Below are 144,179 nucleotides of genomic sequence, written 5' to 3'. Positions count from 1 at the left end.
ATATAGTACTACTATACTTTGCCGTGCCGTGCCATGGCGAGGCAAGGTGAGGCAGTGGGAACACGCCATTAGACTCCTGTTGACCTGTGATTGGTCAAAGCCTCCTGTCAGGATGGGCCGTTCTCTCTCAGATCACTTAGTTGACATTGTGTTGAAATTTTCAACACAATGTGTTTGTGATTCATTTGAGAAATAATGCCCAAAAAACATCACAATTAGAAATACATAAGTGGATATGTTTAGCGTTGGATGAAGAGCGGCATAAAGCGGTCAAATTGAATAAGGATATGTTTTTTAAATGTGGAATTATCGCTTTACTATTAGTGACCTGAGAAAGCAGAGCAACCTGAATTTTATGTCTCGAAGGACCCTGGTGTGTGGTTTTGTTGTCACAAAAACACACAGCGCCCAGGAAACACTGGATATAATTTGAGGATTGTTTTTGACGCCACATTTCACAGTTAAGTACAATGTGAGACTTGGGCTCACGTAACACTACATTTCCACACAACACCAAAGTAGTCTTATAGTAAAACTGTCTTCTACGTGCCAGCAAATCTCACAGTACCACAAAAACACCACAGCACATGTATCACAGGAACACGATGATGACCACAGGAATGCCAATGCCGAAGTACCACAGCGTCTTTCATGTGGTTCTGTGCAATAGGAATTTCTTTTTAAAAGGTTGACAGGAAAGTATGTCTAATTAGGGTTTTGGATTTTCGACTGCCATTCTTATCAAGCCATAGTAATAGTGTCCTGTCCAAAATGAAAAATGGACATAATTTAGTATTTTGTATAAAAAGAATCAACAACACCGTAACCGCGCTCGTTCTTAGAGCCAAGAGCCGAGAGATTATACACTTTCAAAATATAACATGTGAGTTAGATATAAGACAAATCACCACCCCGTTACAGCAAAAAACATTTGAAAGTAAAAATATCCCACAGCACTGTGACCCATATGCATTAAATATAATGTATACACTACCTTTTCTACCTATCTGATGGACAACAAAGTAAAGGGTTGTTACTATACTAGATTAGTACTTTCAGGAATATACTATGTACTCAATATCTCAATTGACATTCTTCTGATTCTTCTGTCTGTTGAAGTGATGACTTACCATCTCAGAAACAACAGTTGCTTGTGTTTCATTTCCTGTTTTTGATGATCACACACTACAGACTAGACTCTCTGACGCCCCCCATCTGTTAAAATGGTATCACAGTCATTCACTGTGAGCCAATTCAGTCATAGTCATAGTCATGCTCCTTTTAAGAAAGTCATCATGGGACATGAGTGTCTATGTCACTGTTTCGGCAAAATAATGTCTTTCAATTTTGTGTATGTTCCTTATAATAACTGAAAGGTGAGAATCATGTCAGGAAATACAGTACATGATAATTTTAGGTTCTTTTTTTTTTTTATTAATCGTGTGATGGTTGTTGCTTAACAAACCTGAACATGATCAAAATGTCAGGTACCCCAGAAGTTATGGGATGGGAAAATAAATATCTTTGATAGGATTATAATTATTGAAAAATGTCAACACATCTTTGTCATGTGACACATTGAGTCCAAATCAATACCAAATTGTACTGCCATCCTCAACAGTAGGGATACACTTATTTGTATTAGTGCTCCCTACTTTAAAAAAAATAAAATATATATTTATTGTCTTAAATTATACCATGCTTCTTATATTTTATGTGACTTTTTTTATATATATATATATAGGGCCTTTTTATTTAATATGAAAATAAAAGCTTTCATTTCATGTGACTCCAGACCAAAAGCAACCTCTGGCTTTTTGTGATTGTATGGCCATATACTGTATATATTGGTCAACAGGCTACTACTGACGTATGACCATCATGGTCGTATGTGTATTGAAGTGTCAAGGACGTAATTCTCATGACATTTCTCCAAACTAGGAAGCCCGGACCGATCTTTACTAGTATTTTATATTCTCCCTTGTCTTGCATCTAAACGTGGTCCTTTAAAAAACAACTTCAGCAGATGACAAAGCTTCCTCTGATTTCCCTGTTCCTGCAGGAGACGGGTATTTCCAGCTCTGACCCCCGTGAACAGAGACCACAGCGCCCTCAAGGTTGACTCTAAACAACAGCTGTGCCTCATCGGGCAATGGCAATCGCTTCATCAATGTTACGAGGTGGACCGTGGGCATGCATGCGATACTCTTAGTGCTACATGATGATTGCAATAATACATGATGATGTGTGAATGTGTAGCCACGTTACAATCATGTAAGCTGAGGGATGGTGTGTGTTTACTATACAGCGTATGAATGTATTGAATGTATGTGGAAGTGTTTGAATATGTACATATTGTATATACTGTATGTTTATGTTGCTGTCAACATTTGTTGTCTTTTGTTTTTGTATTGCTGTTGCTATGTAACTTTAAGTTTACATATATATGTAGATATATATCTATGTATGTGTGTGTATATATATATATACACACACACATACATAGATATTTATATAAACATATATAAACCTAACATGCTATAAAAACCCTGCAATGTTGTGTCACTTTAAAGAAAACTGGTAAATGTCGACCTCTGCTGGAAAAGAGGCGTCATCAACTCCACACTAAATTTCAAGGGCAAAGCTAAGCCCCGCCCACTACAAGCTGATTGGTCGAGCTTGTCAACCTCGCAAGCTCATTGGATCAGTCATACGTCAATCGAACGACGAAGCAGGAAGTGTGCAGGGGTTAAACGGCACCGGTGAGAAAACGTGGGTACAACTGTTGTGTATTTTTCAGCTTTTGTGTGCTCTCTGTGTTTGTTTGTTGTGTATTCAGCCTCCACTCGGCTTTAAGGAACAATGCCATGGTTCCGGCTGAACTCTGAGCCGCTCTGAATGCGCTCTGCGGAAGGGGTTTGGACTTAATGCTAACATTAGCTGTGCATGCTAACAACTGTCTCACAGCTCAGTAATGTCAACAGTAGGTTAAAGTGGAATTCTCACCTTGAACGAGCGCGGTTTTATGTTGTTCCAATGAAGTGCTGATACGGTATATCTGTATTTTGCAACTAAATTACTTATAATGTATAATAATAACAACAATAACAAATTGTAATTCTGAGCATTCTTTTTATTTATTGTTGTTGACGACTGTCTGACAGCAGCAGTTAAAAATATAACCACAACATGCAGTGACCTGTCTCCCAAAAGTGCTATAAGAGTGTTGTAATTCTCTTTTTCACGTCTTGATCTTAAATTACATTTTGCTCTGCTATAAATCCACTAGATGGTGCAGGAGATCCTGTCACAGGACAGTGACATTGACACAGTCATCCTTTCAGCATTAACTTAGCTTAAGGCCAGACAGTGGAAATCAATACCCTGACCTGATTAAGTAGTAATTGGAATCCATAACAGTTTGCGATAATTGACAGGCATCCTATTGATTAAGAACACTCAGTTCTCTCGGTGAGAGAACATGAATGTGTTAGAGTTTCTAGGTTAGAATAACCCACGCTCAATAATTACATTAAAAAAAAATAGAGTGTATAAACCTCACTTAAAATGCTACTTTTTGTTTTGTTTTGTTTTTACAAACGTATGTGGGGAAATGTAGCTGCCAAAAATACAGTATTTATTATTTTTTGTTAGATTTACTTTCGTCTCTGTAACACTTATGAATATGTAAACTACCAATCTTGAAGATGTTTATTTTATTATATACTTTTTTATTTTATGGATGTGTTATTTAATACATTTCAAGAAGATCTAACAAGACCTAGTCTTTGTTAGTGACTGCTATATACAGTACTCGTAGAAATTTAATTATTTTATGGGACATCAGTATACAATGCACGTAAATGTAAATATGCATACAACTTTGAAATACTATGATTGACATTACCATGGATGTATTCATGCCTCTTAAATTCTCTTGCTGCTGAGGAAGCTGTTAATTCATGGCTTCTTTCTCCAAAAACATGTGGGTGTGTTGTCTGTTTGTTTTTCAGTTCATCTGAACGATGGCTGCCTCGAGAAAACTGGCATCTTTCCGTTTGCCTCCCCTGCCGACTGTAGGTGAGCTGTTAAAACTGTACAAGCTGCGAGCTGAGAAACAGCTGTCCCAGAACTTTCTCCTGGACTCGAAGCTCACAGGTCAGTCATCTCGTCTCACTCTTTCCCTTTTCTTACTTTCTCCCGCTCTGTCTGCAATGCGCCAACAGCTGCAAGCTGTTGTTGTTGTTTGCTACTGTGTAGGAACCACACCACACTGTGTTTTGACAGCACACCCGATTGCACAGCCTTGTTTTAAAGCATTGGAATCGACAGGCTTTTCTACATGAGGGGGCTGCTAAAATGAACGAACCCAGCCAATTGTTTGCAGCTCTTGAGAAGCTCAGACCTTAATATAATTTCCAATGATGCAGTGCAGGTCTCATCTGCTCCTGTGTCCTTGGACAAGGTTGTTACATTAATACATATCTTATCTTCAACACACACAGGCAGACAGGTAGTGCAAGATCACACACTATTAATCTTAATTTAGATACCTGAGATGTGATAGGTGTGGTGTAATTTATATGATGTATGTGGTAATTTTGTGTAAAATTGACATATTGAATGCAAATATATTTCTGTCATTGAGCTGGTTATGTTTTTATATCTTTTTAGACAAAATAGTGCGCCAGGCAGGCAGTTTGAGGGATGCCCATGTGTGTGAGGTGGGCCCTGGTCCCGGGGGCCTGACCCGCTCTATCCTCAATGCCGGTGCAGCTGACTTGCTTGTGGTGGAAAAAGATACACGCTTCATTCCCGGGCTGAAGGTAAACTCAGCAGCCACAATAATACCGACTTATTCACAAGGTCATTTGGTCACTGTGCAGAAAAGCCTCGAACACCTTCATCTGTCAGTTGCCTAAAACCAGTTAATCTTTTCTCAGCCGTGGCCTCATTATCTGCCTGCAAATTGACTGATGGCTATCTAGTACCTTTTAATTTATTCTCCTCATCAAGTGTCATATCACGTTCATATCCTCAGCTCTTGTCGGAGGCAGCACCGGGGAAGTTGAGGATTGTCCACGGGGACATACTCACCTACAGAACAGACCGAGGATTCCCGAAAAGTATCTCAAAGCCGTGGGAGGGAGGTGAGAAAATGAAATAAGCTGTTACTGTGGCGTGCGAAGGATTTGCACACGATGGAAATGGTGTGAAATTGTGTTTCCGGCAGATCCGCCAAATCTTCACATCATAGGGAATCTTCCATTCAACGTCTCAACCCCCCTCATCATCAAGTGGCTGGAGGACATGGCCAACAGGACAGGGCCCTTCGTCCACGGACGCGCCAGGCTCACGCTCACTTTCCAGAAAGAGGTGGCAGAGGTGTGACAACACTGTAACCTGTATGATATTTGCACAAAGTTTTGAATATGAAGGCGTTACTGTGCTTGTGTGGCTTTTCTTTCCCACAACAAACCATAATTAAGAGAAACTTCCACCTCCAGTTTTGCCGGCGCAGCAAACTGTGAAGGTGCAGTGTGTAACGTAGAAGTTTGTTCTTAACAAAATGATGTAACGTTATTTGTATGCTGCGTTCTTTATCTGAGAAGTGACTGTCAAACGATATTATCAGACCTGATTGAGGGAGTGTGTTTGTGTGTTTTCACCGACAGTTCAGGGGGAAAGAAAGTGTTTATCCCATCAAACTGCTGAACAGCTGGATTTTCTCAAAAGTAGAATTCAATTCCGAAACCTTTCATGGGCACTTCTTGACTTCTTCTTCTTGATTCAGCATGGAACAGACATTTGTTTGTATTGTTGTAAAGTTGCATGAATAATTTATGACTTCTCTCCATCTAGAGGTTGACGGCAAGCACGAGCAGCAGACAGAGGAGTCGTCTGTCCGTCATGGCTCAGTATCTCTGCACTGTCCGCAGCTGCTTCACCATCCCTGGACGGGCCTTTGTCCCTAAACCAGAGGTAGGACTGTGTTTACATTAACTGTGATAACTGCAAAATAAAAAAAAAAACAATTCCAGGCAGTGTTTTTGAAATATAATGAAGTCATTTCACCTGAGGGATGTTGATGTTTTATTAACAAGGCAAACAAACTGGGTTTGTTTTTTGACTTGTGGTGGTCTATTTGAATTTAATTGCAATGCCAAGAGCAACTCTTTTGCTGTATACGTCCTCCTCCTACATATTACTCTTTTTTGTTGTTGTTGTCAACACATGAAATTATTAGGGATGTGACAAAAGTTGCAAAAGACCTCGGAGTGGAAAGAAAAATGTCAAATAGGCGCATTGTATCACTAAATCACAGTCCTCAACCCGAGATGACAGCGGGGGGCGTTTCTGCATCAACCAAATAATCTCCGCTCATCATTTGGCTCCCACGTATCTGTCAGAAAACATCACCGCATCGCGATCACTTTTCCCTCACTCGTCTTGCTTTAAGGCTTCATTAAGAGTGTGTGGAATCAGTGTTGTGTCTGATCTTTGTAATGATGCCTGGTGGATATTTCCGATTGTGGCACGATGATCACACTGAGGTTCGTTTTAGGCCCAATTTCTCAGTAGTGAAACTCTTGCACAACAGATGTCTATATTCCAGGGGTTAAGCTTTATTGCAGGATTAGAGTTACATTAAGAAAAAGTATGGCTGCATTGCAACGATTTGAAATATTGGTATTGGATTATAGACTATAGAGATTATAATACTTCAATATCAGACAGACACAAACTCAGCACCTCCATTCCATTTTAACACAAATGAGATCATGTTTTTGTCTTCCTGAATTGAAACATAGGTGTTAGATTGGATGTCAGCGAAGACTCCCAGTCTGCTGAAGATATGAAGGCTCTTTAGGTGACCCACAGCCGGTAAATGTTTAATCTGCCACGTGGAGTCGCATTCAACAGACTGAACGGGATCAGCGCTAATGGTTTATTCTCTTAGAAGAGATGGCTGCCTATGTTTATTTAATCACACTAAGCTGCTTTTTTCTGTGCCTTTTTATCTCACTCTCTAGTCTTTTTTAAAAACCCAGAGCCTAATGGGTTTCAGCATCCAAGTTGTGGACAGACACGCACATGTGTTGGTATACATGTAAAAGTGAAGACGGTGCACATACATGATGAATCAGCACCCACAGGCACACAGGCCGTATATCCCCACTAAATGTTTTAGTCATTAGTAGCGTTGAAGAGGCCTCCTGCCGCTGGTATCCGATGAAGAGCTCAGCGTGTGTCACTCCAGTCATACAAGGCCCTTTTTTTAAACTACTCTGTACTGTATTCTAATTCATAAAAACAGCCCCATGGCTCTGTATTGTTTATTGGCGCACACACACCAGAGCAATTACACCGAATTGCATAAACAATAAAAATGTCCGGCCTGATTTATGGGACGACATCAAAGTGCTGGTCGGACGGGGGATTGAGGTTGTGACACGTATGAATATAGACTTCAAACTAAATCAACACTAACCCATTTATTGTCAGAACACATCATTTGATATTGGAGAAGGAGAGAAAATATTCTCATCATATCGGTACATAATTATAATGGTTTTTCTATTGAGTGTTGATGCTGCTCTTTTATAGAGCCTGTCTGAAATGGCAGAAGATACTTATAAAAGTGATAAGGGCTAAATAGCCCCCCCTTTGTCGGTAGAAGTTAATTATAATGTTGGAGTAACTGCCAAATATCAAAGGTCTTCATATTTTTATTCCTCTTTCTCTCCGTCTCTCTTGGTTTCCCAAACCCTATAGCCAATAATTGGTATTATGTTGTTCTCGCTGAAGCTTTGGGATCACTGATGGTGCTAATGAAGAGGGATTTGTTGAAATTAAAGCACAGCTGGGCTTTTTTTTTTTGTCTGTTTCTGGCATGTGTTTGTCATCACCTGAGGCTCTCATTTTTTAATTTTTTTTGTATGATATTGTTGCCTCCCCTCAGTTGTGTCTGCTCAGTAGAAAAGTAATTCTTGTCATTCATTTTTGTCAGAAAAAGCCCAAAACTGTTTGATCAGCGGCTTCAGGTGCCTCCCCCTTCTCCCCTTAGCCTCCACTACAGAGAAACAGTAAAATATGCAGTAGCAGGTGCTGCACGACACTCCACATATGGTGATTAGTGCTGTGTGGGGGGGAAAAAAAACCCCAAAACATGTGCCGTGGTTCAATACTTTTTCAATTGGACAAACACTGAGTCACAAAGAGGCCCACGGTTGGTGTAGTGGTTAGCGCTCTTGCCTTTGCAGCAGGAAGACCTGGGTTCCTGGGTTCAAGCCCGGGAACTTCGAGCCCCCGTTTTGCATGTTCTCCCTGTGTGAGTGTGGGTTTTCTCTCTTCCTCCCACAGTCCAAAATCGTGCAGATTTGGGTATTAGGTGAATTTGTCGCTCTAAAATTGACCGTAGGTGTGAGAGTGTGAGTGAATGGTTGTTTGTCTGCATATGTGGCCCTGTGATGGACTGGCAAATGGTCCAGGGTGTACCCCGCCTATCGCCCTATTTCAGCTGAGATAGGCACAGCACCCCCCTCCCCCCCGCGACTCTCCGGTAGAGGATAAAGTGGTAGATAATGGATGGATGGATGAGTCACAAAGAGCCACAGAGTTGAAGCGATGAAATCACTGAACCCGCCGTAAAGATGGAGATAAGAAAATAGCATCAGTTAAAGGTGGGAGGAAGGGGAAGTGCAGGTTGATTGGCCAGTTGACTTGAACCTATAGGATCTGAGCAATGCAGGCTAATGGGATAACGACACGGGGAAATGTTGAATCCATTTTGCATTAGCAGCTGCTGGGGTCCATATTGACGTAGGGCGGGCAGATTGGCTCTTATCCTTGATGTTTAATTTGTCCGCCTTGTTCTTCTCGCCCCGGGAGTGCAACCTCTCCTGTGTCACATTGAGTCTCAGAGATTGTCCTTGAAGGTATCCGCGAGTGGCAATCGGCTTCTTTGATGGCGCTGCCCCGAGCTCAGAGTGCCCTCAGTCTGTCCTGCTGCAGATCACACCTGTCTCTCTCTCCCTCCTTATTAGTCACTCTTCTCCTGTTAATTCCTATACAAATGGACAAACTGAGCTGAGACAGATTGAGTCGAGCAATCCTGAAATTGCTTTTGTCATTCGGCAGCTGTACCATACCATATTATCTATTAACGATTTCTCTAAGGAAGCACGTCTCTGCTGGTGCCTTAGTTATTATACACATTTCTAATTTATATTCTGGTCAGAGGTCAGGGGGATTTAGAGTGTACTCTACCATCTGCATCCTTAGCAAGACGTCCAGATTCAACCTCTTTACATAGAATCTGCTGTTTTGCAGAGAGTAGAGTGTCTCCTCATCTCTTCTCGCCTGCTTCCCTGCTTTTTTTTGCATCTTGGAAGAGTTGTATAATAGATGCTCCATCACGAGCAATCTGTTGTTTCTTCTGTATAGGAGGGCTCTGTATTGTGCCAACAGTGGTGGTGTTAATTAGTCGAGGTAATGAGGAGATCAACCAAAACCAGTTGGAGAAAGGAAATGGTTTGGGATGATAATAAAAGCACAGTGGGTTAAAAGAATGAGGACAAGAAAAGGTAAAAAAAAAAAATTGTTTTTTTGTGTGGAATGAAAGCAAATCTGGGAATAGATGCAGGGCGTAAGCACTGCAAAGCCTCTTCCACGTATTTAGACCGCTAAAGACAGATTCATGACAGAGATCGATCTGCGGGGAGATTGAGATGTACCTCCAGCATATGGTTATCTGACTGGGGCCGGTCATCAGCTCGCTCTGAGTAACGGCCGCATCAGCCATCATCTGCCGACTAAGTGAGCCTCGCAGGAGGAAGAGCCCCGCAGCTGTTCACCTTATTACACGAGCACGAACGCAAGAGCACAGGCCAGATGAGAGTATTAAATTTAAGAGTTTTTTTTTAATGCTGCATTGAGCATCCATCATGGCCAAAGGCTGTCAGAGAGCATTTAAACCAGTGTAATAACGACCGTGAAAATATATCAATTTATATACGTTTCTTTCTCTTGTGCCGAGATGTTATTTTAAATTAAAATCAGTCAATTTGTTGAAGTCGGGCAGTGTTTCCATGTTGAATGTGACCCGTCTCAGTCCAGTGCGCTGCTCTGGCATTGATGGATACCCTCACTGTGACCTGAAGTGGCCCAGCTCTCGGCTGAACAGTAAGAGTGAGAATCTACTCCCGGCCACATATTCCACAGGCACATGATCCATCTAGGCCCATCCCATAAACGGGGTCAAGCGTGGTATCAAGAGTATCGGGGAAAAGTTATTTCGATTGTCTCGCGCCAGCCCTGTAAACGCCCGAAGGCATGATCTCAATACATTCCAGACCCAAGGTAAAGGAACGCTAAAAATACTCTCCTCCTCCTACTCGTTTCTCCCTAAACAAAACGCCGAGGTTGGCAGTGTTTGCTTCCGTGCATCTCCAGAGATGTATTGCTCCTCCTAATGTGAAACTGCGGTGCTCGGGAGTCGGTGCTCAGAGTCGAGCTGATTCAGCTCTGTTTAATCTGCGAGCATGCCAAGAGAAGATGCAAGTGCTTAGAGGAACTGATAACAAATGGAACACACACACACACACAGTTTTAGGAATCATCGTGTTTGGCATTAACCTGAAAGGTAATCTCAATGTGCACAAAGATTTCATGACTTAATTTCAGGCTTTATAGAGGGGCTGATGGTGTAGGTTGGATTTCATGGGTGAGCTGATTAGGTTAAAAAAACATTGTTAGTTGCGTCAAGCTTTTTTTCCTCTTCCGATGCATCCTCTTTCGACAGTTTAGGTCATAGCATCCTACCTGCCACACGTGCTCCCCTGTGCTCCGAGCTGAAATATTGAAGGACCTTCTTGGAAACTGTCAGAGTGCATTGTTTTCCCTACAAGCTCTACCGTTGTCATCTCCACAGCTTTTACTGCCTTTCTCAGCAGTTTACTGCGCAGCCAAGGTCGCCAGTTGCTGTAACTCCCCCAGCCTCGCACCGTGGGCGCAGGGAGCAGGGGAGCGCAGCTCCAACAAAGGAAGGTCATTCCCCAGCGTCAGCGTTGATGACCATGTTATATCTTCAGTATGAACCTTCTCGGGCGTAGCAGCTGTCCAAAATAAAGAGCCGTGCTCTAAGTGTGGCGGCACACCAGAGTGATTTGGGTTTAGTGAGCGATTGCGTGACAGTTCCTCAACATTCATACAGCAATGCAGCATCCGCCTCGTTCTCTGTTGTCTTCCAGTGCCTTATTATCTCCCACATTGCCCCTTTCTCTTTCGGTTGATATGTGGAAAAGCCATTTGCTGGTCAACAGGGTCACAAATGCACTGTATATGAAAGAAAGTAAATAATCTGCTTAATTAATGAGGCTGCGGAGTCTGAAGGAAAAGCCTTATGCATGATTAACCCCTGCCTTAAAATGACTAGGGCTTACCTCGTCTAAGCTCACATTCCAGATCTGTCGCAGCAGCAACTCCGGGTGAAAGCCTTTGATGGAAAATATAGGTTAAATACACAGAGGAGCAGATCTTATTAGTGTTTCCCCATGAGAAGGAGTAGTTATTTGATCTGCACTCTTGTTGCATAACCAAGAGGAGTGGGAGAATGAGGGGAGGAAGAGAGAGAGAGGGAGCCTTAAATAATCCATGTTTGTTTCAAGGAAGCACATCTTACTCAACCGACATCAACGATGGTCCAATCAGTCGTAGCGAGAGCCCAGATTCTCTTGGAGAGTCATGATTTAACAAGCACGCTGACAGAACTGAAGGCTATAATGTGACAGGTATTAAATTTAAGGTTTTTGTAGTGTCTTAAATGAAACCTTTATCATATTTCTCTTGTTCAGATGATTTACAGTAGATCTGCACTTTTATTTATATCATTCCCTTCCCACATCTTGGCATTCCAATTTATTTTCAATCAAAAATGTAAAATGTTTTGTCCAGACTTATAAGACGATTTGTCACATTTCCTTGTCTAATATGAAAATAAGTTCACTTTTTGATTACCTCAATTGAAGATTTAGGAAATGGTGCTAGGCAATTTTTCGATTTTATCGACCAAAGAAATAAACCATAAAACTTAAAACTTAAAATATAATAATTAAGTTGCTGCCTAATCTGCCCAATTTCCTCCTTTTCTTTCTTATTAAATAAAAGGACTATATTCAACTTCATTCATCTGTCCGAGACAAACATTTAAGAGTATAGAAATTGGATTCAGATAGCATGATTAATAAATGAAATATAAAGACAGATTATAGATTTTCTGTATAATTTAGCTCAATTGAATTATGAACTCATCGATGATTTCTCTTCTTTTCTGCTTTACTGTTGCATGTTAGTGATTATCTGCAGTTGTCATGTGTCTGTCCCTCTGAGGCACTTTGAAAAGACACTAATCATTGGTTATATTTAAATGCTTATTTAAACGGAGCAAATTGTTGTTTTTTTTCCTTCAGCTATTTCCTGCATTTAATTGCACATTATCAACAGCTACTTAACATGTTGCCGTTTAGCTCGTGATTTTGTGTCAGATTGATCCACACAACTAAGATAAAATGCGTTCCCTTAAGCTCCCATGGCTGCTGCTGCTGCTGTTATTTTCATTAAATTCTTGTATTTATGTTGTCATCCCAGTCAGGAATGACAAGAACAGGCTGGGGTTTTGGTATTTGAAGAATCTCCTTCTTTTCAAACCTTTTCGCACTGATAGTCATGTTTTATGGATACTTACTTTAGCTGCTGTCTGCCCACGCTCTGCACTGCCTGTACCAGCCAGCAACCTCTTACATTTTGGCCGATGGATGAAAGCTCCGTCTCCGTCCTCATAAACCACACATTAAATGCACACGCAAATACAGATGACGTACAGCAGGTTGCTTTCACAAAATAGTTTTACTGGTAAAAAATAGAACTACTTGCACAAGCACGTTGAGACACCTGTATCAGAACTTGTGAACTGTTCATCATCACAAATATGCTCTGGCAAAGTAAGAAGTGCTGAAGCATCCACAAAAATAAGCTGCAGTTATCAAAATAATAAATCAGTGTCTTGGTACAGTATATGCAGGACTCTTTCTTTTTTTCTTTTTTTTTTCTTCGACTTTTAGGACCTATAGTCACTTTGCACTCTGCTAATGATATTGCGTGCTGATGATCAAGCTGCACAGCCACAAATAAAGAGAAACCTCGTATTCGCTCCTATTTGCCCTGCTAAATCCTCGCAGACAGAAATTGTTCCCTTATTTTCTAGAGTGCCAGGTGTGTTATGTATTCGTCCTGGTCCAAGAAGCTCTGTCAAATAAAACAACACAGGTAAAGGTGCACTGAGTCGTCGTCTTCTTATAAAGAAGATATGGTATGAACATGGTATTGTATCTTATTGAAACAATCTGAAGGATCTCTTTTCAAAGCCTGGATACTTGTGTACAGCTGCCGCAGACTTACAGTGAACATCAACAACTCCTACAACAAATTTATAAAATACCACACTCTTGCAAATGAAACTCGTGTCGAGTGAAGTCTTGCTGTGCTTTGGGAAAAGAAGAGTAAAGAGGATTTAAAATAACCCTCAAAAGCTGCACTGGACTGTACACAAGCATCTCGTCGACTTAAGTCTGGCAAAAAAAAAAAAAAAGATCTGTGAAACATTTGTTAATGTATAATTCATGTACAAAAACAACGCGATTAAAAAAATAAACGGAAAGAACTCCAGAAAGTATTAAAAAAAACGTGTCATCGTGAGACAATTTTGGCACATTCTCCAAACACGTATTGTGTCAGTATTAGTCGATGACATGGCACATTCTTCACTTTGTTTATTGCATTGGCTATGGTGCCTCGGCAGTGAGTTGTTGTCAGGAGGCCAGCGCTGATGTCTGTGCTGCTGGATGAGATGGCTAACATCGGGGCGGGGGCAGAGCCCGGACCCCGGTGGACTGCTGAGGCTGGCAGTGGTAACCACAGAGACGGCAGAGATGCCCGTGGCGTGCAGGAAGCAACCTGCAGGTGGCGAGCTGGGCCTAGCCATCTGCTCTTCCCTCCCCTAGGAAGCTGCATGTTTATGAGAGAGAGACGGAGAGAAATGTGCCCTGTCTGGAGCACAAATAACCATATTCATCCAATGCCTTTAGATTCAGTAAAAAATCTAGACGTTGTGTGGACCGTGCTCGCTTTAAAGTGTGACAGCGCTTCTGACATATGAGTAGGTGGGCGTTTTGTTTATGCATATCTGGTGTGTATTATATGCGGTGGGCAGCCGGGCTTTCAGCATGCATCAGCAGCGCTCTCATGTCAGCGATCACATCCGTGCGACATGTGACACAAGCAGGATACAGAGAGAGTGGCTTTAAAAAAAGATTGAGACTTGACGGGTAAAAAAAAAAAACGCTATGGCAGCATAGTCAAGTGGCCACAGTTTAAGAGACGGAGAACTTCCCACTGTGCAGACTGGTAGCGTACACACACACAGTGCTGCTGACGCACTTGTAAAACAAGTCACATATGGAGAATGACTCAAACCTTTTTTAGCTGCCTGCCACACAGCTACCCGGTCGACCACGTCTCAAGAAGCATCTCCCTCTCTGTTTTCTTTTATCTTCCCTACCTCTGCACCATTAAAACATCTGCTTGTCCGGGGGAGATTATATTTGCACGATATAGACACTGACCATGGCGCTTCCTCGTGTCACAAACTATTAAATGGGTTTTAGTAAAAACGCAGAAGCTCTGGGTAAAGCTTGTTGAGCCGTGGCGAGACAAAGAGACACCCACCAAAAAAATGGAAACTTCAAATCGCTGATTGACAAGCACATACCCTCAGACAATAAGGATGTCTGAGGGCTGAATTCTGTTTCCATGGCAGTGTGGAGGAGGATGACGGGAGTGAAAAGCACATGCAGTAAAAAGCCAGTGTGTTTACTGTGGACATGGAGACACACGAGTGTGTGAGTGTGTGTGTGGGTTTGGTGAGCGTGACTGAGGGCGTGCAGGAGTGGATTGGGATGGGTAGCTGCTACTTAAAGGCAGAGTATTTATGTCTGGATGGGAATATGAAAGCAGCATATCAGATGGTCCCTGCCGCTGGAGGACTGGAGTCTTTCTATCAATCTTCCCTCCATCTCTCTCATGTTTTTTCCACCTGCAGAGAGAGACGCAGGCATCTCTCCGTCTCCGTTTTCAGTGCCAGTCCCAGCCCAGCAGCCCGCACTTATTCCTCCTGACAGTCCTCTTTAAACAGTTACAGCAGGGTAATGTTTCTACAGCTTTTCAGGCACAGGCGTTGTGTGGCTATGTCTCAGTCGTCTTAACCTGGCATTCCTCTGTATTATTACACAGACAGGCTCCACACAGCATGCTTTAGAGGCAAAAATATCAACATTACTCTAGTAGCTAACAAAAATATGACAATTTATTCTAGTCATTTCCATGTAGCGTTTCTATCAGTATACGAAAAACTAATGGCTTGCAATGAGAGGGGGCTTCCACCTACTGCTCTCAGGCGTTATATTGCCTATTTCATCAAATGAGACTGTACCAAACGATTGTAAATAGCAGCTAAATGATTGCTTCTTTCTTTCAATTCTAACCTTTGGCGAGGGAAAAAAAAAAAATCAACTCTGAAGCCTTCCTTATTTGCTTAATCCGTTCCCGAGGGAGCTCTTTCTGTGATTTACTGATGGAGGATGTCTGCATTTGGTTAGCGGCTTCCTTCGATTCTGCAGCATCTTATCCCGGCTCCTTACACATTCACACTTTGTTCCAAGCTGCTGCTTAGGGAATACCTCCACCGCTTGTGCTTGCAAAACAGAAGAAAATGGAGAAGAGCCAGATAGAGGAGGAGGGGGGGGGGGTGAATTCAAAGTTGTTGCCCTCCTCCCTCGTTTTTTTTTCTCCACCTCCATCTAGAGTAGAGCCTAGTGTGCAGCAAAAGCCGTGATGGTTTCTCCCTCAGGCTCATCTCCCTGTAGCCGTGGCGTACACATCGCTGCTTTATTACACATAGTCCTGCAGGCTGTAGCCAGTCTTATTGTCTAGTGGGGAGAGAGAGCAGTACTGATGCTGGAGATCCTGCTGCTGCTGTAGCAGCTGTTGCTGCTGCTGCTGGAACAGCAGTTTGTCAGGGGGAGGGAGCAAGACCAGGTCTTGGGGGCCATGTCGCTTCCCTGAGCAGGACATGCAGAAGATGGACCCTCCAACGAAGAGAAATCCTGCCGAAACAAAAGCGACATAGACGGCACCCCCGGGCTCAAACTTATTGCTCTCGGGCACACTAGAGTCCAGGAAGTTGGTGATGACCTCGTTGGTAAACCAGGAAGCGGGAACGAGACACAGAAACCCTGCGGAGACGAAGCAGCCGCCACTAGCGATGGCAGCGTGCCGCTTGGAGCGTCGTCCACCTCCCCAGCGTGTGCATTTTAGTCCCAGGGATGCGAGGCAGAGGCCCATGGCGGCCAGCACGCAGCACAGCACCATGGTGGTGCGCGCAGTCTGCAGGTACGCAGGTAGCGAAAGCACGGAATACTTGAGCGTGCAGCTGAACATGCCTGTGCTGTACCATGTGCAGTCCATCCACAGTCCCTGCATCTGGGAGATTGCTGTGATGATGTTGGAGCCCACATCTGCACTGACCTTCCAGTTGGGCAGCAGGGTGGCCACCATCGCTCCCATGATGCCCATCAGTGCGAGAACAAATCCAAATATCTGCATCCCCGTGGATGCCATGCTCCTTCTAAAAGTCTATGCTGCTGCTGACGCTGCTGCTGCCGCCTCAGCCCTTGTCCTCGCTTGGCAGCATTCACCCAGCTCCAGCCAGGCTCACTGTCCAGCCGCCTCTTACCCCCTCTTCTCCTCCCTCGGTGGCGTAACAGCTGCCAGTCAAATCCCCACAGCCTCCTCACTTTTTCTGCTGCGGCTGCACTGGACTGGAGGAGAGTGACAGAAATGAGAAATTGATGAGTGGCTCTCTCCTCCTTGCACTCCCTCCTTTTCTCCCCTCACTCAAGCGCAGACTTTCTCCGATTGGAAACAAAGGAGCGCATGAAGCAGGGGAGAGAAGAGATGGCTGTGACTGACTCTAGGTAAGTTTAAAAAAAATAATAACAATAATTTTTAAAAAAACACTTGGACTTGAAGGTGCATGTGTATATTTTCTATGCGCTCACTGGAGCCCCATAGAGCTGTTATTGGAGAGGGAGAAATGAGTTTGTGGTATTTGCAATGCTCAATGTGGACTTAAAGCTGCAGTGCCCTCACTCTCCACTCTTACACTGTGTATTCCAGCACTTTGATTATCTGTGGTGTTTACTGAGTAAACGCAGCATGTCTTTTTAAAAGTAAACACTGGGATCTTAAAGTAAACTGCTGCAGTCACTGGAATTAAACTTGTGATGGTATAGTTAATTTTTTTTAGTATTATTATAATATTTGTCGGGACTTTTCCAGCCTGCGCATTCTCATCTAACTGAATATGTTTGTCTAAATAACCTCGAAGCTTAGTCTTAGTGTTTTTTTCTGTTTGTTTGTTTGTTTGTTGTTGTTTTATTATGCTCCAATGAGAGAAAGAAAGACTGGGGGGGGGAGAGAAAAGCGATGTTGAAATAATGTCTTACCCCGGCTGGTGCAGAGCTGGCGCTGACGCGTCACGCTGTTCGCAGTGATTCCTGTAAACACACACGGTGACACCGTGAAAGGCAGCAGCAGCAGCAGCAGGAGGCTGGTGGTGGTGGTGGTGACGGGTCGAGGCGCAGAATGTAGCCCGGACCACGGATCCATTCAGACCGTCCATTTCCTTAGCAACAGTGTGGAAAGAGAGCGAGGACATCCCACTGCAGCGAGCGCCACACGGACCACACAGACTCGGTCTGGAGGAGAGGAACGATCGTTGCGCTCTCGCTCGCTCTACCCCCCTCTCTCTCTCTCTCTCTCTCTCTGCGTAATGTGTGTGTGTGTGTGTGTGACTCACAATCCGCAGCTTGACTTTTTCAAAATATGAAAACAAACGCTGCAAGCACGTGCTCATGGTGTCACAAAGGGCTGCACTGCAACCGACGATTCATATCATAAGTGATCCATTTAATTTTTTTTTTTTTTTTAACCTCATTAATGAGTTGTTTCATTCGTACACTCTTAGAAATAAAAGTGCTAAGTAGAACCATATAAGGCACATGTGTCAAACTCAAGGCCCGGGGGCCAGATGTGGCCCGCCATGCCATTTTATGTGGCCTCCGAGTGATTAATTGGTCTTAAAAAATCTGCGTTATAATAGTTCTATGCTGCTTTAAGGCGTGCGTTGACCATAAACTACATTTCCCACAATGCATGCAGAGTGAAATTGAGGTTGAGACTGTGATTGCAGCAGAATGTCTTCACAAAAGCCACAAGCAAAAATGACGTGGCAGCGAAAGCTAGCTTTATTGTGGCTGAAGAAATCGCCTGCGCTAACACTAACCCATTCAGGAAAGGGGTTTAAGGCTTTTCAAACCCTGTTTTAAAGGGTTCTCTGGATCAAAATGGTTCTTACTGGAACCATTAAAGGGTTTTTCAGAAGCAAATTGTTCCAGGTAGAACCTCAGCCCCTGTAGAAGGACTCTTTTGGAACCCTTATTTCTAAGAGTGTAAAATAAAATGCAGAAAATGATGGTGGTAATGTAAGTCACTGTTTCCCTAACCTTTAAGTGCTGATGGTAATTTTTGATATATTAGGTTTAATTTCATAGAAAAGCCACGAAAGCATTAAAAAAACATAATTTTTATGCAGCTGAAGTTAAATAATTTATTATGTTTTATTTAAACAAAATAACAGCAATTAACTGTTGCAGTACCTACCTTAAGAGGTTTTTGTGCACAGCTGTGGCTTTTATTTGCACAGCTTCTACTCTGCTGAATGTCGTTACTTATTTTCCTCAGACATTTTGAACCGTTTGGAGCCAAGGTGCACCCTGAGAAAGTCGTACCCATTTCACAGTTGTCGCTATGTGAGGTGATATTGTTTTCCCTTTTCTTTTTTTAGCGTGCATTCATTTTTAATTATCTAATCAAACCACCCACAATCATTTCATTCAGCTTGCAATAATGTCATAGAAATTAACAGTGTTGTGTTCAGTGCAGCCCTTTGCCAGTGTGCATCTATGAGAGCACATCTACTGTACCTCCAGAGAGCCAACCCTTAAATAATCATTTGGAACTCCTTCACTGGATTTTCCTCCAGAATATCACCAACATATCACTCCTGTAACTGTGATATTTGTTTGCTGACATCATTTGACTAATTGAAAATGAATGAATGAGGAAACAAAAAAAGACTTCTCTGAAATTCTGCTCAGACATAATTCAATATTGGAGTTGGGTTAAAGATAAGGAATTGCCAAGATGCCAAGTTGGATAATGTTTCCCAACACAGTCGTCTAATTAAGAGTGAAGGAAAAAGAGCTGCTATCTTTATGACCAGACAGTGTTTGACAAAGATGTGTTTACACATGTGCCGGTGCAGGCGAGTCAACATATCTCACTGTGCCAAAATTGACCCTCCCTGAGGCATCGTCTTCATCAGACGTCAGTCAGCAGGAGGCTAAACCTCACAGCTGCTACCCTATCGCTATCTTTACCCACTTTCCTCTTCTCTCTCCAAAGGACGTAGCAAAACAAGGGAGGGAGTGGCTTGGATGGATGGCCTTGATTCATGAATGACAAAGAGGACAAAACGTGAGAGGGGGGGACTATTAGAGCTGATAACCTTGGAAGCGCCGACGTGTGTTACTATTATTTTTGCTGCATGTGCAAATCAGCGAAAAACACCCAGCTGTGGGAAATTACTTTGCCTCTCCCCTCCCACTTACAGTGTAATAACCCGGCATTGACCACCGCGATGTGTAGCCATTACATGTAGATTGGTTGGTTGCGATTGATTTGTCCAGCTATTGATCTGTTTGTTTAATATGGTCCAGTGTCCTCCATTGTTTCACTCCTCAACTACCCCTAAGAGACCCCTCTTTCTTAAAATTAGATCAGGCCACATTGTAGTGATGGTGTGCACCACATTACCTCCAGTGTGATGTTGGCGTCGACCTTCAACACTATTTCTTTTTTTTTTTCCCAGAGCTCCTCGTGGGAAACGCCGCAGCACGCAAAGGCTTTTCTTTCCCGATTTTTCCGTCGACACACGACAATGTGGCATGTGTGACCTATCTCCTTGTAACCAATGAGATCCTGAGTGCAGATGCCGCTGTTGTTCTTTGGGGAGTGGGGATAAATAAATAAAGGGATAAAAGGAGGAAAAGACGAAAAGGAGGAGGAAAAGAAAGGCGAGAAGAGCAAAATGCAGTTAACATACGGTCGGCGAGTGTCGACGTGTGAAGCTGTCATGTGTGAAGATATTGCACGCTGTTATAAGCGAGGTTCTCCTTTATTTTTATCACCTAGCAGCATAGCTCTCAGGCCTTTGTGCAGCAGGCAGCATTACTCTGTGGCAAAGCCCGGACCAGAGGCTTTCGTAATTCAATTAGCATTTTTTTTCTCTTTTATGTCCTCCCGTTTGTAATTGTTTTGGTTCATTTACGGCAAAAAAAAATGCAAGGTAGCGTCACAAAGCAGGGTCCAGTTTCAACCCCGTGCCTGATTTCCAGTTCAGCTCTCCATGGTGCGGTTGGGTGGCAGTGTGTCTCGCTCCATCCTTCAGAAGCTGGACCGTGTGTATCACACCCCAGCGGAATAAGTGCGTAACGTACTGGAGGGTTTTACATAATGCTGTAAAACTCTTGTGACATGGTCTCTCCAACTCTCTCCATCAGGACCGACTCCCACAGACGTGAATAATGTGGAATGTCACTATTCAAAAATAACCCATCAAAACTATTTTTCCCACACTGCCCTTTTTGTTTGCCGTTCCACAGTTCCAGTAGACGACGTCAAATGTTTTGACCTTTTTTTTTTCATAATTTTTCAGTGATGAAAGCATCTCCCTGCGGAGCTGATCCTGTCAAAGACCAGAGCTACAGCCTTGAATGTTCTGTACGTGCCTGTCTCCGAGTTCCTCCAGAAGGAACGCCAGAGCATTCTCTCCCCAAACCCCTTAAGCATCATCAGCCCAGTATATTCGCTTGCATTGACTGCTTCCTTCTCTTCTCTGAGTGGCTTTCCGCCTCCACTGATGTCTCCTCAACATACTGTCATAATTAATGCAGCTCTTCCCCCCCTTTGGAGGCAGGATCTCTGCATATTGGCTTTTTGTTCATGCCTTCCCTGGCTGCATGTAGCTTTCTTCCACCCCCCTGCACTTTCACAGAACCTGCCATTATGTAAGTGCGAGTGTTGGTGGTGCAGGTAGTGCAGTGGCTGATGCCCCAGGGCCCCTGCCATCTCATCTTGGTTACGCTTAAAGGGACATGACAAATTACTGCTCGCATGCCTTTGTGCTAGAACTCTTGGAGGAAGAGACATTGGAGGTGGAAATGGGGAGGATGGAGAACCACGGGGCAAAGCTTGGGTAATGGAGTTCCCTGCTGAGCTTGGGGAAGGTCAAACATATGAAATATGGTAATGCACACATTTGGATGTGTCACTATTTAAAAGGTTCTGAGTTGCAGACCAAAGTAGATATGGGACTTTTGTGCTTTTGAAGAGTTGAGCAACGCAAAACCTGATATTTTTCCTTCAACAAGAAAATGATGGTTTATTTTTTTTTGGTCTGTACTTTCCTATAGTCTTGAGATTTATTATACAGTGACTTTACCTTTTATGTGCAATTTTGTGATATCAGTGTCTTATTCAAGGACGCACTGACACATAGGCAGAAATTGGGGATCAAACCTCTCACTCTATACACATACTCTACTTTTTTCTAGTTTATGGGTGCAGAAGGAGGCGTCTTCTGTTTCAAGTGTCTGATTAAATTATCTGGATTGAGAGACGCAGAAGGATTATTATGAGCTGGACGATAGATCTTTACATAACAATCTAATTTGAGGCTAACTTAGTGATAATGATTCACTTGCTTTCTCCCCCCTCCGAAATCCAGTTGCTTCCTCAAGCCTACATGATATGATTACCATCAGAGCATCCCCGTCTCTGTCCGCTTTGTGTGTTTGATCCCTATTGCCACCCTTTATAAAGTGAAGGGGGTGGTGGTGGTGGTGGTGGTGGTGGTGGTGGTGAAGGAGAGGGAGTCTCCGCCAGAGGGGGGAAAAGATATAAAGCCTGTCAACTAGAGTCAATAAGTCAGTCTGCTACCCCACTTCAGGATTTTTCCCGGCGGTGACAGAGTATTTTAGGTGGTCTGGAGGGGACAGCAGATTGGGTGAAGGCATGTTCATAGCACCTCAGCGGACGACCCAGGTGACAACGTGTGATTTAAGATGGAGTTTCCTTGCATGTTGAGGTTATCAGGGGGAGGATTAATGGCAGGGAGTGGGATATATTACAGTGGTGCTACCCAGTGAAGCCATGTTGCAAGGCCATATATAAATCATAACAGCAAAGTGACTTGGACAAGCTGACGGCTGAAATGCTGTCGCCTGTATAGTCCCAATATCGACTTTTCCCCCCTCGCTCCTCTCCTAAATCATGAAGTGTGGAATATAAATGGCCTAATTATTCCAACAGAGAGTGAAATTAAAGGCATTCCTTTTTATCGCCTCTGCCGAACAGATGGTTTTCTGATGTTGCATCACCAAGGCAGTTTTGCAAATCCAAAATACAAGATCTCCAACGTATTCCTTCTGCGTTAATGTGACAGGTAGGAGGAAATGATATCTGGTAATATAAACCTCAGTTCCAAATCAAATGGTGCCGCCAACAGAAGAATCATCATTCAATCTTAGACTGTTAAAGGTCCAGCGTGTAGAATTGTATGATTGTTTTTTTATTACCTCAGAATGAGACTTTCACTTTTATATCAGGAGCGAGGTCAACTTTACTGAGCTTGGCTGAGAAGGGCAAGGTGAGGGATATTCAGGGATACGGGAACGTGCAACTTCACCAACAAATGCTAATCAATATTATAATTAGAGATGGGACGATACCACTTTTTTGTCATTTTTTGAGACTCGGCTAAAACGCTTTTAACTGATTTTTCTTAACATTTTTACAGTCTGTGCATAGTGAAGCATTCGATATCAGACCAATACCGATACTGACTGACCGATACGGATTCCCATCCCTAATTTTAACTTCTAATGAACAGCTGTATTGAAGGTGCAGCTTCAAATGTTAACCCACCTCTAATGTTCAGTCTAATCAGACCATTTGCCCAACTTTGCTCAAGCATAAATATTGCGTCAGGACCTCAAGATATCATCACTTTCAGTGTCTCTTCATTTTAGTTGCTATTCCTTGTCAGAAATTACCACTAATGGAAATCCAGGGATGGCTCAATACCAGATTTTTTCCAATACAATACCAATATCACAACCTTGATTATCTACATACCAATTTTATAGTCTTGTACCTCTTTTAAACGACTTATAAATGAGACATCTAATATAGCTACCACCCTGCTGCACTCTTAGAATTAAAAGTGCTCAGTAGAACCTTTCTTTCTTTGGCTTGTCCTCATAGGAGAACCCTTTTTGACTCCTTTTTATAAAGGTTCCACCTGGAACCCTTCCCTTTATTAAGGAAAGGGGCTTTAAAGGGTTCTCTGGATCAAAATGGTTCTTACTAGAACCATTAGTGTTACCAAGAACCCTTACCTGTTACTTTCTGAAGCAAATTCCAGGTAGAACCTCAGCCCTTGTAGAAGGACCCTTTTGGAACCCTTATTTCTAATAGTGTATAACCAGCCGCTTAAAAACATAATGGTCCAAGCATTTGCAGCCCTCATTCATGTCCTCGTCACATGACATCTCTATTGAAATGTACCTTGGTTTAAGTGAAGCATTTGCTTGTTATTTAAAGATTTACAGCTTCAATGAGATTTTTTACTTTATTCTGCTATCTGTTCAAATGATTTTGGTATCTCTATCTAATGCTGAACTCCGGAGTTTTTTCGACCTTTCCTTGCTCTATTCTTGCACATAGCCTAAAGGGCTGTTGAGACAGTCTCCTTCCCACCCCTGCCATCCCATTAAACTCCACTGCGGCAAGAAACTCAGCAGCAGCTGTGCAGCTGTGGACAACGCAGGAATCCATAGATCTGATAACAGATAGTGCTGTTCTGTTTTACAAGCGACTCCGGAGCGCTACCTGAGCTGTTTCTCATAAAAAGACGAATCCAAACAGCTCATTAGAGATCCTTCATGCACCCTTGGACCACTTAAGTTATCCTCCCCTAATTATCAACGCTAGCCCCCTGGCCCAGAAAAAGCAAACGGCAGCTGTGAATGAAAATGAGTCACAGTCCAGAAATACAAGCTCCCAGGATGCAATGCGAGCTCTGCAGGGTGTGTAGTCTCCACAGGAGGGCTGTTGAACTGAATCACCTGTACTTTTATTTCACCTCCGATTGTGTTTGTATGAGTAAGTGGGAACCGCGTCTGTGGTTGTTCCATTCGTGCACAGGCTCTACATCCTTCCTTCTTCCCTTGCCTCCTCTCCACATGCCTTCACACGCTACAGCTGTTTTCGTCTTTCTTCCACAGCTCGTATATTCCTTTTCCCACGTACTTTCAAATGTGACGTATTTAGATGTTTGTTATTCTTTTCCTTTACTGCGCGAGTCTTTGAGCATGTTGAAAAGCTTGTAATGGCAAAAAGCACTTAAGGGCAATGAAATGCGTTATTATTATTCCAACTAACAGCACTGACGGCTCTGTCCGGGCTGTCAGAGTGCAGTCCCCTTCAGTGGCCCTTCACCGGGAAACATAAGGTTTAGACTGATTGTGCTGCAGCCCCTTAAGCTATAACTCCCTGGATTTCAACATCATTATTGTGTAACACCCTTTAAAGATAATCTTGATGAATTTGTGCTGCATTAGCACAGACTCTTTAGATTCAGAGATGGATTTAATGTGTTCTGGATCATTTGATCCTGCTGGGTGAGATAAAAATAGCTGGTTGTCCTGTACGAGAAGCAACGCAGAGGGATAGAGCATGTGCAGATCTACAGTGTAAGGGCTTGAAAGTTAAAGAGGTAGTAATCTGAAGGCGAGAGAGCTCTTGCACCGACTACTTCAGCAGTGTCATGTCAGCTTAGTTGCTGACCGTGCTGACGCACAAAGGATCGGGGGAGGCAGCAGCGAGTGAGGAACTGGAGCCAAGGTTCTCATCACCCACCACCTCTAGCACACGTCTGCTACTATATCACAGTCATTCCTGCAGGGGCGAAAGAATGTCGACAGATTATAGAGTATCTTTACTTATTTGGTGAAAGTATGGAGATCTCTTTTTGAACGGGATGAAGCAACCGCGTATCGAGTGGATTGTACCATGTGAAAATACCGCATGTTGTGATTGAAGGTGTCTAGAAAAGCCAGTTGCATGCTGCCTCTGTGTATTTTCTCTGGATACTTGAGCTTCACCCCACAGTCCAAAGATATACAGGTCGTATTTAGGTTAATTGGAGACTGTCGGTGTGAATGTCTGTGTGTTGGCCCCGTGATAGGTCATTTTAGGCTTTGTGTTGTGCAGCATATGTGAACTGTGAAAGAAAATTCTTAAACTTTTAGCCAAATTTAAGTTTAATTACTCATCTAATTCTTATAACCAGACCTGGTGTTCAATATTAACAGCTGTAACTTCGGATAAAACACAAACTAGGCGCCTTTCAAGGTTCCCTCCCTAGATACCAAGGCGCCAAGCATCTGGACCGGATATCCTATCTCAACTCTTACTAATTATATGTATCAGACCTGACACGCTGCTCGCAAGAATCTGGGATGATGCCTTACTGTTCAGATGTCAGGCATTGTCTCCTTATTGTCTGCTATTTTACTCTTATTATTATTTACAGTTAAAATGCTAGGGGCCTGTAATAACCTGCTGTGTGATCCGTATACTTGGTTAAAAGCAGCAACACAGTAGTATTAATTGCATCTGTAAGTCACATAGTTTTATTTTCATTTTGTTTTACTGGTTTTCACTGTGACATAACACAGGGGAAATTAAAAGATTGGCTTTTCATCCTTTATTTGTCAGTCAGAGCGACTTTTGGGTTTATTCTGTGCCAGGAACCAGTGTTGTGTGAATGCCACATTTGTTCAGTGTTGTATGCAATAACAATGAAAGACCATGTTTATGTATTTAAATGATGTTACTCGCGACCAGATTACATGTAAGCGCACGTTTACTGTAATCTGTAATTATTTCAAAACTAACCCTGATCTTTTTTAAAAGCTAAAGAAAATGGATGAAAAGTGAATTCTAATTACAGTTTATTTATTTAGCTATTTATCACATTACTGGTATCTTAAACATATAACATTGCAATGAATAAGTAACTCACATGTCCTCGACAATGAAAACAGTATTGCTTTATATGATTTATTGTCATTAAAGTCAGTTCAAAGGAATATATATAGTGTAGTGATAAAGGTGAACATCATCTCTGGGCTGTGTACTCTGGACGGAACGCTAAAGCAAGGACAAGTTCTGCAAAGGTGACCTCAAATAAAGATTTAATCAGAGAAACTGTGTCCTCCCACAGAGCAGGATACGAGCTCTGCCTTTTGTCCCCTTGACTGGATCTATACGTGAATGTTTCTGCTCCGTTTGGTTTCACCCACAGTGGAAATGGTAGAGCCGGAGTGAAGGAGGATGTCGGGATGAAGAGAGGAGTGAGTCAGGCTCATAGGCATTAAGTAACTGTGGTGGTGATGATGATGCAGGGACTGGAAAGACAGACAGACAGACAGGCAGAGGCTCAGTTTCTATAGTCCATCGCACAGGTGTTACTGTGGCAACTGGAAGCAGCTCTCCAGCCAGCCATGCTGCGTCATCTTATTTTCAGCCTTTCCTCTTTATCCCTCCGCCTCTTCACACTTTGCTCCCCCTTTTGTTATCCCTCTTGCCATTTGGCAGGCAACCTTTCTCTACCAACACTCTTCACACACACACACCTGTACATTCCCATGAGCACGTCTCACAATGTTGTTTTAACCCCTGCTGTTTTTGTGTGTGTTTTGTGTACGCAGGTGGACGTGGGAGTTGTTCACTTCACGCCTCTGGTTCAGCCCCAGATCCGGCATCCCTTCGCGATGGTGGAGAAAGTGGTGAAAAACATCTTCCAGTTTCGCAGGAAACACTGCTACAGAGGAGTAGAGTGAGTACGATGTAGTTTGAGTCGTTTTTCAATTTTAGCTAAATTAGCAAAAGGCAAATTTTGTTATTGTTGACACCGCAACGATTATTAAATGCTGTGGTTCTAGACTGACAAAATAACCACCAGATTAAATGATAATGAAAATAATCCTCAGAACAAATCTTTAAGTCATCCTTGCTAGAATATAGTAGTAATTTTTTAAGCTATAGTGTGTGTAAAACAAGGCTTAGCTCCACACAAACTCTCTCCCAGTATAGCAGTGTTTGGTTTTTCCTGTCTGTGGTTTCACAGAGTGATGCATTTTACAGCTCACAGCTAACAACAGGGATTCTCAGGTGTGTTGGAGCAGGGACACACCTAAAACATGCAGGGGCAGTGGCTTCTCTGGACCAGGAGTGAGAAACCCAGGTTGAAGGAATCATTTCCAGTTCTCTGAAACACGAGTGAGGCGAAACGAATGTTGAAAGAGACCTTCAGGTTAAGGTGTTAACTTTGCTTCTCAGCAACGTGAGCGAAAATGGCGAGATACCGAAACGAATGTTGAAAGAGAACAGTTGGGATGTGAACCTCTGGTAAATCTCTGCAGGCTTATCTGAAGTGTGGGATAAGTCTAAGAACTTTATTTGAGGCTTGACTTTAAAAAAATATATATATATATATATACATATCAATAATGCTGGGCACATTTACGGAAGCGTATTGCATTCACTTGAAAAAAAAAAAAAATCTTGTTTTTCTCACTAATTAATTTTCGGTTTGATTTTTTTAATATTTTTTTTTCAGTTTTTCTGACTAATATTTTTTTTCCCTGTTTTTCTGTCTAATTTTTTTCTGTTTTTCTGAGTCATTTTTTTTTCTGTTTTTCTGAGTCATTTTTTTTCAGTTTTTCGTGCAAATCTTTTTTCCCTGTTTTTCAGAGTAATTATTTTTCTGAATTATCGAGAACTTTCGCGAGAACCTCCAACCTGCAAGTGACTCCCATACACCCATGGATATACATCCATGCATACACATATGGTGACTCCTCCCCGCACATACATGCCTCATAAATGATCTACCGTAGCGGGTCAATTAAGGTAAGGCGTGTAATTAGTTACACACAGGCTATGATACTCTAGTTAGTTATGTTTTGGACTGTATCCTTCTATCGTAAGCCTATCGCTCAATGTAGCAGGTAAGGTGTTTATGACGAACGTGTTTATGGGCATGATTTCAGTTGTCAGGTAAGCTAGAAAAAAATTTGGACGAAAAACAGAAAAAAAAATGACTCCGAAAAACAGAAAAAAAAATTACTCCGAAAAACAGAAAAAAAATTACTCCGAAAAACAGGAAAATAATTAGACAGAAAAACAGGGGAAAAAAATATTACTCAGAAAAACAGAAAAAAGATTATTCAAAAAATCAAACCGAAAATTAATTACTGAGATCAACTGGATTTTTTTTTTTTTTTCAAGTGAATGCAATACGCTTCCGTACACATTAACGGCATGACGCAGTAAAAGAAAAACTAAGCTAGCTTAACTAGCTAAATAGACGATTTTCAAACTACCAGAGCTAAATGTTTTCAGTATATTATATCCAACACAATACACTGGTTATTTGTAGCGCTGCTCTTTTCGTTTAATAAACAGAGCGCTCCAGTCCAGGTGCCTGGACTCCGGTGCCGCGGCACATAAACATGACGTCACGCGTGTCTTTTTCCGGTCAGTTGTCATGGAAACGCGTAATTCGTTAACGTGCGGTAAATTAGAGCTGTAATGTTTGTCAGAAAAATGACAGTTGGATATATATATATACCGAAAACATTTAGCTCTGGTAGTTTGTAAATCGTAAATATTTAGTCTCATCCTCATCCATCACGGTCTACTCTCACATTACTACTACTCTTACATTTTTTATTCTCTGTTTTCTGACAGCAGCATCTTCATCTCATCATTTATTAGAATGCTTTTTTTTCTTCCGTTTTCCTCCCTCTCACGTACCACATTAAGAAAAGAAGAAAAGACACCTCTTTTGAGGACTCAGCACTCACAGAGCTGTGGCACTACCACTAGCATAACAAACTCCCCCCCGAACGCCCACGCTCGCACATGTGCGCGCTGCTGCCCATCGCCCCCATCGTTCGCCTGTTAGCAGAGCGCACGTAGGCCCAGATAACAAAAGGAACACTGGCTGTGTGAAAGAGAGCAGCAATTATGAGTCATTGAAGGTGGCACAGGAAGACGAGGCAGCATATTTTATGTAATGCAGTGCGTCGGCGCCCGGCAGCACCAAATTGGAGAGGAGGCACCGGCGGCGGAGAAGCATCTTTACAGCAGAGTGCGAGGAAGTGGCTACTGTTCACGAACATGTGTTGAAAATAAAGAAAATGACATGAAAAGTACAAGGAGAGCTTGAAAACTGTGAATTTAAATCACCTCTTTTATGTTAGACGTAGAGAAGTATGTTAGTTTTGTCTCCAACATCCCTTGATGTTGCGTAGTAGCGGCGCGAAATTAACAATTCATGAGCAGCTCTAATCCTTTGTGTGATTTCAATTAACAGCACAGATTTGAAATAACAGCAGAGAGGTCATTTATCTTTTTTTTTTTTGTTGTTGCCTGCAGGATGTTGTTCCCGGAGGAGTGCCGCGTCGACTTCACGCAGGAGATGTTGCAGAGGGCAGACGTGGACCCCACCCTGCGCCCGACACAGCTCACCATACCGCACTTCAGGGCTTTAGTCGATGCCTACGCTCACCTGTGCGCCGCCGATCCCAGACTATTCGACTACGAGTTCAGAGAGGAGCTCAGAACGAAGCACGCGGGCCGCAAAACAAACTCACCGACGGACACGTTTACGGACACGTCAAACACCTCTCTGAGCTGAACAGAAGAACAGAGGGACCAAGAAAAGCCCACTAATAGCTTGTGTTAGCTCAGGGAGACAACAGTCTGCTCTTAGCTTTGACATTTCCACCTGGCATCAGCATGCATTTTTAAAACGTTTGTCCCCCCGCGCCCCGGGAGCGATAGTTACCTACGGGTATATGTGAAATCCCGGGACGGAGACGAGCCACTTAAAGATCCAGGTGGGGATTGGGATTGACAACCTGAACTGTGTCATTAAGACGAAAAAAATATAAAAAGAGCATGCAAGTTACACACAATAGCTCTTTAAGCGTGAATGTCTCTTCATTTCTAGCTCACATAAATCCTTGTCCTGTGGGACCTGAAAGAAAACCATGTTGTTGTGCACTGAATAACGCTCGCAGCATTTTAACAACACCATATCCAGGCCATTTTTTTCTTCCCTTTTCACTGTGTGGACTTTATTGCCTGGTCACTGGGGAGACGGATCTTAAAGAGAGGAGAAAGTGTTGGGAATTTGTCAGCTCACAAACCACAGTTGTTTGTTAACAGCAAATGATTCTCATTAAAACGTGATTTGTTTCAAATGTGGCCGTCTTTGTTTTGTATCTTAATGTTTGAATAATGTTCCTCGGGATTCGAAGCTTTGACTTGTTTTTCGCACGCGTTTGCGCAGATTCGAGCAGAAGAATGCGACAAGTCTGAAATAACACTGATTTAAAAAAACAACAGCTGGTGTTATTATGTAAGATTTTATACGAGTTAAGTCATCGGTGGAAGTGTGATATTTGAAATCTAGAACAGATTATCAACAGCAGGACGTCGCAGGCGCTGCCTCCTGCCAGTGTGGCAGATGGTATGCTAGGGGTTGACTTGCCAAAGGGAGAATTCACTCAGTTTTGATGATTGGTGGATGTTAATCCTCGACCACCATCAGAATTTCAGGCAGGAGAGGTTTTGCACGTCTTCCTGTTGGTGTTGTGCCACTCAGACACCTCAGTGACCCTGAAGAAACACAATGTGGTTTGTGTGCAATCACCCAGAAGCTTTTATTTTGGTAATTCTATTGAGGGGGGGAAAAGATAGAGGGGGAGGAGCTAAGTGATGTCATACACACAGCACTGTGGAGGCAATTAGCCAATGATGACATGCACCTGTGTTGAGTGGCTGATTGCCACTCATGTGGAGAAGCGTGTACATCGGGAGTGTGAACTGCAGTGATTGGTGAGTGAAAAACATAATTAATAATATAAAATATTGTATAATTTAATCGAAAAATGATTAAGTTGTGACGATTTACAGGGTGTTTGTTTAAAGTCCTGTTTAAAGTGTTCATAAGTCAAATTCTTTCAGTAAAAGTACATTGATATTTGTTTTACCGGCATATAAACATCAGTATATGAGGAAACGTCCATCATTTTTAACTTTTTTCGAGCATTTCTATTATGGTGGCCCTGAAGGTCAAAACAACAACAACATTTCAGAGCGTACACACATCGCTTGTGTGTGTGTGTGTGTGTGTGTGTGTGTGTGTGTGTGTGTATGTGTATGTGTTAGTGTTATTATTAGTGCTGGGCACGAGGTGAACGCACGTTTAACTCATGACGCGCGCGACGTCACGTTTACGTGCCGCGACACCGGAGTACAGGCTGTGTTTACCAGTTAGCTTCGTTAGCTTAGCTAACGAAGTTTAGCGTCACTTTAGTATGTCCATTGTATTATAGCTGATGAGCTTGGATTAATATTACTGCGACATTAATGTGTATGTTTGTTTACTGCTGTAGATTTTAGAGTTTGTGCTCAACATCTGGCTGGTTTCATCTACAGTGTCATATCAGATTATACTGTATAATATTATGATATGATTGGAGTATGGCTGCAAAATGTCCTGCCCGATGTATTAAGGTTACTATAGGATAAAGAGTTCACAGCGTAACCATGTTTATTTGGCCTTTCCTGCTTGTCTTTCAGCCTGCGAATCAACACGCCTGGCGTCACTGTGGAGGTGTGTAATAATGTTATATTTATTATTATTAAAAAGATGACAAAATCTCAATGCTCCATCCAAACCAAACTCAATTAAAAAGAATACAAAACGTACCTAAAACAGACAGCTGTATGTTAGTATGTAGATTTTCGACTACATGCTAATCTATGACATTTTGGTGTATTTTTGGACGACATAGCTAAACGATGACTTTTTGATCACGTCCAAAAATGGTCAAAATTGGTCAAAAACGTCATAGTATAGTATGTCGTCCAAAATTGGTCAAAAGTGTTCTAGAAAAGTATGGCGTCCAAAAATGGCCAAAAACGTCATAGTATAGTATGTCCTCCAAAAATGGCCAAAAACGACATAGTATAGTATGTCGTCCAAAATTGGTCAAATACGTCATAGTATAGTATGTCGTCCAAAATTGGTCAAAAGCGTTATAGTATAGTATGTCGTCCAAAAATGCTCCAAAACGTCCTAGTATATTATGTCGTCCAAAAATTGTCAAAAAAGTCCTAGTATAGTATGCCGTCCAAATATGTTCCAAATTGGTCAAAAACGTCATAGTATAGTATGTCGTCAAAAAATGGTCCAAATTGGTCAAAAGCGTTAGTATGGCGTCCAAAAATGGCCAAAAACGTCATAGTATAGATTGGCATCCAAAAATGGTCAAAAACGTTGTAGTATAGTATGTCGTCCAAAAATGGTCAAAAACGTTAAATACATATGAAACCTATAATAAAACAGCTGCTCTGCACTTCACAAGTCATCGTTTCAGTTCTTGTGAGAAACGGGACATTTTTAAAGTTCAACATCCAAAGTGAAGATTTAAAAAGGACTACCAAGAAATTCAGAGTGAGCTCATCAGGACAAATAGCTCACACTGTTGGATGACGACTTGTATTGCTGAGGTTGAGAGTTCAAATCTTACAATCATCTAAAGTTCTTTAGAACTTCAGACCAAAATAAGAATTTATAAATACCAGCAACGTGATATTCTGCTGGTCAGTAAGAATAGCTCATGCTGGAAGAAGAAGACTTCTATGTCTGAGGTTGTGGGTTCGAACCTTATGGTGAGCTCTTTGAGTGCAATGGTCAAAGTCAACAGTTAAAAGATCTCAGAGAACCTGAAGAGCTGTCGGAGCAGCTAGCTCAGTGGCTAAAACAGCTGCCGTGAAGTCTGCAAGTCATAGGTTTGATTCCTCTGAGGGACAGGACATTTTTCTAGGTGAACATCCTGAGTGAAGATTGAAAAGAGAAAACCAAGTAATACAGAACATGTATAGTTCAACTCTTACGATCAACGAAGATTCTTTAGGCCTTCAGATCGAAATAAGAATTTATAAATACCAGAAACGTGATGTTCTGCACGTCAGTAAGAATAGCTCGAGCTGGAAGAGAAAGACTTGTACGTCTGAGGTTGTGAGTTCGAACCTTATGGTCAACTGTTTGAGTGCAATGTTCAAAAGTCAACAGTTAAAAGCTCTAAGTGAACCCAAAGTGCTGTGGAGCAGATAGCTCAGTGGACAAGAGCGCTGCTTTGAAGTCGCTGAGGTTGTGGGTTCAATTCTTGTGCAGACCAGGATCTTTTAAAGCACATCATCCAAAGTGAAGATTGAAAGGAGACCAAAAATCCTAAAAGGAGCATGAAACAGTGGCGCAGTGGTTTTATTCACAACCATGGGGATGAGTCCACAAGGTGGCAAGTTCGATTCCAGACCTTGCAGTTGGTGAGAGGAGGCGACGGTGTGGTGGAAAGAGAAGAGAGGCGAGAAGGAGAGAGGAGGAGGCGAGGGTGTGGTGGAAGGTGGAGAAGGAGTGAGGAGAAGAGAGGCGAGGGTGGTGTGGAAGGAGAGAGGAGAAGAGAGGCGAGGGTGTCGTGGAAGGAGAGAGGAGAAGAGAGGCGAGGGTGGAGTGGAAGGAGAGAGGAGAAGAGAGGTGAGGGTGGAGTGGAAGGAGAAGAGAGGTGAGGGTGGAGTGGAAGGAGAGAGGAGAAGAGGCGAGGGTGGAGTGGAAGGAGATGAGATGAGAGGGGGGTTGCAAGAGGTCAAAGGTCAGCATGTCTTTATTGCAGCATGCAACAAAAGGTAAACTCTTTTTGACCCTTGGGCCAGTCGGGTCCGCCTTGGCCAGTTGGGGCCTACGGCCCCAACTGGAAGACAGTTTGAACTCACGTTCTCGCACTCGCGGCCTTCGGCCGCGAATGCTCAACGGGGGTTCGGGGGAGTGGGCGAGGTGGGGGGGGGTGGCAGGGGGAGAGTTCAGTTTTCACCCGTTCTCGCACTCGCGGCCTTTGGCCGCGAATGCTCGACGGTGGTTGGGGGGGGGGGGGTATGTGGGGTGTGGGGGGCAGTGAGAAGGGTACTTAGTAATAATTCTACGACGCCCAGGGTACGACGCCCAGGGTACGACGCCCAGGGTACGACGCCCAGGGTACGACGCCCAGGGTACGACGCCCAGGGTACGACGCCCAGGGTACGACGCCCAGGGTACGACGCCCAGGGTACGACGCCCAGGGTACGACGCCCAGGGTACGACGCCCAGGGTACGACGCCTGCTGTGTGGTGGGGGGGGCACTCAGCAAGAGGTGAGGTTGGTCAGCAAGAGGTTAGGTTGGGTCCATCTGAACAACCACACAGTGTTGGAACTGAACCAGCCACCTTGCTATTCTCTGACACAACGCTCCGGTCGGGAACATAGCCATCGTGCCACCAATGCCGCCTTCGTCTAGATCTTTTTGTCTCATCTTAAACTTCACTTTGGAGTATGTGCTTTAAAAGGTCCTGATCCACACAGGAACCGAACCTACGACTTCAGGACTTCAGAGCAGCGTTCTTGTCCACTGAGCTACCTGCAACCTGTCTTCTTCAGGTTCTCTGAGAGCTTTTGACTGTTGACTTTGAACATTGCACTCAAACAGTTGACCATAAGGTTCGAACCCACAACCTTGTACATACAAGTCTTTCTCTTCCTGCACGAGCTATTCTGACTGACGTGCAGAACATCACGTTGCTGGTATTTATAAATTCTTATTTTCATCTGTAGTTTTAAAGAACTTTAGTTGATCGTAAGATTTGAACTATCAACCTCTGCGATACAAGTCTTCTTCCGACAGCGTGAGCTACTTGTCCTTAAGATCTAACTATGAATTTCTTGATAGTCTCTTCACTTTGGACGTTGAACTTGAAAAATGTCCTGTTTCTAACAAGAACTGAACCTGTGACTTGTGAACTGCAGAGCAGCTGTTTTACCCACTGAGCTAACTGCCCCGACAGCTCCCGCGGTTCTCTGAGAGCTTTTCACTGTACTTTGAACATTGACATCTGTCAGTCTTGGATGAGTTGTGTTCCATACAAGTATTTAACGTGAACCTTTTAATCGTTATTTAATGAAGTCGTCTTTGCCTGTTCATTTCGAATCAGACACACTTCAACACCATGTATATGTGACATCACGTCAACCGTAAACTGGAGTGAACTTGTTCATTAACTCTATATTTAAGTGATCATGCAAATATGCAGCTCTTTGAAAAAAATTGACGCCGTTAAAATGGGTTCACGTTAACGCGTTTAACTGACAGCACTAATATATATATATATATGTAGATATAGATATAGATATGTATACATATATAGTTTTCAGTTTTTACATGTTATCTATTCAGTGTTAATGTCGCCTGAGTTAAACACTTAGAACACAGCATTTAGGCTACTTTTTTCCATGACTATGTTTAAGTATATACAGAGGCCATAAGAATGTGCAACATAGTGTCTTGCACAGAGCATCTGGAACAAAAACAATTTCCCCCCGGGGATTAATAAATTATTCTGATTCTGATTCTGATTATATCCTTTTTTTAGACAATCTTATAAAAAACAACAGCAACCTTTTGACCAACTATATTAACACACCTGAGCAAAAAGTACTCAAAATGTTAAAAATCCGATGGTCAAATGATCAAAAACGTCATAGTTTAGTATGTCGTCAAAATTGGTCAAAAACGTCATAGTAAAGTATGTCGTCCAAAAATGGTCAAAATTGGTCAAATACGTCATAGTATATAGTATGTCGTCCAAAAATGGTCAAAAACGACATAGTATAGTATGTCGTCCAAAAATGGCCAAAAACGACATAGTATAGTATGTCGTCCAAAATTGGTCAAAAAACGTCATAGTATAGTATGTCGTCCAAAATTGGTCAAATACGTCATAGTATAGTATGTCGTCCAAAATTGGTCAAAAACGTCATAGTATAGTATGTCGTCCAAAATTGGTCAAAAACGTCATAGTATAGTATGTCGTCCAAAATTGGTCAAATACGTCATAGTATAGTATGTCGTCCAAAATTGGTCAAATACGTCATAGTATAGTTTGTCGTCCAAAATTGGTCAAAAACGTCATAGTATAGTATGTCGTCCAAAATTGGTCAAAAAACGTCATAGTATAGTATGTCGTCCAAAATTGGTCAAATACGTCATAGTATAGTATGTCGTCCAAAATTGGTCAAAAACGTCATAGTATAGTATGTCGTCCAAAATTGGTCAAAAACGTCATAGTAAAGTATGTCGTCCAAAAATGGTCAAAATTGGTCAAATACGTCATAGTTTATAGTATGTCGTCCAAAAATGGTCAAAAACGACATAGTATAGTATGTCGTCCAAAAATGGCCAAAAACGACATAGTATAGTATGTCGTCCAAAATTGGTCAAAAAACGTCATAGTATAGTATGTCGTCCAAAATTGGTCAAATACGTCATAGTATAGTATGTCGTCCAAAATTGGTCAAATACGTCATAGTATAGTATGTCGTCCAAAATTGGTCAAAAACGTCATAGTATAGTATGTCGTCCAAAATTGGTCAAAAACGTCATAGTATAGTATGTCGTCCAAAATTGGTCAAAAAACGTCATAGTATAGTATGTCGTCCAAAATTGGTCAAATACGTCATAGTATAGTATGTCGTCCAAAATTGGTCAAATACGTCATAGTATAGTATGTCGTCCAAAATTGGTCAAAAACGTCATAGTATAGTATGTCGTCCAAAATTGGTCAAAAAACGTCATAGTATAGTATGTCGTCCAAAATTGGTCAAATACGTCATAGTATAGTATGTCGTCCAAAATTGGTCAAATACGTCATAGTATAGTATGTCGTCCAAAAACGGTCAAAATTGGTCAAAAACGTCATAGTATAGTATGTCGTCCAAAATTGGTCAAAAACGTCATAGTATAGTATGTCGTCCAAAATTGGTCAAAAACGTCATAGTATAGTATGTCGTCCAAAAATTTCATAGTATACTTGGTTTCTATGTTATTAAACCACCACAGTGTATGGTTTAACTTCATAAATCATGCCTGACCTGTACCGAACCGAACACAACTGCATCGTTCTGTCCAGATTGGCACAAAGACCAGTGATGTGTCACAGATTGTTAAATGCAGTGGCTCTAAAGCACTAAAGCAGCACGAGATGTTCCAGCATTATCTGTCTGCACATTATTTAAATGAATCATCGTGACATTTGACTCTCGGGTCATCGCTATATCATGAAGATAAATAAAACAACAACTCTGTGGCTCAGTGTGAATCTTAGCCAGGAGTAAAATACTAATCACGGCTATTAACATACAGCGCCGCATGCGGAGTGAACAGCTGGTTGTGGAGAAGCGTCGCAGTGACATTTCGTCGCGTCCACTCTCGTTTCTTTCAAAAGTGAGTTACCCTTTTAAGTGAGTCGGTGTCACACTGACAGAACAAAAGGCTTAAAGTGAAGAATCTTGTAACAAAATAAGGCTGAAACTAACCAGGCAGTGCTGCAGATAAAAGGCCTCGGGGGTGGTTTAATGAGACGTCTGTAACTGATGAGGGGCGTCTTCAGTCTGCTGCTTTTGATTGAAATGATTAGAAAAACAAATTTTGTCCTATATGTTCACAGCCTGTTGAAAATATCTGCACAATGTCCAAGTATAAAATCAAATCCCAGCCCTGTGGTGAAGCTTTTCCTCAGTCTTTGTTCTTGGAACTGGCCCACTTCTGTCACATCATCTTTATATATATATATATATATATATATATATATATATAATCTTCTCTTTCCAATAGCAGGATGTTTCTAATGACAGCTAATCAGGGACAAATGTGGCAGGTCCAGTCCTGGGACAGAGTCTGATAAAAGACATTTATTTTTTATTTTTTTTTACCTTCCAGCGCTGCTTTACCCGTCAGGATACTGCAAAAACTGATCCGACACACTTTGAAGATGGAGTTAAAAGCAACGCTCTCCAGACGTCATGCACAGGTAAACTTTTATTTATAAAATGATTCCATAAAAATGAAGTAATGGGGCGTTCACATTCATTGGTATCCTAGCATTAAAGGCATGATGAAGTCCAGCTGAGAAGGTGAAAGGATGTAGTGGTTTGCCACTGTATTAACCTCGTAAAACCGTCTACTTTACTGCTACGGCAAAACAATGTCATACAAAAATATCAGCTTCATTTATTCGGAAAATCCTGCCTTTGTTCTCGTCTGTACAGTGTCAAGTATGTGAGAGATAGAATACATACATGTGTCAAAGATAGAAAAGATAGTATATTCAGGACATAAACACACGAAAAGAAATATTGGAGTTTGGACATTTTGCAGTTTAAATCAGCGGCTAAATAGACATATCACTAATTTGAATACATTCAAATTACAATCTCACTTAAAGACGGTCAAAGTTCAGTAGGCTCCGTTTAAAATGAAGTGAATAATAATAATAATAATAATAATAAATGCAGGATTGTAACGTATTTTTATTGACCCAATCTTTAACCATCTGTTCGAGGCTTCATACAAAAACTAACTTTGCTTAGATAAACATAATCAACCCATTATCAATAAATAAAAAACAGCATCATTAACATTAAAACCTGTACAAATAAAAAACAGTTCTAATATATAGAGGCAAACAGTGTACATTGGTGCAGAAAATAGCACAAGAAAAAAGGGTTTGCTGCAAGTCCGTCCACTTCCTGTTCGTATAAACCAATGTCCTTATCTGTGCGTCACAGCTCCTTATTTTATTATTTAAAAAAAATAATATTTATAATAAGTAAGTGACCTACAGTCTTTGGTTCTGTTTGAGCTAAACGCAAAGGAATACTTCATCAAACTTGAGCCCATGTGTCAGAACTATGCCAAAGCACTGACGCGACTGTCAAACTAACCTGAGGACACATGGACACCGGGGCTTGAAAAAGCCATCGCAGTCGTCGCCACCGTGGCAGGAAAACGCCCGATTTTTGCATCTCGAAAAGAGGGAAAGTGTTCGTCAGATTCGAGCAACTTCACAGCAACAAGTGGTTAATCACCACTGTTGTGAGGTACGCCACTCTGAAGTGAGGCCCTACGAGGAGGTGGGGTTTCCAGAGTCGGCGACACAGCTCTCGGCTGGGTCAAAGAAGAAGTCCTCGTTGACGACAGATGTCAGACTTTGAACGCTAAACTCCCTCTCCAGCAGCGCGTTGAGGTCCACCACCACGCCCGAGGACGTGGCTTCATCGGTCTGGCTGTCCAGCGACCTGCTGTGCTCCTTCATGTTCAACAGCGCGGGCTGGCTCCTCAAACTGCCGGGTTTCCTTCGAATGGCGCTGAAGTGACGTCGCATCAGTTTGGGCTGCATCTCTGGCGTGTCCTCCGCTCCCTCGGGTTGAACGCAGGGCGCCAGCGCATCGGCGTCTGAAGCGGCGTCCTCTGAGAGACTGAGCTGGAGGAACTGAGCCTCAATGGCGCTGGCCGGGGAGCTGCCGTCTCCACTGTCCATCCTCGTCCCCCCCTCACTGAAGCCGTCATCGTCCTCATCACTTAAAATATCGGACTCTTTGACCGAGGAGGAGGAGCGGGGTTGTGAATCGGACCCTGGTGTCTCCTGCACAGGGAGGATACGTGAGTCAGGGGAGGTGCAGGGCGGAGGAGCCCCTGATAAACTGAAGGTTCCACTGCTCAGGCTTCCCTCGTCTGAGTCTGGCCCCGGCTTCAGTCTTCCTGTCTGCATGGAGAGATCTCCAAGTGGCTGTTTACACAACCAGGAAGCCCTGGAGGAACCTGGTAAGGAAGGTGGAGACAAGTTAGAAATGCCACTCGTATCTCAGCAAAACACTTGCACCATAATAAGCCCCTCGAGCAGATCGTGGCCTAAAAAAAATAATAATCAGATACGATCATCTGAAAAGCACATGTACACTTAGCGTTACATAAGTTATGGATTTTAGGCCAAAATAACCTCAAGCCTAACGCTTCCACGTAGTTCCAACACGTGGTCGCTCGTACCCTACACCTCCACAGAAATGTAGCCACGACCACATAACAGCAGCTGTGATGGGTCTGCTTGGTGGCATCGCATTTCCTCCCCCACACTCCTGACTGCCTGCCTGAATTCAGTTTTATAAAGGGCGATTTTAATTGAGGAGAAGACTGAACAAAGGAGTTATGACGATATGCAACATTTGTACGACTCAACTTCCAGTCGCCATTGTTTGCAGTAATAAGCGAGTACAGGTGGAAGCTGAACATACAGAGAGCAGAGACACAGCAGCAATAGACATCACACCGCCTCAAACAAAATGGGTTGGTGATGCAACTGCAGAGAAACAAAACACAAGCGTGCAGCCTTAAAAATGCACAGGATGTGCTACATAGGAGAGGCGACTAAAACAGGCTTAAAGCTGCACTGTGCAACTTTTGGAGGGGGTTTCCAGGTCGATGCAAATATCCAGTCTAGTCCTTGTACTCATACATTTCTCGTACATTATTAATAGTGCCGAGTACGTTAAAGCCATCAATGTTAACGCATGACGCGCTTCCATGAGAACTGACCGGAAAAAGACACGCGTGCAACGCCATGTTTACTTGACTCCTGATTGTTAAAACGAGTCTCTAAAGTAACGCTAAACAGAGGCGCAGTACACAGCTACGCTGGTTATTTGTAGCGCTGCTCTTTTCGTTTAATAAACAGACCGCTACAGTTCGTCTGTAGGCGCGCTAATGGAGGAGCTAACGGAGATAATTATTTATGTTGTGTCCATCTGAAAACACAAAGCTTTTACCCCGAGTTTACCCCGCCAACCTGCTGAACGACAGGCTGTTTGCAGCCGCCTCGCTTTACTAGCACAATGCTACTGTTGCTGCCTCCGTCTGCCTTGACATAAAACAAATCACTTCCTGTCTGCAGCGTGGGAATGTCGCCAGGCAACACTGCAATACTGAGAAGCACAGAGTCATGTGGAGCTCAGAATTTAGTTTCAAATGTTAGTCATCGAAAATAAGCCCTATATCACTGTGGAGATACGTTACTTTTTTATCGATCTTTTTATTCACGTTGCTTCCGATCACTCACCAAGCCTCGCGGTGGAGGGCAGCGTGCTGCGCAGAGGCGTCAAGCGCTCTTTGCAGCTCCTTGGTTGCGCGCCCTCGGGTTTCATGTTCCTCCTCACGTTCTCTCGGAGGACGGAGCGGATCACCTTGATGACGTTGACCTTGCTCTCTGGCAAACTGGGGAGGAACCACAGAAAGAGGATTTTTTTATTTTTTTATTTTTTTTTAAACTCGATTTCAGAGGCTAAATATAAATGAGGAGGGCAGGGAGCGAGAGAGAAAGGGAAAGAGAGCGAGCTCCATTGTGTCCCCAGCGTCGTGAGTGATTTAATTCATTAGGAGTGATCCCAATTTCACAGTGTGTAATGGGAATTACCAATTTGGTCACAGGCTTCACTTGAGCCACTCTTGACATGAGGCAGTAAACATCACATCCACAGGTTACCTGATGTATCTTTGGAGACTGGGATATGAACAAAAGCTACATGAATGTGTGAGATTGTGAGACAGTTCGATAACATTAATACCTCTTTTATAGACATCATCATCAATTAAATTGGCTTAAAACTGTCTCTGTCTAAAGGGGGGAAAGGGGTTTCCAGGCTTTCTGCTAAGCTGATTTAAGACAATATGACTGGTGTAGTCAGCAGAAAACTGAGTATTAAGTGTGGCACCTGTTTGTTGCCAAAAGTGATGATACCACGTGGGACTCAATTTTAGTGATTTCACCATGTAAGCAATTACTTTGAGTACAATAATATAATTAGCAACAGAAATGGTGGTAAGGCCAAGGCTGTAATAACCTTAATTCTTCTCTTTTCTGCTCTCTGTGACAGGTAAGAAAAATGTGAAAGGAAAAAGAAAACCCTCCGAATGATTTCACACTTAAAGATTTAATCTCTGACCTGCTGCACAGCTGAAAGACGGTCTCCGGCCGTCCTTTCACCTCAGACCTGGAGTGAATCAGCTCCCAGATGCAGCTGCTTTCTGTGCCTGTTCCTGCAAGAGCGAGGGAATAAAAAAAAAAGGAGAGGAGAGACTTTTAATCACACAGTCCAAATATGGTTTATGGTTTCAGGAGGAGATAAGGAGGGAGGGCGCTGGATGGAAATGCCAATGTGTGCGTGCGAGAAAATATGAAGGGGGGGGAGAAGGGAAGGGAAAAAGATTTAGTGCATGTACTTTGTGAGTGATTTAGTGGAGGGGGTGACGTGGCGGCGTGCCAGCCTCTTACCTGCAGTATTTCCCAATCTGACTTGCAGCGCAGACAGCGGGATGAGCCAGCGGAACTTAAACGGGTCTGAATCTCCGTGAGAAAGCGTCGAACGTGGGTTGGCCTGGTCATCACACAACACATGAGGTGAGGAAAAAGCGCCATGTTTCACACCCCAAAAAAAAACAAAACTACATTTCTGTCATGTGGGAGCAAATAAGCACAGAAGTCACATCACTCACCATTTTCTTTTTCACCTTGTTGTTTTCCCTGTAGACCAATATCACTGCTCGCTTGAACACTGGTGAGAGAAAACATCAGCGTCTCATCAGTTCTGACTGTGAACGCCTCTTGGGGAAAAGCAACTGAAGGAGTGCGTTTTAGTCGCTAGCTAGAGGCTTTAAAGCATGTGACTGCTCCGTGGCTCTGATAATGAAATTCACTGAGGTCTGTTTGAGTGCGTGCTGCAGGCAATTTAGTGTCGCTCTGCAACAAAACCTACAGGTTGTGATGTTATGCCATAAAGTAGAATGTTGTAGTTCTTTTAGTGGCATCAAAAATATCGCTTAGCACGGGAAAATGTTTGGTGACTCACCAAACACGGTCATTTCGGGGTCCTTCCTCATGCGGCCCAGTGAAGCATGTGGGTTGAGCCAGACCACGGAGGAATGCATGAGAAACTCACCCATGGAGATCTCTGTGACCTGAGAGTGAGACGCACAGAGGACACGTCAAAGTTTTATCTGAAAGCTATTTTAATTCACCGAGAACATACAGTATAATGCATTATTTAGCGTTCACTTGTATATTTATACTGCAGTGCTTTCCAAGTCGATATTCTACCAATCTGTAAATGTATTCAGCCCTGAGAGGAAATGCACAGAAGACGGCATAAACAACATGAGAAGCCAAACAACTCCGCTCTGAAGTACACAGGACTATATACAGTGTATGAGCAACTGAAGGGATTATAAATCCGTTTGAAAATATGTACGTACCTCCTTATCGTGACCAGTCTGCTCAGCGACCAGCTGATCAAACACCGAGCCGTAATCCTCGTAGATCTTCTGCATCTCGTTGATGTGGCTGGCCACCTTCTCCATGGCTTTCAGAGCCTCTGTGGAGACGAGCGTACGTGTGCCAATGTTCATACGTGACAAACTAAAACTGATGTGTTTGTGTGTGCGTCTAAACAGGTGGTATACGTCTCCCTCCTCACCAGTGAGATGGTAGTGTTCCTCGCTGTCGGCGTCGGTGAGCGACACCAGCTCCCTGAGCAGCAGCGGGTACTTGAGTACCCTCTGCACCGGTTTAATCAGGTAGGACTCCAGGGTGGACGAGTGCTGCTTGGTGGGGTTCCTCGCATCCAGGAACTCCTTAAAGGCCTGGTCCGTCTTAGCTGCAACAGCACACGGTTACTGGATTAATACGGATGTTTTAGCAGTCTTTTTCACTGTAATGTATTCAGGTGTTTCCCGACACAGTTTGAGACAGGTGCTGCATGTCTCCAGCAGGGGGTGGTGGAGGCCTCTTCTCAGCCTACCATTAAAAGCGCAGTGTAAATATTAGCTTAATTAATTATACTCGGCTCATCACCTGTGATTATCTTAATGACTTAAACAAGCTGTTTTTTTTTTCTTCCGCCCAGGAAACTGTGATGATTTACTTAAATACATAACAGCTTTTCTGAGTTTATATGGAAGCCAGCAGCGACGTGTGAGACGGCAGGTTTGAAACAGAACGAGCCTCCTGTAAAAAGGAGACGATGACATTTTCTCCGAAACAGTATGCTTCCACAACATTAACTGAGGGGAGCCATTAAAGTATTAATTATAACACTCGCAGCCACAGACAGGCAGCTGCATCGACACATCCCTGAGTAATTGGCAGGCAATTAACGAGTCGACAAATAAACAGGGGAAAGTGAGGCAACCCAGTGCCCTTGGCATGATGGGAAAGGGAGGGGAGTGATGAAGATGGCAAAGACAGGCATATAATTACTTGAAGGGTTGACACACACCCACAGATTTCTTCGAGATGTCCTTGGATCAGCTGGTTGTGACCAGGCTGCGCTCCCGTTATTGTGCTACGTGTTGTTCATGTATTAGTGATTAGAGAGCGGGCGTATGCAAACTCTTAAGTCAGGCACTTTCTCCTTTCACACAAACTTTAAGAGCTGCTACGCATCAAGCTGGCACCGACCACAGGCTCAGACACTTAAGAAATTAACATAATAAGTAGACCTGAAGAGCATTTGGAACAGTCAGCATTTCTTTTCCTTTTTTTCCCCACACAAAGCTGTATTAAATAGCAGTTACAGCTCACATCAAAGTTATAGGGAGGGTTTTCTATGTCGCACAACAACTATTAATAGCCCACTGGTGGATTTATTATAGTTTTTTTATTAAATAATTAAAAATATATATATATATTTTTATTCTACTACTTTAAGGAATATCACTCACAATTCTGGTAGAGGGGCAGATTTAAGCTGCACAGTGGGGGAATTTACCTTCCCCACCATCGTCGTATGTCAGCAGTGAAGCAAATCGTACATTTCTCCCAGCACTGGGCAGCAGAAAGGCCGACGTCTCAGCAGGTACAAATCAACTTATGTAAGGAATATAAGCCAGGGCTCTGTTTGAAAAGTTATTAAAGGTCTGTGTATTAATGTATGCATGTGTTTTGTTATGCTATTAGTGCAGGGTTGGCAGTAAATTGGACTAAATTGACTAACCTCACTTTCACCCCTGGAGGGCTAAACCTTCAACAAGGTAATGTGATGTTTTTGTGATACAATACAATCCCAGGAAGCAGAGTTTATATACGTGTGGTACTCAAGTCCTTGTAAGCTAGTCTCGCCTTTCGATGGAGAACTCATGACGTAACTGCACTTTCAGTGGCCACTTATTGTGCACTTATTCACCACTTAAATGTGATTAAACCATCTTTACAAGTTTGGTGATTTTGCACTGAAAAAGGATTTAAAATGTTTCTGTTAAAGACATGATTTCTCTCTCTGGTATTACCTCTCTCCAGGACCTTCTGGACCTTGATGTGGTTGGCACAGAAGCCGCTGTACAGCTTGAAGTGGTCGGCGTAGTAGAGAAACGAACCCCCGAGAGAAAACAGCACCTTCTGTAAACAAAGACGACGACAAATACGCAGAGGTAAGTGTTGTGCACGCGGGCTGAGGGAGTGTGACGTTCCAGAGAGTGGATGAAAAAGAGCGTGAATCCTTCTCTTCTCTCTGGGAACTTTTCAACACCCTCACATGTCCTTGCCCGCTCGCCTAACCTTTTGAGTACAGTCGCTTTCAGCAGCTCACGATATATTAACCAGTGAACCACAAAGTAGATCAATAGAGCCCACAGCCTGTCATGTCAATCCTAGACACAAGCCAGTGATGCTCCTGTCACATCCACTCAACTACTAAACCACAAGATCTCAAACATCATGTGTGTCTTTGGAATAGTGGCTAAAATCATCTGGTGGTTTCAGGGTTAGGGCGAGAGAATGAAAGCACAAATAATGTAAAAACAGTGTGTGTGTGTGTGCATGTATCTCACCTTGAACTGTGAGGGCGTCTCCAGGGTGCTGAAGTCAGGCGAGGAGGCGATCCTCTCCTCCAGCGTCTGTAAGAAGACCCTCTGGAAGTCCAGCATCTCAGGCAGGCTGCCAAACAGACTCTCCATCTTAAAGAGGACGAGGAAACGAGGATAGTAGCATAATGGATGGAAGGATGAGAGGAAAATTGAAAAAGTGGGAGAGAAAAAAGGAAAAAGTTAGGTTATACGACGCTGCGAGGAGAAAAAAAAGGGAGAAAATAGCCAAACAAGAGTTCTACTTCATAAAAATCAGTCAGAGAGAGGCTCGGGAGTGTTATAAAAACCTCCAGCCTGATGGATCCATCTCTGAAAAAGGCACTTAGGGACAAACTATTGCTAGAAATACAACACACACACACACACACACAGTCTTCTACAGTTTCAGACAGGCTCTCCATCACATATATCCAGGGGTCACCACTTCCCTTCATTAAAAAGCATTCTGGGGGCGAACACATGCACATCCACTTTGTGAGTGAACACATCCCGCTGTCTCATAATGGCCTTTTAATTTGCCCCGATGCTAAGTAGCCTATCGACTCGTGTGTCTTGTGAGAGACGCGCTGTGTTTGAGGTCACAGGAGACCGCGGCGCTATAGTCATTATTAGCATGTTGCAGTCTCCTATTAACGTTATCACTGGAACACATACAGTAAAGACAGACATCCCATTTTCTTAATGAAATGGTTGCATTAAAATCAGCAGACAGGTATACGGTGACATGTGGATATCGGCTGAATGTTTCAAGGGCAGGTTTCCTCTTTAAGATGCCCCTTATTCCCAAGTCCCTCGTAGGACAGTAGAAGGTCAGTGGAGGGAAATGCTAATTTGTCCTTCTGTGGTAATGAGGTAGCTGTGACCAACGAGAGTTCATCACTACCACCTCTGGGTAATCAGCACTCAATGAATTCAACATCCTTATATACCCTTCCAGGACCTGCCTCTGGGCTCTACACCTCTCCTTACATGTTCTATTTTCTGATAAACACACACACACACACACTCGCCACCTACCTCGTCCAGTGAGAGGAAGCTTTCGTTATGCAGGGGTTTCAAGTAGATCTCAAACAAACACTCCAGATCCTACAGCAAAACAGAAAAAAAGGTTAGCAACAGGGGGAAAAAAAGGAATGAAACACCTTGAGTAAACACTATTCTGCAATGTGCCTGTCGTTTAACATCCTTTTTATCATGAAATCAAGAGTTGTTTCTCGCTTTATAACCTCTATCTGCCTTCCTCCCAGAATCCCTCACCTCAAACACCCCCCACACCCTTTAATGGGGCTGTAGCGTGTCTTGGTATCAGTGGGGCTATTCTCATTAGGTTGATTTATGAGCTTTCTCTTCCTGCTCCTCACCGTCTAAGCTACCTACATGGGCGCAAGATCTGGGTGAGCAGAGACTCTGAGAAGACAATCACCTTCTTCAATTACCAATCAACAATAGGCCGAGGGAGAAGGGTGCACCGGGAAAGGGACTTAATGAAAAACGAGGAGACGGAGATGACGGCGGACGGAAAAAAAATGTGAGCCATTTCAAGTAGTGCAGACACAAGAGGATCTTTAACATGCATCAGCTGGAACAAGGTCATATTAGAAAACATGAGGGCAGCAAAATGATTGGGTGGGAGGATGATAAATAAGGGCAGACAGAGGGAGGAGCTTCAACTGTGACACAGGAGCCCTTTCTTTCAGTTCTTCTCTTGTGATTGCTGTGCCATATCACTTACTAAGCACAGTATTAAAAGGGTAATGTCACATCTGTGAAATGAACTCTCATATATGCACGGTGAATATGCAGATGCAGCACTTTAATTTCATTCAGCCAAACTATAAAAACTAATCATTTGCAGTTTTAAACTGTGAAATAATAGCATCATCTACTATTGGCCAAGAAACAGTCAAGCACATGAAACCCTGTTGTTCTCAGACTTAAAAAATATGCTGTATTATGTTAAAAAGCGAACTTTGAGTAAAAGTGATTTCTAAATTTTTTAGAAAGACCCATTGCCTGCCTTTAATAATAAATGCTGACAGTAGTCTCACCTTCACGTATGATTTCTCTGTGTCCACCAGCTCCTGGATGACCTTCCTTAACCTCTCGGTGGCGCTCATGTGCTTGGAGCACGGTCGGCGCAGGGTGGCCGCCCCTGCGGGACCCGACCCCAGCTCTACTTCCTGCCTCGCCCGAGACTCCTTGGTGTCGTCCATCAGGCTCCCGGCACCTGAGCCCGTTCCTTCCTGAGAGGAGTGGTAAAGAGTGCACACGGTGTCCACACTCTGTAGGGGGCGACAGAGAGAAGGAGGTTGTATTTAGGTTAGAAGGCTCATGGATTATAATTGCCAGCTGGATACAACGAGGCTCACACTTTGAATACATGAAAAGCAGTTGTGCATTTGCACACGTTCTCTGAGATGTATTCAAATGTAAAACTATTTTACTTGTCTCATATAAACATACACAGCTAATGATTTCAGCTCTACCGCTATATAAATTAATAATCTATACAATTCCACACTGTTAGACGGGCCAGTCATTCCCTATGGGCATACTAATGACGTTATGGAGATTTAGCTGTGCACTCTATGTTAATAGGATTTTCATCAAAGACTCGAAAGAGCATGTGAAAGATTGACTGGCTATCCCAGCAGATAGTATTACGGCACATTACATTCTTCCTCTACATCCATTATGGCCGGTAATACAGCTTTGTGTCACACCAGTGCCAGAAAATCTGACATGCCAAGAGGACCCAGGTGGCTGTCAAAATACAGAACTGTTCTAAACGAATACACGGCGTTGAGGAGGGGAGTTGGGATCGTCTTGCTTGTTCATCACATCCTCCAGCACTGCTTTGTACCACTTAAATAAATTGTACCAAGCAACAAATGTAACAGATCAGCATTTAATTTTAAAGGCGGTGTTCAATGGAAACCTACAAAGTGCATTATTTTATTATTATTATTGCCTGAAGAGGTTGGATCAGCATCAGCTGAAGGCACCAACTGACATGATTTGCCTGTGGCAGGTTAGAGTTTTTCAGTCTATGGAGAACAGTGGCAGAAAATCAACCATCTTCTGTCTCTCTGTTCTACTTACCGGCATAAAAACGTAGCAGTGAGATAAAAACACGGTTGCCGTGTCACTATATCAAATATACATCATCAAAATCCAACCTCATTTCTCACCTGACAAATCACTCAAGTAACCCACTTCATCAAATGCACCAAATTCTGCTAAACCACGGTGCGCAAGCCATTATTTATGATGTCTGAGCTGAAAGAAAGGGCCTCGTGATGACTAGTCCTCCAAGTAAATAACATGATGTGGCGTAATAATATATGACCAGTCCCTGCAATGTGCAGAGGCTGGCGAGTGCCAGTAATAGCAGGTTCCAATCAGCTGCACAGCAACACAGCATGACAAAACGGGCCAATGTGCCAGGCAACACAACTGCTCAGCACTTTCCATATTCCCCTGTGTGTATGCGTGCGTGTGAGGTTATTGAAAATATTGTACGAGCAAGCATTCAAGTGAGCCTCGCCGCTGAAAGGCTGTACAGTAACAAACACCGATCGATAAACCCTTCATTGTGACACAGCAGGCATCGATGCACACACGTACGCACTCCGCGAAATGTGTGCGACCGCTTGTCTGAGTCACTCAGCCCCGACACTGGTGTGAAGCTACCACCCACAACCTCCCCCCCCCCCCATCAAATCCACTCACACATGAAGCCCACTGACAATCAAGGCCTCCATTAATGAGCCCGCAACTCATCAGCTAACTCATTATGGCACGGCCACTCCAGAGACGGCCGGTATATGGAGTGGTGATGTGAGAGAAGCACATAAAAGAGAGAGGAAAGAGACAGATGGAGAAAAGCTCTCGCTGTGTCGTCTGTGCATGTCTGGGTTAAACCTCTTTGAAGTGATCCACCACCCACAGCAGAGGCAGTCTGGATCACTTTGAATGTGGCCAGATCATTTTAAGGGTGACTTAATGCTTCTCTTTTTTCGCCGGTGGAGGAGAGCGAGACGCGTTCATACACCGTTAACAGGCACTCATGTTTCTGCAAGCAAACACGCCCTAAGACGGGAGGTGAAACGCCTTCAAATGAATCTATAAAGACGTGACAATGACTTGGGTGAATGAGAACAGGCATCCCTTAATGGTAAAAACGCTTACAATCACAATGTCACCATGTTAACGTTTAACATTTAGTGATGACATCAACGTCTGTGACGTGACGGTTCGGAAGTCCCACGTTTCGAAGTTCAAACGGTGGCATCTAGATTTATAAAACCAGACGTGACCATATTTGGATGAGAGGGAGGAGCTAGTGAAAAGTGAGGGTACAGCTGTCAATCTGCTTTATTGTCAATTTCACTCTAAAGGAGGGTAATATCATGTTTTATCAAAGCTAGTGATTGAAACTATAATTTCTATTAATAATCTATACATGCTAAAAATTAGCTTATTAGCCATGCTGCTACCATGGTTAAGGGCCTTGTTAAAACGTACTTTTCTGAGAACAGTCATGGGTCTGTGTCGACTAGGAACTGTATTCTACTTCTTGCATGACGTTAATGTAGCAAGTGGTTATTTATAAAGAACCTAATATTATCTGTGCACCTACAGCTGACCCACAAAAGGTCACAAAAACTGCTTCACAAACACACACAAAAACACACACTGACGGCGGTGCCACACACGGCGCCAGTCAGCCTTTCACTCTGGGAAAACTCAATACTGCGCTGGGCAGGCAGACAGCGAGAAGATTGCCTGAAGGTAACACAGAGGTTGAAGGATATCAGAGAGACGTATTAATCAAAAAGGGGCCACTGGTAGCTCCAGACACGGAAGAGCACAGCCCTGTGAAGACAGATAACGGTAATATCTGTCGTTTAATTCAGCTATAGGTGCCGGGAAAGGGGGGGGGGACTGGCCAGGGTGTTTAAATATATGTGTATGTGTGTGTGTGTGTTCTGGCATAAACACTGATCTTGTCAGGACCAGACAATGAGGGGAAAAACCTAATTTCTGAGATTTGGTTACATTTAGGGCTAAGATTTGAATTGCGGTTAGGTTAAGCATTTACTTGTTTTGGTTAAGGTTAGTCCAAATGTATGAAAATCAATGCGAGTCCTTAAAAGGATAGCGACACAAACCTGTGTGTGTGTGTGTGTGTTCAGCAGCACACACCACTGCTCAAGTGCTGAGTTAATTCTCGTCACACCCACACTAGATAGGTGCTCATGTCCGCACTGCTCACACGAGATGATGGAGGAGCCACAGAGTTGTAGTAAAACGGAACATGTATGTGGAAAAGTAAACAGGATTTTCATCAACGTTAAATGGCAGATACATGCACTGGACCATGACAGGAAGAGATAGGCAGGAGGAAATAGAAATATAAAGAGGAGGAGGAGGAGGAGGTAGAGGGGCCTACAGACTAACTGTCATGACTCAGGAATTGCAATTGACTCAGTGCAATCCTCCCCAACAAAGCCTGGCAGCTAGTCCAAATAACCAATTAAGAAGCGAGGACAGGAGCCAGCAGAGAATCAAGAGAAACCTTGGAGCGCCAGGAAAGACAAGTGGATTCAACCGTGCTGCTGTGGGTTCATATTCAGCTTTTCACTCTGTCAGCTGTCAGCTCTGCATCGTGTTTCTACCTTCACTCACCGCCTATGCCCTCAGGTCCATTTAGAGAAAACAACTCTTTTTCAGCCCATGCAGATACACACACAAAAAAATAAAAACATAAATAAAAAGCTGTTGAGTCGAGCAGCATTTCTTCTATTTTTTGTCAGTTTCTAGATAAAAGTAAAAGGTTACTAAATGCCAACTAAACAAGCTTGTTTTTCCAAGTCACATTGTCCTTACAAACTGACCAAATTAACTTCCAAGGCATACATTTAGGTAAATCTCGACATCAGCCCTCTCATCCATCTAAAATGAGACATCATTAAAGCTAAAAAAGCACTTATTGAACTGACTCACAGTCAGTTTACTTTGGTACGGATGTTTTTCCTATCATCTCGTCACAAATTACAGCAGATAATCGCAGAGTCAATCTTTCTAAGTATTTACTTGCTCTGTCCGTCCTCTCATCACCATGAAGAGCAGTCTATTGAGTAGCCTCCATGCTGCTGTTGCCCGCTGCCGAGTCCTTCGGGCCAGAGAGCAGCCCTTCCTACGCAGCCTGCCTCCCCTGTACGCTGGCATGGCGGCTCCAGAGATGATGTTCCGTTTGATAGCTTGCACAGGTTGGCTTGACCGTGTCGGAGATCCTTTCACTTCCACCTTAATTAGTCTTCTGTTGCTCAGTAAATCTCTCCTCTTCAACTTTTCTCTCTTTAAACTGCAGCTGCCCATCTCGTTGTTAGGCCCAAGGTCAGAAACCTCAGTCTTGAGTACGCCTCTGCCTCTGAAGCAGAGTGGGCTTTGATAGGAGTTGAGCCATTGATCCTGCGTCCTGCCGTTCTGTAAGTGTAGGCAGAGGAAAATGTGCTTGCTGCTGGCTTGCTTTGCATATCAATCAGTCTGGACACTTGGTTTGTGCACATAGAAGGTGAATTCTTCCCCTTGTATCTGTCTCTTTGCATCAGCGCTCGTCTGCCTGCATCTCTATCTCATCATCTATAATCTCCATTTCTTTTTCCCCGCTTCTCCTGGTTCTTCTCATTTGCGGCGCCACACGACCAGAGTGGTTACATGGATGATTTCAGATATGATTCCGGTGATTTCCAGAGCGCTTGAATGGGGAGGTTGGGACTGCGTCAGGGTCCAGTCCAGTCTCTCAATAGCAGCGGTACAATGTAGACCGTTCTGGCTTGTTACCTCCACACACAGAAATGGCTGACTCAAAAACAGGAGGCTCTGAGCCGGTGGGGGCAACAGAGCAGGAATCTTAACTATGGCCTCACACAAGAATAAAACATGACACGTATAACACAGCGCTTTCACAGGGAATAAATAAACAGATGAAGCCTGTGTCCATGAAAACTCCTTTAGTACTCAGACTTTGCTTTATCATAATCACATTTTACCTTACTCCATGAGAGTTGATAGTACTGCAGGCAACCCTTTGCACATTTGGTAAATTAGGGGTTTAAAAATATCCAAATGGCCAGCATCAGTCCAACAACCTGTGTTGCACATATCTCTGCCTGTCATTTTGAGCTCATGTGATCATTCTTTGTATAATTAAGAAATTTCAGATTTGAAGCAGGTTTTAGTCCTGAAAGAATAATTTAAGAGCCGATGAAATCAGGTCAACATGGTTATAGAGTCCTAAACCCAGACAGCAGTTCCTATCATTGCAGGTACTGAGCTTCACTTCACTTTATAGTTTATTTATTTATATTAAATAAATAAGATGACACTGATACTGGGCTCAGCACCGTGAGGACTGTCAGCCACCTATGATGGAAAGCCGCCATCTCCATTTGATGCATTATTAAGTCCAGAGCTCTGTCTGGTTTACAGATGAAATGCTGCTCAAATCCAAGGAGAGCTTCTGCACTTCAACAGCGGAAAAGGCCACGTCTTAGCATAAATAAGCAAACGTACACGGGGAGGGGAGAGGATTAAGAAGAAGGGGTGACATAAAGATGTGTCCCGGAGGATAAAGGCATGTAATGACACCATGAGAAAGAGAGAGGAAGAAGAGGCCCAGTGGCTGATAGTCAGGGCCAGTGATTAATTTGCCATGTTAGTGGACTGTAGTGCCAAGATGCCATCTTCTCTTTAGAGCCCCAATAAAAAAAAAGACAAACGCTCATGAATCAAACCAAGTAGAGAGAGGGGAGGAGAGAGGAAGATGAGGGGGGATGGCTGATCCTGTCACACTCAAAGCCATTATTATTCATCCTAAACAAATATTATTCCACAAAATCTCAGTGTACTTTGGGAAAGAAGTGTGTTTTAATAATGAAGCTAGTTTCAAATTAAAGCACCCATTCTACTGAAGCCCCTAGGCTATTCACATCCCTTTCGCAGTGCTAGAACTATACACTATTCTTACTCCAAAGTAAATTAAAGGTTTTGTAATCCTGATGTTAAAAAAATGACTGGGTCTTTGGAAATCAAAAGGATTCAACCTGGTCAATCAACACCATACAACGGCCAACTAGGATGGGACACTAACAGCCACTGAAGCACACGAGGTGACCATTTCAGAGTGTAGTTAATTCTAATAGAGCCCACACTACTGAGATAACATTGTGTTAATTCCATCTCCTGTCCCCATCTTCCTTGGAAACAAACCTTACAGGAAAATAAAATAATACAAGATCGCCAGGACGGATCTGCTGTAAGTAGATAAAGTTGCGAAAAGTTGCTTATGTGGTGTTTACACTGCTCACAATCATTGTTTATCGAATTTGCACTCTTACCAGTGAGCACTAAACGTACAGTCCAAATGAAGTTAGTGGTAGATTTGCAGGTAGTCGGTAACTCTCCATTAAAAGTCAAGGGATGATTGGAGTGGTGGTTAGGCTACACGTCTCCAAGGACTATCTGCACCAAATCTAATATATTCCATGATTTTCAAGATATTTTAGACTGAACTAAAGTTGTAAACTGTCCATCTGGCTGTGACTGTACTATCACTAGCATTGCTTCAAATTTAGGAAATATTTCACACATATGCACTGCAGTACATACTGTTTAATATTGCATGTTTTGTGCTCTTTAAACTCAATGCTTCAATGCTAAAAAACTAGGGCAGACTCACGTTCCTGGTGGTGCTTTCACTAAACACACAGAAGGCTGTGGGAGGTGAAGCTCTGTAGATTAGGTGTGAAGACTCGCACAGTCTCAGCTACCTCAGCTAAATCCTCCCCACAGCCCATAATAGTTAGTTACCAGTTGTTTGTTTCCTTTGGCTTCTCTCTGGCAGGACAAGCAGGCGGTCATGTCCTGGCCGAGGCAGGCCAGCTCGTCCTTGAGGAGCCGTCCCAAACTGAACAGCGCGGAGCCCAGGAACAGGTTGTCCTCCTCTGACTCGAAGCCTGAGGGCCAGAACCAGCACATGGCGAAGAGGGACCACAAGGCCTGGGCAGGAGACTGGTCCCGCACGAAGAGCTCGAGGAAAGTGGTGAGGTAGAGGCACGACTGAGTAACGTCATCGTTCACCAACGGGACTGCGGCCGGTATGGCCACTGCCTTGGACGCACTAGGCAGTCCCTTGTTGGTCATTCTCACCACAGACGCATCGTGTTGGCTCCAAGTCCAGTCTTTTGTCCGTCTTCCTTTCACATTTTCATTTGCCTTCCTAGCTTGTTAACAGTGGAGTGGACCGACTAGAGCGGCATTAACTGCACTGACAGCATTAAGCTCAGATTATTAGCCTGCTCAAGGCCAGATGGTGGCTGATGGGCTTAGTCATAACACACACACACAAACACACTCCTCTCCAAGTTGCCCCCTCAAACTCATATCACACAGACAGAGCAGTCAGATAAAGAGGATTCTCTATAGTTTAAGGAGGTGATAGTGGCTCAGAGGACGAGATCATGTTTGAAGAAAATGATAGAGCAAAATATCTGTAGGCATCAGCACATCTTCTAGTAGCCTCTTAATAAGTTTTTATATCTAAAACGTTCTAAAACAACTAATTCCTCTTGTCCACTGAGACAAGCAAAAACAGGTCACAAACAGGAGGAAGGAAGGAAGGAAACTACTACAAATATCAGTCTGCCATGTGGCTTCTTCTAATTACATCTCTATTTAATCAAATTAATCATGTTAAACAGTACAGAGAGGTCTGGCTCCAGTCACAGTCTTTTCCATAAGACCATTTAAAGGCTCTCGGTCTGGACAAAAGCAAGGACGTTTAATATGTTTGTCCCCTGTTTAACCTTAGCTTCAATACAACAGCTACAGACCCAACCAGCTACATCATATATGCATCTATTTATGGGGTCACAGTATAATATAAAGTGAAGTTAGCATGGCTGTCATCCACCAACCAATTACACATAATTAGACAGATAATTAATAGCTTTCACAACATTACAATAACAAAAAGCTTAATCATTTTTATTTATCTGTATGGAGGCAAATGGAGGCAACCATATGTTCAATTTAATACTTATGGCAAAAATCAAATATCTGAATTTGATAATTTGAGAAGCTGCTTACAAATATCTCTTTTTAAAATAATGTCATTATTAATTGACGAATGCTTTTCAGCTTTATATGAAATCAAAGACAAAATGTCAAAAAGTAGGCTAGAAATCCAAAAAGTGTTTAGTTTAATTCCATGGGATATCAAAAAAAATAGCAAATGTTTCTGTTTGAGAAGCTGAAAGCAGTAGATTTTTTGGCATGTTGGCCCTTAAATAATCAACAAAACAATAAAATCTCACATACTTCCATCTGTCTACCAGGATCACCTGCTAATATGCTATGATAAATAGAGAAGATATATTTAAATGCACCATAAACAACATGCATGCTTAAGTTTTAACGCAGAGGACACACCACCATCCACATTACTAAAATGAATGCACGTATGTCGCATCAGTTCCATTTCTGGTGCCTCAAGGGAGTTTATCCGGGACCAATTCTGTTTACTTTCGTAATCGATTGGTTGAGCTCGTAACGGCACCAGAACATTGTGTTAACCCAATTACTTGCAACGGTCGCTCTATATCCAAATGTATCAATAAGGCAAACTCCCTCAGTGTCAGCACATTTAATGAGATGGTAAACAGCATTGTCAACTGTGCCAGGTAAACCCCACACCTCTAACACACAAACACAAACACACAAATCTCTCCTGTGCAGTAAACACAAATTGGAACTCAGTGGACCAATTAATCAAAGGATCGTCACTGTAGGGAAGCAGCCGATTACAAGGTGAGACAAGAAGCTTGAAATTACTCCTTTCCTTCCCATCCGTCTCTATTGACTCCCATAACGCCATCTGCATGCACGTGTGCACCTATATATGCTGATGATACGCGGCTGATTTTCTACCTAGCGACAGGATTCATTCCTCCACGGCCCAGAGAGCTAACCGATGACCCGGCGGTGATTAAATTCCGTCATTCATTTCATCGCGGCAAAAAAATCTGATTAACTGTCAACCACTATCTCACCCTGTGTTACTGGCTGACTCTTCCTGATGTAGGAAGGAGGTTTTTTTTTCCCCCCTCCTATGTTTCAAACACACATTCATAAACCTTCCTCCATCACACACACACACACGTTTCTTCCATTCATTCCTCAGTGAAATAGCAACAACAGGGAGATGTGCAGCAGCAGCAGCAGCAGTGGTGCAGTGCAGATTCAGTGCAGTGGGACTGACTCATGTCACCAGGCAAACAAAAAGAGAGACAAATGGAATCCACAAATCCACCTCCCCGTCTCACCTCAGGTCAAAGACGCCGTGGCATCTTCCGACACAGGCGATTAGAATAAAGCCACGCCGTTTAGCAACGATTGCTATAAAGTTTGGCCTGGATTTGCAATCGATGAATCACCGCTGAAATGAGCTCAACACTATTTCCCCCTTTTTCATGTCGCTCATATCACACAACGAGCCGTTGAGTCAAAGTGTGCCAAACGGGCACTCACACCGTCAATGACAACCACGCGGATTAAACGGACATTTGCAGCACATTATTAGCTTATTATCTTATTTCTCAAGGTGACTTGGCATATTTATTATTCCTCTCAATAAAAGCCAGCATTGTATTACATCTGTTATAACAGCATCTCTGTTCAAGTGTGATTCCCAGTGGGTTTCTACATCAAAAAACTATGCGGCTATTCAACAATAGGACATAAATCACTGTTCTATTTGCTGTAAGTCATCAGGGACACCTATGTGGCACACTGAGAAAGGAGTTGTACTAAATACAGGGTAACAAAGACTGCAGCAACGAATGTGTAAAGACATCCTCATCAACCTTTTATTGTTATGATGGAGAGGATGACAACAGAACTGCCTGTGGGGATGCATGTCTTCTTGAGCATGTGTGTGTTGGTGTGAATGTTACCCAGCGTCTCAGTCTGGACCCTGTCTGCATGACAGTAATAAGCTGTGTTTATACCGGTGGCTATGATAGAATATACTAATTATGGTAATGCTAAGGATTGGTGCCAGTCGGGTCTCTGACAGCCCCCACAGCTGACAAACACACACACACACATAACCCCCTCCTACCTTGCTGTGCTGCACAGGCCTGTGTATGCAGAGGGAGTGACCATTCTCCAGTCCTACGCACGGGGACTCAACAGCATCATCTGCAGTGCACACATCTAGAAAGAGAAAAAAACAAAACATTTTAACATCTCTTTCTGTACTTGTACAATATGCGTGTGAGCCGAGGCAGTGGTTTTTTTTTTTTTACTGCACATCCTCCTTCTGACCACATGTTTAACATATCATGAGAACCTAGAAAGTCACATAGAAAATGGCAAATAGAAATAGCATTTAGCTTTCCAGAGACAAAAATTAGACAAATAAGAATAAAATAAATAGATATACATGTATTTTTTATCATTTTATATTTCTTGAAAATATAAATATGCACATACACCGTCCAGAAAAATATAATCTCCTCATTTTAACCACTTCTCATTAAAAAAAAAAAATCCAAGTCTCTGAGGACAAATTCTCCAGCAACTGGCACACCAGAAGACTATTCCTGGTTGAAGCCTGGGAGGCAGGCCAATGTGACAGCAGGGAAACAAAGGACAACTTCTGGACCTCCTGTGGAGATGAGCCTCTCCTTTTTTTTATAAAAAAAAGAAAAAGGCTGGCAAACACAGTCAACCAAATGTCTAAAGATATCTAATCATCTGACAGGAAAAGAAAGGCTGCATGCTTCTAGGAACACAACCATGAAATCTTTTGTTTTTTTGGTAATTTATGTCAAACAAGTGTTAATTCCCCACTGTCGGCTTTTGCCTCCCAGCCTCCCAATCAGCCTTCCTTGGATAATGCGCCCTCTAGAGACAGAGAAGAGGAGTGCAGGAGCTTTGATTACACCACTAACTATAATGAGACCTTTCAAAATCCCTTTGCCTCCAATTATGGCTGCTGGTGGGACAAACACTAATGAATTCGTATAGACACCGTCTCTTCTGTTTGTTTTTGTGTGCTTTGTTTATGTCAAACAATTAAATAAATACAAATATTTAATTGAGCTTTGTTCAAGTTTGGTATATTTCATTCAATAAAACTCATCGATCGTCTGGTGAAATAAAGAGGAGAATGAAGAACCCACAACATCCTGTGTTACAAGTCACTTTTACTCAGCTAACATCACCCAGTTACCCCCCAAAAAAAACATTAAATGAAAACTTGCACTTCATCGGTTGACTTTTCCTTACCTTTAGACATTCACTGAAACCAACTACTCCATCAGCTGCTTGTACTGTTCAGCCCTGACACCTCACACTGACCCAAGCTGAAATAACACTTTCTGATCACAAAGGTATACGAGTCTTCTGCAGCCTAAAGTCCACCTCTGTTTCGCACACAGCTGTACACGCACAACTTCATCGCAAGCCGCTTCTGTCACCTTCGACTGTTGACAGTAAAGAGATGTCTCTTTTGAGGAAGTAGTGGTGTGGCTCGTTGCAGATGACGTGACAAAATTACAAAATGACCTATTTTCTCACCAGATTTGTCATAATGCCAGCCACTAGATACCTGATAAATATATTTAAAAAAAAACATCATCTGTTATGGAGCATCACACAGCTTTCACATAATTGCTTACATCGAAATACTATAACTATTAATGTTTTAACTTTATGGACTAAAAACTGAGGCTGCTACCTCTTAGGGTGTGTGAAGATGTATTTCACAGAAGCATATACACTTCCCTTTCTGTGTAACACCAGAGGGAAGCATTCCACTTTTAACTTTAACTTTTGTCACTTAGGTTTAAGTACCTGAGGAGGACTTTGCTCGTTGGTGCTTGCTGCGAACTGGCGCTGGGCAGTTGGAGGCCACGCTTGGCAGCCGTGCGCCATCCCGCCTCACGCTCAGCTGCAGGGTCTGTTCCGCAAACAGCGACTGCATCAGCGCCAGGTCCAGGCCGGACACGCAGCGGCAGTTTAACGTCAGGATCTCGTCGCCTGGGCGCAAACCTGACGACACAGACGCACAGTTCAGAAAATGCGCCCATGATAATAATGTAAATAGTCATTTGTGTTTCACTTTTAACAAAGCAGGCACCTCCGTTAAAGGCAAGTCCGTCGGGAAGCACCTCGTTGACAAAGATGCGGCTGTTCTTTTGGCTGTCGATGTGTCCTGTGACCGCAAATCCTGCAAGGAGTGAACACAACGATGAATATGCAAACATACATGAGGTAAACGGATAATTACAAACACAGAAATCTATCCATTTTTCACTCACCAAAGTCTCCAGTGCTGCTCGGCCTGCTCATGTGCAGTGTAAACACATTAACTGGGAAAACCTCCAACTGTTCATTGACCTACAAGATGACGGCAAACATATCAGCACACATTAAATAAAGTTTAGACAATTACTTGTCAACACATTTGTCCCCCCCTCCCTCACCATATCACTGAGGGTCTCTCCAAGTGCCACCAATCGAACCTCCACGTCCTGACCCGCTCGCCTGTGCCGTCGCAGGCAGTGCACACTCGGGTCCAGCTGTTTTACCTGTTGACAAAAGAGTCGTCAGTGTTCATCGGCCTGTGTGCGCAAGAATCCCCCCGCGTATATTTTTAATGCACTGGCACTTAGTGTGACAGCTGCTGCGTGGCCAAAGCGTGAATTATTCAGTGACTTTACACTCAATGGTAACAAATTTGTGGCGACACACAAAAAAAAAGGCATGTATGGTGTTTGTGCGTGGGCGTGGGCTGTGTGTGTGTGTGTGTGTGTCCATCTGCAGTCAGTCTTAAGGGACCATGTGAATTCAGACACAACACTACAAACACCTACTGTCACTGAAAATGTCTTTATATCGCGAACATGATCACACGCTATGCTGCAATCTATGAAAAAAGTGTGTATATATATACACACATATACACACATGGTTTTAGGGTTAGGATCAGATTAAGGATCAGGGCATTTACTTATGATAGTTATGGTCAGGGTAAGGTGCTATGTGCTAGGCTCCTACCTAAGAATGCTGCACAAGAATGTGTGTTTTTTGCTACCTTGCAGGCTGCAGAGAGAAGGTCGGCAGCTGTCTGGTCTCTTCTGAGGGGAACTCGGACTGTCAGGCCGTCTGGCATGAAGACGCACGACAGCATGATATCTGTGGCACAGCCGGTGCTGTCCCATGCACCTCCCTCAGGGGGCGACATGGAGTAAATACTGTTCAGCACGTCCAGCCTCTGTGGGAGAGGAAACAAAGATATGAGCTACAGAAAGGGAGGATACGCACAGACAACTAAGTGGATGTGCAGCAACGGGAGGAGTTTAGAGAGGAAAAAGGAGAAGAAGATCAACAGAGAAGTGGGCAGTGGATGAAAGAAAGGGGGCGGAAGAGTTGAAGTCACAGCACACAAATCAATAGAGTTCCATTAGTCTAAATGCTTGGCTTTGGATCAAGCAGCAAAGCAAAGATGTCATACAATTAGCCTCTCAGAAATTCATTTGACATAATCGCCATTGTAATGACCGTGTACACTGGCAAAAGGTCTAGACGTCCAGATGATATCTGTGCACTTCTCTGGGCCTGATTTGATTTGAAAAGCCACAAGCACAAATTTTGACTCCAGTAACGTTTAAGGTCAATTTATTTCAAAATCCGTCAAACAGGAGGTAACTATTTGTTGGTGGCATTAACAGTGAGGTTTCGGATGGTGTATTAAGGCCACCGCTCGGCCTCACAGGCTGCTATTTGGGGGTTTTTTGGTTGCGACTGTGTGTCTCTGGAGGGAAAAGCCCCAATGGTGCGTTGTGGGGCTGTGGGATAGGCCACAGTGCAGCAAGAGACCACAATCATCAAGAGCATAGATAATGAGGAAAAGCTCCATCACACCAAATGCAGTGAAAAAGCCAGTGATTCATGAATTCAGACATGGACAGAAATTATAAAATGAGATATGGGACCAAGGGGAATAATTGCAGAAATAAATGCTTTAGTGAATGGGTCTGGGTATAAAGCAAAGCATTATGGGATCATAAAAAATGTGAGTAGTTTGTGTCAGGGGTTTTTTGTCTGTGTTTTGTTGCCTCTTTAGGACCTTTACTGGCATAAACACTGACCTTGTAAGGACCAGGAGACCAAAACCTGATCCTAATGAGGCAGAACCTGTTGGTGGGGGGTGATTTCTGGGTGTTTTTTTCCAGAAGCTGAATGCTTGCTCTTAATGAATCACTGTTTTTCACCAAGCTAATGCCTCTGATTCAGAGCACCAGTTTGCTCCACAAACAAAAACAGACACAAGTTGCAGTCTAAACTCGGACAAACACTGGCAAGCGGACAAACGTTTGCCTCATTTTTCATCTAAACATTCCCTCGACTCGTCTGCTTCAAGAATCACCGCGGACATAAAGGTCACCACTGTTCCTACCCGAAAAAATGTTTTCCCACAAAACTGTTGGTGATGATGATGATGGTGGAACACAAGGTGCCACCGTCCACCTTTACCGACCTCCTCTGGGATGTGAAGTCATGCTTAGAAAACAAGAACATACTGGAGGACGAAGAAACAAGATGTCATGGCAACTGGTTGCATAAGAGTTGTGTTTGTACCCCGGCATATTATGCCATGACTGGAAAAGTAAGATTCGGTCGCCTGTGCTGACCCGAGCTGCAGCTGACTAACACTATGCAGTCTTTCATGGTCAGAGAGGGCTGTGACGGGCCGACGGTTGCCTGGTCAACGTTCCACGAGCGACTGCCAAGAGTACAGCCCAGGCACGCGCTGGACTTCAACAAGTGCCCTGTGTGGCGAGTGTGTACGCTATTTATGTTTGCATTCAGCTGAAAAAGTTTTTTCCACCCTCTCTAGTGTGGAAATCCTTTCCAAGCCAGACGACCTCCACCCTGGAGCTTCTAAAGATGGCATACGGAGCTACTGACTGGTTTAGCGGCCACTGCACAGATACAACCTTTTCCGTTCCACTTAGCAACCGAGCAACACAAATATTACAGCACTGCCTTGGACAGATTTAGTGAGCGTGAAGGGGAAGTAGGAAAATAATTCAAGAAGTCAATTTTCTTCTATTACATCGATTAAAATAGTACGAAAGGGTTCCTCTTTCCACTGCTGTGATTACACCACAATCACGCACAGTCGCACACAGACAAGGTGAAAATAATGGCCACACAGACTGGCTACTACGAGTGTCTGTTCCAGGGCAGTGAGTTTAAAGTCATAGTAGGGATGTGTATTAGAGGCTAGTGGAGTGTGGTGACACATGAAGAGGATCAGTGTGTCAGGGGGTGTGGATGGTAGGGTGGAGATCCAGAGCCAATAAAATATTACCATAAAACCTCATAGGGAATAAATGTCTTTTAATTTTCTGTGGATCACGACTGTATGTTTTTCATTATTATTACTACTTGATGTATTGTTTAATGTCTGTTTTTTAAGGTGGACCCAAGAAAGACTAGCTGCACCTAAGGGCAAAGCTAAGGGGTTTCCAAATAAATGAATTAATCTCAATAAACGCAGAAATGTAAGCATGCAGCATTCATTTAGTAAAATAGTTTTTTAGTTAACACTTTTAGCCGTTGAAACACATTCAGTCTCTCCACTGCTTACAGAAGGAGCAGGAAGACGGAGAATGTGAAAAGTAGAACCAAGCCGCTCAGTGTGTGACCTTGGTTTTAACCTTCATATGGAGGCAAAGGCAGCTGCTATAGTAACAGCCCATAAAGATGTGTATTCCTCGCTCTGCAACTGAAGTCACAACCTACAGCTTCGGTGTTAGCACACTCTCACACTGTCTGTCAGTTAAAGTCAACACACATGAAGCACAGACACACACTACACAACAGCGCACAACAAAGCTGGTGTACACACCCTTCACTTGACTTTACTTCCAAAGATTAGAGGAAGATGATTGCCCATTAGAGCAATTCACTGGATTTGTGATGCAGGAAGTGCAGCAGGCGAAATGTCATCGAGACAGAAGTGGAAAAATGTATGTGTCGGCAAAAAAATCAATAGAGCAACAGAGCTGTGTTAACCTCGTTCTCATCTGTTTTCTTACTTCACAAACTGTAGAATCTTAATCACCATTCAATCAAAATGGACCCGAGCTGTTTTTCACACTCTCATCAAAACATTAGGGAGAACTGATGGGAAGCCACTACATTTAAAGCCAAATTAAATCACTGACCCAAAGAAGGGCTTTATTGTTTCCCCAAACCATTTCCTCTTCCGAGTCCATTTCTAAACCCTTAATGAGGGCAATTTTAACACACGCCACATTCACCACAGGCTCACACTATGAATCACTGCATCCTGTGGAAAAGTGGTCTTCATAACACTCATCCCGCTCATGCTAAAAGTGTCCATTATGCTCATCTGTCTGAAATATTTTTTCCTCCAGCGTGGCTTTGATAAGATTACATTTTAAAGGATAAATGGTCGCTGTTAAAACGCAAGTCCAGCTGCCTACAGAAGATGACTGTATGACCTGGATGACTGACGACCTTTACAGACCAGTAAATACATTAACATTTCCCAGCTTTTCCTTTTCAGCTGCTGAAATAGGAGATGAAACAGCCTGACCCGAGAGGACAAAGACACGACATCAGCATTGTTTGGAGGTAAAGCTTACAGCAGTGTTTCACACATCCGAGCACGTAAACACTCAACGAACAGGATCCAATATCTCGCTGGTCACATGAGCGGAATTCACACTCGGTCATTCAACACGTTTACCATTCACTCACGCGTCCATTAACTTACTCGCAGTGTGAGCGGACTCTTGTCCACAACAGGGTGCAACAAGGTCCCACTGCTGTAAAAACCTCTTGCCAGATTTGCTGCCTGTTCATCTTGCAGACACCCGCGCATCTACATGGAAAGAATCTCTGCTTTGATCCTGGACAAATATCTTTACACAGCGCACCGTCGAAGCCATGAGAGACGGCCAAGGTCAAGGCAACAGCTGACCCTTTTCAGCTATGGCTATTTCACGCTGAAACTGATATTTCAGCACATAAAATGGTCTGCGCCACAAGGAATGATGAGACAGATGGTCGTGGGAGTTTTTTTAAAATGTACATATCAGACCTTTAGATCTTCATGTACAGACAAAGGCACTAAAAGCTGTGACCTACCTCAGCGTTCCGAGGAGGCAGCGCATATGTTTGACCTCCTTCGTCTCTCTCAAAGATCTGAAATCAAGGAACAGAGAGTCAGAACTGCAGATAAGAGATCGACTCATGGGCAATTAGGTGCCCAGCTGCTCAGGCAACACAATATTTAGACACATCCAGTGCTATTATGTAGTTTATGGAGCTATTACATAGTTAATTAAAAACTACGTGTGGCGAGTGCAGCACTTTGATACTGCTTCCACACAGGGTCTGTCGCTTTTGAAGCTACAGGAGTGGAGAGTGAGTGAGTGTGTGTGTGTGATGAGTGGTTTTTGTTTTGCATGGAGATGAAAGGGAGGGAAATGTTCGCGCAACAGATAAGGAGAGGACAAACTCTTCCCGCCTCAAAATCTCATAATTCACCCCATAGAGAGGAAATCTTTCACTTCTCCACTCAATCTTCCTCTCCACCTCCTCTCCCTGACCTGAGATTCTAAAAGGATTCGTGTCTGGCTAAACCCCCGGAGTTGGAGGTGACTCTACGGCTTTAACAACTCTATAACACAGTGGTGACAGGAACTGTCCATTATGTCAGAGTGTAACTCCAGTCCTCATCCAAAATGGCTGCAGTTATCAGGTTTTGCTGAGATAGTTTGTCACTGGACGGGGCAGACATGGTCGGTGGCACAGCTGCTGACAGAAATAGAGCATTTAGCTATAAAATAAAGCTCTTGACACAATGTCACAGGTGTTTTTTTTTTGCTGTGACTGAATTGAGGCTGAAATTCTTGCAAAATGTCGTCTTTTAACACTATATATAAAAAAATGGACCTCGTCTTCTGTCCTTTGCAATTTAACCGACATAGTTTTGCAACATGACATTCACAAATGTCACCAATTTGTGCTTCGTCATCCATTTTCTTCTAAATGGGAACATCATTTATAAATTTGACAAAATACTCAATTGAAAAAGACCTGGAACAAATACTTTACAGACATTAACTACTTTAAAATAAAGCAGACTTTTTCCCCAAAGTCTTCCATTCAAACCCAGTTCTGCAACCAGCAGAGTCGCCCCCTTTCTAATGGTTCTTCCGCAATCAGAAAAACTATGGTAGTACGACAATGTAAGCGACTGTTAATGAGCAGACTATAAATCTACCTCACCAACACAAATACATTATGAAGTGGCTGTAAACAGTGCTGCTTCACTGTAACCGGCTATTTTTAGAACGCTCCACAAACTCTCCCACAAATCCTCAGACCTTTCTGGCCTACTTCCCACAGCCTGCTGGGCCAGTCTTTTACTGTATACATAGCACTGTTAATACGGATGAGAGATGAGAGAAGAGAGGGAAGGAAATTGTGGGGAGGGGAAGGGGGGCATGACTTGTTGTCAAGAGCAGCATCGCGGTGGTAAACGGGATTTAGGTTCAGTCAACACAGATGAGTCAGTTTGGAAACTGTGGGAGAAAGAAAGAAAGAAAGACCGCCGGGTAACGCTCCAATGTTTATGCTCTGAGAACTGGGGAAAGAGGAGTTAGGAGAAGACAAAATGAGAGAAATTGGGGAAGAGATTGGGATGAATCTCTGGGCTTAAGAGATAAAATGTGCAGGGGAAATAAATAAGCTAAAACACAGTGGATTTGCGGAGAGGGGGAGGTGGATGGAGAGCAAGTATATCTTTGGAGAAAAGCGCAGTCTGAGAAACCTGAGAAGGTAACAACAGATTAAGTCCATGGACAAAAGTTTGGCGCGTGGGACGGCCTCGCTGTCCAAATCCTTCTCCAGCCAAACATGTCCAGCCAAGGAGCTGATGTCATCGTTCAGAAAACGGCCAAGGCTACACTTCTCCCAAAGAGTAACAGAAAAGTGAAACTGACAACGCAACGACCGCTCGCTCAAACAACACAGAAACAGCAGATGCCCGGGAAAACCCGGCACTCTGAAAATCACCAACAGCCAGTAAATATTCCTTATTTGACTCCGTGTACAGACAAGAAAGACCACGCACTAAAAAGAGGGGAAAAAGGTAAAAAGAAAAAAAAAAAGAGAGAGAGGCTGTTATTTAGCGTCTTACACCAACCATCTGCTGATGACTGCAGGGCTGAGGGAAGAGTGGAGAATGCCATCTACCACATATGGCTTTTAATAATTCATGTGTGAGCTGCAGCGCCACCTCGGCCTTCTGCGCTGTGAGGTGTAACTGAACCTCATTAGGCCGACAGGCTGGACTTCCCCAGAAAATAAGAACACACACACACACACGTACTGTATGCAAATGATCCAACATAAATATCACAAAGCAGGTGGATGAACTCGATAAGGGCAAGTGGAACGGGACGGGGCATTTTGTGAAGAACATGACTGGCTCTTAACTGTGTTTACGCGATAAACAACGCGGCGCCGTAGTGATATCACTGCGAAAAGGGACTTGTTAATCAAAACCATGCTCCTTCTCACTTCCTGTAGTCGCAGCTAATGAACAGAGGTCCATAAAAGACAAATTTCCTGCAGCAATTCTTAAAATAGACCACCAAAGAGAAAAACATCCCCCAGGGCCATACCTTTAGCGTACAGAGAGGTGGATTTCTGTAAATAAATAAATAGCCTGCCATGGGTCTAATTACTAACCTAAGAGGATTTTCAGATTCCCCCTGCATATATGGGTAAAGAATGCTCCCCGTTGTTTACAATGATGGGAGGTTTGCACTCAAGCTTACCAGAAAGCAGAGGGGGGGATGTGAGCTTATGTGCATCTAATTAATAAACTCTCCTTAGGGGGAAAAATGTGCTATAAGCAGCATGTGACTACAAGAATATGCTGTACATGTGAGTAAGCAATAAAACAACATGTTTTCAGGTTGTTTGACTAACAAACGCTCAAAATATGCACCGAGGGTGTTGTGGATGAAAGCAGCTTTTCTCCTCTGCACTATCACACAGTGTACAGTGTACAGTATATCAATCATGTGCAGACCTGCTTATGAATATGCCGTGTTCTCATTGTGGTATGGTTTGGTACAGAATGGTACATATTGGAATGGTAAAGCCCTGTGTCACAGGCTTCCGTTTCGACTGACAACAGTACCTTTGATTGACTGAACATCGTGCCAAACGACGACATTGGATGCGACACAATAGACACTAATGGAGGCGATAAACTGGGGGAGTTTGCCTCGACTTCCATTGGATATTTACACCAATCACAAGGCAGTGACGTCGCCCAATCAGCAGATTGTCATGGGTGGAGCCGGTCTTACCATATCCTACCATTTCACTTTGGTACCACCACAAAATTGTTAAGAATGGAACAGTTGGGGCAGGTTATTTTGGTACCATTGGTTTCCTAATGGAAACGCAAAAAAATACGTACCATACTGTACCAAACCAAACTATTCAATCCAGACCACCTGACGAGTTTCATTCCGCCGTTATTCAAATGAGATTAGTGTCACCTCGAGGTCTAAGTGCTGCGTTCGGGCTTTAGACAAACACAGAAACGAGTGCAGTTTGTTATGCGGTCTTTCATCTTACAACCACATCTGTTTTATAATAGAAGTGACTCCCCACGGGCTTGTTACAAGTCACATATTTAAAAAAAGAAAAGGAAAAATCTTCTACTCGTCTTTTCTTTTTTGTTGCTTTTTTGTTTCAGGCACAAAATGTCACACGCAGAGAGAACATGGTAATTTTTGTGACAAGAAAATAGCAGCAAAGTGCAACCAACATCTTGAACATAGATGAAGCTACAGAGCAGCGCATAGTTTTAGCCTAAGGCAAGAAATCTGCACTGCGTTTGATTACAAAGAAAACACCAACAACGCTGCTTTTTTCCAGCAACGTTTTCTCATATTTGTGTATGAGATTTCGAGTCAAAGGGTTGAAACGTATGAAATAAAACAAAAATATACCTGCGATACAGAGGGCCTCTTGTCCCGGCCTCGTTTCGTGAGGTTGTCGAGGCCTTTGAGCGAAGAGAAAAGACCTCTTTTGCGCTGTCTATAGGTCAGGGAGAAGGAGCGCCTCCTGAGCGTGGCTTCATCTCTGGAACAGATCTGAACAGATTTCACGATATCAGGACAGGATAATCATCAACCATCATAATTCATCTAATCAAAACCATAATTAGGTTCTTCCTGCAGTAATTCATAACGGGAGTATTATGATTAAAAGGATTGCAGGGTTACTGTTCGACATCATGTGAATTGAAACTGACGCATCAAATATGAGAGAGGAAAATCTCCAGAAAAAACATGCTAGAGAAGCTGTTGGTTCTCTGATTGGTCTGTTCCAGTGCTCATCCTGGGGTTCCTCACCAGTGCGTGGAAGGAGGAGACAGAGAAGATCCCCAGACGTCCCAGAGTGCTTTTGGTGGGGCGGCTGGCAATAGCTAGCAGGCTCTTTGGGTTGGGCAGCTCTCCACCCTGAAGACTGGCCAGGTAACAGCGCATCCTGAAGAGGTCCATGTTGAACCTCTCCAGATTCTGCTCCCACTGCTGGATCTGAAGGACAAGAAGGAATTTTAATTAAAAAAAATTGTTATTCAGAGTCCACTAAATTTGCTGGTGGCCGAGAATAGAGACTTTCAGGGGAGGTAATGGCTTTAGAAAAGGGAGGAGGGGAAAGGGGGAGTCAAAGAAAGAGATCTGGGGTCAGTTGAGTGCTTTCCATCAAGATGCAATTGCTTGCAGATGTTGGTAGAAGGTGAGGGCATACATTGGGGGAGGTTTGGTAGTGAGGGGTGACTGCATATCTCGCAAGTATGTGCGCAGTAAATCTAAATGCCCATTTTTTATGTAAGTCTAGAGAGGATTGTGATGTTGCACAGACCACCCGTTAAAAACTCTGCACCACACACACAACCTACAAGTACGCACGCACACACACACACACAATTTACAGTTGCCCTCCCCATCCCTGCGTGCACTATGTAAGCTATGAGAAGGTGCTTATTCTGCTGGCTGGAGACTTGTTTTAATGAGAACACTCAAGTTAAACAACCCTCTATAACAACTGACTTTAATAGGTCTCGTCTGCGCTGCGAGTTCATTCACAATAACACACCCTATGGCGTTGTCCCATTAGGTCACACTCACATTAACGGGCATTCTTTAGGACGAGCAGCAAAGCTGAGGAGGGACGGGGGAGCGCTGTTTTATGAACCTTCGACTCAAACAAAGTCTAACATCTTAAACAAAGACCTTGCACAGAGATCGCCACGGGACCAAACTGAGCTTTGTTATGCACTAAACCCCATGAAAATGGCTCTATGTATATGTAGCAGTGGCCTTGGTTAACAAGTCAGTGATGTTCAGCCATTATTGTGCTGTGAGCTCTGCTGCTTGGAGTCAACAAATTCTGGCTACAAATGGCCTTGTGTTCTGGCATTTCAATAATTGAGGAGTGAGGGATTAACGGCATCCACCTCAGATTTTATCTCCAAGAAACCCAGTGCAGTTAAAAATCAGAGAAACCCTGATTACTACAAGCACATACAACTTTTTCAGAGTTGTTCCCTTTGGTAGAACATTATCCCAGCTAAGGAAACACACCCTTGTTCCATACATTTCACAGCTCAGCCTCTACTTGATCTTTTACGTTCAGCAGCTTTTATTGGTTATCGTTGGCTATAGCTGTATATGTGTAGAGCCATTACAGAGAGTGATCATTTTACGACTCTTTTCTTCTTGTGCTACCGTTATAACGTGTCAAAGCGTTTGATTCAATAATATTCACTGATGGCCACCGTAACCCCGAGTGAGGAAGTGCCACAGTCTCTTCGGCTTAATGCCATTCATTGCCAATGGATCATTTGGAAATTTTTAAAAAAAGGTCAGTTATTCTGAATAAAGGTTACATACAGAGTCAATGAACATGAACCACCAAAGCTAATGATTTATCACAGAGACATGGATGACTGTGGTCTCTGTGTTCTCATCTCTTAAATTGGTAAAGTGACAAAAGTGTATTCCTTTCACATTTTCACTTTGTGCGACACCAACTCTGACAGGTCTAATTCTTGGCGTTACTCAAAGACCTCGTAAATACCCAAAGGAACATTTTTATTCTCCTGCTATATTTGGCTCATTTTATATATGCAAATACACAGTGATCTGAGAAAGAAGTGCTTTGACAATGACGTAGTGGATGGAGGTATCGCCAAGTACATCAGCCCTTTCTTCACAAGCAAAGACAAACTTAAGTGAGTCGCTGCTTCCTAAAACCACACATCTATGTATAACTTATTCCAGAGGATCCATGCGTGTCTTTACACGTAATCTGTATGCGTTCGTCCAATAAGTCAGATATCCAAAATAGTCTGTGGCAGAAAATCCAATTTGATGATTCATGCCAGGGTGTATCACTGACGAATGGGATTTTTGGTTTATGGAGTTTACTGCTTTATAAAAGAGGTAGTACTCAGTAGCAATAGGACAACCAACCAACATCGACGAAAAGCAAGGCACGTTTAGACCCATCTGGCCTCTGTGCACTTCTTATTTACATCAATTTCAGAGCAATTAACCTCAGAAGATACGAGTCTGTCTTTCAACAGATTCTCATCTTTGCTTGTTCCCCCTCTTTAACATCTGCTCCATGCTCTCGGTAAAAGCTCTAATGTATAATAAGTCTTTCAATGCAACTCGATCACAGTGTATATGTGTGTGTGTGTGTAAAAGGAGGCAAAGAGACTTCAAAAGATGTCAGCTGGCACTGATTTCAGTAGACATGGGTGGGGGTGGGTGGGAACATCAAAGTAGTGCCCTGTTGGTGCTAGACAACCCCACCAAAACCTTAAATCTATCATCAGCCTCTGGGCGCCTGTACCAGAGTCTTGTCCCGTACCCCTCTGACCCTATCATTGACTCCAATCCCGTCTGTCTCTTCCGTCTACTCTGAACTGGCATAACTGGCTAAATGGAAACAGATCCAGGCTCACAGTCAGTCTCGTAGCCAGGCAGTGACATCTCCACTCATCACGACTCCGCTGACTTGTGTAAATCTTGCAGCACTTCTTATTTAAGCTTCCACTCAAGGTGTTTTAACGCAAGACCAAATAACAGCACTCCTGATATAGAGAGTGTTACTTTTTCCCTTTCTAGCACTGAAATGCTAGTAAGTGTGCATGGACATGGGCCACTGGCATCACATACGACATATGCTTTAACAGACACTTATGGTCTCGGACTACCTGAGGTGCAAGTACACAAAATCAGCCAGATTTTCCCACATTTCACAACAACCACTTGTGTCTTGTTAAAGTATTTGTTTTCTGGCGTAGCTACAGGTTATGGGCTTTTTATACTCATGTAATCAGCTGAATGTAGGCTAAAGCACAGTGCTAGGTGCTTTGGATTCTCCCCCAGGCTGTGGAGAAGGAGGAGGAGGAGGATAATGCATTTTTTGAGAGACCGTTACTGGGAAACATCTGGAATAACAATTTGACGCTCGGGGAGGCAAGCTGCTCCCCTGGGCTCCTTGTGATGCGTTTGGGGACTGATGCATTCAGGCCACTTTACTCGCCCACAGACATAATGACACGGGAGTTTGAAAAATCAGCTGATAATAAAATAAATAATCCAACAGGGACCCTCCAATATTCTCAGTGACTCATGAGATTCATCTGTTATCATCTCACCTGGTTCTCAATAGCCTTGCGGTTCTTTGGGTCGTTGACGACGGTCAGCTGCAGCTCAGCCATTTTCTTCATCTTTCCGTCCATGTCAATCTTCTGCAGCAGACCGCGGACCTGGCTCCGTAGCAGACGCACAGTGTCCTCCTTCCCCTGGCGCTTAGCCAGCAGCGAGGCACTGGCCGAGTGGATGGATGTCACCCAGTTCTCTAGGTCGGTCTGGTTGCTAGCCTGAAAGGCCAAAGAGACATGTTTTAATTTGAAGTAGCAAAGCTAATATTCCTTATTTGCTAACATTGCTAACACAGCTGTGTTATTCTATCATGTATCACTATAACATCATAAGGTGGCAATTTAGGCCTTTGTAGATCAATAAAAAACAACTATGAGAGACTTGAGAGAAACTGAAGTTATGAAGTGATGCTGAAAAACATATATTTTCACCCTAAATAAGACATTTCATGCACATATTCCTCTTTCTAGGATGACTCATTTGTACGCAGAACATTTGTTGTGAACCCCTTTTTAGAAAGGAATGACTCATGCTGAACCATGTGGCAAGGTGAGTGAAGACAAATCCCTTTATGTTACAGAGGTTATTTTCTCCATTCTTGCTTCTGGGGCTATGTCAATATTTTATCACATGTAAGTAAGTAAGGACACTGTATCCCAGTGCAGCCTATGAAGCTTGTTATTTTGAGTGTAGGAGTTGCCATGGAAGAAGCCAGGGCTCTGCATGAATTTGGTACCAGTATGAAGGTCAGTAAGCACAACAGGCAAATGAGATGTGCACTAGGAATTTTAGCTGAGAACGTGGGCCCTGCATGTCCTTCGAAAGTTGAAACTGGCCATTTCATATGCGTCACTCAAAGGAAGTAGTGCCTCTCATATGAAACCCTGCACTGTAACTGTGTCTGTGGGAACATGTTACCTGAAAGAGGTAAACATCTCCATACGAGTTGCTAAGGCAGAAGACGTTCTCCTTTTTGGGATGTTCAGGAACAGCCTGGACGATGCTGTCCTCGGCCAAGAGAGCATAGCGGGGAGACAGTTCCTGCTCTGAAGAGCCTTTCCCATAAGTCTCGTAGAAGAGCAACGTACATCCTGAAAAACAGGGTGTGGGAATACATACACAAAGGTAGATAATGGACAAGAGATTGACACAAATGTAATGAATGATTCATGTGCATCACTAAGTGTATATTGTGAACGTTTGCAGCTTTAAAAACCTTCAACAAAAGCTGGGATGTAAACAGCAAGTTTTACTCCCAAATTGCCACTCCACAGTCTCAGGCTCACCTTTAAGGGTCACCCAGTACTGCTTCCACTTGCGGCGATTGACCAGCTCCAGCTTCCTGTCTTTGTGCAGCGTGACAAGAGGTTTAAAAGAAAGCCAGCCAGCCCGTCGGACTACTCCCTGTTCCTTTTCAAACAGTAGGTCGAGCTCCTCCAGAGAGCCCTCTGCCGACTCGCAGCTACTCTCGCCCTCTTCAGTGCCAATAGATGGGTCTTTTGTATCACCTGCTCCTCCTCCTCCTCCTCCCTGTCCAATGCCCATGTCCAGCTCCCTCATGAAGTTCTCATAAATGTTCTGGCGGAGGGCGTCGCTGGTCGTTTGGTGAATGGCTCCTGAGGATTGGGTCCTGGACGCACCTGGGAACCAGACGAGGCTGGAGACCTGGGAAGGAGAGCTGGTGTCTGCCGTCAGGCCATCGACTCCACTGTCAAAAGCGTCACTCAGGTCCTTGTACCTGGTTTCCTATAATTAGGTCAGAAAAGTAGGAAAGAAAGAAAGGCATGATGAGCATGATTATCACACTGGAATGAGCAGGTATACCTGGGATATTTGAACCGAGGTAAACCTACTAAAACAGGCAATTATACCATTCTGACTGCCAGTGACTGGTCTGCCCTGTGGTGTTCTTTTCACTCTAACATCACCCGTTAATGAATTGTGATATCAAAGGCAACAGGGAATGAAACAAGTCAAAGGAGGAGAAAAAAAACACAACGAAGCTCACTGACAATGTAATTGCAGTTGCTTTTTATACAAAATGTATAAGTACACTGCAGTCCTTCTTTTAATCAATTATTCAGTTGATGATTGATGAAATAAAAAAATATTGAGTGCTAATAAAAAGTTCTAAAAAAGTAAGGACTTTGGCCACAAGCTCGCACAGACCGAAACTGGGAGTGGGCCTTTCAATTAGCCCTGGGGCACTGGAGAATTGCAAGAGAAAATGTTGAAAAAAAAATCTAGTCAAACCACTCAAACCTACTTCAAAGTCTGCATTACAGTCTCCAACTCTTTTGCAAGGCTGAGAAAGTGGGACAATTTCCTGTGATGGCACCTTGGAGGTTGGACCCCCTCCAGGCTCAGACAATGTCACGTCATCACAGGTCTGCCTTAGCTTCCCATTTCTTCAAATGAACACTTGATGGAATTGCCTCTTCTCGGGTCTAATAACAGCCTACCTACACTTGAGTAGATTGCAGCATCAATTCTGCCCTTGGCTACAAAGTGGAGTGTTCTCAGCATGCAGACGCAGTATGTGGCATCACGACGATGCTTATTCTACGTGTTTGTTTGCTCATGATTCTCACTCAGCTCTGACCATGTCTGTATCCATGTTTTGTGCCATTCCTTAATATTTGGTGAGGAATTCCTCATTTTTCTTATCACATCCTGAAACCAGACTTTACATAGATCCTGTTTAGCTTCAAGGCAGCAATAAACTCAGCGAACCCACATTGTTCACTTAAGGACAGCCTTTGTTCGACTATTACGTACAACTGTCACTGCAGTAATTATATACTGCAGCTGTAGGGGTGGATTTTCAGCGACTTCCCCTCGTTTCCTTCTCCAGGCACAGCCCAAATTTACCCACCCTCTCCCTCACCTTCTTCCAGCTGACTTTCATTAAGGGCAGGTTCTTGGTCTTTGGCATCAGGGTCACAGTGTGACCTTTAGTTCAAACCCACAACAACATTCTCGAGGCCAAGTGGAGGTTGAACCAGAGCTGAGAAATGCTCCTGATTTTGGAAGACCTGCTGACAAGAGGCAATGTGACCAACCCTCAGATATGCTGTATAAAAATGTGCCATAAAGCTTTGACAGTCAATGAAATTACTACCAAACAACAACAAGCTGTAATAGAATTATATGGACGTTTGTGCTATAGGTTAAGGGAGGAGAAAACCTTCGCAGACACTATTTTACTTGGATGAACAATACAGATCGGAGATTGGTCTGTAAACGGCCAGCTGCACTGCACATGTGCAGCTCATTCTTGTCTGTAACTCTGTGCTGTGTGGTCACGGTGCTTCTCTCTCTCCCTCCCTCCCTCCCTCCCTGTGTCTGCAGCCAGACCAGTTCTCCACCCACAGGGAATCGAGCCAGATGCAGCTCACTCGTGCAAATTTTGTTCCTCAGAAAGTGCTCATTAGATTTGTCACTAGTAACTTTTGGGGGGAAAAAAGTCACTCGAGGGGTCTGAAAAGTCGCCAAGTCGTCTCAAAGTCTGCAAGTTGTCAACACCGACAACTAGCATTGGGATTTTGTTATTTGCTTAAAGAAAATTGGAGGTGTCAAATCAATTGTTCTATATGTTTCTAGTATTTATATTAAGCACCCTAAATTGTGAAAGGGAACATATTCTTCTTCGCGTCTATCACCTCTGACCATTTAAATGTTCCGGCCTTTTATCAGCTTTATGTCAATAAGAAAACAAACCAACATTAACATGCGGATACTCGTCTGGCCCCAAACTGGATAAGTACCTGCACATGGCCATAGATTAACATGGCATTATGTCAAGCAGGAGATTTAAAGGCAGACATTACTAATGCAAAGTGAAAGCTGTGGAACACTCAAAATGATTACTGGCTGCCTCTTCGGTATTTGTCACTGCACACTCAGGTGACAGTGTCAAGGCAAAATGTATCATACATTACACTCAGCAACATGTGCCATTTAGGTACAAGGAGAAGCTCACAAATTCCCAAGAGAGAGAAAAAAAAAAACATCTGAATGCAGCGATTGTCCCTATTCTGTCCTTTGGTCTGTTGTCAGAACCAAGTGACTGAACACCAATCCTTATTAGCAGATTTACTCTTAAGGACTGTGAGGAGAGCCCAGAAAATCTGCACCACATAACACCAAGGACAACCTCGAGTCATTCATTAACATTAGAAGAGGGGTGGAGTTAAATCTTTAGCTAGGATTTAGTTGCTCTCTACCAGAGCCTTTCAGAGGCTTACAGCTATTCTCCCGGCGCTGCCTAAACAGTGTTTCCTAAAAACTTGGCTTAACAAATTAATGCAGAAGCGACTGCTTTCAAAGGCTGAATGTAGAGAAGGAGACTGGTTCAGGCTCCATTTGAACAAATGTTTTGTCAGATTAAAGCTATTAAGACCGTGGTGGTTGTAGAGCACACTGCTCTTAAACACGTGTAAACGACATGCAGACAACTTGTGGTTATTTCCAGCATCTCCTCTGACCCCTGCCTGTTAACACAAGTGTTATTTTACAAAGAGGAAAACATACATCAGCTGTCTGCTCTGCGTATCATACATTAATATTTCACTACAGCATCTTAGATCAGCCATCGATTCAAATGAAACCTTAAATCTTGGGGTAAAAATATCAAAATACCCTCAACTTCACACACAATCTGTACGCATTAAAAACTTAAATGCACCCACCCAGGTAAAGTTCAAATGACATCTGCACATCGTCCCCCGCCTTCTCATCGTAGGTGCCTCGCATGTGTAATAGGTAGTGCTGCTCATCCTTGTTCCACCATCATTAAAATAACAAGACTCAGCACTGGTTGCCTTACAAATTTCATTCTGTGCCACCCCGCTGTGCCCTGTCCTCAGACAGCTGGTATTGTGCTGCAAAGGACCACAGGACGGTGGTTGGTTAGCCGGCCATGCCAGGACAACCACTGAGGCTCACGATCAAAAAACATAAAGCCTTGCCAGACTGAATGTCTGTGTATGACTCTTAGTGCTGTCATCCTGTTTAATAAGCTGTTCCTCTCGGGCTAATGATTAAAGAACTGCACATGACGACATAAAAAATGATGAGTTTAACTACTGTGTGTAACTTTTAAATGAAAACAAATGTCGGTTACATTAGCACAATGTTGATTAGGCCTATTAGCTCCAAACAATCATTTCGTGTGGCCTGGTAAAAAACATCAACATTACACTAGTAAAGCGAGAAAGGCTGGTAGAGATGAATGAAATAAAGCAACACATTTATATCAATGTGATTCCAAAACCCCATCGTGGACTATCATACCTGGGACTTCCTCTTCTTGCGGCTGAGACTGCCCGTCCAGTCACTGAAGCGTCTCATGCGGTTTTTGATGGAGTCTCTCTTGTGAGAGCCAAATTCTGGCACACTCTTCTCCTGGTGCTGTTCCTGGTCAGGATGGTGGTCCAGGTCCTCGCTCATGGTGTGGGCTTTGGGCCTGCGGCAGGGCAGAGTGTATGAGGAGTACTGCCGGACCTCGGAGCACTCTTCCTCTAAGGGCACATCCAGGACAGATGCGAAGGAGGCTCGGTGTGGCCTCCGCCCTGGTGGCGGCTCCTGTAACTGGGACGACAAGTCGCCGGCTGTGGGGAAGGTGGCAGCCATTGAGGAGTCCCTGTAGAAATCTGTGATCGATACAGGGGGAGATTGCTCGCTGAGCGAGTCATGTTCGTGGATGGGCGACTGAACTTGAGTACTGCTGGCAGAGGAGGGTTGGTCTTGCTCGCACATCTCTGTACTGGGCCCCCAGGGGCTGTCGTACCAAGAACCGTCGGAGCTCAGCGAGCTTCCTTTGCTGGTCCTGGCTGTGGATGAGGTAGAGGCAGGTGGAGGACCACAGTGGTGGCCATCCAGCCCACTACCACTGGAACCAGGCAGACTGGAAGTCGAGGCAGACTCCACATTGGGCGAGAACTTGAGGAGTTGCACGGGGCCAGTGGCCTCATCCAGAATGAGGGGATTGCCAGAGGTGTTGGTGAACTCCACCCTGAGACTGCCATCCTTCTTTATCACCACGCGGGGACTGCTTTGTTCCTCTAAAACTTCTTGTTCATCGCCGTCTTTCTCCAGGGCGTTCACATTGAGCTCAGCCCCATAAGGATTATCTTCGTACTCATCTGACATATGACGCTTTCGCGTAGCACATCCAGGAGGTCGATGCCAGCGATGATCACTTGGACTGCCCTTAAGCCCCTTAGAAATTAAGTCACAGTGGCGAGTGGAGTAAGGCTGTCTGCTTTTAGGAGGCGACAAACAGCCACGGCCGATACACCTGGCCTTGTACCCTGAGCCTAAAGGAGCACTTCTCCACCATGTATGCGGTGACAAAGAGTCATCTTTGGCTGAACGGAGCTTCAGTGGATATGGCTTCGGTTTCCCAAGGAAGACAAAGCTGGTGCCTTTGGGCCCTTGGATGCTGTACTGGCTCTCGGAATTTCCCATCTCTGTCGGAGGAAAAAACGAAAACAAACCAGTGTCACAATTCATGCTTACGACTGGTATAATACACTACCGTTCAAAAGTTTGGGCTCACTTAGAAATGCCCTTATTTTTAAGGAAAAGCTCTTTTTTTCAATGAATATAACATTGAATTAATCAGAAATACACTCTATACATTGTTAATGTGGTAAACGACTATTCTAGCTGCAAACGTCTGGTTTTTAATGGTATATGTTTCCAGCAACCATCTCTCCAGTGTTCTAATCTACATTGTGTTAGCTAAGGCTATTGCATGAACACATAACTCATAAACAATAAAGGCTAGATTCCCATAAAACCATAGATACCCACTATATTTTGCAGTAGCAGGTCTAACATCTTCCTCATGGTTTTGAAAGAGCATAACTGTGAGAAATCCTGCCACATCTGGTCATTAACCTGTTTGCACTACCTCTGTCAATCGACTCCATCGCTCTTTCTCTTCATCGACAGAAGTCACGTCAGACAAACAGGATTCAGCCGTCATGGTTGTTATGTGAGACAGAGTTCAGGACAATGGGGAAAATCACTCCCCGGCTGTCCACAACAGCTTTACATTAGGGACAGAGAGCCGTGACCAGAGACATATTTCATTACAGGGCTGATGCTGCGGCACATAAACTATTGTGACAGGATTAAATTATGGGGCCACATAAACACCTTCAACTGTCCACAAGTCTTTGAATAAGAGTTAAAGAAGATCGGCTACACTATAGGAGAAAAAAAACTAATGACTGAGAGACTTTAAAAGGTGGGGTTAAATATGATCAATCATAATAACAGTGAAAGCCCAGTTATGAAGGCAATTCTCAGACTCACCTGTTTGAATGTCTGGTCTCAGATTGGAGCTCCCATGCACGGTTCTCTCCACCTCATATCTCAAAATAGACTTCTCCCTCGGTCATGTGGCTCATCTGAAATGAACAGAGAGAGAGACTTAGTTGCTTAGTCTGCCTTTCACAGCACTGTATAATTTACTTCATGCAATGACCTCCGTGTTTGATAACAGGTACGCCAGCTAAAGAGTAGATGCAAATCCCCCCAGCATTTGAGATAAAACCGTGTTTCTAAACGGGATAAACAAAGTCAGCGCAGTGCTGAAACAGCAAAAGGGCTGACATTGTCTTCCTTTAAGGAATCTGAAATGTTTCTGTGTCTGCAAAAGAGCATTGTTCTCATTGGCCGTTTTTAAAAGAATGACAAAACCAATAACACATGAGATAAAAAGGACCAATAAACAACATCGTACTGTACAAGCCAGCACAGTAGAGTAGTGCCACCCTGGCACTTCTGTATGACTAGTTTAAAAAATTCAACTCCACCCCCACAAATTTAACTCTCCTCAAACAGGCATCCAAACTAAACATTAGTCACATTTTTCCACCTCCCCAGAAGTAAATGACGTCGTCTTTGATCGTGGTTTGAGAATGTTTTTTTTTTTTCAAGATCCGGCTACAGTTTGCCTGCTTGTTTATTTTTAAACCTTGGAATCCTAACTTGCTGCCTTTTTTTTTACTCGCCGCCGCCAAATTTGTCCCGGGGCAGGATCCAAAACCAGAAACGGCTACAGAGGCACCGCGCATCTTCTGAGAAGCAGGAGTGACTCAGTCTGTTCTGTGTGTAAAATAACCCACTCACAGTACAGCACAATCAGCTCACACTCCAGGGTGGCTTTCAAATAGAGCTAGCTCTTCTAAGCCTCACCGCACACATACAGCATGTGTAAGGTTACAGTGTAAACAGCCAACCGCCTAAAGCCCTAACCTTCAGGATTAAGTGATCTGCAGAATTAAGGGTTTATCAGCTCCTGCGTGGATGCACCTCGACTGTGAGGTGAGATTACAGCGTTGGCTGACTGAGCAAAATGGACTACTGTAAAAGCATGTGTTTAATAGATGACGCAGAGTAGGAAACGCCGTGGTACTTTAGGTATAAAGCACGTGGCACTAAATCCTGAAGTTCAAAGGTAGGTCAAATATCCCGGTGAAAGTGAAAAATCAAACATGACAAGGAGCCACATAAGGGAATTATTCTGTCATTATGTAAGTGTGAAAAAGTAGCGGTGGAAACTTGGTGGCCAGAAATACGATCAGAGGAGTAACTTAACACTGGCTTCTCTTGTGAATACAAGCAGCACTAATATTGAACAACTACGTAGGCATGAATGCACCTGATCAAACTTTCACAAACAACAATTCCCATTTCTGTCATGATAGGTGAGCTGAGGTTTAAACAGATTCTTGGGTACAGCCCAAAGCCAATTGGCTGGCTCAGCTTTAAGCTCGAGTTCACTTCATTAACCCAGAAATGTGTCGGAATCCCATGTCTGACACCCTCACCATGCACATGCAAACTAAGCCTCAACTTGTATTAACATCAGCCCGGTCACAATTTACCAAGAAAGCAAAGGAAAGTGAAGGTAAACTGATTCCAACGTCCTCTACGTGAATGGTAAATAGCATAAACGATGCTCTTTCTGCAGTAACGACCAAGAAAGCAGCTGCCAATAACACCAGAAGTCAGCATAAAGCTGGTTGTCCAACTTGTCACAGTGACTGCTTTCTTTCCGCGTCTACCAGTGATGCCTTTCACGCAGAGCTTATTCACGCAGAGCAGTGCTCCGACTATGAAAGGCTCAAAGGCGTGCTAACACACAAACCTCGCGACGCACACGTTTGCCTTCTGCTGTGAGCTGAAATGGAGTATTGTGCGGCTGTTTTCGGGAGAACAACAAGACAAGTCTTCCTTTTAGCTGAAAACCAGTGCGCCCAGTCTGAACTCGCCCTCCCTCTTCCCCTTCAACCCTCTGTTCTCATCAATAGGTTTCCTACAGGCCATCTGCTCAGGGGCCAAGGGACCACTGCCACCCCATCCCTCGTCGACACACCCTGTGACCTGGCATTCTTCTTGCGCTGCCCCTGGGTGACTCCCACGTTAACTCCATGTTTAGTCTGGCACTGGTTGCATCTCGAGTCTGCAGCACTGGAGGATAACGGTGAGGAATGAGCCACACCTCGGCGTGATATAAACACACCAGGCAGGTACTTGAAGCATTAAGGAAGTAACCGTCTTTTTTCCTTCATGTAGACCGCCTGGCATCTGTGGAACGGGAGCTCCAGCTTCTCACACACACACACGTTTTGTGCTTTTGTGCATTTCTGACCCTTGTGTCCTTCAATTTAAACTTGAGAACCAAAACTGGAGGAAAAAACTATTGACACAGCAGTGCGAAATGCACAATGATTCCCCCAGAGAACTGAGCCACAGGTAGCATGATGCTATTAGTGCAGTTTTTCATGTGCTCTACCATGAAACCTTTTAAGATACAGAAATATTGCTGGACTTCACAAGTCTCCCAAAAAACATTAACAAAACAATAATTCTAAAATATGGTCTAAGGATATGTCAGAATGGTGGTTTTAATAGAAGATCAAAAATCAAAAATGCAAATGACAAATAAATTGGCAACTCTCATTGAGGTGTGATGCTTTTTGAATTATTAGGCTGTGAACTACAAATGATGGTCATTTGTTATTAGTAGTGACGTCTAACAATAGCACTACTTTCCTCCTGTCAAAATCACACCCCATGAGACCCTTATCACTTTCTTCTGGCGCTGTGCGGGCTCTTAAAAAGGAGCAGCTTCGCTCGCTTACACAGACTCGTGCAAAACAACCAACAAGTTAAGCATAGAACAAGAGGAAGTGGAGAAGAAGGGGGAAAATAGTGATATTAGCGCCAACGACCAAGACTTCTTGGTGGGTTTGTATCATATGAACCAGATTTTAAAAAATATGGCAGTTGTTTGATTATGAGGAGAAATGTATCCCTATGAATCACTTGCTGAAAGCCCATATTACAGTATCAGGGATTCAGCCAAAACCACCAAACATCCATCTAAGTGCTTGTTAAGTGTCTTTTACACTTTTCCAGGCTACATTTAAAAGCTCTGCGTCTGGCTCCTGCCCAAAAATGACATGGCAGTCCTGTGAAAGATTTATACACATATGCCACTGCCATTTTGCAGCGTGATGCCAAGAAAATAAAATGTCTATTTGAATGTGTACACTGTGCACCGGCAGAGCAGGCACCCGCAGCAACTTCAGGGTGAGTTACAAATTTTAGACAAGGAAGCTGTGCACGTCAAACTCAGTTATTCTTATGAGTGGAAGTGAAACATAAACACAGGCGGAGAATAAACTGTGCTCAGACATGCAAACAGTATATCCCACACCTGTGCATCTGAACATTAGGAAACACTACAACCTATTCACCCTCACCTCCTCTTCTTACAGAATATTGGGAGAAACAGAGAGAAGGAAAGATAAAACACACCACACAAAACGCCCCTTACCTGAGTGGCCCAGACTTTAATCTAAAAGCTCTTTGAAGAGCTTGCAAAGGAGAAGTCTAGCTGGTGTTCTCTGATCTCAAAGTGGATTCTCCCCATCAAGGCTAGCTGAGCCTTAAAGCAACGTACACACGTTGCATCTGACTCACATGCCCAGACACACCAGAGGACGTGTGGAAACTCCCTCCCGGCTTTCGGAGCAGCAGCAAATCACAGTCCTCCTGGGGTAACCCTGGGTAACGGAGAGCCAAGAGGCAACGCCAGAGAGCAGGGAGGAAAACTGAAAAGTTTTCAACAGAACAGCTCCCTCTGAAACAGAAGTGTGGATGTTTTGTAGCACTCATCCATTTAGAGTGTCCACTGCAGAGTCTCCACTGCACTCAGTGTTGTTTTTCCTATATCCTGCTTTTCCGTTGGCTTGGAAAAAGGATGCAGGGCTTGTTACAGCCAAGGCGGGTTTTCCACAGCAGTCTGCAGCCAGTCAGTAAGACAAGCTGGCATATAATGGCTGCAGCACTGCCTGAGAGGCGGTGGGGAGGGCGCAATGACTGGAGCTCTTGTCTGACCCTAAATACCACAATGACCCCAGACGGAGGCCAGGGAGGTGGCCAGCTACTAAGGAGACAGAAAGTACATGTGTGTGTTTATATGCGAGTCTGAGTCAGGGAAAAAAGTCAAGAAAGTGAAGGAACTTTGTGTGAAAACAAGGGCCACAAAGTAAACTACACAGAGTCTCTAACATTGCAAAGGTGACTGAACATTTTGAGGAGACGCATCTCAGTTTGAGGCGGAACAGCAAAACAAGTCAAAACCTCCTCTGCAATTACAATTTCTGAAATGCACTAAAATGTGTTGTGACTAAGCTTTATCCTGGCAGAGACAAACTTGAGACCGCCGTCGGTCTAAAAACACAGGCATGCCTTCATTTGTCTATGGCTCGCATAACTGTGGTCACGCAGTCAAACTGGACCCATTCAGAAAAGCCACAACAGAACAAAACACAGCACCAGAGATGGACGGAGCGTGCCAGGCAGCTCCAGAAGCTGCTCTCAACTCTCTCGATCCACAGAAAACTTTGTTAGCGTTCGGGGACACAGCACTCGTGCAAATGGAAAAAACTGCTGTGTGTGTAACTAGAATTCTCAACCGGGTTCTCCTTTGGAAATGCATCTTGGTAAGAAAATGCTATCCCCACTCATGTCGCTGCCACGCTGTATGAGCAGCTGTGGAATAGTCTTTCATCAGCCTGCTGCTTGACATAAGAGACATCAGCTGCAGGACACAATATCACCAGGGCTAAACAACATTGTTAACAACACAATGGTCCTTGTAGCCGAGTCTGAGCTCCCCTCAAAGCCCTTTGTCCAGCCGTAGATGGAGGCAGCTAAAAGGCTGGTCAACAAACACACCAACAGAGAACCAGTGGCATGACAAAATAAGGCGGCAAGAAAGAAAAAGACACGGCGGACCTCTTGTGATGCATATTCATGTGGAGCAGGTGCTGGGTCTAATTTCATCGAGACAGACGTCTGACCCTTAATTAAGATCAATTAAGAGTCCAACGAGCCGCAAGAGCCAAAGGAAATCCCTTTATATCCAGAATCTGGGCCTCTTCACTCTCAAACGCGCTTCAGCATTTCAATTCATGTCAACTGTTGAACGGATGCCAAACCTGGTAATACAAGGTGAAGGCTGCACGGCAATACATCATAATAATGGTCAAATACAGCATTTTAGTGATGACAGTGTGCCTGTGTCGGCCTTATACAGGAATACCCAAGTGCAGTAAAGGGAATACAAAGGAAAAGTAAACCTGAGAGGATTTTACATGGAGGATATCAGGAGTTCTACTGTGTGTGAGCAAGAATCCCCACTGATTTTAAAGTGGAGATGACCGCTCATGGCTTTTTGTCACTTAAATCAAGTTTTTTTAAACAAAGCACTTCCATCGCCTCTGCACTTTACAACCTCCCGATAACCCCGAGAACAAAGATTAGAGTTAAAATTTGCGAGCAGTTCTACGAGTTTCTTTGCTCAGGCTGAGGCGGATGCTTTTATGATGAGAGAGAGATTTGAACCGAGAGACGAAGGTAGCTCGATGATACAGATAAATGATGTCTCATCTATGTCACATTGTGTATTTACGCAACATCTGATGAAACACGGTCACTCGCCAAGAGATGCCCATGAGCATCTACCGCAGCATGATGGAGCCACTGTCATGGTTGGAGGCTGTTTATAGCTTGATGCCATTGATTATCCAGCTCACTGGGGACAGCAGTAACACAGCAATTTGTCAACATAATATCCATGGTGGCGGAAATGGATGATGGTAATTGCTCATTTTAGCAGAGATTAGTACTTGGTGCCTTACCTAAAATATCTAAAGGTCTAGTAATACATGTGAAAAGGTTGTAGGAATTCAGGGTGTAGACTGGTGGAATTTACTTCGGTTGGGATGGTTTAAGTTGGGGTGAGAGGTCAAAGCCTTTTGTTTGGTGTCTGGCTCCCACCCTGAATACCACTCCGCCCCTTAGACAATTCAACAACTGAGCGGGATATAATGTATTCTAAAAATATTTGCATATCAATAATTAAGGCTTTTTTAAATTGTAGGCGAAATCCAATTCCAAAATGTGGATGTAAAAAGGTTCAAAACGGAGCGATACACAAACATAATAAATGTGTCTCTATTGTTCTGTGACACTGGTAATTTAAAAAGGTTATCCCTCCCCACTGCCTCTCCTCCATTCCTCATCCTCCCTCTGTCCCACACAGCGAACACTTCATCTTGTGCCAGCCTCCCCGTGCTGTCAGCTCGCTTCACTCTCTACAGATTGGAGTTCCTCTCAGATGTGACAGCCCACAACAGAGAGTCCGACGCCGACTTTAAATTAACCGGGATGTGTCACCACATGCAGGCAAACAAAAGAGGGGGTGATGTGTGTCTGTGTGTTAAGTGTTTGAAGACAGGAGGACGACGCCCGAGGGTTTGCCCTGACAGAAGCAGTGGGGAAATCTTCAAACCAGAGATGTGGCGTTACGTTTAATTGTTACTGCCCTTGTCCCTGCATAAGTGGAGAATCCATCTATTAAATGAAGTGCGTCCACCACTGACTGAATGTATACGTGCAGTAGTAGTTTGACTCCCTTTACATGCATTTTAAAAGTCTGTCTTCAGTCAAACTAGCACAATAATTCAAACATACTGACTGACTCGTAACGTTTTCATGGAGGTTCTCACCATCTGCCTGCCACCTCCTTATGTTTATGTACATGAAGTCTGTGAGTGGCAGAGGGAGGAACAGGTTAACAGTCCTCGTAAAAAAAAAAAAAAGATGGAAAGTGAGAGCTTGAGAACACAGCTGCATAACTGCAGGTGCAAATCCCAGCTTTCTGATCACCTTCTCTGCTAATTAAGCAGCTTAATGGACAGACGGAGGTCATCTTCAGGGTTAAATCTTTGACAGAAGATGCATACGTGTAGACACTCAAACAGCATGTACTTGAACTTGGTCCAGAGCTGCAGTTATGCGCTTTTCAGACTGACTGATACTCCAAACTTTTAATGATTGTACAGCATACATTTCACCATCCATGCAGAACATCTGAGCCCAGTTGTTTGGTCAGCTTTACTCTATTATCACGCTGTCTACGAGGGGTGAGAGCAAATCGGGGAAAGTTTGAGCCCCTCGTCTTTTAAGCTGCGCGTTTGTAGAGAAAACGCCTCGAGGCGAGTGTAAAAGTCACAGAAAGAGTGACGGGCGGTGCATACGAAGCATATGGAACCAGAGTCTTTAGGAGCCACGGGGTCAGATAAGAGACCCTGAGGCGCCTGGATAAACAAGCTCACACCCGACCACGCTTAGAAAGATGGGGCTAAGAATGACGGCTTCCTTGTACAAAGGGGAAGGACAGATACTTGATTATCTGCTCACTGATAAGAGATGGAGAAAAGGAAAAGAACATAAGTTGCTAACCTTCAGGAAGGTCGGTTTCAATTTCAAGCGCGAGAAAGGTTCACAGTGACTTTATGCATTTTGCACATATACGAAAAAGAACCTGCATAATGCAGTCGCCAAAACTCATCTGCAAACTGTATTATCTACAGTGAAATTGGCTGTGGCTGTCAGCTGTGCGCTGCAGGATAATCTGTCACACACTACATGGTGTGAGCTCTGGTGATTAATACAATCACACCGCGACTCACTCACTAATTACCATAGCAACAGCCACTGTAGTGTACTGCTGCAGCCGTGTGAGACACACTCCAAGCTCCCTAAGGTGATCCATCACAGATCATTGACAACTGCAGCACAATATCTGTCATAGAGAGCCAGCTGCTAGAGGTCACTGACAATCACCAGAGGTTTCAGGGACACAATGAGTTACAAGGGATTTGGGACCAGGTAGACGAGTGCCAGGTACGGTAGCAGAAGTCACACGACTACACACATGCAGCATCAATCACTGCACTCAACGGGAAACAAAAGAAGCAGAAATTCATACAGCTGCAATTTGAAAAGGACAAAGTGAATATTGGGGAGGAAAAAGTGCCCCAGTCGTGATCTGGCACAATAAAGGCTGCACTTTAAATCAAAATGACATAGGGCTGATGATGAGTGCAGCTTTATCTGGGGTAGTAGGTCTGGATTTGTTCCAAAACACACACACACTCGTACACAAACACACACCTGCTAGGTCCCAGGCTGGCACACACTGCTGCAGTGCAGCGCAAAAGAGTCAGCATTCAGATTCCAGATGCTCAGAGGAGATGTATATAAATATATATATACTCAAGAGTATGAGTGTGTGGGTCTTTGTCCCATCCATCACTGCCACAGACATGCATTAATCCCTCCCGGCATTCTTGAGGAGCTCTGACGCCAACAAGAGTTTGCCCTTGTGGCCTCTCCCACCCAGAGTGAAGAGCTCAGCTCGCGGCATCATGTTTTCCCCTCTGCAAGAGCAAAAACCTAACTCAGAGTCAGGGATCACTACCACGTGATTCCAGATTACAAAGCCAGCGAGAGGTTGCCACTGATGGATATTGTAATTCTAATGTTTTCTCCGTGTGCCAGGACAGGCATATGTTCATAGTATTCTGGTGCTCCAACTGGCACCATCTATCCTAATATGGTCAATTAGGGGCCAAGGGGTAAAGTCAGACCAAACAGAACATTAATCACTCCGCTGGTTCTGATCAAATTCATTAGCATAATTGTCTTGACGGCGGAAGTGAGAAGAGCATCTGACTGATGACAAAAGCGAGTGAATGACAAGTAGGCAAGAAATACAAAACTATAGACATTGTAATTGTTGGTGCAAGCGCAGCACTTTAGCTGATATTCAAACATCACAGTCAGGTCTTCTAAAGCTGTAAAGTGAGAGCACAAAGCTAAAGTGCCGCTCTTCATCTATTCAAGGTGGTTGGACTGGTCTAGTCTGGGCTTGTCTGATTGGTTTGCTCATTGTGATCAAGGTTAAGATGGATGACAAAGGAGCCGATGTTTAGATAGCCATTAGGAGTCATTATCTGAGGCAATTACTGTCCACATTAAAGCCTGTTTTTTTCCACATTAGCGGGCACTAATGCAAATAGTCAGGACGGACATTGCCTGGTGAAAACTAACCCGCTGAAATCCAAAGTGGCAGCTCAGTCAGTTTGCTGCAAGAATACACCAACATTAATCTAATTTGCTGCCTTGTTTCAAAACCCTGGACAATGTAAGATATGCCTGAAACAAGCAGAACACACAATGACACAACAGTTTGCTTGTTGTTTGCCAGGAACTTAATAGCTGCTGTGAATTTGAATCACATGAACAAATACAGAATAGGACAGCAATACATTTGTGTTTTAAATGAAATAATGTGATGATTCACCAGAGAAGCTTTAGTATTCTCATCACACTGCTGAACCTGTGTGCGACAAGCCAAGTGGTTGCCGACCGGTTGTAGATGGTAGGATAAAGTGGTGGAGTTGTCAGCATCAGGACGAGGACCTACACCAGAGGCCTGTAAACACAGGACAACAGTGTGGACACCTAAATAAACCATCCATCAGATTAAATCAATGATGTTTAGATACAGCTCGCTGGACGTGGGGGTCAAAACACACGCATGTTCAGGCACACACAGTTTACAACTGCTCTTAAACAGACCTGCAGCCTCTAATAAGTCAGCATGAGTCTTACAGTGCAGCTTTAATAAACAGTCCTGCACTTACTTGGAGTAACCGCACACTGACATAATGCTAATTCCTCCAGTTGAGTGACCAGCTGAGGAGAAACAGATGAGAACAGAAGAAACACGGTCTCTGCTGAGCTGGCTGTTGCTATAAAGGTGGGTGCATTTTTAAAAGCAATAAAAGGGTTGTGGGGGGAAAAAAGGTCACCCTTTAGGAAAGCAGAAACCTCATCGCTCCTATTATTATTATTATTATTAGTAACCAAATGCTTTGCTTTAAACCGAGCAGACGGTGATACACCATATCTGCAACTATATACTCTACTGTCAACAGCACACACACACACACACACAGCATTGGAGAGAAATCTGAGCTAGACTGTCTGCTCAGCATCCCACAAGCACTAGTGATGGGTGAGACAGCTGGTGAGGAGCCAGCCACACACACACATACACACACACAGAGAGAGAAACTTTAGTCATCAACAGATCCACCAGCTCTGGGTGTCTGGGTTTCCTCTGCACATACAGAAGTATCTCTGCAACTAATGTTTCACACAGACAAAATATTAAGCTTACAGTCTAAGCCACATTAAAGTATACGTTAAGAATTTTGCAAAACCCAATAAACAGCCACAGCCACACCTGGAGGCATGCAAACCACACGTGAGCACGAGACGAGAACTGAGGTATGGCCTCATTTTTTTTTCCTTCTTCTTAAGAAATAAGGTCTATTTTGGAGGGTTCAACATTTGCAAACAGGTTTAAACACCTGCAGGGAGTGTGTGGGTGTGTGTGTCTCCTGTACTAAATTCTACTTTCCCATCTCAGTGTGCAACCTATGACCTAGTTTCGGCACCCAAATCTGTGCCATAGGTTAACATGGGTAGGGGTGTATACATAGATATATAAACCCTTGTGTCAAACCTCAGTAATACAGGAGAGTGTGTACTTTGTATTAACACTGTGGCACATATTCTGTGAAGCTCAAGCTACGGGAGCCCAAATCACTGAGGCAAGATTAGATTTCACTGCTGAATTATTACAAGAAATTAACTGGGAGCTGTTATCGACCTATAATCCGGAACAGGTGCTCCGCAAAGCACCCGATCAGCGCACTGCTTTGACTGGGAAAGTTAAACAAACGCGACGACAAAGACTGACCTGTGCAAAGATGAGGAAAAACACCTAAACCAGTTTCTCTAGTCACGCACAACACAGAGGCACGAGAGATAATTTTTCCTGCTGCAGAGACAAATCTCAGCTAAACAAACTCCTTTGTCCTGCTCTGCAAAGCCTTTTCATGGCGGAATGTGGCTCATAAAGCCCGATAACACAGAAACAAGCCAGCGTGGGCATCTAACGGCGCCGCTTCTCAGCACATGGCAAGACTCAGCTAAGCGCTGGCAGCTGTGCCACATGTGAACCACTTCTGGCGACATGATTAAATTAAGGCTCCTGCCAAACTCATTATTATGCAATCCATATAGAGAGGCTAGAGAATGCCAATGAGGTTATTAAGCAGTCGTCATGCACAGGACAAAGACACAGAAAGCACTTTCACACCGTTTGACAGTAAACCAACATTGTGTTACGATATACAAAGTTTATTGTGTCACTTCTGTGGGCCAGTCCTTAATGGTTATCCTGCTAAATAAATTCCTCAACCAATTGGATTAGTGCTCACAGGCAGAGGTGACAGCCCGGTGATGTCCCACAGGACGGGCCGAAGGAATCGACAGACAGATGCTCTGACCAGCAGAGGTCACAGAAGGTCAAGCTTTTCCATTATGAGAGGACAAGGGTGGTATTTATTCACAGCCCTCTCCTCCTAGGCAGGGGTGGGCTTAGAGGGAATGGAGATGGATACTTAACCCTTGAGGCAAAACGACTCAATACAAGTCATCCGCTGTTTCTGGAATTGCTGATGGAGATACAGCAACTGCATGGTGTTTTAACAAGTCCTGTTGACAGGAAGGTATAAAAAAACAACAAGTAAATCACAGATGATGCAACTCGTGAACGATCGAGAGAAAGCGTTTCCACCCAGCCTGGATAATAACAGAAAAAGAATAATCCTCACTGCCAACACTCCACTTAAAACAGCAATAATGACCACAGAGGCACATAGTGGTTTAAACTAACCTGATCTAACTTGTCTGCAGAGTCTGTGCGACTGTTTTGTCTCAGAGGACATGAAAGCGCCTCTGATGTTCTCCTGGAAACAGCATACAGAAGAAGATTGCAGTTTCTCAACATGTTTCACACTATGCGAGAATGAGACTTGGCCTTGGTCTCCTGTGGCTAGCCACTGTGTATTACACGGCTTGCCAACAACAAAAAAAAAAAGCCAAGGCATCAAATGAGATGATATGGGTGCTGGTAAGAGATTGGAAAAAATGAGTGCAGATCCCCTGCTTGTTAAAATACTTGCTGGCTTAGAACAAGAAAAAGAGCCTGCGGCACTGTATGATAGCATGATTAGCAAAAGCAGCAGGCATGTCTGGGAACAAACATGAACACCTCCCAAACACACACAAACTCAAACGCCATTATCGTCATCTGGGGCCCGCTATTTAAGTCCAATTTGTGCATGCAGATGAAAATCTAGTTTGAAATGTGTTGATTTCAACTTAAACAAGTCTCAGATACAGGCACATGAGGGAAAAACATACAGAGTGAAATGATATACGGGGCTAATAATACAATATGACTGTAAGTACGGCTAACCCAGCTCCTTGAGCTGTAAAAGTCATCTTGACTGTCAGGAAACCCCAGTTCCTGGCGTTCCTCAACATTGTTATTATTAGTTTAAGCTGGTGCATGCCGGTACAAACCTATAGACTGGATAATATCGTTATTAGCATTAAAAAAAAAAAAAAGCAACCACAAGTTTCCAGTGAGGCTGATTTCTCCACGCGAGCAGACCACAGGGCCGGCCACTGGAGACACAACCGCTCGCGTACACGCACACAAAATTACTACTGAGGAGCAGGACGAGCGCCTAAAATGACAGGACTGGCTTTCAAAATAGCTTCAAGAGGGTAGTGCAATTATTAAAGTCATTCTCTGACACGGCGATTCTGTGCCAGGCAGAGACGTGAGACTTGGCAAACCCCGATGAAAGCTGTCTCGCCGTCTCTTTTGGCACTAATCTGTCTGGGCATTGACAACCAAGGCAAAGAAAGTGAAATTAGGCCTTCTAGCATTTGGGTGGATTCATTGAGAATATGGACTGCGATAACACAACTATCTTGTGTGTCAGTGGGTTGAGTGACACAACATTAGCCACCTATTAGTCACCAGTCAGGGCGTGCTCTTTGGATCACTAATCTTGTGAAACTGTGCATAAATGATTTCACCCTGCAAAAGGGTAAATGATTTATAAGGAATGACTTAACTGCCAAACGCATTCACTTTACACCAGATCCTGTCACGCGCGTGGGGCGAATATCGAGTGTACTTAAAAAGGTGGATGGTGCATGCATGTGGCAAAATGCAGCGTCACCGAGAGAGGGGCATTTTTTTCTTCTTCTTTGATATGCTCAGAGGAGGATTACCGCCATGAAAGCAGATGAGCCTGACATCAAAAATATCTAACCGACAGGCAGCTCACACCACAGCTACTCCATCAACACGGATGGAGGAGGCTGAGAGAGAGAGAGAGGCAGAGATGTGCAGTGTAACAGAGATTTGATTATTCAGCTATAAAGAATGCAAGCAGGGGAGCTGCTATTCGACATTTGGTCCACAGTGGCCCCCACATACTGCAGCAGTGATTCTCTACACACATTCTTGGAGAGCATTCATGGTGAGAACTCTCATAGACAATGCATTCCCTAACCCCCAACTCTAACCTTAACTACAACTGTAGCATTATCAAAAATCCATAGTTTTAATTTCCCAGATATCACAAATGGTCTAAGAGTTACGGTAATGAGAAGTATGCACACCAAAATGCAGCAGAAGGGTTAACCGAACCACAATAACTTAACCAGTTCCTCAGAAACGAGGTTCAGCCTCATTAGGACAAACAAAAAGGTCCACACACACACACACACGGGACATGCACATCCCCCTGTAGCAGTGAGTCAGTCATTCCTAGTTGACCACCCTGATACAGACTAAACCTCAGACCATGTGCTTTCACACATCATCCGCAGAGATGCATCTGGATACGCCAACTGGTGAGTGAGTCAAATGAGGGAGGGAGAGGGACTCGGTGAGACAAACCATACGAGCTACAGTTTCCTGGCCATGTAATGCAAGTCTCAACCTTAAAAAAATGATGTATTTTTTATGATTTGGCAATATACTGGACTGAAAAGGGAGAGGCTGTGTTGTGTCCCTGAGTACTTTACTAACGTATAACCTTAATTGGAACCTAAAGTTATAGCGATACTGACCTTTTTAAAAGAGAGTTTCAATATTTTTGCAAATAATTCCCACTTTCGTGACAAGACTTCGATGAGAAAACTGATACGACTCTGATTTCTGTTTGGATAAATAAGAAGCTGGAGCCACACGATTGTTAGCTTAGCTTTCGCACGAGGAATTCCTTAAACTACCAAACCATTCCTTCGGTCTCACGTTGTTTTGCTTAGTTCCTCTAGGTCTGAGAACGGTGGTGGGATCAGAATTGTAATGCTTGGACAGAGGGTCAGATCACTAGGAGTGTATAATATAAACCCAGCAGCTCACGATCTTGGCTCCAGCAACTGCTTTTGGTAATATTAGAATTGAGCTGCAGACAATTTAGTAGTGACACTTGAATGTCAAATACGGTTAAATACCCCATGTGCACACAGCAAGCATGAGTCAGTTGTGAGTACAGGAGCTCAGTGGAGTGGCCAGACTTTACCTCCTCTGCAATAACATGCCACAAGGTTCACAAATTCAGTCTCATTGCATTGAGCTTTCCGTGTAAGGAGACTTTTTAATAACCACCTGACATGGGTTTGAACCCAGCCAGGGTTAGACTACTAGAACTTTTAAGATGGTGGCATTTATGAGAGCAATCTGCTGTGACACTGTTTGGGGAAAGAGATATATTAATATTGCAGGATACTCGGGTTGCTACAAGCTGAGCATTGACCCGCACTTTTGCGTAATCTGCTTGACTAGGTATCAACCCATGGAGAAAACTGCTGGTGGTCGTGTGACCTTGATTTAGTATAAATGCAGTACTCTTTAGTGTTTGTTTGATGATGATGGTGAGCTCATTTGATAGCAGTGTTTTGCTCTAGTTTGTCATGTAGCAATAATGTGCCAGAACTGAACCTGGAGGTTATATTATTCCGGTTCCTCAAGTGTTTCGCGTCAAAACAAGTTGATAGAAACATTAGAACATTCTTTATACCTGCCCTTGCACCTGTGTCCACTTTAAAACACCCAAGCTGTGGAGTGTGCAGCCTAATGGAGCATGGAGATCTGGCCAGACATTGGGAGCAATTTGGTCCCAGAGAGAGAGCTCCCTGGGTTTAACAGCACTTTATATAACAGCAAAGCAAAGATCGTGCATTGGCACAAGCAGAGTGAAGAAAAGTAAACATTAGTAGTTTCTGGAAGATGAGATGAACCCCAGTCAACTGTAGAAACAGAGACAGGCAAGTCAATCATTGGGTGCACAGAGCGAGCAAGCCCACACACAGACTCTGCTACTGCAGCCTGGCAGTTACACCACTCAGCTTCCCTTACATTGATGACATGATGCCATTAGAAAGGCATAGCCTGCACAAACGGATTTGCCTGAATAAATGCTCCTACAATTACTGTTGTCTTAATGGGTTTTGCAAGAAGATCCATCACTCTCATATCCTTTTCCTTCTGACTGCTAAGCCAAATAAGCCTTGGCAATGATATCGCCAGCAGAAACGGGTTATTTGGATACATTTACCTCTTTGGAGTAAAGGGATTTTGATGAAAACCTTAATTGAGCATGCTCACTGAGTGTATGCCAGAACTGCCGTTGACCTAAAGCAATCAGGACTCTTCCTCCGCTTCTGTTTAACCTGGGTAGATGCCAAATTACTGAACCAACAAGACAAAAGCCTCGAGACTAAAGTGGAGAAAAGGGCTTATCTTGTTTGGAGATCAAACCACAAACTGTTAAATCAGGGAGGGGCTGGACAGAGTAGAGTAGTACTAATGAGCCAGAATATGTTCTTCAACACAAAATATGCAATAGCTGACTAAACCAAGGACACTAGGAATAAGGTCACATGTCCAACGCAGTTCAATGGAGCGAGATACTGAGCAAGCAAAAAAAGGAAGAACAACATCAATATTTTATGAGACTGACGAGTTACAGCAATTTTGCTCAGCGATGTCTGATATGTGGCCCGCTCAATATAAGACAGTGATGGATGGATTATTAGATACCACTGGATCCATGTGTGGTCAGTGATAGATTTGTGCACATCACACCACTCTCTTCCACCCGCTCTTTACATCTTTGTGGCACTAGGATCCATCATCAGGACATTCGGTTGTGATGAGACAGTAACCAGGCTATTGTTATCCAATTTAAATATAGCTAATATAAGCTAATCCTTTTGATAACCCAGACCCAAAAGATGAGCACGGTAGGTTCGTAGCTATCGTCGAAAAACGAAAAGAACGAAAGTCAATCTCCACCCACTGATGAGCAGGTGGGATGTGTTGCAATAATTGTGTACCCAGAATTCACTTCATCCATCACGGAGGACAATGCAAGACACATGGCACCAACATGACATCTCAGCACCGAGCACTTTGGCCTGCAGTGCCAGCTGTGTTTGTCTTTCCAATAGTACAAGGATAGTAAGTGGGGCCTTATGGCAACTGGATCTACCTAAGGCAGATCAATCACATTTTCTTTTGTTGGAGGAATTGACCAGTGAGAAGGGGGTTGGGGGCAGAGCGGATTATTTCCATACAAAGAGGACTGCTGATTGTGAAGAACAATGTGGTGCCACGTGGCATCAGAAACACAAGATAAATCTGAATCTATTGTTCAGACAGATATTTAAACTTACTGTTTCCAGCTTGAACTCGTACTCAAAGGCTCGATATAGAATTGATCAGAAATGGCTTTGAGAAAATAGTATGAAGGCTAACATCTTTTGTGCTCAGTCCTCTCCATCTAATTGTTCATACATTTTAAAAGTCAAGCAATCTGTCATGCTCTTAAATGTCTTGATAAAATTAAAAGTGCTGACCCAGCACCATTTCCAGACTGAAATATTGCACAGCGTCTGGTCTGCATACAGTGATAACGCGCACCGCTACTCAAATGCTACCCAGGGTCCTTTTTACCAGCTGTACGCCGATCGCCGTCTGATTTACAGGACTATCAATAAAACTGGTAATGGCATGTCTACTAGTTATTTCTTCAGGGCTTAATGAAAGTGTGAATCACTAGTGAAGTCATCTGGCACTTAAAGCCGTCTCACCCCCACTTGTTTCGCCCACACCCCAATCATCCGCTTGGTAACACTTAATCTGATCCCTCGTTTCGAAACATTGCAAAAAGCCCCGCCACCGTTTGATCTTCATTTATTTTAAATCCACCTTACAGGCTATTGTCTAACAGGTGACCCACAGGGTGTTAAATCCAATTTAGACGGACACATCAATCTTCTCAAAGGCCAGGGATTTCTGGCTGTTATGGCACAATGTTGCTATGCTGAGCCGGACAGAAGGGGTATACTGTGAGTGAGACACGGCAGTGGATCTCGTGCTGAAGCAGATACACAAAGCACATCTGACGGAACAAATCCTTCAAAGTGGATGGATCTGCATGTGTCCACCAGCCAAGTATCCAAGTTGAATCACGGAATTATGCAGCACTGTCGGTGCACAAGTTGGAAAATCAGTTTCTGCTGATTTTGAGTCACAGGTCTTGGTTGATATTTTCAAAACTGCCACATCACAACAGGACGAGGAATGTCAACATTGTGTTGGTGATAGCTCTCTGACCTGTGGTTGTGTGCACCAGGAAGGGGTCAAAGCCACCCGCATGTCTCTCAAAGAATGCAGTAGGCAAATGAAAAGCCAAGATGCTGTCAACACCAGCTTTTAGCTAACCTGCTTTTTATAGCAGACACTCCAGACACTGCTGGCTGCACACTACCAGCAAATATAATCTCAACCACCACGGCTGCAAAAAATAGAAACGTGGAAGCCACTATTATACTTGCCTGACTAAGCTGTTTAAACTGAAATAAAGCACTGAAAGATGGAAATGGAAACGTAGTCGTAGTAGTTAAAAGTGTTTGTTGATCTCATTGTGACCCAATTCAAATCTTTTGCTTTGGATGATGCAGCAGTAGCGTAGAGTCCCTGTGGTTTCCCCCTGCAGCACCTCTCTACCTAGAGACAGTGGAAGGCCTTTATTCCCCCATGCGACAACAAGCACAGATGTTACCCATGCCTGGTAAATCACATGCACGTCACCTTATATGGAGAAAAATGTGCCGGGGGAGAAGACATGAAACATCGGTGTGTCTCGATCAGCGCGCTAGCACTTAGAAATTAAGAGTGACGGGCACTTGCGCAAGGTCCATGAAAAAGAAGCTTGCTTGTTCAACTAAAGCAGCTGTTTACACAGAGCCTTTAAAGAAATGCGATAAGAAGAGTGAGTAGTTGACAAAAGCGAGACTGTTCTTCTTTACGCAACTTGACAAAGTCACATACAACAAATTAAACTCTGTACAAAACAGTCCTGTGGTCGTTATGTCACTGTCTGATGATTTTACTTAGCCCATCGACATCATTTAGAGCTGCATATTGCCTGTGAAGCAACTCTGTGCCACCCAGTGAAGGGAGTAACATTACATCTCAAACAAACTTTGACAACTGCCTGTCCTGCCAGCCGAGATGCAGGATATGCAACTTGTGGCACAAAAGGAAAGCGAGTGAAACAGCCAAAGCAATCGCAACTTTTCCACTGAAAGTAAATTATGGGGCCGCTCTAAATCAATATTGCTCTGGTTCAAGACCCCTTCCCAACCCAAGGAAAAACAGAATAATTAAAACATAGTGTTCCTTGTGGCGGAGAATTTCTTCGCCACAAAAATGTGAGCCGCAACAGGCAAAATATCCACACAGAGCCGAGGCTTCTGACCCAGCGATTGTCTCAATGGTCTCAGAATAAAAAGGGAAAAACAGTGAATGCACATGAGTACAACAGCAATTATGTAAGTTAATGACTATTTCTGCAGAGTCCATTAAACAGGGAGAGGGGGGGGGGTGCCAGATGACACATAAAGCCATCACACAGCATGTTCCCTTCTCCAGAAACATAAACAGATTTGTGGGAAACCGCTCGTATGGTGCTGAGCCTGACTCCTGTTAGCTGGAGTTTTAATTGATAAAGATTTACAGCGTCTCCTCTTATCTACGCCACCGTTCAATAATCATCAATTAGAATCAATTGGAATATCGCATTTCCTCACATTGAACTCAACGTGAAGATAGAGCTGTGAGAATATCGGACAGCTTCCAGACAGATCAATGATCGGGCCAGCCTCTTTAAGTCAAACATTAGCCTGTGTTTTTGTTATTACAACCCCCCGCAGTAGCATGCAAAGGTAGCAGGAGAGCAACACCGACACCTTCCTGTATGGGTTACCATGACCACCACGCTAAAATGCATGCTGGCTGTTGCTGCTGCAGGGCTCTGTTTGCTCTGGGCAGGACCCTCCACTCCAGGGGACCCGGGGCCCTTTTGTTGCTTGCCGTGTGTGGACAGAGAGCCCTTCCACCCCAGCACACGGCCACGGCAACAATACAAATGGAGGGTAAATCACATCCAAACACAACAGTGGGACACGGCAACATTTAGCGGAATGATCCCAATCTCTCAGTTCATAAATTAGCAATGAGCCGTCAGCAGCCTCTGAGTCAATACAGACAAGGGCTGCAGGAATTAATGGATTAAATCAATTAATAATCACTCCCTAAATCAATTGCAGACTATTTGCATCAGTTTGAGTGTTTTTCTTACAAGATTCTATGATTTCAGCTCCTTTAATGTGAACTATTTCCTGGTTTATTTGTACCTCCATTAGTGAACAAAACAAGACATCAAATGACATTTTGGACAACACTGATGGACGCTTTCCACAATTTTCTGCTACTTTATATGACCCAAATGACGAATAATCGAGAAAATGAATTGCCAGACGAACCACTAATGAAAACACAATGGACAAAAGTGACACCCCCACCACCTGTGTTGAGTTTGCCTTAATTTCCAAGGATCAAAATAATGACCACATACAACTTATTGCATTGAACATACTGAAATATCTGACACAAGTAATATTACATTGTAATGAAAATAAGCAGTAACAGTGCTTATAATGTATAATATAAGGATATCAGGGTAGTGCTATAATTACAGATGATTATAACGTTGCAAAATAAGAGGTCCTTATTTGCCTTTGAAGTACACATCTTTAAACTCCCTGCGCCATTTAAAACAGTGTGTTTAAAAACCACATGTTTCTGACTGCAGCTACAGCACGTGTTTAATGTACACACAGAGCAATTAAAAAACGACTTATTAAGATTTATAGACACACAAATATGCTCAAAAAGTTCCGCTGAAACAGATAGAGCGAGAGCGGTGGTGCGTTCACGGACAAAGCGCACACAAGTGAACGGGAGTCCTTTTAAAGTTAGCTTACAACTTACCGGCTAACGTTTCCTCACGTACAACCGTTACCCGGCGCAGTGTTCGCGTGTTTCAGCCGCCGAATATAACGTTACTGCGTTTTACTATAAACATAGAAATAAAATTTAAAAAAAGTGGCTTTTCTCAGCGCGTAGTTCCCAACAATTCCTCCATCCGTCTGTACACAGCGAATGTCCCTGGGACGGAGCGCCAAGAGAGTGCAGGCTCCTCCCAGACAATGTGGGGTTAAACCCCTCCTTCTCGCCGCGGACACTGGGAGGAGGTGAGGCGAAGAGAGGAGAGGAGCGAGGAGCAGCGGGGGGAGGAGGACGTGTATTCTGGGCGATTCATGACATGTTAATCGGATTATGTGGTTCACAACAGGTAGAGCTGGAGTTCCCAAAACTGTGGTTCGTGGGCCAGGTGGAATTAATTACACTTTAATTAGGTGTCATTAGTTTCAGGCACGTTAACAGGCCAACGCACTGATTTTATTCTACATTTAACAGCTGTGTGTGTTTTCTTGTTGTTTTTTAAAAGGTACTGTACATATGATTATTCCTGCATTATTTATTTATTTATTTTAATTTCCAATAAATGAACAGACTCAAGAGGGGGCCGGCCTTTCCTAAGAGAACTGTTCACAATATTGCATCATGATATCACACGTATACTTAAAGGTGCCATATGTAAGAATGTGGCCAAAAACGGTTACTACATTCAAATTCAAAATACAGAGGTCTTTTAGGTTTCGTTTTCTGACGTAACATTGAACGGCAGCTGAGACTCTACTGACTGCAATGATTGGTAGACGGCGGTAGGTGGCGCCACATGCAAAAACATGATTTGAAAACATAAACATTCAAAATCGATGCTCGATTCGATTCAAAATCAATTCTCGATTCGATTCAAACGGTTCTCGATTCAAAAATGTATACAATGCATAGTGTGTTAAGGCAAATGGCATCAAAACAATACCGTTTGTATAAGATAATGTGATAATGTGATCACACAAAGGCAAACTTAAGACAAAAGTTAACATTTATTCATTCAAAACAAATACAAACTTACTTACTGTACAAAAAATAACTTGCATAAATAAAAGCTTAGGCTAGCTGCCTTTTTCTCCCAGAAGTTACAAAAATAAACTGTACACAAATAACACAAACTGGTGTTTTGTGTGTTTTAAAAAAAATAGAAACTTAAAAATGGGTTATATTATTTATGATGCAAAATTAATGTATTAATATCAAAAACAGACATCTAACTGTAATTAAAATTCGTGCCAGGAGCCATTTCGGCCACTACCATTCATAATAATTATGACCAAATGTCTTATTATTATTACTGTTATAAAAACATTGCTAGGAAACATATATTATATTCTATCACATTCGCTGGAAGCTGTGCCTCAGTTACACAATGTGTGTGTGGGCCATGTTTTCATTGGGGGGGCCGCATGTAATTGATTGGGGGAGCCACCAGTTTGAGACCCCTGCTCCATTGCCTACAATGGCCTGAAGATCAATGCAATCAAAGACAAAAAAACAACAACCTTTATTGAGTTGTTGTGGTTGTTGTTGTTTGTGTGTAGGAATGGAACAAACTGCTAGTTCACAGGAACACCACAAAAAACATAAAAAAGTCACCCAAATGAATCGATTTCATACATCACTGATGTCAACTATTGGACGCTCATGTCCACTCATATGTGCCCTGGTGCTTTATTGTCCCTTTATTGACCCCTAACTCGCGATCAGGACAATGTTTACTGACATAATACAAATCAAGTAGGCTTCCATTTAAACTGAGTTACTTTTGCAACCAGCAGTCGCCCCGTGGACATAGAGTTAAAAAAAAGGGCAGGGTAAACCTGTCCATCACTGAGATAGACGAGAAACAACAAGGACCGAGCGGGAAGTGAACGTGAGTAACTGCATAATCGTCTGGGGGAGTGTAAACGACAGGTGTGTCAGGAGAAGGATTTATGGGTTTTAAAACGAGTGCACTTTTGAACTTAAGAGTGTTAAAACTTCTCAACATGTGGTGCTTCAACTAAACCCCACTCGCATAAAGTCATCATATTCATATGATGGCAAAATTCTGTCTATTTAAATCACTTTGGACTCCAGTTTAGAGCAGCAGCAGCAGCCTGGACACGCACAGTTGTGTTTAAGTGTCCGCTAAACAAATGTGTTTACGTCTGCTGGGCCATATGCTCCGCGTGGACCCCGCAGGCAGGGACAGATGACCCCAGCAGACACCCGTCAGACATGCAGTTGTGCGAAATAAATCAAGCTTTAAACAAGTGTTTTGTCATCATTATTTATTCATACTTGTTCAGAGACTGCACTGCAACAAAATGACACGGTGATATTTCTGTTTCTGTAAAAGTGTGTACACAGTACAGAGATATCGTAATATACGATAATTTATGATACAATACACAGATTTATACACGGTTTACGTGACACGATCGGCTCTTGGATTCACTCGTCGAGTCCAGTGAGAATCTCTTTGGAAAGCTTCCTGTCCTTAGGTTCACATTCAGCCGATTTGCGACTTGCGAAAGGTGAACAGAGGTGAGCCTGCAACAAGCCTATCTGTCACATGGACCGCCGATCTGATAAACACGGCGATAGGAAACAGGTTTGCTCTCCTCAGACAATCAAAAACGTCAGCAGGGGGAATGACCATTGTTATTCGCGTGCCTGGAGTGGACATTCCTCCCGTTCAGATCGCTCTATCATTCGTGGACACTCCTCGTTTAGATGCCTCTGAACTCCTTCGCGATTCTCATAAAAAAAACCTCGCGTTTCGTAACGTGTCTCTTCAGCCAGGGCCGGACCTATCTAATCTGCATATCTTTGAGTGAGGTTTGATTGATCTGCCCGTTTTAGCAGCAGATACCGTAGCGCTTAATTCCCCTCGTCAAGATCTACACTCCAAGCAGCCTCTAGTTCCCCTTTGGCGAGATTTAACCACAGGGATTTCGACACTAGCTTCATCTCACTGTGTGCCTGCAGCAGTGTTGAGGGATCCTGCATACAGATGAGGCTGTGAATCATCCAGGAAAACCATCCTGTTGAACTGTGATTACCGCAACGACACACGGGGGGGGGGGGGCAAAAGTCACGAGTGTTGCCAGATCCCCGCCCTGCGTGTAAAGCCTGGAAATGATCCACCCACTGAGAGATTGTCTGTGTCGCCTGGCAGCGATCGGGAGCTCTGGTCACTCTGCAAATCATTAAATATAATTGACTCTGACGGACATCCTGCCACCGTCCTCCTGTCCTCTCTGTTGGGGGCTGACACAACACAGCCCATGACCGCACCTTTCGCACAAGCTCACCCAAGATCGGGCAAATAAGACCCGAGGAGAGCAGATATATTTGTACTCAGAGGCGATTCTAGAGTCTGTAGGGGCCCTAAGCAAAAATTCCCAGGGGGCCCTTCCAACCAGTGTTCATCACGATTATGTTACAAATAATATGACACCAATGAAAAATGTATGAGTTCAATATATATATGTATATATATATATATATATGTATATATATTTTTTTTTTTAATGAATGAAATAACATGGAAAAACCTTGTAATTAAAAAGTATGTGAAAATATAAATACACTGTAAAGAACCCACATTATAAAATAATATAAATATGTATAATATGTATATAAAAAAACATATATAAACTGAGTAAAAAAGATATGCATTACACTGTAAATAATCCTCTTCATTTTCCAACTTGCAGAACGATAACTTCACACAGGTTAAAGTGAGGTGGGGCCCCTTTAGGGAGGTTTCCTACTGAGATGTCATTGCAAATCGCCCATTGTTGTTTAAGGGGGACGGGGAGGCGGCTGGTCACTGCACATTTCAGTAAAAACAGCCCTCAGACTCCGAGTGTCCGGGGGGCCCCCCTATCAGCTCGGGGGCCCCAAGCAGTTGCCTGCTTTGCCTGTTCACAAGCTGTGCCTCTGTTTGCACTGGCAGCTTTAAAACACAACGCCGAGCAGAAAAAACTGAAAGCTCAGCTGCCTTTTTTTCTTTTTTTTTTTATGCTGACCCAAAACAATTATATTGGCAGATACATGCGTATCAACACATCAGCTTCTCTTAAATTAGCCTTCTCAACACGCTCACACTATCACCAGACTCTTCTGCCATTATAGCCAATCTAAATAGAGTTGTCATAGTAATTGTACGTGTATGTGATTGGGTGTTACTACATGTGAGAGAAGAGGAGGAGAGGGAAGCCAGCAGCAGCAGACCCCTCGCTAAGCGATTTTCTCGCCTTCCTCGCTGCTGCCCATCGCACGACACGCGGGCCCCGCCATTAGCGCCACTGCACGAAGGCGCTGTGCTGCGAGCGCTCGGCCTGTTCACGTGTAATCATCCCACTCGTTTGTCATGCGGCTTTTAATGGATCGCTGCCTGAATTATTGCCTCGCACAGCGGTTTCAAAGGGCCTGTGGGGGCCTGGTGTGGACACTCGGACAAGGTTTGTGATGTGTGACAGTGTCCGGAAATCAAAAAGGACAGAGTTGTAACAGGGTGTGTGTGTGTGTGTGTGTGTGTTTATGTGTGTGTGTGAGACACAGACGAACAGATAAACAGAGGGAGGGCTATAATAAGACACGTCCATGCCACACCCTGAAACAACTCATTCCTTGTTTTCTAAATGCGGCAGCAGACATTAAAGAATCCATGACCACAAGCAGGTGACTTCAGCAGCTCTCACACAATAGACAAAGGACATCTTTACACGGGAGAGGCCGTAGAAAGGCCTGTGTGAAGACATAATGATAATGATATATCAATGATGAATTATACTCTTAGACATAAGGGTTCCAAAGGGTTCTTCTACAAGGGCTGAGGTTCTACCTGGAACTATTTGCTTCTGAAAAACCTTTTCCAGAAGAAAGGGTTTTTCAAGGGTTCTTGGTAACACTAAATGGTTCCAGTAAGAACCATTTTGATCCAGAGAACCCTTTAAAAACCTTTTTCTGAATAAAGGGGTTTGAAAGGGTTCCTTCATAAAGAGCCAAAAAGGGTTCTCCTATGAGGACAAGCCGAAGAACCTTATATGGTTCCACTTAGCACTTTTAATTCTAAGAGTGTAGGTTTTAAAGCTGCAGTGTGTAACTTTTGTTATTATTCTGTGATCTGTGAAAACGGGTTATGTGAAGCAAAACTATCAGACCTGACTGAGGGAGCATTTGGGAACTGTCTTGATTCACTGGCTCATGTTGCTGTCTGGACATACAGTAAAACAAATCCCTTTCTGTGCGCAATCTTAACGTCACTAGACCGAGAAACACACAGAGAGAGCCTTGTGGAGTCCTAAGATGGAAGCAGCAATCAAAGGTTGTCTTCTTATTTTTTACCTCATTAGCATAGACAAACATAGAATATAGCCATGGGCGAATTCCTTGAAACGCTAAAATGAGTCAACTGCGACCTCAGCGTTGCAATCACATGCCTTATCCAGCAGTCTGGGCTGCAGGTGACGCCCGACGGAGGCAACGAACGCTCGCTAGAGCAGCTGACCCAACTGCGACCAAAGGACGCACACACAAGCCTCGGTTGATATGTTGGTGTGGGGAACCACATACAGTATGTGGATGAATCTGTCCCTCACAACGCTGCATCACGTGGGCGTCCGACTGTCCGTCTGAAACACGGATATGTCATTACTGAGACAAAAGTGAGGGCAACACACACACACACACACACACACAGAGAGCAGGGTTGTGGGGGTGGATGTGCCTCAGCTGTTGATTACTTGGGTTCGAGGTGCGGAAACTAGCACAAGGGTGTGAGGACCCAAATGAGGCATTTGTGCGCCCACATGTGAAGAAAACACTGAGACGGCCTTTTGATTAACAGGGAAAACTGCATTATCAAACGTGGGTAAAGCCAGAAAAATAGGAAAATGGCTGCATCGGCTGTAAATGAAAGTCCACGAGGCACATGAAGCGTCCGCGTCTGTGATTTTGAACAATGATGAGCTCATTTTTGTGTGTTTGCTTTGTGGCTTGTAATTACTCGTTTGAGAACAATTTTGCAGTTAAAAGGAATCCTTTCAAAAGAAGAGAGCATGTTTTTTTTCAAGGATATCTGCACCTTTCAGACCAATCCATTCAGTATTATCATTATTACATATTTATGGTATCACTTCTGACCAAAAAAACAACAAGTTTGTGATGTTTGGGTGGTTTAGAGAAGCTGTGAATTTGTGTATTTAACAAAATAAACAATAGTTAGCTGCAGGACGTTAACACGGGATTAGTCATAGTTGTAACAGCAGCAAATCTGTGTACCACTAGCCTGAACCCCTGGAGATTATTCTTTTTTAATTTGCATGCCACAATTCACAATTAGCATTTCTGCTTTAAGTGCACCCTCTCAACCAATTCTGGATCAATATGTGCACCCACGTTTTAAAGATCCTCAACCATTGCGACACGAATTCATAATGTAAATCATCAACTTTGTGCATATTATACTTCCATTTCTGTTGACACCTTTTTTATAAATGATGTGCAAGTTTTTCTTTTCAACATTTACACAAAAAGCTAAATTATTTGGCAACCCAAAAAAGAAATACCCTCCTGCAACAGCGACAATTTTTTTAGGACTTTGTGCCAAACACGAACCAAGATGGCAGAAATGATGCTTTTTTTAATGGTGTATCTGCATTTCAATGTGAAATAATAATCCGGCGTTACCTTACATAAGAAAAGACATAAAAACAGGGTAAATAAGAACATTTAATACCACACAATTCTCCCACAATCACATGGGAATGAGCGAATCCGACACCAGAATATGTTGACTCACCACACAGTGCAGTCAGCTTACACTATGTGCTTAGATAGGCTTTGCTGGTACATTTGAGTGTCTGTGTAAAAAAGTGAAAATCCGTTCCATAGTTTTTTTGTTTTTTTTTACAAATCCCTTCAGCAGTTTCTGTCTTTATCCCTTTTAGTTTTTCATTGCTTATCTGTAATGAGTTTCCTGCCTTTCACCTGTTCCTCTAAGGCGATGTTTCCCTCCTACGTTAGTCCAAACAACTTCAGCTACAAACTCTTTGCAACAGTGAGTCACTCTGGAGTGATGGACAACAAAATTGCTCATCCTAAAAAGCACCCCATTAGGCCATTTTTAAGTCATGGCACACAACGGCACTGCATATGATGGATGGACTGGTACTGGACGACTCAATGTGTGGTCAAAATGACCTCAATCGGGTTTGTTATATATATTATTATTGTTGTTCACTGAATGTAGAGCAGATTTGACAATGACAAAGTTGAGAGTACGCTCTTAGAAATAAAAGTGCGAAGTAGAACCATATAAGGTTCTTCGGCTTGTCCTCATAGGAGAACCCTTTTTGGCTCCGGGTAGAACCTGTTTTATAAAGGTTCCAACTGGAACCCTTTTGGAGGGTTACACCAAGAACCCTTTATTCAGGAAAGGGTTTTTAGAGGGTTTTCTTCGGGAAAAAGTTTTTCAGAAGCAAATGGTTCCAGGTAGAACCTCTGCCCTTGTAGAAGAACCCTTTTGGTTCCTTATATCTAAGAGTGTATGTCATCATTGATATATCGTTATCATTATGTCTCTATCAGTTGAATCAGACCTTGACATTGACCTGGCTTTTTTTCTTTTTGGCTAACCTATAAAGGTTCCACCTGGAACCCTTTTGGAGGGTTCCACCAAGAACGCTTTTAAAACACTTTATTCAGGAAAGGGTTTTTTGAAGGGTTCTCTGGATCAAAATGGTTCTTACTGGAACCATTGGTGTTACCAAGAATCCTTGAAAAAGGGGTTTTCAGAAGCAAATGGTTACAAGTAGAACCTCAGGCCTTGTAGAAGGACCCTTTTGGAACCTTTATTTCTTAAGAGTGTCTGTACAAAGCAAAATGTAACTCACATGAGAGAAGAGAGGATATAAATGACTGAGAGACTTTGAAGAGATCACTTTATGTAAGAAAGATCGGAACCGGACAATGCTTGGTTTTTATGGACTCGCTTGTTGTCGTCTGTAGCTCTGGGCTGGCATGACAGTTTTAATCTCTTTAAAAATATCTTCACTCCTGGTCAAATGAGTACAACCCTGCAGCCAGTGGAGGGGAATCCACAGCAAACAGAGGCACTCGACTGATCAGAGTCACCGTACGTGGGAATCCAAAAGCTCTACTCGGAAAAGAAAATGGCTAAGAAGTGATTCCAATCAGCTAAAATGCAATCATTCACTCTGAAGTGTAATGCGGTTTGTACAGAGAACAAATCCTGCTCAATCTAACTCAATAAAGGCAAACGGACCGAAAACAAACCCGACAACTCGGGCGCAAACAACTTTCAGCGGCGAGTTTGACCGCTGCAAATGACGAATGTGTTAATTGCATTCTTTAATTACATCCTCTAATTGTCAAAGCATTCAACCACACAACAACCACCCTCTGAAAGTGTTGGAAACAAATGTGCTCTTATTGCTCCATTAGGACCGTGATTATCCCTCAGCTGGCCCACGAGGTAACATTCCCACACAGCCATTACCTCCTCGCTTCCCGCTGAGAAACACTTTCACACCCATGTGAAGGAAGCGGAGCATACAGCTGTTAAAGTTGCCTTGTTAAAATCTGCTCATTTCACTTTCTTAATTAGAAACACTCACGCTGCTCAGGGTCTCTTCCCACAAAATCATCACCCTACCAGTGCGACGCAGAGGAACGGGGAGCATCAAACCCCAGCGAGACGGTTGTCTGCCTGTTAGGCAACTGGGGGGTTTTAAACAAAGTAGGAAATAATTGACATGGAGCTGTTAATGGAAAGCTGATACTCTCCCCCCAATCTGTCTGGACTGGTTTGGTTACAGGGCCCATGGCAACGACAAAGGCTCATAAACAGTTTTTTTAAACGTCTCCTTGGGGATAAACTTCAGTTATTCCCACGGATAAATCCGGTAACTGCAGCAGAATTACAATTCATTATGCTAAATCTAGGGGTTCCAGGTGGCTACACATAATACTTAATTAATTTGCTAAAACCCTCCTCCCAAACAATGAGTGCGCAGTCATAGCTTAGCAACTTAGCGGGGAGCTACGGAGCGCGACTTTGTGCTGCGGCGAAATCAATACTCTGTGTCAATATTGTGAACAATGGTGTCTTTGTTTGGCTCTAAAAAAGCATCTTCAAAAGAATAACGACAGGTTTACACAGTGTTCAGCTGTTCTGTTTTAATGTACGCAACAGCTGCTAGCATGAGTTTACAGGTCCAGTACTAGCATGTTGTACACTACATGCTAACAAAATGTATGCCAACTATAACAAAATTATTTGATTATCAATTATTAACTTTTAAAAAGTGCAATTATATTATATATAGGTTTTTAACAATGGAGTTTGTCAGTAAAACAACAAACCAAAACAATTAAACATGCTAAATGTTACCTTTTTAGGCCTGTTAGGGTAAGGCTAATGTTTTGTTCTTTGGGTCCATTTGAAATAGTCTGCACCCTGATTTATTGGTGTGTTTTTTTTGGACACAAAAAACACACAATTCCAGTTAGCAGGAGTGTTCGTGTTCTCCACAGCAGCACTTTATGGGTGTGGGTAGTGAGTGTGTTTACCTATTATCTTATTTAGCTAATAATAGCTAATGGATCGGAGCACGTGAGACTCTTTCCATTTGGCATGTGAAATTGGATTAGTTCTCCCTACGTGTGTGTGTGTGTGTGTGTGTGTGTGTGTGTGTGTGTGTGTGTGAGCACACGTCCGCTTTGACAAACTCTGTAAACAATATGTTATATATAATGATTCCATGGAGTGGTTTGCATGTATTTTGTGAGTTAAACGCCACAGGGTATATGATGGACTTCACAGAACATCACAGACAGTTTCCAGTTTTCAGTGATCTGTTCATTTTCTAGGTCATGGGAAGCATTTGAGTTTATCCTAGTGTTCAATTTATTCTTAAATTAGCTGAGGTCTGTGGATCATCATTTTTATGAAATGGCTCATCCACTACCAAGGTTGGCATTACCAACAGGACAAAGTGGCCAAGGGCTACGGGGCCTTGGCGTTAAAAGCTTAGGGCTTTACCCTGCATCGTCAGGTATGTGCTACACTCTTAGAAATAAAAGTGCTAAGTAGAACCATAGGAGAACCATTTTTGGCTAACCCATAAAGGTTCCACCAAGAACCCTTTTGGAGGGTTGCACCAAGAACCATTTAAAACCCTTTATTCAGGAAAGGGGTTTTAAAGAGTTCTCTGGATCAAAATGGTTCTTACTGGAACCATTAGTGTTACCAAGAACCCTTGAAAAACTCATTCTTCGGGAAAGGGTTTTTCAGAAGCAAATGGTTCCAGGTAGAACCTCAGCCCTTGTAGAAGGACCATTTTGGAACCCTTGTTTCTAAGAGTGTATGTTATGCAAAAAATGTCTGCGTTCAAGACTTTGATTGTTTAATTTTTCCAGATTCATACAGTGTTTCATCAAATTGCCTCACTAAAAACCAAGAAAACTGCAAACATTGCACCAAGCCTGGGTGTTCACAGGCTCCAACAGCTCAGTGTTTGCCCCGAGCACCCTCTAAAGTAAGTCTAGTCATTATATTCATTACAAATCCACTACAATACCTGAAACAGATGGTCTCAATTTGACTTTTGACCATTTAGCTGAAGGGTATGCTCCTTATATGGACGTTATAGGGATGGCACATGAACACATTCTTAATTACATGTACACAAGCCTGCACACAAGGGAGTTTAACTTAAAAGCAGATGTGTATGTATGTAGATACTGAACTGAAACTGCTCCGAATGTAAACGATGGCTACGAGGCTTGTTTAAAAGTGACGGTCACGTCTATTTTTACAGCTCACGCACACCAGTAATTTCTGCAACGGCGACTTTGCCTATGTAGGTGACCTTGTAATTATGATAATGGTGATTATGATGATAATAATGTAGGAAGTAGGAACATATAATGGAATTGTAAGAAAGTAGAAGTTGAGCTCGGCGTCGACCCAGCCCACGCTAATTTCCTCGTTCGCTGGAAACGAAAGCTGCGCTTGTGTTTCTCATGTTCTCCCTGGCGTCCCGATGCGAGTGTGAAAGGGAGACAGACGAGTCTCTGATGTGTCACTATATCAGGAATCGTCTTGCTTCACACATCAGAGAGCGAGAGGGGCGACATCCAGCGTGAGACGACTGACGTTTTAGCGGCAACCAAAACGTTTCTTCTGTTCTATTTTTAATACAGAGATACGTCTACTCAGGTAAGCCAGATGTATCCACTCCGCGTAGAAGTAAACAGAAAGTTCAAGACAAGAATAAACTATTGGCAAATCACACAAACAGCTACTAAAACATAAAACCACAAAAGGCAGATGGTAAAAATAGATTTAAAGTCCATGTTCTCATCCGAGCAGGTTAGTTAGAGGACTGGCTCACTGGTTACCACCTTCTTTCTAGTAAGCGAGGTGAATTCTCTTCGTTTGAAAGGTGATTTACTGCTCTCCTGACATGATGGAAATACAATCTAAAAATAGCCTTTGGTTTCAAAACTATATTTTTAGTCTTCAGTGTGACGATCCAGGCAGTCGATTCCACTGAGGGGCTCGGTTGCCAAGGAATTTGACCAGTCTGTGACACGCTTCACCGGGGAGATTTTTCTTTAAAAGCAAAGAGGAGTCGATGGAGAGCAGAGAGCAGGAGACAGAAGAGTAGTATTAAAAAAAAAGAATAAAGGAGTGGAAGAATAATGAGAGTAAAACATGACGGGAAGAAAAGATGCAGGGGAAAAAAGTCCAACCGCGGAGAAAGCAGATGTGGAATCCTCATACTGTATACGAGGACGTGGAAAAGCGCAGCATCAGCGAAACCTCCGCGCATCACTCATTTCATTTGTGGAGGCTGTGGTGCAAAGCAAGTGGGGGATTTATATCATATCAGAGGAGGAGGAAATTTGTCTGAGTTACAGAGAAAAGATCAGGGCTATTCAACTAAAATTTCCAAAGGGCCAGCTCTTCGGAAAGGCTGCCCAAGCCAGTGGGCCGGTCAACCCCTGTACTACTATTTCTATTGCAGCCGGCGTTCTTGAACACAGTCCTGTCATCCTCCCCGTCATCGTAATGGGCCGCGGGCCGGTCCAAATTGCTTCAAGGGCCGGTTCTGGCCCGCAGGCCTCAAGTTGAATAGCCTTGGGTTAGATAATGGTCGATATCAGTTTTGAGTGACCGATACTGGTACCGATATTATAGCCTTGTTTAGCCGTGTTTCCATCACGGTACAGTATGGTAAACTTCACCTGCGCGCCAATGAGTGCCCAATGGCCGCGTCAGCGAGATGCGTAAGCGCGACGTGGTTGCTCTGCAGAGGAGACTCTACTGACTGCAATGATTGGTAGACGGCGGTAGGTGGCGCCACATGCCAAAACATGATTTCAAAACATAAACATGATTTGCAGTCTGCAAAAAAAAATGTTTTAATGCAAATATTTTGTCTGTACTGTTGTTGTTGGTGAGTTCAGTTTGTTATATGAACATTATTCCTGAGTCTCTGTGACATATTAGGAGGATTTTATGGCCAGTTGCTATAGATTAATTACATTATGCACCTTTAAGACATTTTAAGGCCTTAAATTCAAATGATTGGATTTAAGATTTTAAGACCCCACCGATACCCTAAATGAACAAATTTTATATATTTACGTGATATTTAGAGCTTTTTTTGATCCGCTTTCTTTAGCTGATAATCCGTTCCAGTGAGTTTGACCAGTATGAAACCGCTCATATCAGCTCATCTCTACTGGTGACACAACTTGGGGTATCTTGGATCAGAAATACTGTTACTACCGGCCCCCACCGCGACCCTAATGTGGACGATAAAGCAGGGGAATTAAATCTGCCTCCTGGCTGACTTTGCTCGTCGGCAATAACGTCTCCAATATTTCCTCAGGTGGCACTTGGTATATAAAAAATAAAGTTTGAGAACCACTGCTCTAGGTCGTGGACTTCTCAACCCGGATTACAGACACTCTGCTGTGACATCTGCTGTGTGGATAGAGCCTGTCACACTGACTGCTGCTGTCACAGATGTTCACAGTGAGGTCCTCCCGTCCAATCCTCTCTCCAACCCTTGGGAGAGTTCACAGCAACAGCTCCAGAGAGACACGGGAGACAGGAAGTCAGTTGGTTTTTTTTCTTCTATTTCACAGGCTTACGGGTCCACAGCTACACACACAGTGTCTCTGTATCTCATATGAGTGGGTGGGAGATGGGAAGAGGTGTAGGAGTGTGTGTGGTTTTATAAAAAGTGTGTGTGTGTGTGTGTGTGAGAGAGAGGCAGCCTGGAATCCCTGATGCCTGCTGGTCATTAATAAACATGATCATGAATGTTTAATCCCCATCAGCGGGGTGGCAGGGGAACCCTCGTGGGTGATATTGACAACGTCGCACACACACAATCGCACCGGACAGATTGGACGAGCAGCAGGGAGGGAAGTTTGAGACTCTTGTCAGTGGGTGTGGGGAGAATGTTCCCCTCACATAGGGAACCTTGAAATCAATCTCAATACGCATCCACACATAATGCTGTTAAGTCGAAAGAACATATTCGGCGTTAGAGGTTTCGTACGATCAACGTGTCTTCTGTGAGGAAACAAGGACGTATTGTGAACGTGGGGCCTGGAGTGGGATCATTCCAGCATGAGTTCCATGACATCCGGGGAATTTTCAACAGTCGATTGAAGAAATGCATGGAAACTAGTTTAAATGACTTGATCGTCAACATTTGTCTCGCATTTAAAGCATCTGACATTGTTCTCCTCACGTGTGTACATCCTCTTTTAGGTGGAAATGAACACACGCAGCGACAAAAGGCTTAATAAATCCAATTAATTCCACTTTTCATGGTTTTATCACGGCATTAGGTCCGGAATAATTTTTTGACCTAAATGTCAAAATACAGTTCATGCTCAGCGTTGATCAACGTTCATTTAACCTACTTTCTACTCAAGAAAGAATCCTTAGTGTATTCTTTGTGCTAGCGAAGGTCATTGGAGTTATTGTTTGCAAGAAACTGAAGGTTTGTGGAGGATTTTTGATGCGATTAACATGCATAAAAACTTGAAACCTTACACGGAGGTCAGGTTTGGCGAAAATGCTAATGCTAACATTGGCACAGGGCTCGTGGATGGAGCACGGCGAGATTAAGTTGTGCCAAATTTCACGAAACGCGGCGGGAACTTGTGATAGCCCAAGACGAACAAAAAAGTGCATTGGGACCATTGCCTCAACTCAACAGGAAGTCGGCCATTTTGAAGTGAATTACTTAGCTTAGCTTATAATGAGTTTTTTTTGGGTTCTTAGAAGATAAACTTGTGTTTCGCGGCCTTATGTCCGGAATAATTTTGACCCTTATTGACCTAAATGTCAAAATGCAGTTCATGCTCACTGTTGTTGTTCATTTAACCTACTTTCCAAGACGTTTTCTTAACATATATAAGAACTCTTCAGGGGGTCACTGTCTGGCAAAAATGCTAATGCTAATATTGGCATAGGGCTGGTGGATGGAGCACGCGATGAGATTAAGTTGCGGCGAATTTCACGAAACGCAGCGGGAACTTGTGATAGCCCAAGACGAACAAAAAAGTGCATTGGGACCATGGCGTCAACTCAACAGGAAGTCGGCCATTTTTGATTTTGGCGTCCATCTTGGCAAACTCACCTGAGCGCGTTTATCGTTCGAAATTGAATCACTTTTAATTTACCTTGAAACTTAATGGCTACAACATCACCAGCTTTCTGTCCATTTAATCCCGCAATAATCCGATAATTTTGGGGGGGTTCTTAGAAGATAAACATGCTTCAAAACCATATTTAGGTTCAATCGCAGCACCTCTTGTGATCCTTTCAAACCCGTCTGCCTTTCAACCCCCATCACCACCCCCGCCCGCTCAGCCGAACGCTTCTGGTGACTCAGGAATTTCCGTATCTTCTTCAATTTGACACCGTCTGCTCCACGTCTTGTGCACACTTCTAAACTCTCAGGGGGGGATCTGCTCCGCGCCATCATAAACAAACACACAGACAAGGAAGAGGCCTTCAGGGCTAATTACCAGCTAAAGTCACTATTGCTGCTGACAAACAGGGAGGGCGGGGGGGGAGAGAGCAGGTGAATAGTCACATGTGTGGGAAGGTAGATAACGATACTACACGCACAAACACACACAGATTCACTGCAGTCCGTAATCAAACAATGAGGCTTGTGCTGGCGGACCGATGAACCAGGTGTCACATCTGCAGGAAGACGCTGAGTCAGCCTTTAATAAGCAGGCTTTTGTAAGGTCCTCGCTGACAAGACGCGACGGAAAACAGACGCGAAGCAGGAGGCGCGACGCAGAACTGCGTAAGAACAAAGAGGTCGTAAAATCTCTGCAGTGTATTAGGACGCTGTGTGTGTGTGTGTGTGTGTGTGTGTGTGTGGAGGATTTATTACACACCTTCTGTTCTGTCGCTGCCGAGGATGAAATGAGGAGAAATAATGAAGTGATATTGGTGCACATGAGCTGCTGTTATAACTCAGGACTAGATACTGATTAAAAATAGGTATGAATTAGGGGTCGACCGATACCAATACCGATAATGAGGCCAATAAACGCGGATTAAACTTGGAAGTGACGTGTTTTTACAGGAGAAATTAATATATTTCTGTCTTTGTATGCCCTCTTATGAGCTAAAAGCCCAAAATAATGCACCTTTTTAATGTAATGTTTATATGGGTTTTTGGTAACAGCAGCAGACCAAAGGGTTGCCAGTTCGAGTCTAACCCTCAATAAATGTTTGTTGGACACTCTTAAATGACCGAAGCCACAGGAAAGCCACATCTAGTATACTCCATGTGTCGGCCCTAGGCCTGGAGATACTACGATACTACTTTTTCAAGTCCGATACCGACACTAATATCGCAAACTTGAGTATCTACCGATATCATTCGATACAGTAGTTTTTAGACCTTTCAAACCATGAAGCTCAGCCCAAACACCGTCTGTGCATGGTGGAACTTACAGCGTATAGGATTATTGGATCGTATCGGATTTTGATATTTGTGTCTGTATCCAGATAATCCAGTGATTTTTACCGATATCGGACCGATACCGAGTATCGGCTGCCAAATCAAATATGCAGATCAATTGCTGAGGCGACCCCTGACGCTGATAAGAAAAGAAATTTGATACCAAACGACACATTCTCAATATAAAGTCCGATACCATAAAAGTCCTGGAGTCTGATTCCCAGCCCTTGTAACAGAGAAGGCTGCAGTCTTGTACCTGCCTCTCCTTACTGGAACATAACTCCCTTCCCTTGCATAATATTCCTCATACACACCACCCACGTCCTTAATAAGCTTCCCACTGCCACTGAGATTACACACACACACACACAGACACACACACACACAGCACTCCCACCTGCTGTGAATCATAACTGGATTGTCTTGAATCAAAACATTACTCATCGTCACCTCCTTGACTATTTTCCCAGACACCTCCCTGTGACTCCAGCGGCGGTGACCTTTCACCTCCTACGCCGCCACCCCCCCCCCCCCCTTCCTCGCCCCATGACCCCCCCCTCGACCTTTTAGCGAGAGTGGACACGTTAGAGACGAGAAGCAGAAGCAGCGATGGTTACCCGCTGTCTTCCGATTCCAAGGCGACCGCGGCGAGTAAACAGGGATTTCAGGATAGCCGCATGTAAACAGATGACGTATGTGCACTGAGATTTGTGTTTTGACACAAAGATTAGGGGCAAACATTAGCGTTAGCATTAGCAGAGGCAAGTGTTGTTAGACATGAATGTGACTGTTCTGTCTCTGTGAAGCATGTTAGCACTGATTGTTGTGATGCTGTGGTGCCATTGTGACACCTTTGACACGCTGCCAATACGCACACAATTACTTATGTGTGTGCAGTGATAGGCATGTTGACCACTGATATTACACACTCTCTTCCCTGGAAACTTGGCAACAACATCCTTCTCCATAGTGGAGGAAAAAAAAAATGCCTGTCAACGAAATTTTATTAGCCCCGAGAGACGGAGAAATAAATTGCTCGTATGAAATGTTACGAGTTGGTGTCTTGAGAAATATAAAATCTGGATTTCGACTCGACCTGCGACTCACAGATAACGTGGTGTTTTAGTACGAGCCGTCGCATGTTGAGATTGTGCACGTTGTACAATCTTAGAAATAAGGGTTCCAAAAGAGTTCTTCTACAAGGGCTGAGGTTCTACCTGGAACCATTTGCTTCTGAAAAACCCTTTTCCTGAAGAAAGGGTTTTTCAAGGGTTCTTTATAACACTAACGGTTCCAGTAAGAACCATTTTGATCCAGAGAACCCTTTAAAACCCTGTTCCTGAATAAAGGGGTTGAAAAGGGTTCTTGGTGGAACCCTCCAAAAGGGTTCTCCTATGAGGACAAGCAGAAGAACCTTATATGGTTCTACTTAGCACTTTTATTTCTAAGAGTATACATAAAAATTCCAATTTGTCAAGTGAAGCCCGGGAAGTAGGATGAAAGCAGCAGCTAACCACTAGGGGGCGACTAGTGAGTCAACTTCTCAGTCTCGTATAAAGAACCGAAAAAGTAAACTTGAGTAAAAGTACAAGTCACTTTTTTAAATAATATTATTTCAGTAAAAGTCTTAAAAGTATATGATATATATATACTGTACTTAAGTATGTGTTGGTTTGTGCGACGGTTTGTGCTATCGGATAAATTCCAACAGTTTCCGAAAAAGCCGAAGTTGCACGTCAAAGGCAACGTGTAGTTAATACGGTAATTTCACTCGCAATGTGGCAGAAAGACTCAAACATGGGTTTATTTTTGCGCTATGCTGTCCAAATTTCAAATTGAACACGCAAAATCTGGTGCACAACTACAGTGTTTGTTTTTCTCAATTTTAAATTGTTAATACAGCATTTTAGCATGCAGTACATTGTCAATATCTGCCAGATATTGAAAGCTATTCTGGAAAAATGGGCAAAAGCACATTTCCGGGCCATTTTTATGGTTAAAATAAGCACCAAAAATCATGTAAGGTAGGTAAATCATGTTAGAAAATAGGTGATATGATGGCACATCCGAATGGACACCAGTGTGTCTGACAGCTAGACTTTCAGGTTTTAAAAAGTGTCCTGGTGACATCAAATCATGAATCTCAAACATGCAAAACAAGGGTTTATCTTGGACTAGTTGCATCAGGGTGCGTTGGATGTCTTCCATTTAAATTGCCACTTGTACTCTCTCTTTGAAAGGACAGTCATTACTGTGATTTTTTACTTTTTACAGGAACATTCTTTACGGTTCACCCGTGCTCTGCGGAGGAGGATGAATCAATAGCTGCTTTCAAACTTACTTGCACTAAGTCCAGATATTGTCCACAGACTGCCTGGGGAGGGGAGGGGATGTGATGGGAGGGGGGGGACGCACAGCTCATCCAATCTCCATATAATGTTGTCTAAGAGAGTTTGACATGAGAATGCAACAGAAGAAAATCTGGATTACTGACATTTTAACATTAAACAAATCTAATCTAAAGTCTTATAAAGCAGTCATTAAACAGGTTTACTTGTTTAATTCCAAGTGCAAATGAATACCATAGAACACTTTTATGATTTTACAACTCTTAAAGGTTAAAGAAAATATATTATTAATGCAATTTAAAGTGTCGGTATCAATAATGGCCCCATAAAGGTCACCCCCCCCTCACAGGCCTGGATCCTCCTGCTGCTGTGCATCATCTCACCCTGACTATATCATGCCGTGTTTCATCATATGTAAACGGGGGAAACTCCTGGACCCAAGTCTACGGGTATTATCCAGAGTTCTAGTCTGAAAACGGCTCCAAAAACTTTAGCTGATTCCTAGACTTTTGCTGCAACTCTCCTCCAACTTCCAACACTCTCGCTTCCCAACTGCGTGACCTTGCATCTGGGTTTAACTCCTAAGTTCCAGAGCGAGGGGGGGGGGACCTTCTGCACCTCAATACGAGCCTTGAAACAATCTGCTGGCCATGATAAGGCGGAGCCATGCAGACTTTGGCTGCACACTCCTGTAGTTGTGATTAATTACTGGTGGCTGCCGAGTGAGAGCCATTACATGGGGGGGGGGGGGGGGGGGGACTCTTCTCCTGCATAACTAGGTGTACGAAAAGATAGATAGTCGCACAGACATTCTGTCTCTCTCGATCTCACTCCAGGGTGTGCATATATGATTTCTGCATATTTGATTCGAGTCTAAAGGCCGCCATCGATAACCACGATCGATTAAGAATGCAGCAAACGGAGAACGTGGCCAAATCTCACTCCACTCATCACACCACTCCCGTATCGATCCCGAAAAAAAAGGTATCTGAGGAATGTATTCGAGGTGGGTGGCGCCGTGAAGATGAATCGTGTGCGGCCCTTTTCTTTACTTGAGCCTGTTGATTTGTTTTTCCTCAAAGAAATGGGCGGGGTGGCAGCAGGGGCGGGGGGTGGTGGGAGAGAGGGGGTTCATGTGTGGAAAAGATCTTTCACAGAGAGGTGAACACTGCAGTTTTTAAGACGCTGCACTCCAAGAAACCAGTGTGCACACACACAGGCAACAAGGCCCTCTCTGTCCAGTCACGGTGAGCGCTGCAGTGCAACACTGACCTCCGATGGCCAGAGACGGTACTGGCATTACAGAGGCAACAGGAGCTGTGTGGAAATCGACTACTACTAGTCTTGTTTCAGTCTCCAGTTTGAGTATCGTGATATTTTTGGTTCAAGCTTAAACAACAGTGACTAATCGACTTCCTCTCTGCAGGGTAGGGGGCTTCTATACAGAAGTATGAAGCAGTAGTGGATGATGATTATTCCATGCTGCTTCCCGGTTTTTTTTATTCCCAGCCCATGCTGAGGTAATCCTCACCTAAAGGTCAGGCCAAGCTTTGAACGTTCCCATGGGGCTGGATAAGGGTTTTGTTATTGAATAATAACTGACAGTGATCAAATGGCTTGGCGAAGACGCTCCATTAGACTTAAGGTCAGCTCTGTGGCTATTTTTCCTTCCCTGAGCGATGTTTGAAAATCATTTTAAAACGTGGGTTATGTCATTTTCTAACATACTCCCAGTTGTTTGGGGAGGGAACGTGCCCTTCATTTCTGCCGGCGGATAAATAAGCGAAGGGCCTGGCCTCTGCAGAGAGAGAGAGGATTTATTTTTATTGCCGTCCACAGGAGTCAAAGCCGAATCGAGGTGTGCACGTTTGCGTGTTTCACGGCAGATAGCGGTTGATTCAAAATATCAGCCTGTCAAATCTTTCTGAGGGGGAGGTCAACGGGCGGCTGGACTCGAGAGAGAGAGATTCATGGACCGAGCACATGAAAGAAAGAAAGAAAGAAGTGGACGTTTTAAGCTCCTTGAAAGCCTCATCTCGATCGACGCGGGTTTGTTAATACTTCAGAGGAGCTGAAACGGCGTCAACAGACACCACAACGTACAAATGAAACGCCTCGTTTGTATTTCGGGAGCACTAGCGAGTACAGCAGTGAGTAAGTGCGCCGTTTTGTGCTGAGCGTGCACTTTCCCCAGCTGCAGCAAACAGGTCCCTGGCAGTGCAGGGTGGAAAGTGGTAAAGTGTGTGTGTGTGTGGAGGGGGCAGTTAAATGGCTCAGCATCTTCCTCATCTGTTTTCACCCCACTTTCCCCTCTTGTTTTGTCGATGCAAGCACCAGATGGTGGCTTTTTTTTATTATTACCAAGAACTACCTCCTGTGAGAAATGTGCGCTTAGATGCACACCTTTTACACCTTTATTTTTAGGTGTAAAATAAATATTTGTGGGTTTTTTGAAGTGCAGAATTGACCTTTGAACGCAGCATCTCGGGAGGTTTTTTCAGGACTGGCGTTAAGGTGGACTCTACAGTTGCCGACGACAATCTAAATGTGTTTTTATTAGAAGGAACCATAGGGGACTGGGAGAAACGTACAAAAAGGATGTTGGTCGAAGCATCCATACTCTCTTATTTGAAACTACAGTGTTGTGTTTGCAAGACTTGATCCGATTGGGCCTGAACTGTGATTCATGACAATTAAGAGCAGTAAAAATCTGATGAACCTTCAATTTTTATTTCAACATCACAACTCCTGTATAAGACATGTGGTCTGAGGGAAAAACAGCAGACTATGGATTTCTAGAAGCATGGTCTCGACAGAAAAGAACTACAAGTATGAAATGAACAAGAGAGACAAGAAGGTTAAATGGCTACAGGCCTGCATGCACAGAACAGTGGAGTAAATATTGTTCTTTACTGGGGCGAGTGCTGAACAAAATGCCCAGCAACCATTCAAAGAGCAGACCAGTCATTTCTGTGCAGGTAGCATTCTGTTCATAAAGCTGACTGACACCGAGTTGCACGCGCAGTCTGGCGTACGTCACACAGTAGTGTTGGGTAGCATCATGAATGACAAATCCATTCAAAAAGGCACAATCCCATCCTCAACAGTCACTGAGCAAAAAAAGCGTCGGGAAACATCATACAGTAACTAAGAACTACACGTCCCACGGTTGCATCCAACAAAGTGCTTTGTGGATGGATGGTATAGCAGCAACTTGAGTTACAAGAACATCAAATCGACTGCAGTGACAGCACACAATGTGTATAAGTCTGTTAACGCAGTCTTATTTCCCCCACTGGTCCTGGATCAGAAAACAGTCCTAAAGCATATGTTTTTAAAACAGACAAAGTATGTTTATTTCAAACTAAAACAATATGCACCCAACATGAGAACATCCCTCTGTTCAGTTTCTTTTTCTTCCTCCTGGCATGTCATTTTCTGTGTGTGTTTTGCAGCATTATTAGGAACAAATTGCAGACATTTATTCTGAGGATACAACATTTTCATGTTTTCACGTTATTAAAAAATTATAATTTCTTTCCAATTAACAGCGGCTGTACTCGTCTCACTGAACGCAGGCGGCTATTTGTTCTGCTAAGAAAACTGAAAGCATTGTAGGACACGAGAGAAGCGTTCACTGAAAACGTTGCAGCAGCAAATTTAAAATGAGAGAAGACAGAAACGGGGCCCAGCAACTGTCGGTTTCAAGTGCGGTGTTTAACTGTGATTTTATCCATTAATGAACAGCCAGGATTTGTTACTCTCTTCCATAGGAAGGTCAAAACTTATTTTTCACCGTATACAATTAAAACATTTTGGCAGGCAACTTGATAAAACTGATTAAAATCTGATAAAATTATTAAAAAGGGAGGATGGGGGGGGGCATTACAACTTAAAAAAGGAAATAAAATACAAACAAAAGTTCTACCAATAAATCAGCTGACGAGCCTTTCTATTTAAGTACACTGGTATTTGTGAGAGATAAAATCATGTGTTATTGGTTATCAGACAGTAACTGGTGGGAGTCAGTATTCATCATGTCCCGTGTGGTAGTGGTGTTGGGTTTTGCTGACATGAGTACAGAGAAGAAGAGACAACTTTACAAAATGATCTTTTACCTACTGAGTGATGATTATGTCCCCTCAGTGTCTGTGACAGTGTCTACCACTGGCTGACTCGCAGCTTCCTCCACGGCCTCACTCTGTTCATTGTCTACGTCCTTAGGTGAAGCAAGCTGCTCCGGTTCACTTTCTGGGTGCACAGAATCAGAGGAAGGGACTGGAGAGGGCTCGGGGGAGCCCTCTGGTGTGGGCTCAGCCACATTGCTATTGTCCAGCCCAGGTCCGTTGAGCCACTGCTGTTGGACTGAGGACTCTCTCGAGTCTTGCGACTCCTCGTCATTCTTCGGCGAGCTTTCCTGCTCCTCCAGAGAGTGAGTCGACTCTTCACGGGGGCTGACGGCTAACGTGAAGGCCACAGGTGAGTCCTGGGATGACGCCTCGACCAGTGGTGAGGCTTGGTTTGGGGTCTCAGTGCCTGGAGATGAGGTGGATTTGGAGGGGGACTGGGCTGTGGGTTGGAATTGTGATTCTGATTCAGGAGGGGTCTCCGACTGTGGCGGTGATGATGATGATGATGATGGTGATGACTGGGCCTGGATGGGAGCCTCAGTCACTGGGCTTTGACTCTTGTTATCGGGTGATTGGTCAGGTGATTGGGTTGAGGGAGGCGACTGCACTTGAGGCGTCGTCTCAGATGGAGCTGCAGTTTCTGACTGGGGCTCGGGTGCAGGTGCAGAGCTCTGTGAGGGAGGCGGAGTCTTGATCTGAAATGGAGGGAGAGGCTGGTTCAAACCCATGAGGGGAGGCTTGCCCTGAACTTGAGGCAGGAGGGGAGACTGGAAACGTGACTGCATCTGGGGGTTTAATTTGAGCGACCCGAGTAATTTGCCTTGGTTCAGGGCCAGATTAGGATTGAGAGTTGGAGTTGGAAGAAGGGGTGTGGGGAGTGGGAGAAGAGGTGTCCAACCACCACGTTCGCGTTCCCTCTCACGGTCTCTATCTTTGTCACGGTCTCTGTCGCGTTCAAACTCCCTGCCGCGATCCCTGCCTCGATCTCTGTCTCTTTCCCTCTCACGCTCCCTCTCCCGTTCCCGATCCCTGTCACGGCTGTGGCGGTTGCCGTTCATCTCCCTTCTGAAGTCAAAATCTCTTTCATCTCTGTCTCTTTGCCTGTCCCACGGGCGTCTTCGTTCGTCTAGGTCTTGATGCAGTTCACTGTCAAAAGGTGCCGGGGCACCACCACCACTTCGATTCCAGGCCTGTGGGCCCCCAGCAGCTCCTGCATTTCCAGGAGGACCAGGAGCTCCTGCTGTCCCAGGACGGCTGTCAAAGCGGTTGGGAAAATTCTGCCCAGGTGTGGGTCGCTCCTCCTGGAAGCCTTTAGGACCACCAGGAGCTTGTGGGCCACCTCGCATGCCATCTCGTTCATCAAAGTCCCCCCTGGCTTGGTTCCAGCGATTATCAGGAGTAAAGCCCGCAAGAGCCTGCAGACGTCCTACTAGGCTGGACCTGGCTGCCCCTGGAGTCTGTAGCAAAGGGGGTCTGCCTGTTGCTCCACCTCCGAGGGACTCCCTGTGATCTGGTGGAGGGGTCCTCAGTAGGCCTGTGCTCTGCTTCTCCATTGGGGGAAAGCGATAGTCCTGGTCTTTGCCCTCATCAGCCCCAGAAGAAGACTCCTCTTCTTTCTTGGCTATGTTTTCATTGGTAAGATTTGGGGCCCGGTTGAAGGGGTCCATCTGAGGGAAGGGAGCCCGGGCACGCGCTTGAGCCTGGAGAGCGCCGTCGAGGAGGCCAGCAGCAGGGCCGTGCTGCATGAGAAGAGGGAAGCGGGCTGCGGCCCCTGCCTGAAGGAGGTTAGGTCGCACATCGAGAGGCAACAGGCCAGGCATTCTCTGCCCGGTCAGAGCAGCCTGATGCAGCGGGTGGGTGAGGGAAGCAGAAGGATGCATGCCAAGGAGACCCATCCCACTGCGGACTGCATTTTGCATGCCTGGGGATTAAAAACAATGAGAAATACTTATTTTAAATGTGTACTCAAGTACCATTTTACAGCACAACTACAAACAAAACCCTAGGAAAACCCTAGAACTCTATTTAGCAAGTCCTCACCTTGCAGTGTGAGCTCTGCGGCATCCAACCCATCTGCAGACTGAGCCGTTTTCTCATTATTAGCTTGCTGAGGTTGGACTCCCACTGGGTTGAATACTCCAGCCCCAGGGATGGCTGAGGGCATAAAGCTGCCAGGGATGGTGCTGGTCGGTGGGATCATAGCACTAAATGGGGATTCCTTGACAGCTTCTTGGCTGTTCACCAATGAAGGCTGCACCAAAGCTGTTGGTAAGCAAAAGAGAAACATATTTAATCCAAAATAAACATCTCAAAGTAAATTATGGAAAATGACACTGTTATTTTAAAAATGTTGGTTATAGGAGAATGTTATAAATACTTACAAGTAGTGGCCGCCTGTGCAGCCTGCATGAAACCTGCATGACAGAAAAGTGTGCGTCAGATTGTGAATTTCTCTGGATTTTTCTTCTTCATCACACTGTTTGCATCATTTACCTGGTGGAGGCTGTGTGGCATTGAAGCTGGCTCTTATGAAGGGTGGTGGCGGCCCGTAACCTGGAGGGGGTATGCTCATGGTGACGGGGAAATTTGGGGGCACTAAACCTACTGCATTGGGAACAGCCTGGGAGACTGGCAGCTGGATTAGACACGAGAGAGTGTGAACATGTAAGACACAGGTACAGCAAAACTTGCATAGTATATTACATAATTGTAAAAGACGAGAAGAATCGTAACAGGGTGCCGAGGTGTACCATACTGTTTCAGTACCTGTACAGGCATCATGGTAACCTGCTGGCTGTAGGTCTCAGTCTGGGTGTTGGACACAGCTGTCGTCTCTACGCTTACTGGCTGACTTGGAACTTCCTTCACTGGCTCAGCATTCTTGGCTGCCTCCCACTCTGCAGAAACACACCAACTGTTCAAACCATGGACTAGAGAGTCAAGATAAGCTTTTTTCCCACCCCCACTAATTCGGTCTTCATCTTCTTATTAGGAAGGAGAAGGGGGTTCTTCAAAGGGATTGTTGATAGAATTTTAACAAGACAAACTGAAATGGACAGTAAACAAATTCTTGATGTGATCAAATGCCAAGAATTATATGTGCAGGGATATCTGCATTGCATCATATCATGATGGTGTTTGTGTTTACGATTAAATAGCGTAATTGTTTCTTTTCACCATCATTGACGGTCTCCTGGTCAATGATTCCTCCTTCAGCAAAACCATCCAGATCATCCAGCTTCACCTTCTCCCAAGGTATGTAGGTAACACCCAGGTCCACGTCCCAAAACTGCTTGTACTCCTGTTTTACGCCCTTGTTCAGAGCCCACGCAATCTAAATCAGACACAGTCACAGGTCAACAAACGGCGATTTTCATTTCTGGGAGCAGACAAGGATCTGTGTGCCTGGAAAGCTAAGCCATCTCTGTGGGTGAATCATCCAAAGGTGACTGGAAAATTACATTAGACGAAACCACAAGGAAGACGAAAATACAAATAAATCAAATTCTAAAGGCAATATGCACCTTGATGACTTTGGAGCCAATCTTAAAAGAGCCAGTGCTGAGTTTCTGGCGCGCACGGTACGCATCCTGTCTGTGGACCATACAGATGTAGGCACAGCCTCTGGGGGGGATCATCTGCAAAACCACACAGATTTGTTACATAGGACAAGGGAACGCTGAACAACAGGTCATGGCCATGTCAAGTCTAGATTGACTGGAAATGTGTAATTAATGAGAAATGTATAATAAGAAAAGGGAGTTGGGGAGTATATGTAAAACAGAATGAAGACAAAGAAAAAGAGTACTGTGGAGTACAAAAAGTAAAAGATTAACTAGAGCTTAAGGTCACAGTATGGTAATGACAGACTGAGGCTTATTAGCCTTTTGGAGATGAAAGAGCTGGTAAACATGCCAATGCTAAATTAGAGGCTTAGCAGTGGGAGAGGGCCTACTTACATTGATGGATTCAATCTGGCCAAATTCTTCAAACAGATTGGTAAGATCTTGCTGAGTTGCTTTTTTGTCCACCTGGCCCACCCACAGAGTTGTACTGCACACTAGGCAAGTGTAAAGGAGGAAAGAAAATTATTACTGGCATGATTCTAGCAATTAATTATTCAACAACTATCTGCAAAAACTGCCACTTACCACTTAGAGTCTTGGATCTGATGGGGGGCAAGCCTTTCTTCTGCCGCTCCTTCTCTCGCTCTCTGGCACGTCTTTCGCTCGAGTAAGACCGCGACGACTTCCTCTTGCGATCTCTGGAGCGCGAGCGTGACCGTTTGCGGTGCTTGCGTTTCCGTGAGCCGGAACGGGACCTGGAACGCCTCCTCTTGGGGGACCTGCAGACGGGACACCAAAGCATTTGGAATTACTTTCAGTAATTCGTTTTTGTCATTTTCAATGTAAAAGTGTCTCTGTTTCTTTTGAAAATACAGTCAAGTTAAGTTCACAACACCGTTTGTTACAAATTATTCTGTATTTTTATTTCAAGGGTCAACAGACAAAAACACAGGTAATAATAAGAGTCTTGCACAATAAGGTATTATTAAAAGTTATCTTGTACTACAATACTCATGACCTTCAGGGGCAACACAAACAGTAGTATCTGAATGAAGAATCTCAGCCTCTTTCACGATTAAAATTTCAGGCACATAAAGTAATGTATAACAAAATGAGATTTCAGAAATAAGAGGGACTGACCTCGAGTGTGACCGTGAGCGTGTTCTGGAACGTTTGCTAGCAGACTTCTTTTCCTCTGCCTCAAAGCTCTCCTCCTCCATTCCATCAGGGCCCTCATCCAGATCCATGTCCTAAAAAAAAGCCATTATCATTTCAGCACAGCAATGGAAGGCAATGCAGTGAACTGCAGTGATTAGCATTAGACTAGGGAATAGATTTCAATCAATAATGCTTTGTGCAGTTGTTTTGGGGCATTCATTTCATTTACAAACCTAATTAGAGAAACACTGCCAAGATATAGATTTATAAAAGCTGGGGTTTTTAGGCAATGCTAAACATACCTGCTGCTGGTTATCTATGGAGTCGTCCATCTTGTTCTCTGGCTCGGGAAGCTGCGGCTGGCTGCTGCTCTGAGCAGTCACAGAGTTTTCCTGCCCATACATCGAGTCCTGCCCTTCAATGCTCATAGCCTAAAAAAGAACAAGAGTAGCATATTTTGTCACGCCTTTTATGAAATTGCATTTTTTTGTGGAGCATTTGGGCCTTAAGATAAGACTATGGAGATTTGGAATTAGAATTAACAGTATCTCTTGTGCACTATAATATTTACTTTCTGATTTACTGTCATGCAAATATCACCGAGTACCACTTCATTTTCAAAGTAGTATCATTTATGTGAGGACAACCCTCACACAGCACTCCGAAATGTTCGTCCTTTGTTTTATTATCCGTGAAACTGTTGAGGACAAAGTCCTTCAAAATAAGTGCTACAACCCACTGGACTTTGAAAACAGTGCCTCTCCTGCTTTAGTACAATACACATAAACTGTGTAAGAGCCGTTATGAATCACGTCATGAAATGTGTAAATGTAGCCATTGATATCTAATTTTTTTTAAATAGTTCAAATTCACTGAAGACAGAACTTGCATACATTAATAGTGAAACATGAACATATGACAGCAGTACAATCATGACTGTAATGCATATGTGAGGTTTACCTTCTGCTGGTGCTGTTGGTGCTCCAGTAGCTGCTTTTGAAACTGCTCCAGGTTCTGTTGTTGGATCTGCTCAGCTAACTGGTGGAAAAGGGAGCTGTTGATGGGCTCAGACACCATGGGCCTGGAAATGATCAACAGCTTGATAAGACGCAAGCACTTGGCAGATGTTGATAAATTAATTTGAGACCACTTTTTCAAACAAGCCAAGTCACAACACACACAAAACTCACAACTGAGATGACGAACTGTCTTTTTTAGATTCTTCGCCACGTTCGTTATCGTTCCCAAAGTCAAACGGACCCAGAAGTTTCTGCAGCAAAGACGATGCAATCATGTAAGGAGGCGTTCAATGACGTGTGAAAATTAGGAAACTTGCTGCTGGTTTCCAGCCTTACTTTATTAAAAGAGGAGACCCTCTGCTCCAGGGGGTTGAGGCTGTTTGCAGTGGCAGCAGCGGTGAGTTGTGCCGTCAGAGCTTGCAACTGCACCACTAAGCCGGCATCCAAGGCCTGCAGCAGGGACGGCTGGGGTTTCTGCTGCTGCATTTGAAGACTCTGAACCAGCTGCTGCAACTACAAATGACAATACAGTGTCACTTTGGCCATTTTTCATCAACAAAGGCAATTAGAGAGAACAGTGCCATATTAAACCACAATCAAAGAGCCTAGTGAGTGAGATGTCGAGTGGCCATGAACTCTAACCTGCTGTCCCTGGGGACTCTGAAGGATCTGTGCCACAGCTGCAACAGTGTCTGTGTTGGTAATCTGGGAGGCCCAGTCAGGCAGACCCTGGACTAAGTTGGCTGGAGTGGCTGGAGTAGCTGGGGTACCTGAACGCACAGAGATTCAGATTATATCAATTAAATCATTTGACATCATTATCAGTGAGTGTTTCACTAAACGTGTTCGTGCTTTGACTGACCAGGTGTAGTGTTATTGACCGGGGCAGCACTGCTCGGCATGACAGGGGTGACACTCGGGGGAGCGATCCCAGCCGCCATATCCAACAGAGGTTGGATGATGTCACTCTTGAAGACAGCATTCTTTTGCCACAGGTTGAGGACTCGCACAATCTTACTCTGGAAATTCACCAACAAGGAAACGTAAAACACCAGCAAAATGTAGCCCAAAATAACAAGGATGACGACAACGTCGTAAAAAAGGTCAAAGATGCTCACACACATTTAGATATTATGCCTCATTAAACCACGACACACAGAGCCATAGAGAGGAACACAAAAAAATGATTCAATATGTTCTGACCTTATCATCTGAAGGGCAGCGGTAGAGGTGCTGAAACGTAGATATGATATTCTTGCTGAAGCGCGGCGCAAAGACGTCCTTCTCTGTGCCAAACTGGTGTCGTGACTGCCTGACAATTGAGTCGATGACGTACAAGCCCGGAACCTTGTATTCTGGTTTGCACTGTAACACACAAACAGGACACTGGTGAGAAATAAAAACATCTAGGGCCTTTTATGCATAATCTTGGAACAGTTAACACTTGTACATTAGGGGTTTAGTTCAAAAAGAAAATAACACCAACACATTGTTAGTTTGACCCTCATTTAAAATAGAACTCACCTTCTGTACGAACTTCTCTACACTCTGGACGACATGCTTGTAGAACTGAAAGAGAAGCAAAGGAAATCATTTAAATGATATATTGGAGACGACCTGAATTAACGGCAACATTTGGGGAGAAACTTAAAAAGCATCGCCTCAGGTTAGTTACAGTGTAGAAGGGTAAAGAAGAACATGGGTAAGTTGTATACTTAACACTTTTTAACCCCAACAATACATTACTGACTGTAAAGAAAGAGTAAGGAGAGACGACCAAGTTTGCCTCCGTCTTTAATGATGGAAATAAATTGGCACTGCAAAGGTTGTAACAATTGGTTTCTTAAATTTTGAATGTGTCATTGGTGGTTGCATAAATATTCTACAGCATCAAACTTTTCAGGGATCATTGCAGCGACATTCAGCATTCTATTGTGTTGACATGGAAAACAAAAAATAAAATGAGATGGACAGACAAACTAAATTAAATAACATTGAAAACCTGAGAAGCTTGGACAAATCCTTATATTGTTCAGAAGACTTCAAAAACAGCAACACATTAAAAAGAGTAGATGGCTATTACACCACAGTAAATCAATGTACTACAGGCACCAAGTTATGATTGATCGAAGTCTGCCCGTTTAATTATTTATGACAGTTGTGTCTCCAATCTATAATTCACCAACCAAACCGTAGTAGAATGCACTAACAACATTAGTAGAACATGGTGTAGTCTGAGTCATAACAGTGAGGCTGCATAGAGTTGAAGTTGAGTATCACAAAAACAGAAATTGTTATTGAATTTTTCAGCAAGATTATGTTTATTTGTGGCTTAGGAAATGGGGAAAACTTTATAGTTAATCTATAAACCGACGCAGAATGCAGTGTACAGTTTTAAAGGTGGTGTTTAAAAGCCCTAAAATCAATATCACAATGAACAATGTGTTAGGGTTGTTGTGAGACTTTAGTGTGCCACAATTATATAGGTTATACATAGAAATTGCAGTGAATACAGACTTGTCCTGTTTACCAACAACACCTTCCATGGAGTTAAAAGCCTCAAAACACTTAACGGTGCATTATGTAATAAATCTAAAGCAACTGGCTATAAAATCCTCCTAATATGTCACAGAGACACAGGAATAATGTTCATATAACAAACTGAACTCACCAACCACAACAGTACGGACAATATTTGCATTAAAAAAATATTTTGCAGACTGCAAATCATGTTTATGTTTTGAAATAATGTTTTGGCATGTGGCGCCACCTACCGCCATCTACCAATCATTGCAGTCAGTAGAGTCTCAGCTGCCGAGCAACTACGAGTTGCCAGTTACGTCAGAAAACAAACCTAAAAGACCTCGGTATTTTGAATTTGAATGTAGTAACCGTTTTTGGCCACATTCTTACCTATGGCACCTTTAAACCTGCATAGCCAAAGCTTATCAAAGATTTGGAAATGTTTACCATCTTTCTTCTGCCATGTACAGTGGACAAAAATAACAGCCTGCAGACTTTGCAAGCCCACATGCGTTGAGACTAAACGCATGACCGCAGCATATATTTGGATTTAAACGTAAAATATAGCAGTTATGGGGGAAAAAAACTGGATAGTTCAACCATTATGACATTGTACTAGTAGGTTTACATTAACAATTTTAAAGCTCAAGTTCTACTTTCATCCAGTAGATGGAGTCAGAGGACAAGAAACAGAGTTCATGATTTCATTGCCAGAGGGATCATGAAATAGAGTAATATATGGTCAAATGTGACAAAGCAAATGTCTGTCAAGCAGCTGGTGGCAGTTACAAAAGCAGCAATCACATTTAAGTTTAAGGGATATTAGCAAATCCAAAACACAATGCTCTATTATTTACTGTTGCAGGAGTCCCAATAAAAAAGCTTCTAACAGGGAAAACAGATTAGGAAAAACACTGGAAAATGACATCAAAATTTGAGTTAAGTTTGAAGACTTAAAGACACCAGACCCCTTAATAACAGCAGTCATAGAATCAAACACATATGCTGATAATTTAACAAATTGTGACACAATAATGGCCCTCAAGACTGAACTGTTGATAGGTTTTTAACTCCAGTTTGATGCTTGTGATTTTGGTGGAATTGGAAATTTGGTGACATGCTCATCCTAAACATTTCGGCTAAATTATAGTGAAGATGAATTAGGAATGAACATTTGTTACTCAACGTGCAGACAATACACGTCTTGTCATAACTTCACAAATGCAGGAAACGAGTTACTTTAAAAGCAGCCGAGTAGAATCTTAAAGCTATAAAAACAAGTGTAAAGGCAAAAATAGCTTAAAATCAAAGCACTTAAATTTAATCTATTTTTCATTCAAGTCCCTCCGTTTGTGTTGCCCCAACAATCACAAGAACCCTGTGCATTACGTTAGACGGCCACATGTGCACACACGTGAAAACAATAAATCCCCAGTGACTATGAATGAAAATCCATGAAGTCCATAAGGTGTTTTCAATCTGATTGAAGTTTAGAGAGGGAAAAAAAGAACAGGCAGTCCTCAGCCTGATGCAGTAGGGGGTAAAAGCGCGTTTGTTGATACTGCAGCTTTGACAAGTTTTCTGTACTGACATTAACGTCGAGTTAGTGCAGGCGTGTGTGTGTGTGTAATATGGAGCACACAGTAAATGAAGCGACAATTACCATGTCATATTCAAAACCGAACAATAAAAGAGTTAACACAATGTAATGTGATAATCAAAGCAGTGAATTTGAAATGTTGTGACAAGTGCTAATTAAAAAGATCCTAAGAGTAACCTGTGGTTGGGTTTAACAGACATTAATAACAGATGTCACAGTCAAATCAACAATGGCTGGGTTCTGTTCAGCTTCTTCAGTTTTAGGGTGGAAGCAGGCTGACTTCCACACTGTGCCAATTGGGACAGAGCCAGTGTTCGTGTTGTCAGTATCACCTGTGCTTTCCCTGCTGAAATATGTCACAGTGTCTGTGGTGGAAAATGTCAAATGCATTGTCAGCCGCCCAGCTCATCCAGATATGTTGTGATACGTTGGCAGCCTGGAGCCCACACACACACACTGAGTCAACTAAATTATACACAATGGTCGATGTCTTTCCAATGATCAGAGCATCATCTGATCTGCCATTTCAAATTTTTAGAACAAGAACAGGGGCATCTTAACAAGAAGTGTGAACTTTCATAATTAACTACCAAGGAAGGCAAACTTGCTTACAAAACGGCAAACAAAGGTCAGCTGTGGGCTCTTTGCACTGCATTTATGGATAATGTGCTTTGAATTGACTGAAAGTTGAGACTACAATGACCAGTGGCAACTCCACTGGCAAATTATACAAAGAAGAATGCATTATAAATTTGGTCACAGTTTAATGACACCATAAACTAACACTGAGCTGGTTTAACACCTCTTGTGAGTAAGTGGTATCTGCAGCCCCACAAGTCTGCTCTTCTTTCTGTTCTACTTCATTTTGGGGTTTTTGAGGAATTGTAATAACGTGGCAGAGCTTTTTCTGTGTGCATCCAGGGTAGACACATTTTCAAGACAAATGCATCTCAACTTGCTAGCAAACAAATGTCGGTAATGTAGAAGCAGGTGCAGCTACTAACAAGTGAATGGGTCAAAGCTGAGGGTTTTTCTATTCTTATTCTTTACTCCATAATAGAGAAGCAGAAAGAAGAGGAAGATGAAGATGACTTCATAATTCTTTAACCGACACTTGTACTTTTTTCACATGATTCTAAGCCACTATTTTATCTCATATTCCGTGTTAAGAGGGCAATCTATGCATTTGCTTTACGGGAACTTCAAAGTAAATACAAGATGCATAGCTTTACTGCTAGAAGCACCCAGGTTTCCATAAGAATAAGTTACCTTCCCTTTATAATGCAATTGACAGTAAATCATCAAATTAAATAATTATAGATCATTGCACCATGTGTTCTCAAAGAAAACCTGTGATGCATTGTTAATCTGTCATAATCATTAAATAACTTAAGTGTTGCCCTGTGAATAAGAAGTATTCTAATGAAATTGTGATGCATTTGTACTCTCACCCGTTTTTAGACTATCTGGATACCTCAGTGCATGTATATACATGAAAAGCAGTGAATTTGTTGATACGGGTCATTTTCAACGGGCCATACTTTCCACATGTGTTCAGAGCAGGGAGGGTATTTTGAGGCAAAACGCTAGTCGACAATCACTGGGTTTAATATTATTTAAATGAAACCACATACTTGCATACATGCACTAGATCGGGGTGGAACATTTATAATATGGGGGGCGAGGTACCATATTGAAATCCTTCCTTCTCAGGAATCATCACAATTTTGTATTACAAAATCATATGAAAACATTTTGTGTTATATCAGGAGTACGTTTTACTTTCTGCAAGTCATACAATAATGCCTTCGTTTGAAAATCAGTATCAGTTTTGTTTGTACATGCATAGATAGCAGAAGAACTTTCTGACACACACACCTTAATCTGGACATACTATTGAAACAACTGGGGTTTTGTACCGATGCACAAGACTAAACTCGATTGATCACAACAATTACCCATAATCAACAAGCCAGGTCTGTGTCCTCAGCAATATCTTTATACTGCTTTCCATCACAATAATAACCTTTATTTATAGAGCACTTTTCTTAACAATGTTACGAAGTGATTAGCAGTCAAATCAAATCTAATCAAATATCTCAAGGCACAAAGAACATCACGTCTACCGGCTGTGGCGTGATTCACACAGAATTGCTCCACATCACTTCTATCATTGCTATTATTTAGAGAAGAACTGAACTGCAGGTGCCTTACTGGCTACCTGCAGTTGACCAGGTGCCCACAGACGCGGTGTTAAGATGCACTGCATCAGATGCTGCAGTGGGGGATTAGCCTCTAATTCATGATCATTGTTCCAAAGAAGAAATTATCCTAAAAAAAGCCATTCTGTATGAACTTGTGGTTATGGGCTTGCAACTTTTTCCATAATTACAAAAAGAAATTCACATAACGTGATTAAATCTATCATGCCCTACTCCATAATTAGATGTAAAGCCTGGTAATGTTGTAAGTTGAAATGTTCAATTAATCACCATCTCCTTTGTTAGTCAATGAAACAAAAGAAAAACAGCAAAGTTATTATTTTGAAGTATATTGTTATAATAAATTGACATGCTAAGAGCTCGTCTGAGGAACATTGTGTATATTTCTCCGTCTGAAAGTGATGCACTTCAGCTGAATGTTTGGCATGCTTTTATTACCACCTTTACAAACAGAACTCTTGTTGCACTTTAGGTAACAACTATTATCAGTGTAAACTCTGGTGAAATATAACCAGACATTGAATGTTCATCTCTGTCCACTGCAACTTGGCTGGAGTAGGTCTGTGTCTGTATGATGCTCTTGGCTCTCGCCGCCTGTAGGAGTGTCTTTGTGAGACAGAGGAAGCTATCCCTGTTACCGTCAGCACTTAATGATACTACAGTATTTCAAAATGTAGCCCCAGGGCCTGTTTAATACCAGGTTTCCTACCATTGAATCACTTCGAAACACGTGCCAAGTAATGAACGGACAACAAGTCATAACTTTGATCAGTTTACTGCGAGTTTCATTGCCATTACACTCCCTTTTAGAGCTGCAACTGACGATTATTTTCGTAATCGATTAATCTGTCGATTATTTTCTCGATTAATCGATTAATCGTTTGGTCCATAAAATGTCAGAAAATTAAAAAAAACGTTGATCCGTGTTCGTCAAACCTGGCAATGACAAAATTATTCAGTTTTAATGATTTTTTTGTTATGTGGAGCAAAGAAACGAAGAAAATATTCACATTTAAGAAGCTAAAACAATCAGAAATCTTGTTTTAATCATGAAAAAAGCTTCAAACCGATTATCAAAATAGTTGCCGATTAATTTAGTAATCGATTAATAATCGATTAATCGTTTCAGCTCTACTCCCTTGACTCAAGACTTAAATAGAGTGCAAACTTCCTCACTTGCGGTGGACACCTTCAGTTTGATAGTTAATAACCAGTTAAAAGAATTAATGAAAATTTAAATATAATGATTTAAGGAATAGGAACGAGGTTGTGGCCATGGAGGCATTGAGGTTAGTACAATTAATTGGGGCCATTTACAGCTACAACTATTTAGATTTGCATCAATGTGGAAGAAGGTGGTAGAAGGTAGGGCCTGACCCAAAAAGTGACTATTCATTGCGCTAGTGTTATGAATCTCATCTTACACATACATACAGTGTACGCCCAAAAATCTTTGGAGCGCAAAGTTTTTTCTTTGGTTTAATTTCCAGAGTTTGATACATTGAACAATGCGTGAAGATCAATTTGCTATGGTCAGTGCTGATTCCCTTTCTATTCTCCCCTCAACTGCTATTTAAAAACACAACATAGCATTCCGTTCATTCATCTCCCTGCCCCACAGTTCTTTTTCTCTTACATACACCCAGACACGCAAGCACACACAGACTAACATGATTTATCTGCCTCTTCTCTCTACACACAGCACATGCAGCCTCTATCAAAGAATAGCACGAGGAAACGATGTTAATGGTATTTTACTTCTACAAGCGACTCAGTTTGAAACCATATAACCACTACAAAACAGCCAGCGAAGCAATGTGTGCACACATACTGTGCTTCAAATAAAGACATTTAAACATTTACCTAAACCTTATTCTTATTCACATATAAGGGAAATGAAAATAAGACGACCCCCATTGTGGCGGTGTGATAAAGAGAAAAATTTGGAGTTCACCTGAATGAAAATGTTGGGCACAACAAAAACAAAACGTTTTTTGGAGCCCTGCCTATGTTTACATACATTCATTCAGTTTGACAAATATGACATGCAGCAAATGCCCACAGGATGGAATCAAAACTGCTACGCGTGTGAAATTGACCTTATTTTTACTGGACTACTGTCCCAGTGTATAAGCACTAGCAGGAAATCCATTTACTGAATGAAATGCATTTGCATCTGTTACACTAGACAACATTACAGCCCCTTTCAGCTTGTTAGTATGAGGCAGTTTATGTTTAAGCTGGTGGCTATTCGTTTTCCAAGTCCAACCACCCATTGACTAGAAAATATCCTATTTTAACCTGACAGGGTTGTGTGAAATTGGTCTCATCAGTCAAAAAAGTATGAGCCTGAACTTCACCACTTTGTCACCGTTTTACCAGCTTCTTCTATTATTACTGGGTTAAATTCAGGGGTGCCACATACACCTGCCACCGAGGCAAGTTTGTATCCAACTGAAGGACACTCCTAGCGGTGTTGGCAAGTATCCTAAAAGTTTAGTCAGACTAACAAAATAATTTTGTCATGTAAATTTACTGATTGTTGTAAAATTCACAAGACAGAAAAATCTGATTTGAGAAGAGGGCAACATTACTGTACAAGTTCAGGATGAACTGGGTATAAATGCAACAGGCCACCTAGCATGTGGAAGCATTTCAAATTCAACACTGACGAAAATCTTCCATTAAATTAAAGCCCTGTCCTTCCTGGATATTTTTTAAATGTTTAAATGACAAATCTGGACTGATAAAAAAATTAAACTAACTAAAAGGAACCTAAAATACTAGATCAGAACAGTGATCAGTGATTTTGCAAGTTATGATCAGTGCAACCAAACTATATCCTCAAAGAAAGGCCAAAGAACATTTCTGAACCAATTTTAACCAGTTTGTGCAATTTTTCCAACTTATGCAAGTATGCAAGACTTGAAATACACCAAGTCTCTCACTATTTTAATTTCAAAAGGTAAACAAGAACTTCAAACATGTTGTGAGAGGGCTGCGATGCCTTTAGGAGTAAGATTGTCAGACTGAAGCAGCGACAGTCCTTGTCCTGGAGGAAATCTCTGCCCTGTGATTTCTGACCATGGTCTATAATCTAAACACGAGCGTTAACACGAGTAAAAGTCTTGTTGCACTTCAGACAAAGGCTATTATCAGCATCAGTTCTTCTCTTTCCTGCACAGACGCACACATGCACAGATCTCTTCCTCAGGATTCTGACCAGCAAACATCCGTTGTACAAACAGCGCCATTAACAGTCTTTTGTGCCTATAAGCCAAACCATATTCTTGGTGGTGGAGTTCTTTTTAGGAACCAACTTTTCCATTTTTGTTTGCCCTACTTTCCACTACTCTGTAATTCAAGCAGAAACCCACATCACTGCCCGTAGTTCGCCAAGATTGGTCCATCGCTCTTTCTCCAGGGTGGACACGAAGCAAACTGGCAAATAATGTGATTTGGCTGAGAAAAAAAAAAAGAAAAAAACTCACACTGCACTGTCCGTGCAAGAGCATAGAACAGCAGTGGATAGAATGTGACCTATATACAACCTCTCTGCTTTGGCAGGTCAACACCTAATCCTTCACGATCTAACATTGTCAAAATCATCCACACCGAATGTGCAGACTCACGAACCACAGTGTTTCCTGTCAAAACAACCATTCTGGGTTTATGAGATGTGCAACAGACAACCATGGGGCATGTATAACATTTCCATGTTAATGAAGAGTGTGTCTGACTGGGGAAAACACCTCAAAATATCCAACTTAGACAATCCTAACTAAACCAGCCCGAGTCAACTGAAAATCATGAGTAGCTTGTGAGAGTATGTGCGATGTCTGCTAGATTGAAAGAAAGCTTAATTACTGAACTACGTTTAAAGTCTTACAACAGAAAAAGAACATGTCAATGTGCTTTCTCAATTCCAAAAATACTAATGATCGCTCCAGTATACAATAGAAACACAGAAACATGTTCTGCTAAATACCAAGCACCCTTAAAGGGGAAGTATTTTAACTACACCAAAACAAAATACTCTTCAGACAATCAAACTATAAAAATGAACCGTAAAACTGTAAACACCAGCCTCATAATCAGCACATGACATTCAGAGAGGGAGCCCACAGTGGCAACAGGAAAAAGCTGTGCATCTCTGAGTGTGTGGGAGCAAATTAAAGAATAAAATATAATTTTAGTCTTCTTCCATCTTCCTAGTGAAACAACCCATACTCCTACCTAAGCTGGTAGGGGATTCTCTTATCTCTTTGTAACTCTCTCCACCCCATCCTCCTGCTTCACTTTCAGTGCTTTGGGGGAGCTGGGAGAGCTGCTGAGGGAAGGGGAAACAGGTGTTATTCACAGGTGGCATAAGGTACAGCAACACCAAAAGCACAGCAGTTCCTTTAGAAACACAAGTGCAATCAGGACAAGGATGCATGAGAATGTGCATCATTACGGAGTGAAGACCTTGCTAGTTATGGTCTATGACTAATGACTTATCACGTTATAAGAACAAAGTAATTATATGTACTTGGTCTAGCATCCCAGAAAAAAAACAATGAGACTTCTCAATGAGAGAATAAGACTGATCGCCCATTAGTTTAATGTCTATTAAATAACACGAGACATTAAGAGAAAGGGTCTTTCTGTCAAAAAGGGTGTATATAATGTGATTAAATGGGGGAGGCTTGGTGTTCATCTTTTTAAGACCACATAAAAAAAGACTAAAAATGGCCACATTCCCCACTGACACTTTTCTTCCAGCTAAGAACAAAATGTGTTACAAAATTATCCACGGCTCAACTGATTTTCCAGAAACATATTAGCAACAAATGATCCAGTTCTGACTGCATGAATAAGTCTCACAGTACTTCTCATTCAGGAATTTGATAGGAAATAAAAGGAGGAACAAATTATACTTATCAACTACACTTGGTTCATGGTCAGCTATTGTTACACAAGAAGATAGGATAGCTCGTAGAATTAAAACATGAATTTTCCCTCAGATGAGGAGCCTCTACAAGGAGATAACTTGCAAGTAGCGTCAACAACGTTAAATATTTTACAAGAGGTTAAAGAGAATCTACTGTTGGCACTGACAGCAGCCTGAAGCTACCGTTGCGGCAGACAGTGCTGTAATTGATTGGGTCTGGTACTATTACAACAGCGTCTTTCTTTCCGTTTTAAAATCCCTCTTTCCTGCTAACAAATCCACTGATGGGTCTTATACAAATGACATGCATGTCATCTCTGACCTAGTGTCCAGCACGGCCTCCAAATCGATCAATTTCACATCAGTGGAGTCAAATGTATTTTTTAACAATTCAGTAAGTGAAATGTTAGAAAAGATTAAGATCTGACATGTCACCATGGGAAAAGCACAAGTGTTAATTCAATGAATAACGGCTGAAAATCAATTTAGCAGCTTGGATTTCGCAATGCTAGCAGACTGTCAATGTCAAGGCTTATTGTGATACAAAACAAATCCATTACTACAGTCATTTCAAACATTTGCAGATTGAAAAGTAAAAACGGTACAGCTAACAATATTTTTATACTCCCGTTGCAAAACGTTGTTCAAAACAAGGATCTTTTGTACCACCAGACTCTTGAGTCCTACATTTGATATCGTCCACAACTTGGTTTAAGTACATACACTGCAGCGGAACTTTGATAAGAGGTATTAAAAAAACCCAAGTACTACCGTTTTTCAATTTTCCACAGCTACATCTACTTCATTTGCCCTTGGTAAGAAATGTCACAGCAATGCCAATATTTATGATTTAAGGGTGCTTTCATGGCTGTTCAATTCAGAATAATATGTTACAATGATGCACTCCACTTTAGTTTGATCCGTGTTCACGCTGCAGTCTAGAGGTTTGTGATTAGTCAGGATTTTATGGGACATTTGCCATTCTCTGGATGGTGATGTACCAGTATTCAGTATGTACAGTATACTAAAACACTGGAAATGCTCATGAGCAACTAGGCTGTGCAGAGAAATCAATGCCATATATCTGGTGATAAGACGCACTGTTGCTGCATCCAGGCACCTCAGGAGGAGGAGACATGCTCTGTGGGCATATAATGACCTATTCACTGGACACTTTGTATTCTGAAGACGCATCAGGTAAGCTGCTTGGTTATAAAGTCTCTTTATAAGCCTAGACTCGAACTCTGTTTACCAAAGTGGTTTCTGGCAGTGAAACTGTTGCAATAGTGCTGTTGGTTGTACCGGTTTGTGGGTAAATGCAGCTGCATACTACTGCAAACAACTGCGATTGCAACCACCGTCTCTAGGTGGTTGCAGCCCGGTTGATTATTGCCGGAATGGCCCATTAGAGCCGATCTAGGGGAGAAAAACTACTGGTTTAACAAGCAGCTAGGTATGAAAGCACCCCAATACTCTACACATTTGTACTGTATAGAAATTAACAGCTACCAAAGACCTATATTAGGTATGTTTTCATGCATTTTGCCAACATGTGTGGACTTGCCTGTATCATTAAGATTCCTTTCACTAACAATGCTCTCTTGCTGCCTGCAATATTTGTGCCCGCTGACAAAAAGCTGGTGATACACAAGATTTCTGTGTAAAGACTTTACAGATTTGATTTCATCAACTAAAGGACAATGATTGGGAATCAAAGTTAGACCAGGCCTTTTCCAAACTCGTACAAGACTCCATATGCATAAATATAAGTATTTTGAGCGGTAACAGAATGTAACATAAGGTGCTGATCAGCAGCTTGCGAATAGGCAATGTACTTAGATTTCTATTCATAATTTCATTTAAGCAACCACCAATAAACAGTTAATGAAATTGTAATTGTTAAAATGTTCCAATCCATTTGATGTAATCAACTGCATTTACAGCTGGAATGTACTATTTGGGGGGAAATAAACAGTCCATCTACTCCATATTTGTTTACATTCTTGCAGAGGATTTTGAGGAAAAAAAAAAGACACATTTGGAGACATGGCAGCCATTATCCGAACATAAGAATTGAAGACTTCCCTTTTCATGACCATTTCTTTATTCCCCATTACCGTCCCCATCATTTTACAGTACTTACTTTTATAGCCTTGATTCCAGACTTGGTGATCTGAGTCATCTTGGCCTTGGAGATGGGCGGCTTGTACTCGTTCAACGAGTACAGCTGAAAGACGAAATGAGACGAGAGGACATCTTGTCACACAATAGCACAACACTGGCTTTTTATTCAAAGAGTACATGAACAAACAGAAGTCCAGAGCATCCTCCCTTTTATGTACTAACTTTGTGCATTTGCAACATTTGACTTATATTGAACCAGGTAGATATTTAGCTCGCGATGTGAGAATGTACGTCTATAGTCGATGTTCTACGGCAATTTAGAACAATCCATCATTCCTGTCGATTGTATACTATAAATGAGTGCTGAACGTGAGTGGACAGTGATGCCAGCGCCATCAACGACTATGCCTGGAGACAAATGTCCACTGCAGGCAAAATATGGCTGAGCTACTAACATAGCTTCCACATAAACATGCTACGTTATCTTAAGGCATACAAATAATTTGCGACTGCACACAACAACATAGTTAAGTCAGCATTAAAATAGCCTGGTTACGTGGTAGTGGATACACTGCCCCCGTCTGTAATGGTTAACTATCACATCAAGTTACCACGCAACTAGGGCGGTTTAGCTCAAATGTGGCTAGCTCCTAGCTGCTAGCCTAACAGCGCGCTAGTTAATATTAACTCGTGAACTGGCAACCTTATATAGTATGTGCCAAGAAAAGCATTTTATTCACCGCTATAATGTGTATACTTTACGCGAATGGAAACACCGAACAACTTTAAAACGTATTGTATTCGCTGTATTGTTGTGCACAGACGCGGCCTCCGCCGAAACTGACCCCCTTTCTCTTTTAATGATGCTAACGTGAGCTAACTAGCCAGCATTGAAACGTGAAAAGAATGGTCACTTTAAAGAGGGAAAAACATAATAATTTCAAACAAACCTCGTTGTTAAAGGCTTTGACAGCCTCCATGGTTTGTTGCGTGGGTTCACAGGTGGCTGTAAATATTTATAGATGTCTCCTCAGTAACCGGTTAGAGGCATGCATGCTCGACGTTTGGCGAGATGGAGGAGATTGCCAATATGGCGCATCACCTCAATGGGAAATCTGCAGAGGGGCCAGCGACTCCTAGTGTCGACTTTAGGACAGTACAAGCTGTGCCAAACAAATCATAATACATTGCATCATGAGAAAAACACTTAGAATATTTGCTTGTACTTCAGAAAGTGTCAATTATTTACACCACTGCCTTTGATCATTTGTGCTTTGCACAGGTAAGAACCATATAATGTATGCTGCCACAGTTAAAGATTTGCATAAAACCTCCCAAAAAAATGGAAAAATAATTTCTTAAAAAAAAAAAAAAATCCAGTTTGAAATGCAGTCACACCACATTCTGCCTGAAAAATGTAACGTAAGCAAGTGTTAGCGTGCTTGTTATGCAGACAAGCTGAAAAGTGTATATTTTAAACACAAATTCACTCCACTGTGATCATTTATATTCACCCAAATTGATGTACATTAAGCAAAGATTGAATAAAACTATAAAAACCTGAAATATCACTTTGCCATTTAATCCTCCTTGAAGCACTTTCAACAGCAACTTGCAGCCTCATGTCTTCTGTGATGGCAAGTCTCTGTTAGTC

The 144,179-nt window shown here is 43.1% G+C and overlaps 4 protein-coding genes across 5 annotated transcripts; 1 reads left to right on the top strand and 3 right to left on the bottom strand.

The window, feature by feature from the left end:
• The first annotated feature begins 2,646 nt into the window (after positions 1–2,646).
• Positions 2,647–30,532, top strand: tfb1m (transcription factor B1, mitochondrial). Of its 2 annotated transcripts, none has more exons than XM_083907888.1 (8): positions 2,647–2,762; positions 4,014–4,158; positions 4,675–4,826; positions 5,042–5,150; positions 5,234–5,385; positions 5,863–5,982; positions 27,075–27,202; positions 29,809–30,532. In XM_083907888.1, the coding sequence occupies exons 2-8, from the start codon at positions 4,026–4,028 to the stop codon at positions 30,068–30,070; spliced, it is 1,056 nt and encodes a 351-aa protein (XP_083764014.1). In that variant the 5' UTR covers positions 2,647–2,762; positions 4,014–4,025; the 3' UTR covers positions 30,071–30,532. The 2 variants fall into 2 exon arrangements, with proteins under 2 accessions (XP_083764014.1, XP_083764013.1); XM_083907887.1 differs by having other exon boundaries at positions 2,740–2,772.
• LOC310942580 (claudin-20) lies at positions 16,006–16,737 on the bottom strand (the record flags this gene model as incomplete). The annotated part of the gene is made up of 1 exon (XM_083907991.1): positions 16,006–16,737. Exon 1 carries the CDS (start codon positions 16,732–16,734, stop codon positions 16,006–16,008), a length of 729 nt encoding a protein of 242 aa, XP_083764117.1. The 5' UTR covers positions 16,735–16,737.
• A 7,892-nt stretch (positions 30,533–38,424) lies between the features above and the next one.
• On the bottom strand, positions 38,425–100,963 carry tiam2a (TIAM Rac1 associated GEF 2a). Its single transcript, XM_083908184.1, has 27 exons — positions 100,833–100,963; positions 80,432–80,526; positions 78,401–79,578; positions 74,392–74,851; positions 74,024–74,196; positions 73,099–73,323; positions 69,776–69,961; positions 69,371–69,514; positions 65,478–65,534; positions 61,387–61,566; positions 60,776–60,880; positions 60,611–60,689; positions 60,430–60,519; positions 60,144–60,341; positions 58,405–58,499; positions 48,266–48,499; positions 47,235–47,303; positions 46,182–46,307; positions 45,642–45,750; positions 43,832–44,011; positions 43,611–43,729; positions 43,208–43,316; positions 42,855–42,913; positions 42,634–42,736; positions 42,305–42,398; positions 41,422–41,576; positions 38,425–40,130 (listed from the first exon to the last, which is right to left on the bottom strand). The coding sequence occupies exons 3-27, from the start codon at positions 79,574–79,576 to the stop codon at positions 39,433–39,435; spliced, it is 5,223 nt and encodes a 1,740-aa protein (XP_083764310.1). The 5' UTR covers positions 79,577–79,578; positions 80,432–80,526; positions 100,833–100,963; the 3' UTR covers positions 38,425–39,432.
• A 21,157-nt stretch (positions 100,964–122,120) lies between these two features.
• On the bottom strand, positions 122,121–143,588 carry scaf8 (SR-related CTD-associated factor 8). The gene is made up of 20 exons (XM_083908187.1): positions 143,476–143,588; positions 142,545–142,628; positions 130,648–130,692; positions 130,327–130,488; positions 129,986–130,142; positions 129,766–129,893; positions 129,460–129,636; positions 129,295–129,374; positions 129,065–129,185; positions 128,407–128,535; positions 128,087–128,196; positions 127,532–127,725; positions 127,340–127,440; positions 126,905–127,018; positions 126,558–126,714; positions 126,147–126,277; positions 125,874–126,015; positions 125,762–125,794; positions 125,421–125,642; positions 122,121–125,301 (listed from the first exon to the last, which is right to left on the bottom strand). The coding sequence occupies exons 1-20, from the start codon at positions 143,503–143,505 to the stop codon at positions 123,383–123,385; spliced, it is 4,236 nt and encodes a 1,411-aa protein (XP_083764313.1). The 5' UTR covers positions 143,506–143,588; the 3' UTR covers positions 122,121–123,382.
• Positions 143,589–144,179: the final 591 nt, after the last annotated feature.

The sequence above is a fragment of the Microchirus variegatus genome (assembly GCF_963457635.1).
Source record: "Microchirus variegatus genome assembly, chromosome: 21".
NCBI lineage: Eukaryota > Metazoa > Chordata > Actinopteri > Pleuronectiformes > Soleidae > Microchirus > Microchirus variegatus.
Note: the sequence above shows the minus strand (reverse complement) of the source record. Positions and strands in the feature narration are given on the sequence as shown.

What these genes read in the sequence shown, in the direction of transcription:
- tiam2a (XM_083908184.1), bottom strand. Translation starts at nt 79,576, where the DNA reads ATGGGAAATTCCGAGAGCCAGTACAGCATCCAAGGGCCCAAAGGCACC. An exon ending in TTCTCTCTGCAGCCTGCAAG is followed by an intron (nt 60,881 to 61,386) that starts GTAGCAAAAAAC and finishes TTTTGTCAACAG; the next exon opens with GTAAAACAGCTGGACCCGAG. An exon ending in CCAGAAGGTCCTGGAGAGAG is followed by an intron (nt 44,012 to 45,641) that starts GTAATACCAGAG and finishes GTGCTGTTGCAG; the next exon opens with CTAAGACGGACCAGGCCTTT.
- tfb1m (XM_083907888.1), top strand. Translation starts at nt 4,026, where the DNA reads ATGGCTGCCTCGAGAAAACTGGCATCTTTCCGTTTGCCTCCCCTGCCG. An exon ending in CTCAAAGCCGTGGGAGGGAG is followed by an intron (nt 5,151 to 5,233) that starts GTGAGAAAATGA and finishes TGTTTCCGGCAG; the next exon opens with ATCCGCCAAATCTTCACATC. An exon ending in CCTTTGTCCCTAAACCAGAG is followed by an intron (nt 5,983 to 27,074) that starts GTAGGACTGTGT and finishes TTGTGTACGCAG; the next exon opens with GTGGACGTGGGAGTTGTTCA.
- scaf8 (XM_083908187.1), bottom strand. Translation starts at nt 143,505, where the DNA reads ATGGAGGCTGTCAAAGCCTTTAACAACGAG. An exon ending in CCAGGAGACCGTCAATGATG is followed by an intron (nt 126,278 to 126,557) that starts GTGAAAAGAAAC and finishes GTGTTTCTGCAG; the next exon opens with AGTGGGAGGCAGCCAAGAAT. An exon ending in TTACCATGATGCCTGTACAG is followed by an intron (nt 126,016 to 126,146) that starts GTACTGAAACAG and finishes TGTCTAATCCAG; the next exon opens with CTGCCAGTCTCCCAGGCTGT.